Here is a 122,815-nt window from a genome sequence, read left to right on the forward strand (position 1 = left end):
TAGGCGTGGAAAAACTCACGCATGCGCACGAGGGTTCAAGCATGTCTGACGTAAAAACATATGAATGAAATCCATATAGTTTTTGAAAAAAATAAAAAGGACCGTTACTTTATTGACAGCCCTCGTATATATACATATATATATATATATATATATATATATATATATATATATATATATATATATATATATATATATATATATATATATATATATATATATATATATATGGGTTTGTTCTCCAGTCAGCTTTTCCACACAGAACCAAACTGTTTATTTTTCTTCATGATTGATGGAAACTAAGTTCCAGATATGCAGAAAGAGGAAAAGAAATGTTCAGGAATCTTGATGATTTTCTGTGAATTCAAAGGTTCCTCATCACTGTGAGACACAGATATTTTATGTCTGTATTGTTTTATTTTGGCAGGTGAAAACATTTTCATGGCTGTTTCATAATAAATATTCATATTTTACAAAATTGGTTCGTTTGCATTAATTTCTTGACATATTTTAAAAGATGTCCTTAAGATTCTTACCAGGATTATAAAGTACAAACCGCCTTAATCAGGAATAAATGCAGCAAATGTTACTTCCACCTCCTGTGTCACAAAGTTCACAATAAATGAAAAGAAACTCAAGTGACTGTAAGACAAAGATTCACTTATTATTTCCTGAAGAGCCGCCTGATCTCCTGCACCGTCACCTCCATGATGGTGGTCAGCACCTCTGGAGAGAAGGAGTTCAGCTCCTCCTCCAGCACGTCTTTGCTGTACATCTGTCTGACCTTTTCCAGGATGGACAGAACCATGTGGTCCCTGTCGGTGCAGGAGAATGTGGCCCGATGGTCCACGGTGGACAGAGTGGGGGAGAGCCAGTCCAAAACCTCCTTGGCGATACTAACGGCCGTGTCGCTGAGGTGCAGTGAGGCCATGATGCTGTGGGACAGTCCTGTAGGATGAGGCCAGAAGTCCTGCACAACTTTCAGGACAACCTCCATCACCACCTCCTGCAGGCCGAAGCGTTTGCAGCCAAACGCCTCCGGAGGCATCTCCATCAGACTCCTGGCGATGTCCTGAGCCGTCCTGCTGGTCTCAGCATCTCTGTAGGATAAAGTGATATTTTAAAACACCTCAGAATCCCTCTGAACCCTCCCAGTGACTTTGTAAAGACACGAGTTGATGTGACTCTGAAAAGACGGCCTTTGGGACACTCGTGATGTGAGTCTCCTTCGAGCTTCAAACTCAACGTCTCTCATTTTCATGCCGACGTTGACCTGCCAGACCTGAAACAAAGAAAAAAACGTGCAGACATGTGACATATGTATTTACACCATCAGTCCACCTTCATGGAATCATTTCATCCAAACTACTGGAAGCTTTCTGGATTCTGGTTACCAGGGCGAGAAGGTGGTAGATATCCGTGTCCTCATAAATGTTCAGTTCCTGCCTCCACAGCCTTCAAACACAGAGAGACACATTAGATCTTTACCCGTCCTCTGGTGGTCATCAGAGACATTTTGATGGTGCTGGAGTGTGTCTGTGTGTCATGAACTCACCTCGCTCCCCCTGACCTGCTGACTTGCTCCACCAGAAGGTCCGTCAGATCTTCAGCGGTCACCTCAGGTGGGAGCTCCTGCTTCTGCTGCAGGTTGAGAAGTTCTGCCATCAGTACAGCCTTCAACAACACACACCACATGAAGAAGAACATATGTGACATCTGACTCAAATCTCTGCACATGAACATCATCCATCAGAATGAAGAAGGTGTTTAATTTGGACGTGACGACAGAAATGTTAAAGGTTTGACATAAGTCTTACCTGAGAGAAAAAGAAATCTTCGTCCCAGCAGAGTTCCAGAGCTCGTTTATACACACAACTATGGAACAGCGCCTGTGAAGGAAACAGCATCAGTTCACTTATTCATCACTTTAACTGCATTTTAAGGTCTTTTCACATCTGACAGCTTTGGTAGATCAGCACTGGTTTGACTGTTTGCATGTTTTTTAATGATGTACCTGTTATGGATTGGGGGGTGTTTGGCTGGCCCTGTTTTTCTCTGTCTCCCCAGGTGATTCTGGGGGGGGTTATTGTCATGGATTGGGGGGTGTTTGGCTGGCCCTGTTTTTCTCTGTCTCCCCAGGTGATTCTGGGGGGGGTTATTGTCATGGATTGGGGGGTGTTTGGCTGGCCCTGTTTTTCTCTGTCTCCCCAGGTGATTCTGGGGGGGGTTATTGTCATGGATTGGGGGGTGTTTGGCTGGGCCTGCTTTTCTCTGTGTCTCCTCAGGTGGTTTGCATTTGGCCCTGAGTTGAGAAGAGGTGAAGTGTGCAGAGGACCAGAGAACCTCACTCATTGCCTGCACCTGCTGCCTGTCTACACGTGCAGATCAACAGGATCCACAGCTGGAGTGCATTCCCTGATGAGGCCTGCTGGATTTAAGCCCTGAAGATACAGGGCTTCTTTGCCAGAGGATTAACTTTGTGCCATCCGTGTGAGGCTGACTTTGAGAGATCAGCCTCGTTACTACAGACACTGAGGACCGCTCCAGGTTTGACGCACGTGTCTGTGAGAGAGGAGAAGTGAGGTTCTCAAGCTTTACTGCGCACTTCCTGAGGTACTTTAATGTTTGATTCCTAATAATTAACAGCTGTAATTGAGCGTTCCTGTACGCTGTTCTATTTGAGGCTGTTATGTTAATTGTTTGGTTCGCTCCTCACCGCCGTTCATGGAAATTGTTAGTTTGGCACTTGCGGTGAGGAGCTACCTTTAAATTAAGCCTGGAAGTGTTTGCTGATTATATGCTTGTGTGAACTTCCCTCTGAGTTGAAGGTTTGGGTTTACTAACCTCGTTCTCCTCTTCACAGACTCGGTGGTCCGTGCAGCCGCCTGGGGGGGTGTCGGCAGGGTTCCTGAGTCCAGAACATTTGTGGTTCCGGTCCATTTGCGCGCGCCGTTCTCCCACGCCAGACCGCTGCTCCCTTTTGCACATTACTACAGTTGGTTAATAAATCTGTTTTCTTTGAACCGCTCTCTGTTCTTTTAACGCTGGGTCCGGTCAGACGCTGGTTCGGGTCCTCCAAACCGCGTCGGCGCACAGAACAGTACCTCCACAGACTGACAGAGATCCGCCCTGTCCTGATTGTTTGGATGATTATGTCTCAAAACGCAGCAAACAGATATTAAGTCCCTTTAATGGGGAGATGTTCCTCAGACTGGAGAAAATGTGATTTTAGTGATGATCTGACACATTGTTTTTCTTTTACATTATGAGTGAAAATAATAGAAACAAATCTCAGGGTTTTTTTTCCTGATGACATCATCCTGAAGTTTAAAATTCTCCAGACAGCAAAACTGTCGAGTGACTCAATCAGCTGTCAGTCTGAGTGAATTCATGTTTTCACCGCTGGGTGAGCTGGAAAATAATTTACGGACAAAATGAACCAAAATGGACCTCTAACCAATCAAAGTCAAACATACCCTGAGGAGATTCTCTGAAGATGGTGGTGGACCTGGTTCTTCAGCTGGTTCTGGTTCCACCTCCAGACCAGACTGCTCACTAACATCTTCAGTGTTTGAGATCGTCTGCTCTGCATCATGAACCACATCTTCTGGTTCATTGAAAGGTTCTTTTTCCACCTCCAGACCAGACTGCTCGATCACATCTTCAATGTTTGTGATCGTCTGCTCTGCATCATGAACCAGATCTTGTGGTTCCTCAGGTGGTTCTGGTTCCTCCTCCAGATCAGACTCAACTCACAAGTTTGATGTTCATGATCGTATCTTCTCCATCATCATCCACTACATCTTCTGACTGTGTAGAATCACCCTGATCCACCTGAGAAACAGAACAAATGTATGTTTGATCATGAAAAGTTATTTTTATTCTGTCTATTGATGATCTGTGATCAGAATCAGTTACTTCATCAACGCATTAAACGGATCAAGATCAGAGAGCGACCTGATATCAGGTCCAAAAAACACAAACTGTCCCTCAGTCAACTTAGTTTGTGATTAGAATGTGATTAGTTTGATTGGCTTGTGATTAGTATGCAATTGTGTGATTGTGATTAGTATGCTTAGTTTGTGATTAGAATGTGATTGGCTTGTGATTAGTATGTGATTGGCTTGTGATTAGTATGTGATTGGCTTGTGATTAGTTTGATTGGCTTGTGATTAGTATGTGATTGGCTTGTGGTTAGTACATGACTGGTATGTGATTGGTATGCAATTAGTATGTGATGTGTAAATAGTATGTTTATAGCTTGTGGTTAGTATGTGATTGGTATGTGAATCAGATGTAATTGGTATGTGATTAATATGTAAATAGTATGTGTTTAGCTTGTGGTTAGTATGTGAATCGGATGTGATTGGTATATCACAGCATATCTCACCCATATTGGCCTCTCTTCATTTGCTTCCTGTTAATTCTAGAATAGAATTTAAAATTCTTCTTCTTACTTATAAGGTTTTGAATAATCAGGTCCCATCTTATCTTAGGGACCTCATAGTACCATATCACCCCAATAGAGCGCTTCGCTCTCAGACTGCAGGCTTACTTGTAGTTCCTAGGGTTTGTAAGAGTAGAATGGGAGGCAGAGCCTTCAGCTTTCAGGCTCCTCTCCTGTGGAACCAGCTCCCAATTCAGATCAGGGAGACAGACACCCTCTCTACTTTTAAGATTAGGCTTAAAACTTTCCTTTTTGCTAAAGCTTATAGTTAGGGCTGGATCAGGTGACCCTGAACCATCCCTTAGTTATGCTGCTATAGACGTAGACTGCTGGGGGGTTCCCATGATGCACTGTTTCTTTCTCTTTTTGCTCTGTATGCACCACTCTGCATTTAATCATTAGTGATTGATCTCTGCTCCCCTCCACAGCATGTCTTTTTCCTGGTTCTCTCCCTCAGCCCCAACCAGTCCCAGCAGAAGACTGCCCCTCCCTGAGCCTGGTTCTGCTGGAGGTTTCTTCCTGTTAAAAGGGAGTTTTTCCTTCCCACTGTAGCCAAGTGCTTGCTCACAGGGGGTCGTTTTGACCGTTGGGGTTTTACATCATTATTGTATGGCCTTGCCTTACAATATAAAGTGCCTTGGGGCAACTGTTTGTTGTGATTTGGCGCTATATAAAAAAAAATTGATTGATTGATTGATTGATTGGTATGTGATTAGTATGTGATTTTGTGATTAGAATGTGATTGGCTTGTGATTAGCATGTGATTGGGTTGTGATTAGCATGTGATTGGCTTGTGATTAGCATGTGATTGGCTTGTGATTTGCATGTGATTGGTATGCAATTTGCATGTGATTGGTATGCGATTGGTATGTGATTAGCATGTGATTAGTATGTTTAGCTTGTGATTGGTATGCAATTAGCATATGATTAGTATGTGATTAGCTTGTGGTTAGTACATGATTAGCATGTGATTGGCTTGTGATTTGCATGCAATTTGCATGTGATTAGTATGTGATTAGCTTGTGGTTAGTACATGACTGGTATGTGATTGGTATGCAATTAGTATGTGATTGATGTGTAAATAGTATGTTTATAGCTTGTGGTTAGTGTGTGATTAGCATGTGATTCGTATGTGATTGGTATGTGGTTCACATGTGATTGGTATGTGGTTCACATGTGATTGGTATGTGGTTCACATGTGATTGGTATGTGATAAGCATGTGATTAGTATGTGATTAATATGTAAATAGTATGTGTATAGCTTGTGGTTAGTGTGTGATTAGTATGTGATTAATATGTGATTAGCATCGTACACACCATCCATCAGAAGCAGAACGTCCAAACAGACGGCATTTTAAACACAATGCTAAGGTCTAATAATGAAAAGTTACAATCTGTAACACTTAAATTATTCAGTCCAGTTCTGTTATTGACCTGATTTCATGGTTCATTTTTCTTCTATTTAGTGAATAATTTGGCAATAAAATAACCTGTTTGTCATGAATCAGGGAAAAAACTTTGAATTGCAATTAAACAGAGAGAGAGAAGAAATGAAATGTGCTTTTTTTTTTACCTGAACTTTTTAAATATTTGATAGGACTGAAGATCCACCGCCTGAGGGCGTCAGTGGGCTGACACGTCTGTACGTCCGTCATGATGTCTGAACTCCGAACCTCAAACGGTGCTTGTAGAGGAAATTTACACTGCAAACTCTTTGTGATGTCAGATGGTTTTTGTCTTTATAGAGGGATGTTACAGTACAGCACCTGTCAATTTGCCCATATTTTGTACTGCTGATGTCATTTTCACCCAGTGGAGTATAACCATTTGTACATAGTGAAACAAAACTCATGTTTTTTATTTTGTTTTTGGAAACGTTCTTACATGTTGTTGTTGCTATTATTTTTTATTTATTTATTTTTTTAAAGCTGCACACAGTTTAACTCTCTGGGGAGTTAATTTCCTGTGGAACACATACAGGTTAAATACATATTAAATACTTTTCATATCAAAGTTAACTGTGTTTTTACCGACGTTCAGGATCTGTTCGGCTTTAATGATTGTTCATTAAAGGAGCTCCGACAGGTTCAAAACTGTCTAAAAATGTTTGATTGGTGATGTAATGTTCAGTGTATTTAAAATTAAATGGTCTTAGATCCAATAAGATAATAATTAAAGAAGTCATATTTGTGACAAATCACAACAATTTCATGTATTTGATATTTAAAACGATTTTGAAACATTTTCACATTTTTCTTTTTTTTCAATCTCAATCAAAACTTAATGTTACCAGTTCATCTCTTGATCTTTATTCATTTTCTCAATTTTTCCCCCAAATTTTATTGTCTCCAAATTTGATGTGAAATAAATAATATTTCACGTATACATTTAATACTTTTCTTTAATGTATTTGTTATAACTGTTGTTCGTGTCCTTTCATTGATCTCATTCCAGTTAGTTTTATGAATAAGTGCAGAATATAGTTATGATTTGAGTTTTATGTGCTGGCAGTTATAATATATAACTTGACTTCTCTTTCAGACTGAGTGACACGTTGTGGACAAACATCGAGTGATAAATGCAACATGATAATGGGATCGAATGACTGTATTTTCCAGCGTCAGTAACCATCAGACACGTTTATTTCATCAAACTGACAACTGGTGGAAGATAATCCGAACACATGCAGGTTTCATGTTTGACAGCAAACAGCTGCAACAATTCTTTAATTGATTATTGGTCACTGAGATTGACTTTTTTTCTAAAAATGGTCAAATTCTTTGGTTCCAGCTTCTAAAATGTAAACATTTTGTCATTTATTTTACACGCTGTTTTCCTTCTTTCTGGCACAAAAACTTTTTTTTTTTTTTTTTGGCTTTGGATATAATGAGACATTTGAAGCCTCATTTAGTTTCTGGATAAACTGATCACATTTGTCTTTATTTTGTGGACCATACAACCAGTGGCGGCTCCAGCTCCTGTTCGACACTAATATCCACAGACCTGCACATGGAGCCTGTAGCTTAAAAGGGAAAAGATGCCAACAGCAGGCAGAGAGAAAATCTTTCAGCGACCGCTGATGTCTTCAGAACAGCACAATGCTCCTGTTGTTGAGAGTAAAAGCATCAATGATTTGGTGTCTGTCCAGAGTCCGTGTCCTCTGAGGGTTCGTTGTCAGGTCACTGGTTCAGTCGTCCCCGCTGCTGTTCCTCAGGTTGTTCTTCAGGATACACAGACTTCACTTCTTTCCAGTTCCACTCGCGGATATTTGGGCATCAAAAAACAATCCAATTCAACAACTTGAATCCGACGACACATCATGACATCGACTGTGATGTCACTGAACATAATGTTCATGCACAAGAAAAATTAGGTCAAAGGTCAAATATGTCACTAATTTTGTGTCAATCAGTTCTGTTTATGAATGTTTATTTTCTTTTATGAGTGAAATATGTTTCATCACATAAATCTGAAAACGCCAGATTTGCTTCTGTTCTCAAAGGATGATGTCATCGTCCTGAATCTGTGACCTCAGCGCCTCATAGTCAGCCCAGTCTCTTTTTTTTTGTGCTCATCACAAAATAAGCCACATTTTATTGATGCTGTTTTTTTTTCTGCCATTTCTAACCAAATCCAAAACCCATAGCTTAACCCCCCCCCCCCCCCCCACACACACACCATCACAAAGTGAATTTGTGCTCCTGTCACGAAATTGTGGTGTTTTCCTGATGGTATCCCTAAACTACAACCCCAATTCCAATGAAGTTGGGACATTGTGTAAAATGTAAATAAAAACAGAATACTGTTGTGAAAGTGTAGGTACACGGACCCACAACAGGGGGCGTAAAAGAACGGGCAATGGATAAGCCAAACAGTAACAATTTAATGTTGTAAATTGTGCACAAAGGAATACAGACAATCAGTGTGGAACTACAGTCAATTACACGTTGGGTGACGTGTGGGCAGGCTTGAGTATAGGAGACGCCCGTCCAGAACCCAGCCGGATCCCACACGGCCCCCACTGCCAATGGATCTGAAGAACACCGGAGCCGCCAAGTCCTGGGTCCCCAGGTGGTCACCGTCTCCAGCTGTCAGACCTGGTACTGCTGGCAGAGAACAGAAACAGCACAGGTGAGTGTGAGTACGCACACTCAGTAATCCCACAGTCTGTGTTCTTTTGGGAGGGAGCACCTCCACCTCCAGTCACACACTCGTGCAGCTCCTGTCTAACCACTTATCTGGTTGGGATGTGAAACGAAGCCGTCGCTGATCACACCAAACGCCAATCCCACAGATAAGGCAACACCACAGGAAAACAGCTGCAAAGAAGTTCAGACTATTAGTCAGCGTTAAATACAGCAGAGAATATTACCTCCAAGGTAGCTGATTTCTCGGCGAGGAGGTGGAGTTGCAGTCCGGCCTTTATGGTGATGGTGATGAGTTGACTGAGTGACAGCTGCTGCTGATGATGAGTGACAGCTGTCACTCCCAGTGGCTCCAGCGCCCTCTCGTGCTTGAAGCCCGCACTCCAAGCAGGGCGCCATCTGGTGGTGGTAGGCCAGCAGTACCTCCTCTTCAGCGGCCCACACAACAGAATACAATGATTTGCAAATCCTCTTCAACCTATATTCAATTGAATACACCACAAAGACAAGATATTTAATAAGATAAGACTTTACTGATCTCACACTGGAGAAATTCTCATGTTACGTCAGCTCTTAAAAAACACACAAGATGCATACAGGTAGAGGAAGATGTTCATCAAACAGTGTGTGCAAAGGTAAGCAATAATAATACTTGTAACAATACAATAAAATAAGAAAATGAGGTAGAAAAAATATATATATACATAAGTATATATAATAATATAATATTAATAATATAATAATTTATTAATTTATATAGCGCCAAATCACGAGTAATCGCCTCAAGGTGCTTCACAAGCATTTAAAAGCAGAATAAAATGAAATAAGATTAAAATACAAAAAAGCAGGGGACCCAGAATGGATCCCAGACAGAATCAGTGTTAAGGGTTGTGTCTGGTGTGTGATTAATGGAAGAAGGGTGCCATCTAGTGCCCGTACCCTCACTGGTGAAGGAAGAGCCACTAGAGGGAGCCCTACTTCTGTAGCCCATCTGCTATCTAGCAGATTCCCTTCCGACCCCGTGTCGATTAGTGCTGGGGCTTGAAGGGTTAAATCCCCACAGAGGATCACAACAGGGATTCGTGCGGATTTTCGTGCAGTACCCGTGTGTGTGTTATGGCCCACCCTTAGCCCAATCTCTAAGGGCGAGCATTGGTGTTTAACCGCTTGGGGCATTGTTTCTGCAGATGCTCGTCAGAGCCGCAGAAAAAGCACTCTCCGCGGGCCAGCCTCTGCTGTCTGTTTTCTAATTTTATTTTGGCCCTGCTCATGTCCATAGCTTCGTCAGCAGGGGGAGCTGTTACACGGAGCATTCTGGCTCTGGAGCGTGGGGAAGGCGGGGCTGCTTCGGACCGGGAAGGGAGAGGGGCAGCGCCCGGCCACGTCCTTCGTCGCGCTCCCGTCGACGTTCTTCCAATCGGTTGTCTAATCATATGACCAGATCAATAAGCCTGTCTAAATCCCGCGGCTCATCCTTAGCCACCAGATGCTCCTTCAGGACTGACGACAGTCCATTTACGAAGGCGGCGCGGAGTGCAGCGGTATTCCAGCCGGACCTCGCAGCCGCAATGCGGAAGTCGACCGCATACTCAGCTGCACTCCGACGCCTCTGTCTCATTGACAGCAGCACCATAGAAGCAGTCTCGCCTCTGTTTGGGTGATCAAATACTGTTCTGAACTCCCTCACAAACCCAGTATAAGAGGTAAGGAGCCGTGCATTCTGCTCTCAGAGCGCCGTAGCCCAGGCGCGTGCCTCGCCTCGAAGCAAATTAATTACATAAGCCACCCTGCTGGCGTCCGACTCGTACATCACAGGACACTGCATTAAAAAGTCCGTGTACGTCTCCACACAACCCCCGTACGGCTCTGGGGGACTTATGTGTGCTTCAGGGGATGGTGGGGGGGGTCGTTGAATGACCAGTGGAATGTCTATATTCGGCACCAGGTCAGCAGGAGGAGGAGCTGCAGCAGCGCCCTGAGCGCACGCTTCCACCTGCGCTGTGAGAGCCTCCATCCTACGATTGAGGATGACGTTCTGCTCGGTCATTAGATCCAACCGAGCAGTAAAGGCGGTGAGGATTTGCTGCAACTCACCAATCACGTCTCCTGCAGATGCCTGTGCACCCTGCTCTTCCATTGGCTGTTCAACAGATGGTTGACGCCCCTCGGGATCCATGACGTTGGCCGAGATATCCTGTTGGGAAAGTGTAATGACACGGACCCACAACAGGGGGTGCAAATGAACGGTCAATAGATAGTAAAATAAATACAATTTATTGTGGCAAATGTGCACAACAGGTCGAATACTGCTTTTAGACAGTCAATTACAAAATTCAACAGGTGACGTGTGGGCAGGTCCGAGAGTAGGAGACACCTATCCAGAGAAGAGCCGGGGCCCACAAGGTTCCGCCGTCAACGAAGACCTGCAGTATACTGAAGCCTCCAAGTCCCGAGTCCCCAGGTGGCCTCTACTTCAGCTGTCAGATCCAGTACTGCTGGCAGGAACAGAAGACAGGTTAATGGTGGGTGTGTGCACACCCAGCAGAACAATCAGCAACTCAGTTCAATTCCGTTTGTGGGAGAATCTCCACCTCCGACACAAAAACACAGATACGTGCAGTGACCGACTGTTACTTCTCTGGTTTTGGAAAGAGGAGTGAAGTCCGTCACTCTTCAAACGTCCAAAACCCAGCTCCAGCTGATTTGAAGATAACAGGTCCGTCTACAAAGGTTTAAAAGAAAGACAATGAGTAGCGCGTTGAGCACAAACACAGCTGAGAGTTTTACCTGAGTGGTAAACTGATATCTCGGCAGAGATGTGGTGTCTCCTCCAGTCTTTTATGGGATGGGATGGTGATGAGATGATTTCTGACAGCTGTTAGTCCTGGCTCCTGGGTGGTGACTGCGCCCTCTGGTGCCTGAAACCTGACAACAGGCAGGGCGCCCTCTGGCGTTGGCCAGCAGTACCTCCTCTTCAGGCGGCCCACACAACAGATCCAGAGTTTAAAGAAAGGTTAACAATTTCCAGCACAATCGGCCCAAGAATGGGCCAAGGATCCTTAAACAATTTTGTTGGTATAGGATCAAATAAACAGGTTGTGCTTCTAGTAGACATCATGAGTTTTGTTCTTGTTCTTTTTGTTCTTTTTTTTATATATATAGCGCCAAATCACAACAAACAGTTGCCCCAAGGCGCATTATATTGTAAGGCAAAAGCCATACAATAATTACAGAAAAACCCCAACGGTCAAAACGACCCCCTGTGAGCAAGCACTTGGCGACAGTGGGAAGGAAAAACTCCCTTTTAACAGGAAGAAACCTCCAGCAGAACCAGGCTCAGGGAGGGGCAGTCTTCTGCTGGGACTGGTTGGGGCTGAGGGGAGAGAACCAGGAAAAAGACATGCTGTGGAGGGGAGCAGAGATCAATTACTAATGATTAAATACAGAGTGGTGGAGTTTTGTCAGCACACCTTGTGAGATACTGTTAAATTCCGTGAATCTAGGTAGCACCTCAGTAGTAGTCCCCAGCTCAGTAGCTGGATACAATGACTGGACCAAAGTATGCTGAGATGTGCTCAACCTAATATCTTCTACTTTCTTTTCGAAATAGTCCAGAAAGTCCTGTGCTGAAAAAGGAGAATGGCCAACAGGTGGCTGTCCATGAATAAGAAATGCCACTGTATCAAACAAAAACTTTGAGTTATGCTTGTTTTTGTTTATCAATTCAGAGTAATAGGCCTGCTTTGTAGCCAATAAAGCATGCTTATAATCTAAAATAGCTTCACGCCATGCAAGGTGGAACACCTCTAGTTTGGAACTGCGCCATTTCCGTTCCAACCCTCTTGCCTTCTGCCTAAGGTCATGCAAATAACTGTTAAACCAAGGTGTCTGTGCCTTGGGAAGGCATGGCCTTAATAGAGGAGGCGCAATTTTATCAAGTGTGGCTTTTAGCACTAAATTCAGGCTATCCGCAAGACTGTCTACCGACTGAAAATTCGTCATGCTTGAAGTTAAGATTTCTGGTAGTCTCGCTTCGAGTTCAGTCAAAGTTGAAGGTTTAATTCGTCGCCACAATGATAGGCAAGGTTATATATGCATATATTAGATGTATCGTTATCTTTGGCTGCTTTCATTGATGCCGGTATTTGGTTAGACTCTTTCTCTCCGGTTGTTCTGTCTGAGTTATTTTCATTAGTTACTTCATCCAAACCATCGGCATGTTTATTGGACCCCATTCCTGCCAGGCTGCTCAAGGAAGTCCTACCATTATTTAATGCTTCAATCTTAAATATGATCAATCTATCTTTGTTAGTTGGTTATGTACCACAGGCCTTTAAGGTGGCAGTAATTAAACCATTACTTAAAAAGCCATCACTTGACCCAGCTATCTTAGCTAATTATAGGCCAATTTCCAACCTTCCTTTTCTCTCAAAGATTCTTGAGAGGGTAGTTGTAAAACAGCTAACTGATCACCTGCAGAGGAATGGTCTATTTGAAGAGTTTCAGTCAGGTTTTAGAATTCATCATAGTACAGAAACAGCATTAGTGAAGGTTACAAATGATCTTCTTATGGCTTCGGACAGTGGACTTATCTCTGTGCTTGTTCTGTTGGACCTCAGTGCTGCTTTTGATACTGTTGACCATAACATTTTATTACAGAGATTAGAGCATGTCATAGGTATTAAAGGCACTGCACTGCGGTGGTTTGAATCATATTTGTCTAATAGATTACAGTTTGTTCATGTAAATGGGGAATCTTCTTCACAGACTAAAGTTAATTATGGAGTTCCACAAGGTTCTGTGCTAGGACCAATTTTATTCACTTTATACATGCTTCCCTTAGGCAGTATTATTAGACGGTATTGCTTAAATTTTCATTGTTACGCAGATGATACCCAGCTTTATCTATCCATGAAGCCAGAGGATACACACAAATTAGCTAAACTGCAGGATTGTCTTACAGACATAAAGACATGGATGACCTCTAATTTCCTGCTTTTAAACTCAGATAAAACTGAAGTTATTGTACTTGGCCCCACAAATCTTAGAAGCATGGTGTCTAACCAGATCGTTACTCTGGATGGCATTTCCCTGATCTCTAGTAATACTGTGAGAAATCTTGGAGTCATTTTTGATCAGGATATGTCATTCAAAGCGCATATTAAACAAATATGTAGGACTGCCTTTTTGCATTTACGCAATATCTCTAAAATCAGAAAGGTCTTGTCTCAGAGTGATGCTGAAAAACTAATTCATGCATTTATTTCCTCTAGGCTGGACTATTGTAATTCATTATTATCAGGTTGTCCTAAAAGTTCCCTAAAAAGCCTTCAGTTGGTTCAGAATGCTGCAGCTAGAGTACTGACGGGGACTAGCAGGAGAGAGCATATCTCACCCGTGTTGGCCTCTCTTCATTGGCTTCCTGTTAATTCTAGAATAGAATTTAAAATTATTCTTCTTACTTATAAGGTTTTGAATAATCAGGTCCCATCTTATCTTAGGAACCTCGTAGTACCATATTACCCCATTAGAGCGCTTCGCTCTCAGACTGCGGGCTTACTTGTAGTTCCTAGGGTTTGTAAGAGTAGAATGGGAGGCAGAGCCTTCAGCTTTCAGGCTCCTCTCCTGTGGAACCAGCTCCCAATTCAGATCAGGGAGACAGATACCCTCTCTACTTTTAAGATTAGGCTTAAAACTTTTCTTTTCGCTAAGGCTTATAGTTAGGGCTGGATCGGGTGACCCTGGACCATCCCTTGATTATGCTGCTTTAGACGTAGATTGTGGGGGGGTTCCCATGATGCACTGTTTCTTTCTCTTTTTGCTCCGTATGCATCACTCTGCATTTAATCATTAGTGATCGATCTCTGCCCCCCTTCACGGCATGTCTTTTTCCTGGTTCTCTCCCTCAGCCCCAACCAGTCTCAGCAGAAGACTGCCCCTCACTGAGCCTGGTTCTGCTGGAGGTTTCTTCCTGTTAAAAGGGAGTTTTTCCTGCCCACTGTTGCCAAGTGCTTGCTCATAGGGGGTCGTTTTGACCGTTGGGGTTTTTCATAATTATTGTATGGCCTTGCCTTACAATATGGAGCGCCTTGGGGCAACTGTTTGTTGTGATTTGGCGCTATATAAGAAAAAAGTTGATTGATTGATATATTAACATTTGAAATAGAGTTTAGATGTGATAAGGTGACATTAGTGCTGGAATTTGTAAACAAGTTGTTATTGCACGTGATTTGTGGACATATTAATATTGCACGTGATTTGTGGACATATTATTGCATGTGGTTATTTCACAGTGTTATTGTACAGTCTGACAGCAGCAGGGAGGAACGACCTGTGGTATCGTTCCTTCTTGTACTGAGGGTGCCTCAGTCTGTCACTGAAGGAGCTACTCAGCTCCACTACAGTCCGGTGCAGAGGGTAAGAGTTGTTCATGATGGATTTGAACTTGGTTAACACCCTCCTCTCAGCCACCTCCTCCAGAGAGTCCAGAGGACAGAGCTGGACTTCCTGACCAGCTTGTTCAGTCTCTTTCTCTCCCGGTCTGTGCTGCCCGGGGCCCAACAGACGACAGCATAGAGGAGAGCAGAGGCTACTACTGATGACCTCCAGGTCTTAAGCAGAGGCCTGCTCACTCCAAAGGATCTCAGTCTCCTCAGGAGCTGGAGGTGACTCTGGCCTTTTTTGTACACGGCATCGGTGCTGTGAGTAGAATAATCAGAAGATTCAGAGAATCTGGAGAACTTTCTACTTTCTAAGTGGCAAGGCCAAAAACCAACAATGAATGCCCGTGACCTTTGATCCCTCAGGTGGCACTGCATGAAAAACTGACATCATTGTGTAAAGGATCTTACCGCGTGGGCTCAGGAACACTTCAGAAAACCGTTGTCAGTTAACACAGTTCATCGCTACATCTACAAGTGCCAGTTAAAACTCTATCATGCAAAGTGAAAGCCACACATCAACAACATCCAGAAACACCGCCGCCTTCTCTGGGCCCGAGTAATTTGAAATGGCCAGAAGCAAAGTGGAAGAGTGTGCTGTGGTCTGATGAGTCCACATTTCAAATTGTTTTTGGAAATCATGGATGTCGTGTCCTCCGGACAAAAGAGGAAAAAAAATATCCACATGGTTACCAGCGCAAAGTTCAAAAGCCAGCATCTGTGATGTATGGGGGTGTGTTAGTGCCCATGGCATGACAACTTACACATCTGTGATGGCACCATCAATGCTGAAAGGTCCATCCAGTTGCCAAGCAACGTCTTTTTCAGGGACGTCGCTGCTTATTTCAGCAAGACAATGCCAAGCCACATTCTGCACGTGTTACAACAGTGTGGCTTCATAATAAAAGAGTGCAGGTACTAGACTGGCCTGCCTGCAGTCCAGACCTGACACCCATTGAAAATGTGTGGTGCATTATGAAGGACAAAATACGACAATGGAGACCCTGGACTGTTGAACAACTGAGGTCATACATCAAGCGATAATATGAAAAAATTCCACATGCAAAGCTTCAACAATTAGTGTCCTCAGTTCCCAAACGCTTATTGAGTGTTGTTAGAAGGAAAGGTGATGTAACACAGTGGTAAACATACCACTGTCCCAGCTTTTTTGAAACGTGTTGCAGACATCCATTTCAAAATGAGAAAATATTTGCATTAAAACAATAAAGTTTATCAGTTTGAACATTAAATATCTTGTCTTTGTGGTGTATTCAATTGAATGTAGGTTGAAGAGATTTGAAAATCATTGTATTCTGTTTTTATTTACGGGTGATTCTTTAACTATGGGCACTATTGGCCTTGTAAATGTAATTTCCACCACACCATTGCCTTACAATATAAAGCGCCTTGGGGCAACTGTTTGTTGTGATTTGGCGCTATATACATGTGCTCTGATGTCACTGTTTATCTCCATAGAAACTACCCAAACAATCTTTCATACAAACTGTTTAAAGGGACATTACAGTGTTGTGGTGGAAATTATGGCAATAGTGTGGGACAACTACATTTTGTTTAAAAAAAATCACAACAGTTGTATGACATTGAATACCCCAATTATGTTTTGATTATTTACTGATATTTTATTCAGAGATATTTTAAAACATTAGAAAAAAAATTTCTTTACCATTCATTTTTATCATTGAAGATCAAAAGTCTGGGTGTGGGACAAGCACAAAACGGCAATATTTGCATATAATGATGCTGAAAAAAGGTGAAAAAGTCATCATAGACTACTAGAACAAATTTCTTAACACACTTTCATTGTAAAGATAACTATAAAAGTGTGAAATTTCCCCCTTTTTTTCTGTTTTTCATACAATATAATCAAAGGACATAATAAGTGCCCGTAGTCTAAGAATCACCCTTACATTTTACACATTGTCCCAACTTCATTGGAATTAGGGTTGTATTCTATGCTTTTGTTCCAAATCATGATTACAGTCACCTGTTTGAATGAGCAAGATGATTTAATTTCCTTTGTCTTTCTTTGTCTTTTTATCCTTTTTATTTAATTAATTATTTATTTGTTTGTTTATTTATTTATTTGTAATGTGTTTCAGGCTTGAAAAGCAGGAATGAATGTATATTCACAAATGAAATGATACTTGACCACAAAAAACACGAAATATCTTGAGTTCATATTGTCTGCACTGAAAAAGAAGTTAAAGAAAATGTGAGAATCAGTTTATTCTATAATATGCACTTTCTGTCCTTCGATTTCTATTTACTCACTCTCTGGAGGGCCGCGCTGATCCACTCATTCTCTGGCTGTTGCCAGAGTGCTGCCATCTTGGTTAGCGTCTAAAAACCAGACATAAATAGAAATCAATGGACATTATTAATGTTTTCAAGAGTTTCACCAAAAATATGCATTTTCCGTGCTGTTACCATGCTGGTACATTTATTCAAACTCAGTCCCACATTTGTACAGCCAATATTTCTCAAAACATAATACACACTTATGAAAGCTCACTCCAAAAGCTCGTTGCTGCAGCTGAACGCTGCACAAAACAACATTTTCACATCACTTTAATCCAAGTTTAAGTCAGCGAATCATCAATTTCGATTTAATCTAATGCCTGATGATGCGTAAAAACTCTAACCAAGATAGAGGCTGCCTGGCAACAGCTCACAGGCTGCAGTCGCCATCTAGTGGATTCAATAGAAATCGATGTTTCCATCCCGTTTGATTTGGGGTTGTACTATTAAAATTGCAGTTATACGAGCAAAGCGCTGCGCAGTGGTGCAAAGCTCTCTCATGGTACAGGGGGTCAAAACAGGAAGTGCCAAATTTCAAATCCACAGTAAAACAGGAAATGTTCAAATGTCAGACACTTCCTGGATTGACAAATGAGATCCCATGGAATCTCGCTGGAGCTCAGGGGCAAGCTCATACTCAAACAGGAAGTGCCAATTTATCAGTCACAGTGAAACAGGAAATATCAAATGTTGAACACTTCCTGGCATGGGTGGAGCTACAGTGGAGGTCAGGGTTTCACTGGACTCCCCTGAAATCTGATTGGACACAGATGATTGACATGTCATGGCACGACACGTCTGGTTGAAAGAGCTGCATTTTGAAATCAGTGAGTCACATTGACTGTTAGGTTCCTCCTGTCCAGTAGTTGGTGCTGTGTACCACAAAACGTTCTAATCCACCTTAGTGGAAGAAGAAAAATGTTTGCCTCAGATTTGACCTGAACAACGTCATTTGAACTATGGACTTCCAATGACACCAAACTTATATTGGTGAGTAAACGGCCATATTTTATCCCGGAAATGAGGTCCAGGTTGTTAAAAGCAGCAGTTCTCCTTTTATTCGGGTTGCCTTATATACACGTTTAAGCAAACAGACAGCAGCTGGTTCGTGCTCTGATGGCTTATTAGTGCAGCAGGACATAACTCAAACAATCCTTCAAATGGTGATACAAGCATCATATTCAGCACAAATACAACTGGAGCAAAATTAATCTCGCAGCTGTAACTTTTGACCCCTGTACAAACTGAAACTGACCTTTGTCACTATTCTTGCTGCTTTTTCCTCATAACTCCATAACATTCAGTCACAGATTATGCAGCCTATACCTTTTTGGAATGTTTATGATCAGGCAAATAATGTGGTGTAGTTTTCTATATGATTGGAGCATCTTTTAATTTTGACCCCTGTGTAATTCTTCAGTGGACGCCGACCCAGCTGCCTCTTGAAAAATCAAGTGGCCAATCAGTTTTTTTTAAAGAGTTAATGTCAATGGATTATTTGAGCCAAATTTGATGCTTGTATCAACATTTGCAGGATTCCATTCTCTTATCTGCTGCACTATATATGAGATGTAAGTTGCTGCTCCTCATTGTTTCTCAATTGCCCTCAAAAGTATTGGAACACTTGATATTTCACACATTTTAATTTGTTTATTCCATTTCAAATACATTTTTTTTCCTAAAATGATCTTCCTTAACTCAAACTGAAAGCAAATCTCTACAACTTGATATAAATTAATTAAAAATCTAAAATCCATCTTCCCGATGAAGTGGTATAGAGGAGGATTTTCTTAAAAAGAAGACCTGAAAGTTCAGCTACAATTTGACAGAAAGTACATTTGAGATGAAAGCCTAGATTTGATCTTTTGGTGAAAGAAACTTTTGTATTTTTGCATAATTGATGTAAATAAAGTCCAAGACATATTCAGTGACTTGGAAGGGTTCATGTTTCTATCCCCTGACTGGCAATAAAACTGATTATTATTTACAGGTTTTTATCAAGTTTTATAGATTTGCTTTCAGTTTGATTTTGAGGAAGATCATTTTAGAAATTTTTATTCTTTTTTTTTTTGTATTTATTGTATTCAAAGGAGCTTTTCCAGGCATGTTGTTGGGGAAAGTGTAGTGACACGGACCCACAACAGGGGGCGCAAATGAACGGTCAATAGATGAGCCAAAAGGTAACAATTTAATGTTGTGAATGTGCACAACGACTATACAGACAATCTCAGAATATGATAGCAGTCAATACACAAAGGTGACGTGTGGGCAGGCTCGAGGATAGAAGACGTCTGTCCTGAGAAGAGCCGGAACCACACGATTTCCGCCGCCACCGAACCTGGTGAATACTGGAGCCGCCAAGTCCCGAATTCCCAGGTGATCACCGTCCCCGACTGTCGGATCTGGTACTGCTGGTGAGGAGCACAAACAGTGAGATGTGGGTGTGTGCACACCCAGTAACAAAAACAGTCAGAAGGTGGAAAGTCACCTCCACCTCTAATCACACACTCGTGCAGCTCCTGTCCACTTATCTGGTTTGGGTGTGAAGCGAAGCCGTCGCTGTTCACACCAAACGCCAATCCAGCAGATAAGGCACACCACAGGAAAACGGCTGCAAAAGAGTTCAGACTATTATTTAGTTTTAAGTCAGCAGAGAAATTACCTTCACAGGTAGATCAATCAATCATCAATCAACTTTTTTTATATATAGCGCCAAATCACAACAAACAGTTGCCCCAAGGCGCTTTATATTGTAAGGCAAGGCCATACAATAATTATGAAAAACCCCAACGGTCAAAACGACCCCCTGTGAGCAAGCACTTGGCTACAGTGGGAAGGAAAAACTCCCTTTTAACAGGAAGAAACCTCCAGCAGAACCAGGCTCAGGGAGGGGCAGTCTTCTGCTGAGACTGGTTGGGGCTGAGGGAAAGAACCAGGAAAAAGACATGCTGTGGAGGGGGGCAGAGATCGATCACTAATGATTAAATGCGGAGTGATGCATACAGAGCAAAAAGAGAAAGAAACAGTGCATCATGGGAACCCCCCCACAGTCTACATCTAAAGCAGCATAACCAAGGGATAGTCCAGGGTCACCTGATCCAGCCCTAACTATAAGCCTTAGCGAAAAGGAAAGTTTTAAGCCTAATCTTAAAAGTAGAGAGGGTATCTGTCTCCCTGATCTGAATTGGGAGCTGGTTCCACAGGAGAGGAGCCTGAAAGCTGATGATATCTCGGCAATGAGGTGGAGATGACGTCCGGGTTTTATGGAGTAGTATGATGACGCGTAGATGGGTGACAGCTGTCATGAGATAATGAGTGACAGCTGTCACCCCTGGCTGTGTCCGTGGCGGCAGCGCCCTCTCGTGCTTGAAGCCCGCACTTCAGGCAGGGCGCCCTCTGGTGGTGGGCCAGCAGTACCTCCTCTTCTGGCGGCCCACACAACACATGTGAGAGGCAAATAAAGAAAAATGCTTAAAAAGGTGGGGGTCTGGGGGAGGCGGGGCTCCTCCAGAAGCTGAAAGTTTTATGCCATGCTAATGCTCCCCTGAAGCATTTACTTAAAATAAAGTCTGAAGGACCTAAATGACATGGTGAGATGGTTATGAGCTTCACTTGTTCATGTCCGCGACATGTGGATATTACTCTAAAACGTGCTTGCCTCTACTGGTGGTTGGCTCTCACTGCGGTATTGTATCACTTCCTGTTCCGGAGCACAGCGGTGTTTTGCTGTATCTGTTAGCTGTTTAATCTGCGCAGTTAGATTGATCTAGTTACCTAGATAACGATTTGTTTCACAGTGTAATCTTCACGTGCCTTAACTAAAGCACTCCCTCTGCTGAATCACCTCTAAATTATTTACACGTTATTCACTTTGCGTGTTTTTAGGAATCCGCTAGCTTAGCGCAGCTACTAGCTCTTAGCCGGTTTAGCGTGGCGGCTTCTCCTGTCTCTCCCGCACTTTTCTGCTCTGGGTGTGAAATGTTTAGTTACGAGGGCTGTCAATAAAGTAACGGTCCTTTTTATTTTTTTCAAAAACTATATGGATTTCATTCATATGTTTTTACGTCAGACATGCTGCCGCGACGCTCCGCCACAGGAAAAACACCTCTGTTGAAAGCCTTAAGGACAAGTTGGAACATGTCCTGCCTGTTAAACAATTTCTCATATACTCACTCCACTGAAAGCCATCAAAAGCCGCCTGGATTTTACAAATGGTTATCAACACGGAGGTGTTTTTCCTGTGCCGCCGCACCGCATCGGCTGCGTCCCGACGCGCGGATCCGTCCGCACGTCTTTCATTAAAAAAATCTCCTTTAACAGTGGAATATCTGGATAAAATGCTGAAACCGACTTCTTCTGAAACTTCTCTGTTCTCTCACGACGTCCTGGATCAATAGAGCCTGAAATGTGGAGGTTTTCAGCTTGAACAGGCTGACGACGGCGCCTGAGAGCGCTGCACGACGTCTCGCACCGTGAAAAGTCCTTAAAGCGACAGAATCACCTCAAAATCTCTCATCAGCTGTTAAAATTTTCACTGAAAACCAGCTTAATTTTTCGAACCGTGTCCACTTCGATGTGTCTCACAGGTTTAGAAAAAATTTTGATCAAACAACGCGCCAGTCTCTCAGCAACTTCTCAGACAAAGGAATTCCAACGAGGGGCTGGACGACTCCTCCCACAAGGAGTGCTCACAGGCGAATGACGTCACCGACAGGCGTGGAAAAACTCACGCATGCGCACGAGGGTTCAAGCATGTCTGACGTAAAAACATATGAATGAAATCCATATAGTTTTTGAAAAAAATAAAAAGGACCGTTACTTTATTGACAGCCCTCGTATTCCTCGGCCTCCTTTAGCAGTAATGGTATTTGTAATAAGTGTAGCTTATTCGTAGCTTTGGAGGCCAGGCTGGGTGAATTGGAGACTCGGCTCCGCACCGTGGAAAATTCTACAGCTAGCCAGGCCCCTGTAGTCGGTGCGGACCAAGGTAGCTTAGCCGCCGTTAGTTTCCCTCTGGCAGATCTCGAGCAGCCGGGAAAGCAGGCCGACTGGGTGACTGTGAGGAGGAAGCGTAGCCCTAAACAGAAGCCCCGTGTACACCGCCAACCTGTTCACATTTCTAACCGTTTTTCCCCACTCGGCGACACACCCGCCGAGGATCAAACTCTGGTTATTGGCAACTCTGTTTTGAGAAATGTGAAGTTAGCGACACCAGCAACCATAGTCAGTTGTCTTCCGGGGGCCAGAGCAGGCGACATTGAAGGAAATTTGAGCCAGGCTGACAAAGAGTCAGAGCTCTATTGAGCCGAGTATTCTTTTAACTTTAACTAGTAATGACTTCATGACTTTCTTTGCTAATAAAATTTTAACTATTAGAGAAAAAATTACTCATAACCATCCCAAAGACGTATCGTTATCTTTGGCTGCTTTCAGTGATGCCAGTATTTGGTTAGACTCTTTCTCTCAGATTGTTCTGTCTGAGTTATTTTCATTAGTTACTTCATCCAAACCATCAACATGTCTATTAGACCCCATTCCTACCAGGCTGCTCAAGGAAGCCCTACCATTATTTAATGCTTCGATCTTAAATATGATCAATCTATCTTTATTAGTTGGCTATGTACCACAGGCTTTTAAGGTGGCAGTAATTAAACCATTACTTAAAAAGCCATCACTTGACCCAGCTATCTTAGCTAATTACAGGCCAATCTCCAACCTTCCTTTTCTCTCAAAAATTCTTGAAAGGGTAGTTGTAAAACAGCTAACTGATCATCTGCAGAGGAATGGTCTATTTGAAGAGTTTCAGTCAGGTTTTAGAATTCATCATAGTACAGAAACAGCATTAGTGAAGGTTACAAATGATCTTCTTATGGCCTCAGACAGTGGACTCATCTCTGTGCTTGTTCTGTTAGACCTCAGTGCTGCTTTTCATACTGTTGACCATAAAATTTTATTACAGAGATTAGAGCATGCCATAGGTATTAAAGGCACTGCGCTGCGGTGGTTTGAAATATATTTATCTAATAGATTACAATTTGTTCATGTAAATGGGGAATCTTCTTCACAGACTAAGGTTAATTATGGAGTTCCACAAGGTTCTGTGCTAGGACCAATTTTATTCACTTTATACATGCTTCCCTTAGGCAGTATTATTAGACGGCATTGCTTAAATTTTCATTGTTACGCAGATGATACCCAGCTTTATCTATCCATGAAGCCAGAGGACACACACCAATTAGCTAAACTGCAGGATTGTCTTACAGACATAAGGACATGGATGACCTCTAATTTCCTGCTTTTAAACTCAGATAAAACTGAAGTTATTGTACTTGGCCCCACAAATCATAGAAACATGGTGTCTAACCAGATCCTTACTCTGGATGGCATTACCCTGACCTCTAGTAATACTGTGAGAAATCTTGGAGTCATTTTTGATCAGGATATGTCATTCAAAGCGCATATTAAACAAATACGAAGGCTGTCCGTAAAGTATAGGTCCTTTTTATTTTTTTCAAAAACTATATGGATTTCATTCATATGTTTTTACGTCAGACATGCTTGCACCCTCGTGCGCATGCGTGAGTTTTTCCATGCCTGTCGGTGACGTCATTCGCCTGTGAGCACTCCTTGTGGGAGGAGTCGTCCAGCCCCTCGTCGGAATTCCTTTGTCTGAGAAGTTGCTGAGAGACTGGCGCTTTGTTTGATCAAAATGTTTTCTAAACCTGTGAGACACATCGAAGTGGACATGGTTCGAAAAATTAAGCTGGTTTTCAGTGAAAATTTTAACAGCTGATGAGAGATTTTGAGGTGATTCTGTCGCTTTAAGGACTTTTCACGGTGCGAGACGTCGCTCAGCGCTCTCAGGCAGCGTCATCAGCCTGTTTCAAGCTTAAAACCTCCACATTTCAGGCTCTATTGATCCAGGACGTCGTGAGAGAACAGAGAAGTTTCAGAAGAAGTCGGTTTCAGCATTTTATCCGGATATTCCACTGTTAAAGGAGATTTTTTTTAATGAAAGACGTGCGGACGGGTCCGCGCGTCGGGACGCAGCCGACGCGGTGCGGCGGCACAGGAAAAACACCTCCGTGTTGATAACCATTTGTTAAAATCCAGTTGGCTTTTGATGGCTTTCAGTGGAGTGAGTATATGAGAAATTGTTTATCAGCTGGAGATGTTCCAACTTGTCCTCAAGGCTTCCAACAGAGGTGTTTTTCCTGTGGCGGAGCGTCGCGGCGGAGCGTCGCGGCGGCTGCGAGCCGACGCTGCAATCCGCCCGCACGTCTTTCATTAAAAAAAATCTCCTTTAACAGTGGAATATCCGGATAAAATGCTGAAACCGACTTCTTCTGAAACTTCTCTGTTCTCTCACGACGTCCTGGATCAATAGAGCCTGAAATGTGGAGGTTTTAAGCTTGAAACAGGCTGATGACGCCGCCTGAGAGCGCTGCGCGACGTCTCGCACCGTGAAAAGTCCTTAAAGCGACAGAATCACCTCAAAATCTCTCATCAGCTGTTAAAATTTTCACTGAAAACCAGCTTAATTTTTCGAACCATGTCCACTTCGATGTGTCTCACAGGTTTAGAAAAAATTTTGATCAAACAAAGCGCCAGTCTCTCAGCAACTTCTCAGACAAAGGAATTCCGACGAGGGGCTGGACGACTCCTCACACAAGGAGTGTTCACAGGCTAATGACGTCACCGACAGGCGTGGAAAAACTCACGCATGCGCACCAGGGTTCAAGCATGTCTGACGTAAAAACATATGAATGAAATCCATATAGTTTTTGAAAAAAATAAAAAGGACCTATACTTTACGGACAGACCTCGTATGTAAGACTGCTTTTTTGCATTTACGCAATATCTCTAAAATTAGAAAGGTCTTGTCTCAGAGTGATGCTGAAAAACTAATTCATGCATTTATTTCCTCTAGGCTGGACTATTGTAATTCATTATTATCAGGTTGTCCTAAAAGTTCCCTGAAAAGCCTTCAGTTAATTCAAAATGCTGCAGCTAGAGTACTGACGGGGACTAGAAGGAGAGAGCATATCTCACCCATATTGGCCTCTCTTCATTGGCTTCCTGTTAATTCTAGATCAGAATTTAAAATTCTTCTTCTTACTTATAAGGTTTTGAATAATCAGGTCCCTTCTTATCTTAGGGACCTCATAGTACCATATCACCCCAATAGAGCGCTTCGCTCTCAGACTGCAGGCTTACTTGTAGTTCCTAGGGTTTGTAAGAGTAGAATGGGAGGCAGAGCCTTCAGCTTTCAGGCTCCTCTCCTGTGGAACCAGCTCCCAATTCGGATCAGGGAGACAGACACCCTCTCTACTTTTAAGATTAGGCTTAAAACTTTCCTTTTTGCTAAAGCTTATAGTTAGGGCTGGATCAGGTGACCCTGAACCATCCCTTAGTTATGCTGCTATAGACTTAGACTGCTGGGGGGTTCCCATGATGCACTGAGTGTTTCTTTCTCTTTTTGCTCTGTATGCACCACTCTGCATTTAATCATTAGTGATTGATCTTTGTTCCCCTCCACAGCATGTCTTTTTCCTGGTTCTCTCCCTCAGCCCCAACCAGTCCCAGCAGAAGACTGCCCCTCCCTGAGCCTGGTTCTGCTGGAGGTTTCTTCCTGTTAAAAGGGAGTTTTTCCTTCCCACTGTCGCCAAGTGCTTGCTCACAGGGGGTCGTTTTGACCTTTGGGGTTTTTACATAATTATTGTATGGCCTTGCCTTACAATATAAAGCACCTTGGAGCAACTGTTTGTTGTGATTAGGAGCTATATAAATAAAATTGAATTGAATTGAATTGAAAACATGGCCTGAGTTCATTTCTTTTATCTCTCTCTGTGTTCAAAGGTATTTGAAGGTAAACTGATTATCAGTTGATGACCACAGTGGACTGATCACTCACTGAAGACCCAAAAAAATTTGGTTTTTGAACTCTTCCATGTAACTTTTCATATATTTGTATTTTTTAAATGGACCCAATATGTGATCCAACTGTTCGGGGGGGGGTAGTCAAATGTGTCTGTAAATAACCCTAATTATTATATGGCTCGATGCTACACACTCTCTGATTGGCCGATTACCAGCTGGATATTTTCCCATATCCAGACCGTGTAACAGTATATCACCCCCCCCCCCCCCCCCCCACCACCACCACCACACACACACACACACACACACACCTGCCCGGATATTCCCCCCCCACCCCGAAGCCAACATTCCTACAGGGCAGCACTGATTAAAGCTTACGCAAACCTTGATAAGGTCCAATCAGGATAGAGCAGCCTTTAAACTCTATATTTCCTGGATGTCTTATGGTCCCAGATGAAGCACAGTTTGACTGACGGTGAATGATATTGGTATTCTGTCTGTATGTATCAATACCTATCTGCAATAGCAATATTTCTTATTCTGAAGTATCTTTAAATCCCCCTTCCAAATCCCCCTCGTGACCTGGATACCCCCCCATAGCAAGAATTTTGTACTATATGTTGCTGAGGTCAACTATTACATGAGCAGGGAAAAAAAAAATTCTAGATATCAATTGAGAGAATTTACACACAAAAAAGGGGTCAGACACTTCAGAATGTAGGATGAAATGTGTGATAATACTGCAGCAGACTTGCTATGCGGGGTGGGGGAGCATCCAAGGTGGGGGGTAAGTAGTTCAACTGAATAAAACTTTATGTTTACTGTGGATGAAACACTGAAATTTACTGTGTTTAGGGTGGGGGGTTGGCGGGCGATGATTAATTTACTTTTTCAAATATTCTAAATGTTTAATTAACGTCTCAAGCATTCGAAAGGAAAAGGCTGCGATATGCAAATCCGGCAGCTGATGCAGAGGGCTGGAAAGTGTTCTTGCGTCCAGTGGAGGTGCGTGCAGAGCCTTCGTAGCTCACTCCAAAACAAGATTACTGAAGGAGGTTGGAGTCAGAGGACAGGCTTAGCGGAAGACTATCAAGGAGCTCTCAGCTGCTGCTGTAAGGGCAAGGGTGTATTGTGATAATGGCCTAAACACCCAATGACCCCGGGGTGCACAACTGATGCTGGAGATCAACCAGGGGGACACCCCCAACCTACCTAAGAGGAAATCCCCATGATCATTAAGGGATATTTAACACTAGAGACCGACCGATGTGGATTTTTTGAGGCCGATGCCGATAACGATATTTGGATGAAAAAAATGCTGATAATTGAAGTCAGCTGATTTACCGATAGCTGATAAATCAGCCGATATTACTATTATTTTTTTAATGAATAAAATGTTATTTTTTGGACTCTTAACAAAAACGGTATGAGCTAAAAGCTGAAGCTTTGTCCTCATATTGATTAACTTTATAATACAGAAGAATTTTCAAGTTCAAAAAATGCAATCAAGAATTAAACCTTTGTGAAATTAGCAAATACATATCCTTAAAAAGAGTTGTGAAATACATCTGATTTTACTACATAAACTGAGTTAATCAAACTGAGTTGAACTGAAATGGGAGAAATTGTTGTGTGGGCCGCCAGAAGAGGAGGTACTGCTGGCCCAACACCAGAGGGCGCCCTGCCTTAAGGTGGGCTTCAGGCACCAGAGGGCACAGTCGCCTCTCATGAGCAACCAGGAGCACCGGGATGACAGCTGTCACACATCATCATCATCACACCGGAATGACAGCTGTCACACATCATCATCATCACCTCCCTCCATATAAGCCGTGCAGTGACTCCACCTCCCTGCAGAGATATCAGCTTACCTGACAGGTAAACCTCTCAGCCGTCTCTGTGCCGTTCGCACATATTTGCTTCTAAACTCTTTGCAGTCGTAACCTTCTGAATACTTACAGCTTGGAGCTGATTTTGTGGGAATTTGGAGGAGCTGGCTTTCCACTCCTAAATTTCCTAATTATTACATTAGGCACTGCACGTATTCAGTTTTCCTGCTACCTGGGAGTGGAGGACTTTTCCCTCAGGAAGAAACTGTGATATTGCTGACTGTTTGCTGGGTGTTTGCACACCCACCATAACCTGTTTGTTCTTCCCACCAGCAGTACCAGATCTGACAGCTGGAGGCAGTGGCCACCTGGGGACTCAGGACTTGGCGGCTCCGGTGTGTTGCAGGTCTCCGTTGGCAGTGGAAGCTGTGTGGGGCCTGGCTCTTCTGTGGACGGGCGTCTCCTATCCTCGAGCCTGCCCACACGCCACCTGTGATTTAATTGACTGTTATCTAAACACAACATTAAATTGTTATATTTTGGCATTTCCATTGTCCGTTCATTTACGCCCCCTGTTGTGGGTCCGTGTCATTTTACTTTCACAACAGGATATCTCGGCCATACGTCATGGATCCCGAGGGGCGTCAGCCATCGATTGAACAATCAATGGAAACGCAAGGTGCACAGGCGCCGGAGCAGGAGGCGTGTTAGGTGAGTTGCAGAAGATCTTAACTGCCTTCACTGCTCGGTTGGATTTAGTGACCGAGCAGAACGTCATATTCAATCGGAGGATGGAGGCTCTCACCGCGCAGGTGGAAGCGCGCACGCAGGGCGCAGCTGCAGCACCTCCTCCTGCTGACCTGGTGCCGAATACAGACATTCCAGTGGTCGTTCAACGAACCCCCCCCCATCCCCTGAAGCATACATAAGCCCTCCGGAACCATACGGAGGTTGTGTCGAGACGTGCGCCGACTTCTTAACGCAGTGTTTACTCGTCTTTGCACAATGTCCTGTTATGTACGCATCGGACTCCAGCCGGGTGGCTTATGTTGTGAATTTGCTTCGAGGTGAGGCACGCGCCTGGGCTACTGCGCTTTGGGAACAGAACTCATGGCTTCTATCAGCATACACTGAGTTTGTGAGGGAGTTCAGACAGGTGTTCGATCACCCTAATAGAGGTGAGACCGCTTCAAGTGTGCTGCTGTCGATAAGACAGGGGTGTCGGAGCGCAGCAGAGTATGCAGTCGACTTCCGCATCACGGCAGCGAGAGCCAGCTGGAATACTGTTGCGCTCCGCGCCGCCTTTGTAAACGGACTGTCTCTGATCCTTAAGGAGCACCTGGTGGCAAAAGACGAGCCGCGGGATTTAGACGGGCTTATCGACCTGGTAACACAGTTAGACAACCGATTAGCAGAACGCAGACGGGAGCGAGACAAAGGGTGTGGTCAGGCATGAGCCGTCCCTCTTCCTTCCGGGTCCGAAAGGGAGCCGTCTTCCCCACGCTCCAAAGCCAGAGCACTCCACGTGACGACAGCTCCCCCTGCTGACGTTGCTAGGGAAACGAGCAGGGCCAAAGAAAAATCAGATCAGAGACAAAGGAGGCTGGCCCGTGGGGAGTGTTTTCACTGCAGCTCAACCGAGCACACGCAGATAAACTGCCCCAAACGGTCAAACATCAACACTCGCCCTTAGAGACTGGGCTAAGGGTGGGCCATAACACTCACGCGGGGAAACCACGCAAATCCGCACGTATCCCAGTCACAATCCTGAGTGGGGATCTAACCCTTCACGCCCCAGTACTGGTGGACACGGGGTCAGAAGGGAATCTGCTGGACAGCAGATGGGCAAAGGAAGTAGGGCTCCCTCTAGTGGCCCTCCCTTCACCATTGAAGGTACGGGCACTAGATGGCACCCTTCTTCCACTAATCACACACCAGACACAGCCCGTGACTTTGGTTGTGTCTGGGAATCACAGGGAGGAGATTGTGTTTTTTGTAACCCCTTCTACCTCCCAAGTGATTTTGGGCTTTCCATGGATGGTGAAGCACAATCCCTGGATAGATTGGCCGTCTGGGGTTGTGTCTCAGTGGAGTGAAACCCTGCCACCGGGAGTGCTTAGGGTCCTTGGTTCCACCCGGTGTGACAGTTAAAGAGGAGGTTCAAATCCCCCCCAATCTTGCGGCGGTGCCAGCCAAGTACCACGACCTCGCTGACGTCTTCAGCAAAGATCTGGCAATCACGCTGCCCCCGCACCGTCTGTACGATTGTGCCATTGATTTGATCCCGTGCGTCGAGTACCCGTCCAGCAGGCTGTACAACCTCTCATGTCCTGAGCGCGAATCAATGGAGACCTACATCCGGGACTCTTTAGCTGCCGGGTTGATCTGGAACTCCACCTCCCCGATGAGTGCTGGTTTCTTTTTTGTGGGCAAGAAAGACGGCGGACTCCGTCCATGCATTGACTACAGAGGGCTGAACGAAATCACGGTTCGCAACCGATACCCGTTACCCCTGTTGGATTCAGTGTTCACGCCCTTGCATGGAGCCCAAATCTTCACAAAGTTGGATCTTAGAAATGCATATCACCTGGTTCAGATCCGGAAGGGAGACGACTGGAAGACAGCATTCAACACCCCGTTAGGTCAGTTTGAGTACCTGGTCATGCCGTTCGGACTCACCAATGCGCCCGCGATGTTCCAAGCCTTGGTAAATGACGTCTTGCGGGACTTCCTGCATCAGTTCGTCTTTGTATACCTGGATGATATTCTCATCTTCTCCCCGGGTCCTGAGACCCATGTCATGCATGTACGTCAGGTCCTGCAGCAGTTACTGGGGAACCGGCTGTTTGTGAAGGGCGAGAAGTGTGAGTTCCACCGCACTTCTTTGTCCTTCCTGGGGTTCATAATCTCCTCCAACTCTGTCGCCCCTGATCCAGCCAAGGTTGCGGCGGTGAGAGATTGGCCCCAACCAACAAGCTATAGGAAATTTCAGCAGTTCCTCGGCTTTGCAAATTTCTATCGGAGGTTCATAAAGGGCTATAGCCAGGTGGTTAGCCACCTGACGGCCCTAACCTCCACTAAAGTCCCCTTCACCTGGTCAGATCGGTGCGCAGCCGCGTTTAGGGAGTTGAAACGCCGGTTCTCGACTGCACCAGTTCTGGTGCAGCCCGATCCTAACCGCCAGTTCATAGTTGAAGTGGATGCCTTTGCTTCAGGGATAGGAGCCGTGCTGTCCCAGAGCAGGGAGTCTGACAAGGTCCTCCACTCTTGTGCCTATTTTTCCCGCAGGTTGACCCCGGCTGAAAGGAACTATGACATCGGCAATCGGGAACTCCTGCCGGTGAAAGAGGCCCTTGAGGGGTGGAGACACCTGTTGGAGGGAGCTGCGGTACCATTTACGGTTTTCACGGACCATCGGAACCTGGAATACATCCGGACCGCTAAGCGTCTGAACCCCAGGTAAGCCCACTGGTCACTGTTCTTTGGTCGTTTTGACTTCCGGATCACATACCGCCCCGGGACCAAGAACCAACGGTCCGATGCACTGTCCCGGGTGCACGAGGAGGAAGTCAGGACAGAGCTGTCAGATCCACCGGACACCATTATACTCGAGTCCGCTATCGTGGCCACCCTCACCTGGGACGTGGAGAAAACCGTCCGGGAGGCCCTGGCACGGAAACCCGGACCCGGGAACTGGACCAAAGGACAACAAACTGTACATCCCACCAGAGGCCAGGGCTGCAGTCCTGGACTTCTGTCATGGTTCTAAGCTCTCCTGCCACCCAGGGGTGTGAAGAACCATGGCAGTGGTCCGGCAGCACTTCTGCTGGCGTCAATGGAACCCGACATCCGGGAATATGTCCAGGCCTGTACTACCTGCGCCAGGGGCAAGGCGAATCATAAAAAAGGACAAGGACTCCTCCAGCCGTTGCCTGTGCCTCATCGCCCCTGGGCCCACATCGGCCTGGACTTCGTCATGGGCCTCCTGCCGTCCCAGGGCATGACGACCATCCTCACGATACTGGACCGGTTCTCCAAGGCGGCCCACTTCGTGGCCCTCCCGAAGCTCCCGACGGCCCAGGAGACAGCAGACCTCCTGGTCCACCATGTCGTATGTCTGCATGGGATCCCGAATGACATTGTCTCAGATCGTGGTCCTCAGTTCTCCTCACAAGTCTGGAGGAGTTTCTGCAGGGAACTGGGGGCCACCGTGAGCCTCTCGTCTGGGTACCATCCCCAAACAAATGGACAGGCAGAGTGGGTGAACCAGGAACTGGAGCAGGCCCTCCTCTGCGTGACCTCCGCGCACCCGACGGCCTGGATCAACCATCTGGCCTGGATCGAGTACGCTCATAACAGCCAAGTGTCCTCTGCTACCGGCCTCTCCCTGTTTGAAGTGTGCTTGGGGTACCAGCCCCCAATGTTCCCGATTGTGGAGGGAGAGGTCGGTGTGCCCTCGGTCCAGGCCCACCTACAGAGGTGCCATCGGGTGTGGCGCATGGCCCGCTCTGCCCTGCTAAAGGTCCGGGCGAGGGCCAAGGCCCATGCATACCAGCCCGGGCAGGAGGTGTGGCTTTCGACCAAGGACATTCCCCTGCAAGTGGACTCCCCCAAGCTGAAGGACCACTTTATCGGACCGTTTATGATCCTCAAAGTCCTCAGCCCGGCCGCAGTGAAGCTGGCAGCTTCACTGCGGATCCATCCAGTATTCCACGTCTCCCCGATTAAACCACACCAAACCTCAACCCTCTGCACCCCTGGACTGGCGCCGCCTCCTGCCCGGATCATCGACGGGGAGCCTGCCTGGATGGTTCGCAGGCTCCTGGACGTCCGTCGAAAGGGCTGGGGGTTCCAGTATCTGGTGGACTGGGAGGGTTACGGACCCGAAGAGTGCTCCTGGGTAAATAGGAGCTTCATCCTGGACCCGGCCCTCCTGGCTGACTTCTACACTCGGCACCCCGACAAGCCTGGTCGGGCACCAGGAGACGCCCGTTTGGGGGGGGGGGGGTCCTGTTGTGTGGGCCGCCGGAAGATGAGGTACTGCTGGCCCAACACCAGAGGGCGCCCTGCCTGAAGACGGGCTTCAGGCACCAGAGGGCTTAGTCGCCTCTCAGGAGCAACCAGGAGCACCGGGATGACAGCTGTCACACATCATCATCATCATCGCACCGGGATGACAGCTGTCACACATCATCATCATCACCTCCCTCCATATAAGCTGGGCAGTGACTCCACCTCCCTGCCGAGATATCAGCTTACCCAACAGGTAAACCTCTCAGCCGTCTCTGTGCCGTACGCACATATTTGTTTTCAGGAAGAAACTGTGATATTGCTTGACTGTTTGCTGGGTGTTCGCACACCCACCATAACCTGTTTGTTCTTCCCGCCAGCAGTACCAGATCTGACAGCTGGAGGCAGTGGCCACCTGGGGACTCAGGACTTGGTGGCTCCGGTGTGTTGCAGGTCTCCGTTGGCAGTGGAAGCCATGTGGGGCCCGGCTCTTCTCTGGACAGGCGTCTCCTATCCTGTAGCCTGCCCACACGCCACCTGTGATTTAATTGACTGTTATCTAAAAGCAGCATCTGTATTCGATTGTGCACATTTCACAACATTAAATTGTTATATTTTGGCATTTCCATTGTCCGTTCATTTACGCTCCCTGTTGTGGGTCCGTGTCATTTCACTTTCACAACAGAAATGTGGGGTGAATGTAATCGCAAAGGTATTACAAACAACATCCTTATAAACTTACTTGTATGCTTTTGTCAGCCAATCAGTGCAGTGTGACGGCGAACTATGGGGGCCGGTGATGAACACATTTAAGCAGGTGTGTAAGCAGCTCTCAGTTGAATGGAGTCAGAGCTCCATCTACTGGACAAATGGTGCAAGGACATTTTACATTGCCAACACAAACATTATTTCAATAACTGTTCTGTTTATGAGAAATTATCGGCATTGTATCTGCAAAATTTCGGCCGATAGTGAGTACTTTGAAAAGGGCTTACATCGGCCGATAATATCGGCCGGCCGATATATCGGTCGGGCTCTATTTAACACCTAGTCCTATTATGCATACCTCCAAATAATTTGCATACTATGAATTATTAATATTGTCATATATTTTCTAACAAAAACAAAGTCAGTTTTTACAAACAAACCCACAATTTGCACAAAATATACTCTGATATGAACAGTAATATTTTTTATCTGTATGTTTTATTTTAAACATTGTTAAATGTAAAGAGTCTCACCTCTGTGGTGTGTTAATACTTTAAAATTTCTGCTATTAGTGTTTCTGAGTTCTCTCTTTAGCACTTGTGGCAGAAATTATTCTAGAACCTTTTATTTTGAAAAGCCAGTGGTGGGTGTGGTGATTGTAGCTGTGGCCTCCACGGAAACAAACTTACTTTTTGCTTCCTGCAGTAACATGGACTGGACGGAGGACAGCGATGTAAGTGGGCTTTGTTTTTGTATGTATGGAGGGTTATTTTATATTCTCTGCTCTTGTGTGCAAATCACTATCGTAATGCCGTTTATTTACAGGCTTTTAGCATTAGCCAGCTTCATGTTAGCAGGTAGTAGCAGCGTTAACGTGGAGTGGACATACGGACACGGCTAATGCTAAAGTTTCAGGAAATCCATCGATATCTGTTATCGTGCAGGATATTATAATCTTATCAGCAGCTGTCAGGTTTAACACAAACCTTATTTCTTCATGTGGCCTTACCTGAAATTCCGCCACATGTCGCATTATGTTGGATGATTACTGTATTTATTCATTCATTTATTAGCTTGTTTTCGCTTTATTATCAATAAGAGTGTTAAAGTGGAAACTTCTCGGCTGTAGTGCCTAATATGTTTTGCAAATTCACCCTAAAAACACTTTATAACATTTCCTCAGTTTACCATATTCTCAAGTTTTTTCATGAGACAGCTTTTCCTTGAAGTCTATCTGGTCGAGGCGATCATCGTCTTACCAGAACAATTTTTATGTCATGTCTATCTGGTCACTCATCATTATTTTTTGCAAGATACCATACAAATATTGGTTAAAAATATTTAAAATATATTTGAGCTTTTAGTTGGAATCAGGTGCCATCAAGTGTTCAAATTTGTGATCATTAACTGTTTTAAGAGCTTGGTAGTCATTTTTGCTCAACAGTGTTTTAGAAAGCCAGTCTAGCCAATTTGTATAAATTTGTCATTATTATTATTATTATTATTATTATTATAGTTTTTTACTCTTTTGTTGTTTATTTATTTGCAATCTATTTATTCATCTTTGCTGCCTCTTTTGTAGTTGTTTTATCTAAGGACCACAATGGAAATAAGTGTTTTTACTTTTTTGTGTTGTCCTTGAAATTCTGTGATAAATGTATTATATAGGCATATGTTCTAACATGGTATTTTGTTGTATGTTTTATATAGAATTTGTAAATCAATCAATCAGTCAGTCAGTCAGTTGCTGTGGATGATAGAGTTCAGTTCTGGACTCTTGTGGTTAAGAAATTCATCTCGTAATGTACATATCAGTCTTTTTTTGGATTAGTTTGTAACTATGATTCTAATTTAATTACATTTTTGCTGCAAATCTCATTAGTTAATCGTGTGAAATTTCTGACCGTATAATATCAGGGTCACGGTGGCAAACTATTTAACCGTTTCACATTTGGCTGTGTTACTCCGCCCCCTGACCAGAGTTCTGATGAGATGTCATTCCTGTCGACAGATCAGCTCTCCACGCAACTGTGCATACACAATATTGTCAGGACGCGGAAGTGTTGATTTATGCAAGGAGACACACAATTCGACAGAAGACTGGCTGTGCATGCTACTATGCAGATGTCATAATGATGCTGTTAGCTGAGCGTGTGAGAAAGTTGCGTACCGACGCTGCCACAGAAATGGGTGAATTTGAATTGAATTAATTTATTTTGGCACACAAACTCCACAATAACAAAAAACTGATACACAAGACAATTTCACAGTGACATGTGTGACCCCAAAAAAAAAAAAAAAAAAAAAAAAAAAATATATATATATATATATATATATATATATATATATATATACTCATTACCAACCCCCAGAGCAAGCACACAGTCGACAGTGGTAAGGAAAAACTCCCTCTGATATACTGAGGAAGAAACTTCAAGCAGACCAGACTCTAAGGGCTGACCCTCACCGACCGAATTACCTATAGAAACATAAACCATAAATGATGGAATTAGATTAGAATGGGAATAACCCCCTTGTGTTTGAAGATTTGCGGATGTGCATGTTGTTATATGGTTGCGAATATCCGTTTTATGTTTATAAAGATCAATTTGCGACCGTATAACCAGCATGAATATCCGCAAATCATCAGACACAGGGTTATTCCCTAAAAGTAAGCCCCTTCAACTTCTTCCTTGTTTCACTCAGGGTTGCCATAGCAGATCTGGACAGATAATAAAAATGAGATGTGAAATTTCAACTTGTAAGCTTGGGTTCACATCAGAGACACAAGCCTGCATTTCATGTGTTTTCTTGTAGTCTGGTTTATGTACTACTACACCGTAAAGCTGTGACTGGTGATACAACAGTTGGGCTATCCCCAGTTGATCTAATCACAGCCAGCCTATGACGTCTTCAGAGCTGTCAAGGGTTTCTTGAAGCTTTGATCACTGGTCTCCTTTTGCACTGGTCTCTTTGAGAAGTGAGCACTAAAGATTGATTTACCATACAGTTTGTATTTTTTTTTTATGATTGAGCTAAATGAAATCCAAGACATATTCTATCATTTGGAAATGTTCATGAATGTGTTCCCTCACTTGTCTTAAAGAAAACTAGCTGGAAAAAAAAAGATGATTATATTAAAAATGATATCCTGGCAAACTGATATGGATTTTTATTTATTTGTTTGGTCGTGAATTTTGTCATGGTAACCTTAACTATGTGTTGGTAGGTTATTGTTACGGCAGTGACGTGACAGCCTAACCCTTACACTAACTTTGACCTCAATCTTAATAGCCCAAATAACTCAAATCCTGCAGAAATACATGACGCTAAAGAATAAGTGAAACAAGAAATGTTGGTTGATATGAAGAGTTAAAAAAATAGTCTTCCATCAGCTGGCAACACACACTGAGTCACTAGAGATGGGTATTGATAAGATTTTATCGACATCGATGCAATTATCAGTCCGAATCTTTAGCGATTCCCTTCCCTCCAGTGAATTTTCTGTGTACAAAAAGTAGACTTTACAGGTTTTCTATGTCAGCATTTTATTGAGTTTTAAAGTAAATAAATACGAAATTGGTCACTGGATCCCTGATCTCTGGACATAAATAAAAATAAATCTGTACATGGTCACTGTTTCCTAGATCTCAGGGACAGGTTCATCCAGGAGTCAGCAAGGCCTTATTTAGGACATTGTTTTGGTGATTGAGGATGTCCTCATCTATTGCAATAAATATTTCAGAGAAAGGCAAGAGCTTCTCTCAGAATTATAAAAAGTTTCTGTTAGAAGTATTGGAAACTTGATAATTGTCCATGTCTCCCTTGTAAAAGAGATCTTGATCTCAGTGGGACTAACCTGGTTAAATAAAGATTAAATTAAGGTGGGAGGGGGAAGTTTTGGCTTTTTTTAAATACTTGAAAGACACTGAATTCGAGGATTTAGTACTGCTATAACAGACTGATCCAGAAGGTGGCAGCAATAAAGATGCCGGCTGCCATTAAATGCCACAGAAGAAGTGGGGGTGTGTTTGATTTATATCACAGGAGTGTGTTTTGAGGTTGGAGCGCATTTCTGGATTTCTTGAATGCCTCAAGAAACCACACACAAAAAAATGCATAAAAGTACTTAATTTACTCATATTTGTTGTTGTCAGTCTGGGTAAATAAATAGGCAGCGTTTTTCCTGCGTTCTTTATTTGGTAACACAAGTTTACATATCAGCCAAAATAGTGCCAATACAGATTTGTTTGTCAAAGGCTCATATCAACCGATCTTATTGACCAACCAGTATATCGGTCAGGTTGTATTGACAAAAATCCTTACATTTAGTTTGTCCAGTTACTTTTGGTGTCTGAAATTGCAGTGATTGTATAAAAATGGATGCAATCCCTTAATGGTTAATGTGATCCTTTAATTATTTTAAAATTAAAGCTAACAGTCTACACTATAGGCTTTCTCTCAACTCGGTTGTGACGTGTACAGAGGGAAAATTACAAAAAAAGAGGTGTTGCTGTCCGAATACGTATGTAACAGAATATAAGCACAAAGGTGCCATTGCCGCTGTCAAGTCTGAAAGGTAGAACTGCAGAAAACATTTCCCCGAAGTCCTGTGTGCCTGCAAAAGGTAGTCGCTCATGAATTTGAGCACCTGAATGTCCTGTTGCTGTAACCATGTATGATGGCATATGCTTCTGAACTATAGGCTAGTGGTTAAGAAAAGCTACTTATAAAATTTTTACCCATTTTCTTGGAGTTGCCTATGATCCTGGCAGCTGGGTCATCAAACTCAGACTGGCATTTCATGATGTTTTATCCATATGGCCTTAAAACTCTGAGTTAAAGACCTTGGGTTTGACTTTTCAGCATTACCCAAGGTTAAAGAATATGTGACCAATGGAAAGAGGATATGACTTCATGTTACTGGTATTATAGGTATTTATGTGACAAAATAAATAAATCATTGTAATTTGATTGGCAGTTTGTATGCCATGTGACTTTTTTTTTTTTTGTCCAATTGTATGGTGCTTCTTTGCTCCATTTGTTTCATTCTATTGCACACCTCTATTAGCTTTTCCTAAAAATTCTTCCATGATACGAGTAAGCTAAATCCAGCAGCTGTAGTGTTTGTGGAGACATCTTTAGCAACTGTAGAAATGCTATCAGATGACAAATTTGAAGTTTGTATCACAAATTCTCACTGAGGAAAGCAGACATGTGCCACACACACACACACACACACACACACACACACACACACACACACACACACACACACACACACACACACACACACACACACACGTCACATATAGCAAATGAGTACATTATTTAGTGAGCCTACTTTACTTGCTAATAGCCATGGTGGCAAATATAAAAATGACCTTCAAAATTGTGGTCAAGCAAATCACATCAGTGAGCAATTTCCCACAAAGTTGCATGTTCTCATTAGGGCAACTTGTGTTGTTTGAGCTGCTAATAATTGTCCATGACAGTTTTTCATGGTAACGGTTGCAGCCTGCTTTACTTTTTTCATCTTCCTTGATTTTAAAATGTATCCAAACAGCTGACCAGCTAATAGTGCAGCAGATAACTGAAGCAGTCCTTCACATGGCAATACAAGCACCAGATTTGGCATGAAGGTTCTTCATAAATCAGTGTTTGAGAAAAAAGTGCTGGCCACGGTGAAAATCCAATATGACAGCCAGGTAGGGGTCAATGAAGAATGACTCAGCGTCAAAATTTAAAAATGCTCCAATCATATTGAAAGCTATACCAAATTATGTGTCTGATCACAAAGATTCCAAAAAAGTATAGTTTGGTCTGTCTATGACTGAATGTTATGGGGTAAAAACAGCAAGAATGGTAAGAAAGGTCAGTTTCAGTTTGCACAGGAGTCAAAAGTTAAAGTTGCTCCAATTTAGGTAGAAAGTGGTGCAAAATATTGGTTGAACTAATAGGATTAATAAATTGAATAGTTTTGAGTGTGTTGAATGCTTGGTTTGCAGAGTAAATGTCAATGTTGACGTCCATTGGATTCTATGGCATATGACGTATGTTACCCTGTAACTTGACAACTAAGCATGACACATGGTGCAAACTATTCCTTTTTAAACCCCTATTAACTCAACCAATAATTTGCATCACATTTTACAAAAATTGGAGCAACTTTAACGTTTTACTCCTGTACAAACTGAAACTGACCTTTGTCACCATTTTTGCTGTTTTTAGCTCATAACGCCATAACATTCAGTCATAGATTATGCAACCTATATCTTTTTGGAATATTTATGATCAGACAAATAATGTGTTATACTTTTCAATATGATTGGAGCATTTTTAAATTCTGATCCCTGTGTAATTCTTCATTGACCCCTACCTGGCCACCATATTGGATTTTCAAGTGGCCAGCACTTTTTTCTCGAACACTTCAGACTTCAGACAACTTTATTGATCCCAAAAAAGGGCAATTACATTTACACTCCAATTACCTCAGACAAGATACAGCAATTAATCCACAATTATTACTTGTTTACCATAATAATGGCACACATCCAAATTAAAGACAACACATATACATTTGACATTGTTTATGTGCACTGAACTTGAAGTAGTCCATCTTCCAAATTGAGGCAAAGTGGGTGAAGGCCGCAGCAGGAGGGGCCTGTGCCGCCCAGCCTGGGGGTTGAAGCAGCAATAAAAAAACGCGCTGCGTTTGAGGTGGCAAGGAGGAAGCCAGGGTGGGGGGGAGTGGAGAGACACGGGGGGGGGGGGGGGTAATAGGGATGGAGGGAGGGAGACATGCGTCGTGTGCAGATGAGTTAAATTCCTGTCAATTTCTGTCTGTGTGTAAAGTCTGACAGTTTCTGTCCATGTGTGTGTAAAGTCTGATGTTGCTAAACAACAGCAGGCTGGGGGGGGTAGATTGGGGGGGGGGGGGCGAATTCCTTCACCAAGGCTGTAGATCCTTCTGGGGGAACAGCAGGGAATTTGGCCTTCAGGAGCCGATAAGGCTGCCATGTTGATGTTTGGCGGAGAGATACAGAATTCTATTTACTGCACCCCTGACCGTTGAGAGTCCAGATTTATGAAGAATATTCTCTGGTCCTCAGCTATAGAATTCCTTTGCAATGCAGTGATTTGCTCCGAGATTGAATCCATTTTGCATTTGAGTTCAAGAATTCATGCAGTCTGAGATTACACAGCATTGCCCAACTCATTAATTATGACGGACTGATGAGGGGACAAGATTCTGGGAGCAGCCGTCTTACTAATATTCCTGTGGGTCAGGGCAGCGCACAAAACAATCAGCACCAAACCTCCCACCATAAAAGCGAATACGAATGAATCCTCAACGTCTTCCACAGAGAGTGGAGCCACATGTCACACTCCATTCTCTCAACCGTCGAGAGCAAAGCCCTCTGGGTAGGTTCCTTCAGGGCATGCAAACCCTGATCTCCTTGTCGAAAACAAATGGTGTCAATGGCGTTGAGAGACCAGCTGATCAATTCCATAGTTAATCCAAATCATAATTTGAAGAATTCACAGTCTGGTGAAGCTGGGACTTTGAAGGTCGGAGCAGAGATAGAGAGCAGAAAGGAGGAGAGGAGAGGGGGAGGAATGCGACCGTCCTTGCTGGAGTCCAAGCTGTTCTCACCTGATTTATGAAGAACATTCATGCCAAATCTGATGCTTGTATGACCAAGTGAACAATTCTGGCCAAAAGTCATACTTATCTGCTCCACTATAACAGCTAACTCTCTCTTCCACCTTCTGTACTCTCATTACAGTAAGTACTATGAGTACAATTACCAGAGGTAGAACAGCCTGTGTTAACATCAGCATCATTGCATCTCAACATGAGAATTTTGCAACATCCATTTGTGACTTTGCAATATCTTTTTTCAAATGTGATAAGCAGTAAATGCTGCAGTTCAATTTGTGATATTATTAATCTGTACAGAGTGTAATTTGGATTTGTAGCTTTGTATTTAACCCATTTTGGAAACAAATCTTTCGAAATTTCCTACTGTATGTGTTGTAGAGCCAAAGCCACATGGACGACAGCTGTCACCATGGACACGCAGGTCATTCCCACAGTCATGGACCAAGGGCAGCAGGGTTTGGCGGGATGGCACATGGTTTTGTGCCTGCTTTCCACGGACAATTCGGCAAAAGTGCAGAGCAGGCACTAGAACCCAATCAGCAGCCAAAAAAACGGTCGCACATGGACGACAGCAGCACCTGGGACATAGTGAAGGCTACACAGTAAGTGATACTATATTCACTCTGCCGTGTGGTGGTTATTTACTGTGTACTAAAGAGAGATTTATTTATTTTGTAATGAGCAGGGGTGGTGGCCAAATGGTTAGTGCCCTTGGTTTCAGTGCGGAAGGTTCCTGGTTCAAACCCCACCCCTGCCACATATCTCCATGTAAAGTGGAGTTGTGCCAGGAAGCACATCCAGCGTAAAACGTGTGCCAATTCAACATGCAGATCCACCTCGGATTTGGTGTAGTGAAAACAAGGAAGCAGCCAAAGGGACTTACTATTTATAATGGCTGTGGCATGTGGAAGTGTCATTCCATCACATGGGTCCGCTGCCTGCTTTTGCATTGTCACTGCAGATTTTTGATTATTGTGATAAACATCTGTTTGTAACCCCCTCTCCTTCCCCCATATCTGCTTAATTTTGTCATTTCTCATTGCTCAACCACAGTGTTTCCACAGTGACTCTGCCTTCTTTATTGTCTCCTTTTCCCAGGTTGCACCTGATTAAATTGAATTCTGAGACCTTGATCACTTGTGTGTGTGTGTGTGTGTGTGTGTGTGTGTGTGTGTGGGGGGGGGGGGGGGGGGGGGGGTGGTAGTGCTGTTGCAGAAATATTATAACATCCATTTAATGTCCTCATCAGCAGGATGCACTTGTGAATGTTGTGATGAATTAATGAGCCACTGCAACTTGTGTAAAGTTGGAGAGAGAACAGATGTACCTGCAACTTGGATTTAAATGCCTCAATGGACTGTCTTGTCTGGCAACATGTGCTGGTGCTACCTACTACAGTGTCCACCATGTCTTGGGTCCTGGATGGCAAACATGCACACAACTGGTCAATTGCTACTATTCCAAAAGTTGCCATCTATCTGCTGCAGCCAGGTGAAACACGGGCATCCCCTTGGCATTTTCTAGTACAACCCCTGGCAAAAATTATGGAATCACCGGCCTCGGAGGATGTTCATTCAGTTGTTTAATTTTGTAGAAAAAAAGCAGATCACAGACGTGACATGCCATAGGTATTAAAGGCACTGCGCTGCGGTGGTTTGAGTCATATTTATCTAATAGATTACAATTTGTTCATGTAAATGGGGAATCTTCTTCACAGACTAAGGTTAATTATGGAGTTCCACAAGGTTCTGTGCTAGGACCAATTTTATTCACTTTATACATGTTTCCCTTAGGCAGTATTATTAGACAGCATTGCTTAAATTTTCATTGTTACGCAGATGATACCCAGCTTTATCTATCCATGAAGCCAGAGGACACACACCAATTAGCTAAACTGCAGGATTGTCTTACAGACATAAAGACATGGATGACCTCTAATTTCCTGTTTTTAAACTCAGATAAAACTGAAGTTATGGTACTTGGCCCCACAAATCTTAGAAACATGGTGTCTAACCAGATCCTTACTCTGGATGGCATTACCCTGACCTCTAGTAATACTGTGAGAAATCTTGGAGTCATTTTTGATCAGGATATGTCATTCAATGCGCATATGTAGGACTGCTTTTTTTGCATTTGCGCAATATCTCTAAAATTAGAAAGATCTTGTCTCAGAGTGATGCTGAAAAACTAATTCATGCATTTATTTCCTCTAGGCTGGACTATTGTAATTCATTATTATCAGGTTGTCCTAAAAGTTGTCCTAAAACAGAGCATATCTCACCCATATTGGCCTCTCTTCATTGGCTTCCTGTTAATTCTAGAATAGAATTTAAAATTCTTCTTCTTACTTATAAGGTTTTGAATAATCAGGTCCCATCTTATCTTAGGGACCTCATAGTACCATATCACCCCAATAGAGCGCTTCGCTCTCAGACTGCAGGCTTACTTGTAGTTCCTAGGGTTTGTAAGAGTAGAATGGGAGGCAGAGCCTTCAGCTTTCAGGCTCCTCTCCTGTGGAACCAGCTCCCAATTCAGATCATGGAGACAGACACCCTCTCTGCTTTTAAGATTAGGCTTAAAACTTTCCTTTTTGCTAAAGCTTATAGTTAGGGCTGGATCAGGTGACCCTGAACCATCCCTTAGTTATGCTGCTATAGACTTAGACTGCTGGGGGGTTTCCATGATGCACTGAGTGTTTCTTTCTCTTTTTGCTCTGTATGCACCACTCTGCATTTAATCATTACTGATTGATCTCTGCTCCCCTCCACAGCATGTCTTTTTCCTGGTTCTCTCCCTCAGCCCCAACCAGTCCCAGCAGAAGACTGCCCCTCCCTGAGCCTGGTTCTGCTGGAGGTTTCTTCCTGTTAAAAGGGAGTTTTTCCTTCCCACTGTTGCCAAGTGCTTGCTCACAGGGGGTCGTTTTGACCGTTGGGGTTTTTCCGTAATTATTGTATGGCCTTGCCTTACAATATAAAGCACCTTGGGGCAACTGTTTGTTGTGATTTGGCGCTATATAAATAAAATTGATTTGATTTGACATGACACAAAACTAAAGTCATTTCAGATGGCAACTTTCTGGCTTTAAAAAAAACACTATAAGAAATCAAGAAAAAAAAATTGTGGCAGTCAGTAACGGTTACTTTTTTAGACCAAGCAGAGGGAAAAAAATATGGACTCACTCAATTCTGAGGAATAAATTATGGAATCACCCTGTAAATTTTCATCCCCAAAACTAACACCTGCATCGTATCAGATCTGCTCGTTAGTCTGCATCTAAAAAGGAGTGATCACATCTTGGAGAGCTGTTGCACCAAGTGGACTGACATGAATCATGGCTCCAACACGAGAGATGTCAATTGAAACAAAGGAGAGGATTATCAAACTCTTAAAAGATGGTAAATCGTCACGCAATGTTGCAAAAGATGTTGGTTGTTCACAGTCAGCTGTGTCTAAACTCTGGACCAAATACAGACAACATGGGAAGGTTGTTAAAGGCAAACATACTGGTAGATCAAGGAAGACATCAAAGCATCAAAACAGAAAACAAAGCAATATGTCTCAAAAATCGAAAAATGTACAACAAAACAAATGAGGAACAAATGGGAGGAAACTAGAGTCAACGTCTGTGACCGAACTGTAAGAAACCACCTAAAGGAAATGGGATTTACATACAGAAAAGCTAAACAAAAGCCATCATTAACACCTAAACAGAAAAAATCAAGGTTACAATGGGCTAAGGAAAAGCAATCGTGGACTGTGGATGACTGGATGAAAGTCATATTCAGTGATGAATCTCGAATCTGCATTGGGCAAGGTCATGATCCTGGAACTTTTGTTTGGTGCCGTTCCAATGAGATTTATAAAGATGACTGCCTGAAGAGAACATGTAAATGTTCACAGTCATTGATGATATGGGGCTGCATGTCAGGTAAAGGCACTGGGGAGATGGCTGTCATTGCATCATCAATAAATGCACAAGTTTACGTTGATATTTTGGACACTTTTCTTATCTCATCAATTGAAAGGATGTTTGGGGATGATGAAATCATTTTTCAAGATGACAATGCATCTTGCCATAGAGCAAAAACTGTGAAAACATTCCTTGCAAAAAGACACATAGGGTCAATGTCATGGCCTGGAAATAGTCCGGATCTTAATCCAATTAAATCTTTGGTGGAAGTTGAAGAAAATGGTCCATGACAAGGCTCCAACCTGCAAAGCTGATCTGGCAACAGCAATCACAGAATGTTGGAGCCAGATTGATGAAGAGTACTGTTTGTCACTCATTAAGTCCATGCCTCAGAGACTGCAAGCTGTTATAAAAGCCAGAGGTGGTGCAACAAAATACTAGTGATGTGTTGAAGCGTTCTTTTGTTTTTCATGATTCCATAACTTTTTCCTCAGAATTGAGTGATTCCATATTTTTTTTTCTCCCTCTGCTTGGTCTAAAAAAGTGACCGTTACTGACTGCCACAATTTTTTTCCTGATTTCTTATAGTGTTTCTTAAAGCCAGAAAGTTGCCATTTGAAATGACTTTAGTTTTGTGTCATGTCTGTGTTCTGCTTTTTTTTCTACAAAATTAAACAACTGAATGAACATCCTCCAAGGCCGGTGATTCCATAATTTTTGCCAGGGGTTGTAGCTGGGTTATTCCTTCACAATACAAGTGATGCACCTCGTCCGAGTCTTCCTACACTCAACAAAAATATAAACGCAACACTTTTGGTTTTGCTCCCATTTTGTATGAGATGAACTCAAAGATCTAAAACTTTTTCCACATACACAATATCACCATTTCCCTCAAATATTGTTCACAAACCAGTCTAAATCTGTGATAGTGAGCACTTCTCCTTTGCTGAGATAATCCATCCCACCTCACAGATGTGCCATATCATGATGCTGATTAGACACCATGATTAGTGCACAGGTGTGCCTTAGACTGCCCACAATAAAAGGCCACTCTGAAAGGTGCAGTTTTATCACACAGCACAATGCCACAGATGTCGCAAGATTTGAGTGAGCGTGCAACTGGCATGCTGACAGCAGGAATGTCAACCAGAGCTGTTGCTCGTGTATTGAATTCTCTAATCCTGTTTATTCCAGTTAAGTGTTACGAAGGTGTCCAGTGTATTGCAGGACAGACAATCTGGACAGACAAACGCATACACACACTTTCACTGACAACTACGGACAGTTTGGAGTTGCAAGTTCAGCTAATTAGTTAGTTAATTAGTTCAGCTAAAATGGAGCACTCGGACCAGACAGGACCAGGTCGGATGTGAACTGAGTACCTTCTTGATGAGAGGCAACAGTGCTAATCACTAAGCTTTTGTGCTGCCTTTGGATCAGCAAAAATAAAACAAGACTTGAAAGTCTTTTTAGAAAATATGAAGATGACTTCATCTGAAAGGGTAACAATAACTGCTTCTATAACACTTTCAGATAAACACATCAATCTTCCTGTGCAGGAACACCGTTCAGCAATAGTTGGGAATTTTATTTTTTTCTAGACCTGACTGGACTTTAAGTAACCTTGGCTCCACCCACGTGGAAGATGCCTTGCGCACATTCTATCTTCAACTCCTGATATTTCAGAGTGATTCTTAACATGATTGGACCCCTTGGACCCTGATGTGCCTCGACCTCATTGATCTGAGTGAACCTGCTTGTGCCTGTACCAGTTTTCCTCGAGTGGTGCAGAAGGCAGAGTTGTGTATATACACAGTTTGTGGGTGGCACTGGCACAGGCTGCCTGTTTTGAACACACATCTGCTTTTTCCATGCTCACACTTTGATTTCCCTTCACCTCTACATCAAGATTTATGCAAATATTACTTTAAAAATACGTCACCGTGACAGTAAGTCTGTATATCACACTACACCTCAGTTCATATGCATGATGGACTGTGGTGGAGCATTTACCCCGCTCACTGTAAATAATCTACAGTACGTCCCACAGGTTGATAAATTACTTGTGTGTGTGTATAGTGTGTGGCGACGCATGTGATGAGTAGGTTCAGAATAAACTATTAAAAAGGTGTCACCTTTGAAACACTTGTGGACCTGACTATAGTTCTGTAGTTATCAAAGCTTAATGCACAAAAATGCTAAGTAAATGGACTGCATTTATACAGTGCTGTTGTGGTCAGAATGCTTTACAGTGATGCCTCACATTCACCCACCGTTGCCAGGGTGGTGTCATGCAAGTTGCTCACTGCACACCAGCAGCAACTTGGGTACTATGGACCTTTTCCAAAAGTGATTTTTCTTTCTTTTTGTTTCTTTTTTCTTTTTTTGTCCCCGTTTCTCTTTTGTTCTGTCGGGGATTTGAACAGTGGGTCCTTTGGTCACAAGCCCACCGCTTTAACCATTTGACTGTTACTATCACTTGACCACAAAGTGCGTGGTCAAAGTGTGTGGGGCTGGTGGGCAGACATTCTGTATGCACTGTAAAATGACAACATTGACTTATGTTCTTATCTTCCCGGCTGGGTCTCTGATTACCTGAGCTCGATGCCCAAGTAGAGCCTATATATGGGAAACGCTGCTCTAACAAATATTATGCCTAAATGTGACATGTTATGGCACTTCTTCCTCTCTCATCACTGCCTCAAATACACTGAGAAATCAGACTTCTTATATCTAAAAAGGAACAGTAAAATAGGAGAGTAGAAAAGAGTAGAGTAGAGCCACATAGGTGCCTGGTCTTGAGAACCAGGGATGGTAGGTTAAAAAGCTTTTTTATCCCATGGGAACTCTGTCTACCCACCCAAGCAGCTCAAGAAAAAGGTATATATAATAAGTAATAAGACATCACAGGAGAAGATTATCAAACACAAAGGAACCAACTATTTTGTACGCTATGATGAACGTTGCTAAGGCTGGCTAGATAAGCTAATGTTAGCTGTTAGGTATAACTAATTGTATCCCACTCCTCCAATATTTACTTAAACATAATAATATTAAAAAGGGGGGAACAGGAAAAAGTGTGTAGAAATGTATATGGAGACATAAGTACATATATTTGCAGAAAAGAGGAAAAGCGGCGGCCGTTTTAATCACATGTCCAATCAACTGAATTTAGCCCAGGTGGACTCCAATTAAGTTGTAGAAACATCTCAAGGATGATCAGTGGAAACAGGATTCACCTGAGCTCAGTTTTGAGCTTCATGGCAAAGACTGTGAATACTTATGAACATTTTTTTAAAAATATAAATTTGCAAAAGTCTAAAAAAAAAAAAGCTTGTGAAAAAAAAATAATTTCATCCATTTTGCAATAACGCTGTAACATAAAATGTGGAAAAAGTGGAGTGCTGTGAATACTTTCTGGATGCACTGTAGTTCATCACAATATCGAGATATTTGTTTACCATTTTAAAAATGCAAAGAGTCACATCCCTACAAATTTTCACATTTGTGTGTATTCATTTGGTGTTGGGTACTTCCTGTGACCTAAGTATGAACAAAACCTAATATGGTCGTTCTCACAGACTGCCTGATTAGAAATGGCTCTTAAGAAATAATTTTACACTTTATCTCCACTGCACACTGTCAGTTTATGCAGGAATAGATACAACTAAACAAGAAATCATGAAATAGAGTAAATAAGTTGTGCACCTAATCAAACTGGAGTATCAGATATTATAGAGCATATGTCAACAAACTGATACAATTTTCTCAATCATACAGGGTATGTAAATGTTATGTTACATAATGTCAATAAATGTGGTCATTACTATAACAAAACAACCTTTATCTGAATCACAACCCAAATTTTTGTGTTGAAGCTGAAAGTATTTGATTTGTTGGCAGTACTAGATTCTTGATCTTTGATTAAATTAAGTCATATTGTAAAGATTAGTGCAAAATTCTTTTCCATTTACAATTTTTCAAACAAGAATTTGATTTCACACTTACAACAGAAAATTTTCATTGTTTTGTGATATTTTATGGTCTTGGGGTTAATTGATCAGTGGCATTAAGTTTTGTTTCTCTTCTTACAGAGCTCTGGTGCCAGAATGATTTTGATTTTAAACCGTGTCTGAAGCGTGGGTTTACACTCTATGTTTGCAGGTTTCACTTGGTTTCTAGAAAGTCTGATCTGATCAGACTCTAAGGCCCATTTGAAAGTTGGTTTTCTATGATGTCCTCAGGTTTGGTATCCTGGAGCGTTGTAAGGAGCTGGTAGAAGCAGGATATGATGTCAAGCAGCCTGACAAAGAGAACGTCACTCTGCTGCACTGGGCTGCAATCAACAACCGCTCTGAGCTGGTCAAGTAAGGCTCCATTTAAACTTTCACTGTGTGGTGTGTAAGTAAAACATTCAAGCCAATGTTCATGCTCATGTGATGGCATCATACCAGTGTGGTATTTGTGGGAAACCTCACAGTCTTTAATTAAGACCTTCCCCACCTTTGAAGCTCTGGCCCCATATCACTTCTTGTGCTCTATACTTCTCCACACTCCTTTGTGTTGCTGTGGTCCTCTTGCTGTCATGGTTAAAAGCAGTGTCTCACCAATGAATCACATTTGTTGCAGGGGACGTGCACAGATAAACTACAGATAGAAATGAATCCTCTTCAGCCCAGGCAAAATTATAATCTTTTAAAAAAACATTTTACAAACTTCATGTCTTGACAGTAACAAGGCTCCCATTTTGACTTAAATGGGAATTGGTTGGTAATTCGTGCAGATGCAGTTCATCCACAGTAGGTTCAATGATGAATGATATGTGCACAAATTAATCATCGGTCTTATCAGACGGTTTCACCATGCAGCAAAGTACAGAAGAGTTGAGAGGGAGAGGATTAACCTACTACCTGAACTGCCATACCAACAACTTACAATATATTGACAAAGATCATGATCATTTCTACAGAACCCAGTATTGCCTATTGTGTTTAGACACATGTTTAGTTACATAAGAACATCTTCAGCGTTTGAGCTACACCATACCAGAATAAACGGCCCTGTTTTTATTACCGGTTTAAGAGTTAGGCATAGTGTCAAGGATGAATAAACATACATAGATATCATATTGCTGATGCTGTGTTCTCACAAGATGAATGGAGTCAAGAACAGTGAAATAATTGTTGTTTTATGAATATTTAAGCTTTTTAAAACTGCATATCACAGACCATAGAACTAGAATGACGGAGGCATGTCGGCGGTGCACATAAAAACCTTCACAAGCCGTTGAATGCCAACAGTTTCAACACAGACACACTTGATTATTAACATCCATCCATCCATTTTCTTCCGCTTTATCCGGAGTCAGGTTGCGGGGGCAGCAGCTCGAGCAAAGCCGCCCAGACCTCCCGATCAGCACACACACACCTCCCCCAGCTCCTCCGGGGGAACCCCAAGGCTTTCCCAAGCCAGCCGAGAGATATAGTTCCTCCAGTGTGTCCTGGGTCTTCCCCGGGGCCTCCTCCCAATGGGACGTGCCCGGAACACCTCTCCAGCGAGGCGTCCAGGGGGCATCCGGAAAAGATGCCCGAGCCACCTCAACTGACTCCTTTCAACGTGGAGGAGCATCGGCTCGACTCCGAGCTCCTCCCGAGTGACCGAGCTCCTCACCCTATCTCTAAGGGAGCGCCCAGCCACCCTGCAGAGGAAACTCATCTCAGCCGCTTGTACTCGTGATCTCGTTATATCAGTCATGAGCCAAATCTCATGACCATAGGTGAGGATCAGAACGTAGATCGATCGTTAAATCGAGAGCTTTTCCTCCCTACTCAGCTCTCTTCACCACAACGGTCCGATACAGCGACCGCATCACTGCAGATGCTGCACCGATCCGTCTATCGATCTCACGCTCCATCCGTCCCTCACTTGTGAACAAGACCCCGAGATACTTAAACTCCTCCACTTGAGGAAAGGACACTCCACCGACCTGAAGAGAGCAAAGCACCTATTTCCGGTCGGGAACCATGGCCTCGGATTTGGAGGTGCTGATTTTCATCCCGGACGCTTCACACTCGGCTGCAAACCGCCCCAGTGCACGCTGAAGGTCCTGATTTGATGAAGCCAACAGAACCACATAGTCCGCAAACAGCGGAGACGAGATTCTGTGGTTCCCAAACCAGACCCCCTCTACACCCTGGCTGCACCTAGAAATTCTGTCCATAAAAATAATGAACAGAACCGGTGAGAAAGGGCAGCCCTGGCAGAGGCCAACATGCACTGGAAACAGGTTTGAGTTACTACCGGCAACGCGAACCAAGCTCCTGCTGCGGTCGTACAGGGACCGGATAGCCCTTAGCAAAGGACCTCGGACTCCGTACTCCCGGCGCACTCCCCACAGGGTACCCCGAGGGACACGGCCGAACGTCTTCTCCAGATCCACAAAACACATGTGGACTGGTTGGGCAAACTCCCATGAACCCTCGAGCAACCGATGGAGCGTGTAGAGCTGGTCCAGTGTGCTGCAACCAGGACGAAAACCACACTGCTCTTCCTGAATCCGAGGTCTCCAGTACTCTGGAATAGACCTTACCGGGGAGGCTGAGGAGTGTGATCCCCCTATAGTTGGAACACACCCTCCGGTCCCCCTTCTTAAACATAGGTCTGCCAATCCAGAGGCACTGTCCCCGATCGCCACCCGATGTTGCAGAGGCGTGTCAGCCAAGACATTCCCACAACATCCAGAGACTTAAGGTACTCAGGACGAATTTCATCCACCCCAGGAGCCTTGCCACCGAGGAGCTTTCTAACCACCTCGGTGACTTCGGCCTGGGTAATGGATGAGTCCGCCTCTGAGTCCCCAGTCTCTGCTTCCTCTTTGGAAGATGTGACGATGGGATTGAGGAGATCCTCGAAGTACTCCTTCCACCGCCCGTCAACATCCCCAGTCAGGGTCAACAGCTCCCCACCCGCACCGTAAACAGTGCTGGTGGAGAGCTGCTTCCACCTCCTGAGGCGTCGGACAGTTTGCCAGAATCTCTTCAAGGCCCTGAACTCCTCCCAGACCCGAGTTTTTGCCTCTGCAACCGCACAGGCTGCGGCACGCTTGGCCTGCCGTACCTGTCAGTTGCCTCTGGGGTCCCACCTACCAACAAAGATAAGTAAGACTCCTTCTTCAGCTTGACGGCATTCCTCACTTCCGGTGTCCACCACCGGGTTCGGGGATTGCCGCCGTGACAGGCACCAGAGACCTTGCGACCACAGCTACGAGCGGCCGCATCGACAATGGTGGTGGAGAACATGGTCCACTCGGACTCCATGTCTCCAACCTCCCCCGGGATCTGGGAGAAGCTCTCCCGGAGGTGGGAGTTGAAGACCTCGCTGACGGAGGGTTCTGCCAGTCGTTCCCAGCAGACCCTCACGATACATTTTGGCCTGCCAGGTCTGACCGGCTTCCTCCCCTCCCAGCGGATCCAGCTCACCACCAGGTGGTGATCGGTCGACAGCTTTGCCTCTCTCTTCACTCAAGTGTCCAAGACACGTGGCCGAAGGTCAGATGATACGACTACAAAGTTCATCATCGACCTCCGGCTCAGGGTGTCCTGGTGCCACGTGCACTTATGGACACCCTTGTGCTCGAACATGGTGTTCGTGATAAACAAACTGTGACTAGCACAGAAGTCCAACAACTGAACACCACTTGGGTTCAGATCAGGGAGGCTGTGCTTCCCGATCACCCCCCTCCAGGTCTCACTGTCACCGCCCACGTGGGCATTGAAATCCCCCAGGAGAACAATGGAGTCCTCAGTCGGAGCGCTATCTAGTACCCCTCCCAGGGACTCCAGGAAGGTCGGGTACTCTGCGCTGCCGCTCTACCTGTAGGCCGAGACAACGGTGAGAGACCTGTCCCCGACCCGAAGGCGTAGGGACGCAACCCTCTCGTTCACCGGAGTGAACTCCAACACATGGCGACTGAGCTGGGGAGCAATAAGCAATGCGACCCCAGCTCTCCGCCTCTCCCCGTGGGCAATGCCAGAAAAATGAAGCGTCCAGCCCCTCTCCAGGAGTTGGGTACCAGAGCCCAAGCTGTGTATGGAGGTGAGCCCGACTATCTCTAGTCGGTATCTCTCAACCTCCCGCACAAGCTCAGGCTCCTTCCCCCCTAGCGAGGTGACATTCCACATCCCAACAGCCAGGTTGCTATGAGCATGGACCGGGCCGCCGGGCCACCCGCCCTCAACCGCCACCCAATCCTCTCTGCACCCGACCCCCATGGCCCCCTCTGCAGGTGGTGAACCCACAGGAGGGTGGGTCCATGTCGCTCTTTCGGGCTGAGCCTGGCCGGGCCCCATGGGCTAAGGCCCCACCACCAGGCGCTTGTGCGCTAGCCCCAACCCCAGGCCTGGCTCCAGGGTGGGACCCCGGCTCCGCCATACCGGGCGACTCTCGGTCCTTCATTTTTTTTTTTTTTACTGGTCATGGAAGCTCCCCCTCTACCTGCCACCTTATCGTGGTGGGGGAGTTTGCGTACCCGGATGATCCTTGAAGCTATGTTGTCGGGGACTTTGTGCTCCCTGTAGGGTCTCCCAAGGCAAACAGGTCCTAGGTGACGGGTCAGACTAAGGCCAGTTCAGAACCTCCAGAACCTCCATGATTATTAACATCTGAAATAAAATGGACTTTCTCAAACAATAAAACCAACAATGACTATGTTTACATGCAGCCAATAGCCCTTTCATAACCGGAATATTAGCAATAACCCGGTTGCGCACGGCCATGTAAACACCCGCAAAAACCTGAATATGCTAATATTCTGTTTTTTGAAAAATCTAACTATAACCCCTGGGTTCCTCCTTTTCTAACCTGAATATCAGGTCATATAAATGCGCATCGGAATATCCCCATAGAAAGGAACATTATTTTGTGTTCTGCGCATGTCCTATCTGCAAGGGATCTTGGTCTGAGTACGGCAACTATTTGTATGCGGCGTGCGCAACCCACCGGACACCACAGAAGCAGAGGTAAACAATCATGGGGAAATCCAGACGGGGCAGCACAGCACCACACTTTTGGAGCGAGGAGGAAACCAAGTACTTCATTAGTATCGTGAAAGACATGAATATAATATCTTTTATTGATGGTAGAAAGTACCGAGATAGCGACATTTACAAGAAGGTGACCGAAAGGTTACGCGAAGCTGGATTTGCACGAACACCAGACCAAATGAAGCACCAGTGGAAGACGTGCGTCGCTGTTTAGATGGGGATATTCCAAATTATACCAATGACCATGTATACAGGAGTAACTCTGTCTGTTAAAGCATGTAAACGGGTTATTCCTAGTGATTCAGAAACCGGAATATTGACCTTATCCCGAATATTAATGGCATGTAAACGTAGCCTGCGATGTGGGATCATGTGGGCTTTTGTCCCCATCCGCTGCCCGTGATCAGCAGACCCTTCAATCAGTCCTTGAAGGTGGTGAGCACACATGGTGACACAATGTTGTTTGTTCGAGCTGAGCTCAACTGAGCTCTATGGCTGTAGATTCGGCCACCAGGTCATCAGCCGCTCACTTGTGAGCTCCACCCTGCAAAGGCCTGGTTCCAGAAGGAGGCCCCAGTTTCCTTAATATGGGAGAGGTGAGCGTCTCCTTACTTGTGTTCATTGTGAAAGGTCTTTCTGAATAGGATATGGCCAAGAGTGTTCTTAGTACACAGTAAAATCACCAGTGTTAAATTAATACTGACATTTTTTCAATTTATTTTCATTTATATAGCGGCAGGGGTGGTGGCCAAGTGGTTAATACGCTTGGTTTCAGTGCAGAATCACAACAGAGTCACTTCAAGGCGCTTCACACAAGTAAAGTCTAACCTTACTAACCCCCAGAGCAACAGTGGTAAGAAAAAAACTCCCTCTGAGGAAGAAACCTCAAGCAGACCAGGTTCAAAGGGGTGACCCTCTGCTTTGGCTATGCTACAGACAGATTACAAAACAATTCACAAAACAAATATATAGGAAAAGCTGTTGGTGCACAGGACAGGAAAGGACAGAGTAGCACCATTTGTACACTGGCTGTGTTAATTTAACACGGTCAGCATTAGTTTTATACTTGTGAGTTTACTATGTAGGAACTGTTTTGTCCACAACCCATTATTCATTTTGTTTGACATGTATAATGAAACCAGAACTTTTTTCACATTGGAGAAATTAGACTTTTTTTTTTAATTACTCAAAATGATCAATCGATTATGAAAATAGCTGACGATTAATGTAATTGTCAATCTTTGATTATTTGATTAGTCATTGTAACGCTAAGGTTTACCACAAAAGAAGTTTAGAAACACTTTCTAATCCCTTTTCTCAAAAAATAGATTAAATTTAACATTGTAGTTTTCACTAATAATGAGAAAAAACAAATTTCCTAATTAAAGAAATATTATTTTAATTGATCCCCACATCATAGTTGCATCATTCCTACTGTTGTCAGAATCCACAAAGTGGGGAAAAAATACGTATGGAATGTGGAAAGTACAACCACTCCATCAACATCAAATATCCCAAACTGTTTGATTTGACTTACAAGCAGTGGTTTGGTTTACACAATGATTTTTGTTATTTCTATCTTTAACAGATATTTCATGTCAAACGGGGCCATAGTTGACCAACTGGGAGGAGACTTGAGCTCTACCCCTCTTCACTGGGCCATAAGGTGACTTTAAGAAGGTTGCTAAAGTTTCCACATTTTGTCTGGTGCAGAATACAAAACTGTTAGATACTTAATCGTAACTTAACCCTTTGCCAATCTCCATCAGAAGTCTGAATGTTTTGGTCAGTGTTTGTCGTTAGCTGTGTTTACATGGACCCTAGTCATCTACTTTTATTCAGAAAGATTGAGAATCTGAATGGAAATATCTCATATAAACTCTTCGATCAGAATGAAATTGGTCTGTCTGATCAGATCGGCAAGGCTGGGTCAATCCTTTTGCATTCCATTTAGGGGAGGTAATGGTCTAGTGGTTCAGCGTTGGGCTTGAGACCAGGGGATCCTCTGTTCAAATCCCTGCCTGACCGGAAAATCACTAAGGGCCCTTGGGCAAGGTCCTTAATCCCCGAGTTGCTCCCGGTGTGTACTGAGCACCTTGCATGGCAGCATCCTGACATCGGGGTGAATGTGAGGCATTATTGTAAAGCGCTTTGAGCACCTGATGCAGATGGAAAAGCACTATGTAATTCCCATTAGATTGTAAAACATTAGTCATGTAAACAGCAAATCAGATTGTTCTCCACTGGTTGAACTTTCAGTGGATGCTGATCAAGGGCGACTGTGAGGATTAAATGTATTTCCATGAAGAGACAAGGGAAGTGACTACATAGAAAAAATTAAAAGAGAGATTAAGAAAAAAAATCTTAAATTTATTTCAAGGACTCAAAACAAACAGAATGAGTTGTTCCATAATATGCGTGTACCACCGGTTGGTTACGGAATTGGATTTTTAGGGGTAATAAGACAGAAGTAAAAAGTGCACAACAATGACATATGATTCTGGTTCATTTATTAAGTGGAAAGCAAATCTCTCCTGCAGTTTGAGCAGCATAAACAAAATGGTGTGGGTCCATTGTTGAAATATAATTGCTATGGCCAACTTGATCTGCTTTGTACGCACGTAAGTGAATACTTTGTGCATGAACAGGCAGGGCCACCTCTCCATGGTGATCCAGCTGATGAGATATGGAGCAGATCCAGCCATCGCAGACGGAGAAGGTTACCGTGCTCTCCACCTTGCCATCCTCTTCCAACACATGGCCATTGCAGCTTACCTTATGGCTAAGGGACAGGTTGGTGTACACACAATTATTGATTCTTCTTCACTTTAAGATACAAATCCACCCAGTTCTCTCAGATTTATGCATAAGCTTTAAAATCCGTTTTTCTATGAAACATCCTTAATTCTGTTGCAAATACATACGTGTACTTCTTCTTTGATGTCATCTGCGAGATTTCAGAGAGCAAAATCTCTGTCATTGTCACGCCATTACTCCAAAATTTAATACTTTATCAGTAATAATTCATTTGTTTATTCATTTTCCGCTGCTTTTCCGGGTCACAGTGGCAGTGTGAGCTTCCCTGTCCTCAACCAAGTCCTGGGGCATCCCAAGGCCTTCCCAAGACAGCTGGGTAATATATTCCCTCCAACATATCCTGAGTCTTCCACAGGGTCTCCTCCCAGTTGGATGTGTCTGAAAGATTTCCAAAGAGAGATGACCAGGGGATTTCCTCACTAGGTGCCCGAACCACCTCAGCTGGCTCCTTTCGATGCGAACAAGCAGCGGCTCTGCTCAGAGTCACTAAACGGATAGTCAAGGTTCTTGCCCTGTCCTGGAGTGTCACCCCACATGTCCTATGGAGAAATCTGATTTCTGCTGCTTGTATCAGCGACCTTGTTCTTTTGGTCAATTTCATGACTATAGGTGAGGATAGGAGCATAAATCAACTGGGAATTTGATTCTCACCTTCTGGCTCAGTTCTTTCTTCACCACAATGGTCTAGGTTTGTGGATGGCATCAGTCTGTCTATCAATCTTCCTCTCCAACTTACCCTTACTCATGAACAAGACCCCAAAGCTGCTTAAACTCCTCCACTTGGGGCAGTAATTTTCCCCTGACTCAGAGGGGACAATCCACCCTTTTCCTACTGAGGATCGTGGTCTCAGATTTGGAGGTGCTGATTCTTATATCAGTTGCTTCATACTCAGCTTCAAACCTACCCAGTGCACATCGGGGGTCACCGTCTGATGAAGACATCAGAAACATCATCCACAAAAAGCAGACATACACCTCTGAGTACACAAACTGGACACCCTCCAGTCTCTGACTACACCTTGAAATCCTGTCCATGAACATTACAAACAGGATTGGTGACAAGTGGCAGCCCTGGTGGAGTCCAACACCTACTGGGAACAGTTCTGATGTGATGCCAAGAATGCACAGCTCCTACGTTGGTCGTATAGAGTCTGGATCGCTCATTGCAGTGGTTCCAGTACCCCATACTTCCACAACACCCCCCCTGCAGGATACCTCTAGGTACTCGGTTGTACACCTTTTCCAAGTCCACACAAAGCATATAGACTGGTGGGTTGTACTTCCGAGACCCTTCTGATGTCTTTGTGAGATTTCAGAGCTGGTCCACTGTTTCACAGTCAGGAGAGAACCTGCATTGCACCTCCTGAACCTGAAGTTCAGTTAATGCTTTAAGTTTCCTCTCTGGTACCCTGGCATAGGCTTTCCCAGGGAGGCTGAGAAGTGTGATTCCTCTATAATTGGAACACACACTCTGGTCCCCCTTTTTCGTTATTTGAAGATGGGGATCACCATCACAGTTTGCCAATTCAGAGGTACCCAACTACAAGCCCCTCCCTGGATTGCCACCTTATTGTGTTTGAGTGGTTATTGTGATCAAATCAAATCAACTTTATTTATATAGCGCCAAATCACAACAAACAGCTGCCTCAAGGCGCTTTATATTGTAAGGCAAGGCCATACAATAATTACGGAAAAACCCCAACAGTCAAAACGACCCCCTGTCAGCAAGCACTTGGCGACAGTGGGAAGGAAAAACTCCCTTTTAACAGGAAGAAACCTCCAGCAGAACCAGGCTCAGGGAGGGGCAGTTTTCTGCTGGGACTGGTTGGGGCTGAGGGAGAGAACCAGGAAAAAGACATGCTGTGGAAGAGAGCAGAGATCAATCACTAGTGATTAATTGCAGAGTGGTGCATACAGAGCAAAAAGAGAAAGAAACACTCAGTGCATCATGGGAACCCCCCAGCAGTCTAAGTCTATAGCAGCATAACTAAGGGATGGTTCAGGGTCACCTGATCCAGCCCTAACTATAAGCTTTAGCAAAAAGGAAAGTTTTAAGCCTAATCTTAAAAGTAGAGAGGGTGTCTGTCTCCCTGATCTGAATTGGGAGCTGGTTCCACAGGAGAGGAGCCTGAAAGCTGAAGGCTCTGCCTCCCATTCTACTCTTACAAACCCTAGGAACTACAAGTAAGCCTGCAGTCTGAGAGTGAAGCGCTCTATTGGGGTGATATGGTACTATGAGGTCCCTAAGATAAGATGGGACCTGATTATTCAAAACCTTATAAGTAAGAAGAAGAATTTTAAATTCTATTCTAGAATTAACAGGAAGCCAATGAAGAGAGGCCAATATGGGTGAGATATGCTCTCTCCTTCTAGTCACTGTCAGTACTCTAGCTGCAGAATTTTGAATTAACTGAAGACTTTTCAGGGAACTTTTAGGACAACCTGATAATAATGAATTACAATAGTCCAGCCTAGAGGAAATAAATGCATGAATTAGTTTTTCAGCATCACGCTGAGACAAGACCTTTCTAAGTTAATATGCGCATTGAATGACATATCCTGATCACAAATGACTCCAAGATTTCTCACAGTATTACTAGAGGTCAGGGTAATGCCATCCAGAGTAAGGATCTGGTTAGACACCATGTTTCTAAGATTTGTGGGGCCAAGTACAATAACTTCAGTTTTATCTGAGTTTAAAAGCAGGAAATTAGAGGTCATCCATGTCTTTATGTCTGTAAGACAATCCTGCAGTTTAGCTAATTGGTGTGTCCCCTCTGGCTTCATGGATAGATAAAGCTGGGTATAATCTGCATAACAATGAAAATTTAAGCAATGCTGTCTAATAATACTGCCCAAGGGAAACATGTATAAAGTGAATAAAATTGGTCCTAGCACAGAACCTTGTGGAACTCCATAATTAACCTTAGTCTGTGAAGAAGATTCCCCATTTACATGAACAAATTGTAATCTATTAGATAAATATGATTCAAACCACTGCAGCGCAGTGCCTTTAATACCTATGGCATGCTTTAATCTCTAATAAAATGTTATGGTCAACAGTATCAAAAGCAGCACTGAGGTCTAACAGAACAAGCACAGAGATGAGTCCACTGTCTGAGGCCATAAGAAGATCATTTGTAACCTTCACTAATGCTGTTTCTGTACTATGATGGATTATAAAACCTGACTGAAATTCTTCAAATAGACCATTCCTCTGCAGATGATCAGTTAGCTGATTTACAACTACCCTTTCAAGAATTTTTGAGAGAAAAGGAAGGTTGGAGATTGGCCTATAATTAGCTAAGATAGCTGGGTCAAGTGATGGCTTTTTAAGTAATGGTTTAATTACTGCCACCTTAAAAGCCTGTGGTACATAGCCAACTAATAAAGATAGATTGATCATATTTAAGATCGAAACATTAATTAATGGTAGGGCTTCCTTGAGCAGCCTGGTAAGAATGGGGTCTAATAGACATGTTGATGGTTTGGAGGAAGTAACTAATGAAAATAACTCAAACAGAACAATCTGAGAGAAAGAGTCTAACCAAATACCGGCATCACTGAAAGCAGCCAAAGATAACGATATGTCTTTGGGATGGTTATGAGTAATTTTTTCTCTAATAGTTAGAATTTTATTAGCAAAGAAAGTCATGAAGTCATTACTAGTAAAAGTTAAAGGAATACTCGGCTCAATAGAGCTCTGACTCTTTGTCAGCCTGGCTATAGTGCTGAAAACTGGGGTTCTTATTTTCTTCAGTTAGTGATGAGTAGTAAGATGTCCTAGCTTTACGGAGGGCTTTTTTATAGAGCAACAGACTCTTTTTCCAGGCTAAGTGAAGATCTTCTAAATTAGTGAGATGCCATTTCCTCTCCAACTTACGGGTTATCTGCTTTAAGCTGCGAGTTTGTGAGTTATACCACAGAGTCAGGCACTTCTGATTTAAGGCTTTCTTTTTCAGAGGAGCTACAGCATCCAGAGTTGTCTTCAATGAGGATGTGAAACTACTGACGAGATACTCTATCTCACTCAGAGTTTAGGTAGCTACTCTGCACTGTGTTGGTATATGGCATTAGAGAACATAAAGAAGGAATCATATCCTTAAACCTAGTTACAGCGCTTTCTGAAAGACCTCTAGTGTAATGAAACTTATTCCCCACTGCTGGGTAGTCCATCAGAGTAAATGTAAATGTTATTAAGAAATGATCAGACAGAAGGGATTTTTCAGGGAATACTGTTAAGTCTTCAATTTCCATGCCATAAGTCAGAACAAGATCTAAGATATGATTAAAGTGGTGGGTGGACTCATTTACATTTTGAGCAAAGCCAATTGAGTCTAATAATAGATTAAATGCAGTGTTCAGGCTGTCATTCTCAGCATCTGTGTGGATGTTAAAATCGCCCACTGTAATTGTCTTATCTGAGCTAAGCACTAAGTCAGACAAAAGGTCTGAAAATTCAGAGAAACTCACAGTAACGACCAGGTGGACGATAGATAATAACAAATAAAACTGGTTTTTGGGACTTCCAATTTGGATGGACAAGACTAAGAGTCAAGCTTTGAAATGAATTAAAGCTCTGTCTGGGTTTTTGATTAATGAATAAGCTGGAATTGAAGATTGCTGCTAATCCTCCGCCTCGGCCCGTGCTACGTGCATTCTGGCAGTTAGTGTGACTCGGGGGTGTTGACTCATTTAAACTAACATATTCATCCTGCTGTAACCAGGTTTGTCGCCTGCTCTTGCCCCCGGAAGACATTTGACTATGGTTGCTGGTGTCGCTAACTTCACATTTCTCAAAACAGAGTCGCCAATAACCAGAGTTTGATCCTCGGCGGGTGTGTCGCCGAGTGGGGAACAACGGTTAGAAATGTGAACGGGTTGGCGGTGTACACGGGGCTTCTGTTTAGGGCTATGCATCCTCCTCACAGTCACCCAGTCAGCCTGCTTTCCCGGCTGCTCGGGATCTGCTGGAAGGGAACTAACGGCGGCTAAGCTACCTTGGTCCGCACCGACTACAGGGGCCTGGCTAGCTGTAGAATTTTCCACGGTGCGGAGCCGAGTCTCCAATTCGCCCAGCCTGGCCTCCAAAGCTATGAATAAGCTACACTTATTACAAGTACCATTACTGCTAAAGGAGGCCGAGGAATAACTAAACATTTCACACCCAGAGCAGAAAAGTGCGGGAGAGACAGGAGAAGCCACCATGCTAAACCGGCTACGAGCTAGTAGCTGCGCTAAGCTAGGGGATTCCTAAAAACACACAAAGTGAATAATGTGTAAATAATTTAGAGGTGATTCAGCAGACGGAGTGCTTTAGTTAAGGCACGTGAAGATTACACTGTGAAACAAATCGTTATCTAGATCAATCTAACTGCGCAGATTAAACAGCTAACGGATACAGCAAAACACCGCTGTGCTCCAGAACAGGAAGTGATACAATACCACAGTGAGAGCCAACCACCAGTAGAGGCAAACAAGAGCCGAAATGATCACATTTCTTGGGATGATCCTGGGAGCTGTGCTGTGTGCAGAATTGGCTCCTATTAGGCTAACCCCTGGCAGATGTCACAAAATGTGATTCAAAAAGACCATTTTTGAATGACAAATACATGGATGAAGTCAACTCACTTGGGTTAGGGAAACCAGGTTGTCCTCCTGGAGCCAAGCCTCATGTGTGAGACTACAGCATTGGGGCCCGGTCATGCCCTGCCCCAATAAACATGGTGCACATGAGCACACCACCTGCAAGGAGATTGTAAAAGGTCTGATGTTCTACGGACAGTAGACACGGGTAAATGTCCACATGGACAAACGGCTGTAAGTCTGCAATATATCACAGAAATAAAGGTACTTTATAGTAAATAGATTTGAACACAAGTAATAATTTTACACACAGTCAAAATGGACTACACCTTTTGGCCAGTGTCCAAACAACATGTCCAGATTTCAAGCGGAAGAGTTCTGAAAATAAGACTTGAGCATTGAGAGATGTTTTTTTTTTTTTAGCAAATGTAGGAAACTCCAAGTGATGTACTCGACCGCTGCATGATTTTTATGGAGTCAGGTGTCATTTACAGAGGTGTTTTTAACTTTGTTTGCCCCCCCCCCGTGCTTATCATCCCCTTGTGTATTTCTGTGAACTCAGGAAGTCGATGCACCAGACTGCAGTGGACAGACACCACTGATGTTGGCAGCTCAGAAGATTATTGGGTAAAAACAGATCATTTTAAAGCTTTCTGGTTTAAAAACAAAAATCCTTTATTTACATCTTTATCACATATACAGTGCCCTCCAAAAGTATTGGAACACTTGATATTTCACACCTTTTAATTTGTTTATGCCATTTCAAATAAAAAAAATAAAAATTTCTAAAATGATCTTCTTTAAATTCAAACTCGAAGCAAATATCTACAACTTGATATAAATTCATTAAAATAGAAAAGCCAAGATGACTTGTTGCAAAGTAATGGAATGCTTTGGTATGATGCCTGTAAATAATCTGTTTTATTTCCAGTTTTCTTCAGACAAGTCGGGGGATGAATACATGAACATCCATTCATTCATTTACATCAGTTATGAAGAAATACAAACAGTATGGCTTGCTATGGTAATCTGAAAAAATTTGCATAGTGCATGTTTTGGATTTTGTATCCCCAGTTATATAGCTTTATGATGAAGTGGATTTTCATTCACCAAAACTTTAGATCCAGGTTTTCATCTCAGATGTACCTTCTGGCAAATTGTAGCTGAACTTTCAGGTCTTCTTTTTACGTCAATCCTCCTCTATATCACTATACCAGGGAGATAATTTTAGAATTTTTTTATTTTTGGTATTTTTTTTTGTATTTGGAATGGCATAAGCAACTTAAAATGTGTGAAATACCAAGCGTTCCAATATGTTTGGAGGGCACTGTATGTTTGAAGTTGAAAGCAGCAGAATGCCTCAAATTTCAGGGATTGTTGGTTTATTAACATTGAGTTTGTGTTTTCAGCTGTCTTTTGGTTAATTTGCTTATAATGAATAATCAGGAATGAATACACTTTTGTATTGATTTTTGTAAGATGTTTGGTTCAGGTCTTGAATGAATTTTTTGGGGGGGACAGATCTGTTAAAAATGGTCATTGCCAAGAAATTTTAAAATAAATAGTCCATGGGCTACACAGGCTTTTGATACCACTTAAACTGGCAAAACAACACTTACAATCTAGCATCTAGCAATGTATGATGACCATTCCAGGGTGGCAGCTCGCGGCAGGTAGGATCATTGAAGATTTGCACAGGGGTCAAAATTTTAACATTTAACATCCTCCAATCCTGTTGAAGAGAAGACCACATTATGTGTCTGATCATAAAGATTCCACAAAAGTATAGTTTAGGCAATCTATGACTGACTGTTAGAGTTATGGGGTTAAAACTGCAAAAAATTGACAATGGACAATTTCTGGTTGTAGAGGGGTCAAAAGGTAAAGTTGCTCCAGTTTTGTAAAAAGTGATGTATCTTATTTGTTGAACTAATAAATTAACTAGAATTGTTTTTACTGTCTTGAATATTTGATCGCCAAAGTCAACATCCATTGGAATCTATGACATAGATATGTTACCCTGTAGTGGTATCACTAAACGGATGGTGCAAACTATTCCTTTTTAAAACGGTATTAGCTCACATGGCTTATGTATGTATGTATTAAAAAGCAGCAGTTTTTCTCTTGTCTCAGGCCAGAACCCACAAACTTCTTAATCAAGAATAATGCTTCTGTGAATGCAGTGGACAAAGTGAACAGGAACACTCCGCTGCACTGTGCTATACTGGCAGGAAACGTAGACTCCGCCCACATCCTGCTGGAGGCTGGTGCTAGTGTGGATGCAGAAAACGGCAATGTGAGCGAACTGATATTGACATACAGTAGTGTTCAGAATAATAGTAGTGCTATGTGACTAAAAAGATTAATCCAGGTTTTGAGTATATTTCTTATTGTTACATGGGAAACAAGGTACCAGTAGATTCTCACAAATCCAACAAGACCAAGGATTCATGATATGCACACTCTTAAGGCTATGAAATTGGGCTATTAGTAAAAAAAAAAAAGAGTAGAAAACAGGGTGTTCACAATAATAGTAGTGTGGCATTCAGTCAGTGAGTTCGTCAATTTTGTGGAACAAACAGGTGTGAATCAGGTGTCCCCTATTTAAGGATGAAGCCAGCACCTGTTGAACGTGCTTTTCTCCTATGAAAGCCTGAGGAAAATGTGACGTTCAAGACATTGTTCAGAAGAACAGCGTTGTTTGATTAAAAAGTTGATTGGAGAGGGAAAAACTTATACGCAGGTGCAAAAAATTATAGGCTGTTCATCTACATTGATCTCCAATGCTTTAAAATGGACAAAAAACCAGAGACGTGTGAAAGAAAACGGAAAACAACCATCAAAATGGATAGAAGACTAACCAGAATGGCAAAGGCTCACCTAGTGATCAGCTCCAGGATGATCAAAGAGTCTGGAGTTACCTGTAAGTGCTGTGACAGAAGACGCCTGTGTGAAGCTAATTTATTTGCAAAGTCCCTCTGCTAAATAAAAGACGTGTAGAAGAGGTTACAATTTGCCAAAGAACACATCAACTGGCCTAAAGAGAAATGGAGGAATATTTTGTGGACTGATGAGAGTAAAATTGTTCTTTTTGGGTCCAAGGGCTGCAGACAGTTTGTGAGACGACCCCCAAACTCTGAATTCAAGCCACAGTTCACAGTGAAGACAGTGAAACATGGTGGTGCAAGCATCATGATATGGGCATGTTTCTCCTACTATGGTGTTGGGCCTATATATCGCATACTAGGTATCATGGATCAGTTTAGATATGTCAAAATACTTGAAGAGGTCATGTTGCTTTATGCTGAAGAGGACATTCCCTTGAAATGGGTGTTTCAACAAGACAATGACCCCAAGCACACTAGTAAACGAGCAAAATCTTGGTTCCAAACCAACAAAATTAATGCCTCGCAGATGTGAAGAAATCATGAAAAACTGTGGTTATACAACTAAATACTAGTTTAGTGATTCACAGGATTGCTAATATAGCAGTTTGAACATAATAGTTTTGAGTTTGTAAGTCAACAGCAGATGCTACTATTATTGTGAACACCCCCTTTTCTACTTTTTTTTTTTTTTTTACTAATGACCCAATTTCATAGCCTTAAGAGTGTGCATATCATGAATGCTTGGTCTTGTTGTCTTTGTGAGAATCTACTGAATCTACTGGTACCTTGTTTCCCATGTAACAATAAGAAATATACTCAAAACCTGGATTAATCTTTTTAGTCACATAGCACTACTATTATTCTGAACACTACTGTACCTGCATCTGTTACGTGTTGATGCACGCATCATGAGTACTTTGGTTCAGATCCAGATAATGGTATGGACTATTGTAATTTGACTTGATTTTTTTTTAATTTTTTTTTATTCAATGATAACCATATTTTTGATGGTGTGTTTGAATGTGCTGTCCTCAGGGTCACACTCCCATCGATCTGGCTCACCAGGTTCACAGCCCACTGCTCATCCACATGCTGAACCACATCAAACAAGAGAAGATCCGCTCTAACTCCCGCTGCCTACGGTTCCTCAGCAGATATCGGGTACAGACACTTGCTCTCAGGTTCCAAAAACACCTGGTCACACCCCAGCAGATGCCTAAAATAAAGACTGCAAAATGAGCTTTTTTTCTGCCACAGACAGAACACAGCCACCAATTCTCTGTCCTACAATATTAAAATTAATAGTTTTTGTGAATCTGTGTTTCCATATTTATCAGAGTCAGAGGCACAAACCATTACGATGTCATAGTAATTATTATGATTTGAGCATGTACTGTACGAGATCTCCTACACTTATTACAATATCAACATTTATTAGATATTTATTCATGTTTCAATCAATTTATTTAAATCAATCAATCAGTTTTATTTATATAGCGCCAAATCACAAACAGTTGCCCCAAGGCGCTTCATATTGCAAGGCAAAGCCATACAATAATTACAGAAAAACCCCAACTGTCAAAATGACCCCCTGTGAGCAAGCACTTGGCGACAGTGGGAAGGAAAAACTCCCTTTTAACAGGAAGAAACCTCCAGCAGAACCAGGCTCAGGGAGGGGCAGTCTTCTGCTGGGACTGGTTGGGGCTGAGGGAGAGAACCAGGAAAAAGACATGCTGTGGAGGGGAGCAGAGATCAATCACTAATGATTAAATGCAGAGTGGTGCATACAGAGCAAAAAGAGAAAGAAACACTCAGTGCATCATGGGAACCCCCAGCAGTCTAAGTCTATAGCAGCATAAACTAAGGGATGGTTCAGGGTCACCTGAACCAGCCCTAACTATAAGCTTTAGCAAAAAGGAAAGTTTTAAGCCTAATCTTAAAAGTAGAGAGGGTGTCTGTCTCCCTGATCTGAATTGGGAGCTGGTTCCACAGGAGAGGAGCCTGAAAGCTGAAGGTTCTGCCTCCCATTCTACTCTTACAAACCCTAGGAACTACAAGTAAGCCTGCAGTCTGAGAGCGAAGCGCCCTATTGGGGTGATATGGTACTATGAGGTCCCTAAGATAAGATGGGACCTGATTATTCAAAACCTTATAAGTAAGAAGAAGAATTTTAAATTCTATTCTAGAATTAACAGGAAGCCAATGAAGAGAGGCCAATATGGGTGAGATATGCTCTCTCCTTCTAGTCCCTGTTAGTACTCTAGCTGCAGCATTTTGAATTAACTGAAGGCTTTTCAGGGAACTTTTAGGACAACCTGATAATAATGAATTACAATAGTCCAGCCTAGAGGAAATAAATGCATGAATTAGTTTTTCAGCATCACTCTGAGACAAGACCTTTCTAATTTTAGAGATATTGCGTAAATGCAAAAAAGCAGTCCTACATATTGTTTAATATGCACTTTGAATGACATATCCTGATCAAAAATGACTCCAAGATTTCTCACAGTATTACTAGAGGTCAGGGTAATGCCATCCAGAGTAAGGATCTGGTTAGACACCATGTTTCTAAGATTTGTGGGGCCAAGTACAATAACGTCAGTTTTATCTGAGTTTAAAAGCAGGAAATTAGAGGTCATCCATGTCTTTATGTCTGTAAGACAATCCTGCAGTTTAGCTAATTGGTGTGTGTCCTCTGGCTTCATGGATAGATAAAGCTGGGTATCATCTGCGTAACAATGAAAATTTAAGCAATGCCGTCTAATAATACTCCCCAAGGGAAGCATGTATAAAGTGAATAAAATTGGTCCTAGCACAGAACCTTGTGGAACTCCATAATTAACCTTATTCTGTGAAGAAGATTCCCCATTTACATGAACAAATTGTAATCTATTAGATAAATGATTCAAACCACCGCAGCACAGTGCCTTTAATACCTATGGCATGCTCTAATCTCTGTAATAAAATTTTATGGTCAACAGTATCAGAAGCAGCACTGAGGTCTAACAGAACAAGCACAGAGTGCAAGTCCACTGTCTGAAGCCATAAGAAGATCATTTGTAACCTTCACTAATGCTGTTTCTGTACTATGATGAATTCTAAAACCTGACTGAAAGTCTTCAAATAGACCATTCCTCTGCAGATGATCAGTTTAGTGTTTCTAGTCACTTAGCAACAGAACTACGAGGTCACGTGGGGATGTCTGTTTTTACCTCCAGTCACTGGTCAGCTTGGCTCCAGTATTAAAAAATATGGCGGTGGTAACAGAATTGGTTTATATTTACATTGAAAGGCTTGCACCTTACCTTTCGACAAGAAAGAATCTGTATTTGCATTGATTCTTGTACTCATGCTAATAATGCTGATAAATGTTCTCATGGACTGAATGCGTCAGAAGTCTTGGATTAAAAGTTGTCACACTCAAAGAGGAAACATACAGGCACAATTCTAAATGAAGCAGCGCCAATATTTTGGGCTCACAAAATTAATTGAGGGTGGGTGTTGAATCATCTTCAATAAAAAAGGGGTGGTGCAGATGCTGCGCTACCTCTGTGAGCCAAAAACTTTGATGAACCAATTCCTAGCACCAAAATAGTTAATCAACATTAATAAAAGTTGTATTTTCAATAAAAACAATTTGAACAATTTTCTAAAAACATGTTTCATTATTTTCACATTTAGAGCCAAAGTACTTCCAGTACAGTAACCTAGACAAAATATGTCAAACATTCTGAAAGCTGAGATTATTGTGAAGATTTTGATGTGCAACACATGGTCATAGTGCCAATATAAGTACCTTAAAAGTGGAATTAGTGAAAGTGTAGTAAAATCGAGAAAATAGTCCTGGAACCCAGAGGGATAAAAAATGTCTGTAATTATAAACACAAAGGCAGAACTCGTCAAGTTCAGCAAATTAAATCATGAAAATAGTAATTTTTGCTACAAGGGAACATTATTAGGAAAATTAGCTTTTGTTTTAAAACAAAACTAAAGGTATTAATGTTTAAAATGTGACAGACTGAGGTTGATTTTTGTGTGACCATTTGCTCTGTCACACGCTCTTATTCTCTTCCTCTGACACTGAGGGTTTTTTCCCCACTCTCACCGGTTCTACCATGATGACGAACATGTAAAAAAAAAGTCTTCATTGGCTTTTTGTTTTAGCTGCTAGCACTCCGGTGCCTCAGTAGTGGGCCATGAATGTGTTTGAGTGCCATAAATCCGTTCCTGTTTCTTTTAAGACTTGAGATTGTTATACGGATGGCACCGGGTCAGAGTCTCAAAATAGTACAGCAGATAACTTTTCTTCCTGTTAAAAGGGAGTTTTTCCTTCCCACTGTTGCCAAGTGCTTGCTCACAGGGGGTCGTTTTGACCGTTGGGGTTTTTCCTTAATTATTGTATGGCTTTGCCTTACAATATAAAGCGCCTTGGGGCAACTGTTTGTTGTGATTTGGCACTATATAAATAAAATTGATTTGATTTGATAACTGTGAGAATCATTCAAATCTGGTTACAAGCACCAAAATTTGACCGTGTATACCTTTTGGTACATATTGTAGAAGACACCATTCTCCCCAAAACAAGTCATTTAGCATTTACGATTACTCTGAACCTGTAAAATTAGTTCCCCTTTAATTCAAATGTTTGATGAGACTAACAGCTGTGCTTGTTTTTGTTTTTGTAGAATCAGAATGTATTTGCAGCTGCTTGTGGAGTTTAGCTCTTGACACTCTGACAGGCTTCTGATGAGCTGTTGCATAAAAACTATTTGCCCTCTCCAACTCGTTTTTCAGGGTTTTTTGCAGTTTGTGATCTGTACTACTACGTTTGGGAGCGTGGGCGGCATACTTGACATGAACACGGACTCCTGGTTACTCAAAGCCATCTTGCTAGCCTGTGTGATCGGTGCGGTTAATCTTTTTTCAAGGTGAGGGTGACCTGTGACCTCAGTGACCCTGTTTCACATGATTTACATGGATGTTATTTATTTATGTTAGGGTTTATATGCCTACATCACTGTTGAGAAAAGGTGCTGGTGTCAGGAAACATTGTAGACTTTGTCACATCATGCTCAGTCTCAGGAAATCTGAAGTGGCAATAGCCAGCTGGTCCAGGCCACTGCAGTTTTTATGTTACCAACTAAAACTACAAGTGGATCTGACATCAGTTCTCGACTCTCCTGGAAACCTGAGTAACCAGTCATAGTTGAGGAAAGGAACAACAGAAGGCAAAGGATTAATTAAAACAAGAAACAATGTAATAACTGCACAGCAAATAAAACTCATGAATGATGACAACCTGAGTACTCAGTACTCAATATACCTTTTTTCTTCTTTTTTTTATAAACTTTCTTCGTAACTGTTAAGAAAATTTCTGTATGAACAAAGATTTGTTCCACGTCCTTTTACACAACTGCTTGTGTTCAAACAGGAGTTTCCCAACTGCACCTTTTATTTCGTCTATGCCACCTGCAGCACTCTCAGCCTCAGTCTTCTGGATGGTGGTCACCTGGTGCCTCTGGTTCCTGCCTGATATCCTTCACCACCACCATCTGTTTACATCAAAGTAACTACGTTATCCAGCTTTGATGTCTGTCAGGGCAACGATCTGTCAGCTATGGATATATCAGTAAGGGCCCTAGGCCTGGACCCTCAGTGCTCTGTTTTTTTTGGAGTTGTGCGCTTTGCATGGCATCATCCTAACATTGGCGTGTGTGTGGCTAATGTATGTTTTCATAAATAAACATTCATTGGGATCATGATTTTGGCAGCATATGTACGGAATTATTTTATTTATTTTTTCATCATGCCTGTGAATAAAAGCTTCTTAACCTTTGACCTCAAATGGCCCCAGCCCCACAGTTCAGGTTCTGTTCACTCTCACTACCACTGCTTTGCTCTACTATTACGTGCGCGCCTGCAGGACCGACCCGGGTTTTGTCAAAGCGACTGAAGAAGAGAAAAAAATGGTGAGCAGGACTTTACCAAATTAATATCGTCTATCTGTGAATGGTGCAATGCACTTTATTTATGTATGTATTATGTGTTTGGTGAAGAATGTGTTGGTGCTGGCAGAGGCTGGGTGTCTGGACCCCAGAATATTCTGCACTTCATGCATGGTGACAGCACACACACACACTCACACTCCATCTTTATCAGCACAGTGCCGTTGACACAGTGAAACCTTTAAGCTGCTGTTTTGTGTTGTCAGATTAAAAAGCCTGTGAGAAGTTTCCACTGCTTCCTGTGCGACGCCTGTGTGGCGAAGCAGGACCACCACTCCATGTGGACCAACAGCTGTATTGGTAAGAGCGACTGCCGAGAAAACGTCAAAACCCGATCTTCAACCACCGCTGCACAGCCAGCTGAAAACAAATTCAAACAAATCCGAGAACTGGGTCCTCAAAGTACACAGTGTTTGGTGACACAGGCTTTACATCTGTGTACAGACTCTTTCTTGTCTCTTAAGCTTTGTTCAAAACAGAATATACAGAAGCCAACATTTATGGTCAGAACGTTCTTTAACATATCGAGGCACAGCCTCAGAATTTTTATACATTTTTTTTATTTTCATCAAAACAAGGTGTTTGACCTGTTCAGTGTCTTAAGTCTGAACAGGCTTCCAGATGAAGTTGACATCGTCTGAAGTCGTTTCCTGTCCTGCAGGTGTGAGGAATCATCACTTCTTTGTCCTCTTCTTGCTGTCCTTCATGATGCTGGGGGTGTGGATGTTGTACGGTTGTCTTGCATGTGAGTAGCTCCATTGTTTATTACGAGTGCATTGGTCGGCACCTTTGCTGCTTGTTGCTGACTTTTCCTTGTTATGGTTTCAGACTGGCTGAGGCACTGTGCAGTGAACTATGAGGAGCAGGGACTGGGGGGTTTTGTTGCTGCCCTGATCAGCTGCTCTCCCTGGGTGCTCAGCGTCTTTGTGTTGGCCTTCTATCACACCTGCTGGTCTGTTGTGACGCTGCTGCTGCAGCTCTACCAGGTGACTGCTTGTCCCACTTCCTGTGTAGATGTGCTCCCATTATCATCATCAGTGTTAAACTTTTCTAGAGGCATAACGATGCACTAAGCTACACGATGTGATCGCTGTTCACACTAATTGTGCAGAAAGTAAACTGAATATTTTTAACTTTAAAGAAACTGATTATTCTGAAGTATAAATTGTAATACTTGATGTTATCTGTGCAAATTTTATACAACCCCAATTCCAATGAAGTTGGGACGTTGTATAAAATGTAAATAAAAACAGAAGGCAATGATTTGCAAATGTTTTCACACAGTTGTTCACAAAGTGGTGATCCTCACCCCATCTTTGCTTGTGAACAGCTGAGCCTTTTGGGGATGCTCCTTTTTATATCCAATCATGACACTCACTTGTTAACAATTAACCTGTTCACCTGTGGAATGTTCCAAACAGGTGTTCTTTGAGCATTCATCAACTTTCCTAGTCTTTTGTTGCCCCCTCCCAACTTTTTTGAAACGTGTTGCAGGCATCCATTTCAAAATGAGCAAATATTTGCACAAAAACAAAAGTCTATCAGTTTGAACATTAAATATCTTGTCTTTGTGGTGTATTCAATTGAATATAGGTTGAAGAGGATTTTCAAATCATTGTATTCTGTTTTTATTTACATTTCACACAACGTCCCAACTTCTTTGGAACTGGGGTTATAAATTCTTAGTGATTTTATATCAAGAGGTCAGTACTTTTCATAGTGGTAGGATGCTAATTTTAAAGTATATGGTTCAATACAGGCCTTGCGACCTCCTTGCAGCCACTGACTTCAGCAGGTGATTTCATTGATTTACATCCCTTTGAGCAGGTGGGATGAGTTCATCAGTGAAATCACCTGCTGGAGTCATTGGCTGCAAAGAAAACCTGCACCCTCTCGGCCCTTTCTGGAATAATTTGGACACCACTGAGCTAATTCAAAGTGCCGTGCTCCACAACGTTGCATATGTCCACACATGACATTAGTGTCATCTTCCTCAATGTGGGTGTTCCTCTTGAAACCGGTCTACTTTTTGAAGGTCTTGGAATCAGACAATTGAAGATGTCTGCTTATACTCTGAAAAGATGAAGTCATCCATTTAGGTGTTATGATCATCTTGGAGGATGTAGTTGTTGAGCTCTCTGCAGTTTTAGTTAAACACTAAAAATAACCTCAACTGCATTTCTGGGTTTACTGTAGATCTGGTATCGGTAGCGACACATATGTAGTGGCAGCACGGTGGATTAGTGGTTAGTACTGTTGCCTCACAGCAAGAAGGTCATTGGGTGGATTCCCGCCTGTGGCCTTTGTGTTCTCTCTGTGTTTGTGTGGGTTCCTTCTGGCTGCTCCAGCTTCCTCCCACATCCAAAAACATGCAGGTTAGGTGAATTAGAAACTTTGAATTGTTGGTGCTGTGCGTGCGGGTGTGAATGTTTATTTATATTTGGACCTGCTACAGTCTGGTGTCCTGTCCAGGGTGAACCCCAACTCACACCCTGTGGCTGCTGGGATAGGCTCCAGCCTCCAGTGACCATTGATTGGAGTAAGTAGTTGACGATGAGTGAGTGAGGTATCAGTAGCACACCTGTTATTGACCTTCAAAATAAGGTTCCACATCTTAAAATTGTGTAGTATCTTGATGAAGGCATTCTTGCATGTTATAATTAATTAAATACCAAATTTCTATGAGACCCATTTCTTGTGGAACTGTAAGTCTATACTGGATGTTTAATTTGATTTGATTTAAGCTTTATTTAGCCAGGTAAGTTATTAACCCTAGGAGGTCGACAAGGTTGAATACGACCTCAGACAGTATGCGTTACATTTTTGCGTGTATGTTTTGGTCCGTAGAAGCTATCAGCTTACGTTTTTTGCAGAATAAAGTTGAGATTTCAAGCTTTCAGTGCATGTCTCTAGTTTCCAGTTTGACCCTCCCCAACCTGTGTTTCTAAAGCTCTGAAAATGCCTGTCCAATGGCAGCATGCGCCTTACGCATGTGAGCTGTAGTTCTCCAGTCAGAGCGCAAAATACTCATGACAAAGGTTGTTTGTGAACAATGATCTGCTTCGACTCTGTACGCTTGTAGTCACTCGGCTGACACTTTTTACAGCTATAAATGCGATCAAATCATGAAAATAACAAGCCTATATCAAAGTATATTGTGCGCAATTATGCATGTGCACTGCACAAACAATAGATATACTACAGAATGGCACAAACACAATACGGTGACAGTAATGACGTCACGAACCAGAAACGGCTCTGGACTCGGTTGCTGTGATTAAAATAAGGAAGCATCTCCATGCGCCCCAGTGTCTTTACGCACAGACCTGCGCACAACCATCTGATATACTTTTTCTGGGAAGAAGCAAGAATAGCAAAGAAAACTTTCACTGTCCAGGAAGCTTTTCAGCAGATTTTTGACGACAGTGATGTTGAGTCGGGCTCATCGGGTGAGGAGAGTTTTTACACCGACGAGGAGCTGGACTATCTCGTGCGTTTGGATCCAGTTGAGGAGTGAGTATCCAAGTTATTCTACGTAATAAGTGCAGTAAAAGTATTATCTGTAGTAAATTGTGATAAACAGCAGTGCATTATGTCATTTTGAGTGTACGTTTTTTTAAATATATTGGAGAATATGCAGTTTTCCTCTGCTCAGCAGTGTAAACAATATGAACATGTGCGTCTATGCATTTATGTGAATAGACGCACACCTCTCTGCAGCTTCTCTCCCCCTGCCATCCCCTCATTACCCCATCCCCGTAGAGACGGTGCCTGCTCCCAGACTACCAATAACCAGCAAAAATCTATTTAAGCATAAAAATTCAAAAAGAAAAAAATAATATAGCACCTTCAACTGCACCACAGACTAAAACAGTTAAATGTGGTCTATTAAACATTAGGTCTCTCTCTTCTAAGTCCCTGTTAGTAAATGATATAATAATTGATCAACATATTGATTTATTCTGCCTTACAGAAACCTGGTTACAGCAGGATGATTGTTAGTTTAAATGAGTCAACACCCCCGAGTCACACTAACTGCCAGAACGCTCGTAGCACGGGCCGGGGCGGAGGATTAGCAGCAATCTTCCATTCCAGCTTATTAATTAATCAAAAACCCAGACAGAGCTTTAATTCATTTGAAAGCTTGACTCTTAGTCTTGTCCATCCAAATTGGAAGTCCCAAAAACCAGTTTTATTTGTTATCTATCGTCCTCCTGGTCGTTACTGTGAGTTTCTCTGTGAATTTTCAGAACTTTTGTCTGACTTAGTGCTTAGCTCAGATAAGATAATTATAGTGGGCGATTTTAACATCCACATAGATGCTGAGAATGACAGCCTCAACACTGCATTTAATCTATTATTAGACTCAATTGGCTTTGCTCAAAATGTAAATGAGTCCACCCACCACTTTAATCATATCTTAGATCATGTTCTGACTTATGGTATGGAAATAGAAGACTTAACAGTATTCCCTGGAAACTCCCTTCTGTCTGATCATTTCTTAATAACATTTACATTTACTCTGATGGACTACCCAGCAGTGGGGAATAAGTTTCATTACACTAGAAGTCTTTCAGAAAGCGCTGTAACTAGGTTTAAGGATATGTTTCCTTCTTTATGTTCCCTAATGCCATATACCAACACAGTGCAGAGTAGCTACCTAAACTCTGTAAGTGAGATAGAGTATCTCGTCAATAGTTTTACATCCTCATTGAAGACAACTTTGGATGCTGTAGCTCCTCTGAAAAAGAGAGCTTTAAATCAGAAGTGCCTGACTCCGTGGTATAACTCACAAACTCACAGCTTAAAGCAGATAACCCGTAAGTTGGAGAGGAAATGGCGTCTCACTAATTTAGAAGATCTTCACTTAGCCTGGAAAAAGAGTCTGTTGCTCTATAAAAAAGCCCTCCGTAAAGCTAGGACATCTTACTACTCATCACTAATTGAAGAAAATAAGAACAACTCCAGGTTTCTTTTCAGCACTGTAGCCAGGCTGACAGAGTCAGAGCTCTATTGAGCCGAGTATTCCTTTAACTTTAACTAGTAATGACTTCATGACTTTCTTTGCTAATAAAATTTTAACTATTAGAGAAAAAATTACTCATAACCATCCCAAAGACGTATCGTTATCTTTGGCTGCTTTCAGTGATGCCGGTATTTGGTTAGACTCTTTCTCTCAGATTGTTCTGTCTGAGTTATTTTCATTAGTTACTTCATCCAAACCATCAACATGTCTATTAGACCCCATTCCTACCAGGCTGCTCAAGGAAGCCCTACCATTATTTAATGCTTCGATCTTAAATATGATCAATCTATCTTTATTAGTTGGCTATGTACCACAGGCTTTTAAGGTGGCAGTAATTAAACCATTACTTAAAAAGCCATCACTTGACCCAGCTATCTTAACTAATTATAGGCCAATCTCCAACCTTCCTTTTCTCTCAAAAATTCTTGAAAGGGTAGTTGTTAAACAGCTAACTGATCATCTGCAGAGGAATGGTCTATTTGAAGAGTTTCAGTCAGGTTTTAGAATTCATCATAGTACAGAAACAGCATTAGTGAAGGTTACAAATGATCTTCTTATGGCCTCAGACAGTGGACTCATCTCTGTGCTTGTTCTGTTAGACCTCAGTGCTGCTTTTGATACTATTGACCATAAAATTTTATTTCAGAGATTAGAGCATGCTATAGGTATTAAAGGCACTGCGCTGCGGTGGTTTGAATCATATTTATCTAATAGATTACAATTTGTTCATGTAAATGGGGAATCTTCTTCACAGACTAAGGTTAATTATGGAGTTCCACAAGGTTCTGTGCTAGGACCAATTTTATTCACTTTATACATGCTTCCCTTAGGCAGTATTATTAGACAGCATTGCTTAAATTTTCATTGTTACGCAGATGATACCCAGCTTTATCTATCCATGAAGCCAGAGGACACACACCAATTAGCTAAACTGCAGGATTGTCTTACAGACATAAGGACATGGATGACCTCTAATTTCCTGCTTTTAAACTCAGATAAAACTGAAGTTATTGTACTTGGCCCCACAAATCTTAGAAACATGGTGTCTAACCAGATCCTTACTCTGGATGGCATTACCCTGACCTCTAGTAATACTGCGAGAAATCTTGGAGTCATTTTTGATCAGGATATGTCATTCAAAGCGCATATTAAACGAATATGTAAGACTTCTTTTTTGCATTTACGCAATATGTCTAAAATTAGAAAGGTCTTGTCTCAGAGTGATGCTGAAAAACTAATTCATGCATTTATTTCCTCTAGGCTGGACTATTGTAATTCATTATTATCAGGTTGTCCTAAAAGTTCCCTGAAAAGCCTTCAGTTAATTCAAAATGCTGCAGCTAGAGTACTGACAGGGACTAGAAGGAGAGAGCATATCTCACCCATATTGGCCTCTCTTCATTGGCTTCCTGTTAATTCTAGAATAGAATTTAAAATTCTTCTTCTTACTTATAAGGTTTTGAATAATCAGGTCCCTTCTTATCTTAGGGACCTCATAGTACCATATCACCCCAATAGAGCGCTTCGCTCTCAGACTGCAGGCTTACTTGTAGTTCCTAGGGTTTGTAAGAGTAGAATGGGAGGCAGAGCCTTCAGCTTTCAGGCTCCTCTCCTGTGGAACCAGCTCCCAATTCGGATCAGGGAGACAGACACCCTCTCTACTTTTAAGATTAGGCTTAAAACTTTCCTTTTTGCTAAGCTTATAGTTAGGGCTGGATCGGGTGACCCTGAACCATCCCTTAGTTATGCTGCTATAGACTTAGACTGCTGGGGGGTTCCCATAATGCATTGAGTGTTTCTTTCTCTTTTTGCTCTGTATGCACCACTCTGCATTTAATCATTAGTGATTGATCTCTGCTCCCCTCCACAGCATGTCTTTTTCCCGGTTCTCTCCCTCAGCCCCAACCAGTCCCAGCAGAAGACTGCCCCTCCCTGAGCCTGGTTCTGCTGGAGGTTTCTTCCTGTTAAAAGGGAGTTTTTCCTTCCCACTGTTGCCAAGTGCTTGCTCACAGGGGGTCGTTTTGACCGTTGGGGTTTTTCCGTAATTATTGTATGGCTTTGCCTTACAATATAAAGCGCCTTGGGTCAACTGTTTGTTGTGATTTGGCGCTATATAAATAAAATTGATTTGATTTGATTTGACTATGTGAAACTCACATTTTAGTGATTCTACACTAGTATGCACATGTATGTGTACTGACTGTAAAAGCTAAGATTATAGTTTTACTTTGGGAGTTTACTTGGAGCTCCTTTGTTCCTGTCTGTCCCACTTTTTCACACCTTTGGCCTGTGGGGATGGGGGTACTTAGTTGTGGCCCCTGGGGGATGAAGTCAATTTTGCTGACTTGTCTTTGTGAATTACAGTGTAAATGCTATCTTATTATAATAATAGTATAATGACAGGTATTACAAGATACACACAGTAACTTATCTCTCTCTTGTTTTAGTGATGAGCCTCAAGAATCTCCACCTTCATCTCCTGTCCAGCCTGAAGAATCCCCTACCCAAGTGTTTTCTGTGTGATGTTCCTCTGTGCCTGGTGGCTGATAGGAACTGTTTTTTTTTGTTGTTGTTTTTTTGTACCACCACACCTAATCTGTCAGGATGAGTGACTTTTTTATTTATTGAAAAAAAAAAAAATTTTTTTTTTTTACTTAGAAATTCAAAATTTTGCACATTGGTCAAGTAGACTTCCAAGATCATATTTCAGCTGTGACTTTGCTTATTCATTGGTGTTTAGTGTTTTTCCATTAAAAAATTGTAAGATTTATTTTTCGCCTAAATTTTTCCTTTGCATTTCTTGTTCTGTACCTCTCCTCTGTTCTCTAACTTCATGCAAATAGAACAAAGTGTGTATATTATGAAAATTTAGCTTGTCCTTAAAAAAGGGTATATACTTGATTGTGGCTCATAAGGTGTTGTTATAACGGCATAATAAAATAAAAAGTCCAGGTGGGAGAAATGGCCAAAAAAGGCCTTAGACCCAGAAGGGTTAAGAAAAAAAAAATTCTCATTTACAGTAACGACCTGGTGGATGTTAATGTTTGCCTTTGTTAATGAAGTTTGAAAAACGCTGACACAATAAACAAGACACAACACATTTTATGTGCTCCCTGTGTTGGTGGTTTTGCTTGATTTTAGTTTGTTCTGTTTACTCTGTGTCCTGCATGTTCAGTATATTATGAGTTGGTTTTTGTTTTTTCCAAGGTAAGATCTCTCTGTGTGTGTGTGTGTGTGTGTGTGTGTGTGTGTGTGTGTGTGTGTGTGTGTGTGTGTGTGTGTGTGTGTGTGTGTGTGTGTGTGTGTGTGTGTGTCTCATCAGTAACTAAATTGACTGTAAACTAACTTCTTTGACTGGTGCAGCGGACATACAGTATGGCGGATTTGAGAACTCCTGTCATGACCGCCCTGTTCAGTGTCTTTCTTTCCTCCCTTCGCTAATTTTTCAAAAAAGGATTTCCTGCAAAAAAAAGCAACGATCAAAGGTGTGTGTGGAGCGTTTGTAGACCTGACTGTAGCAGTTTAAAGGTGGCTCGGTTTGTATTTTTGCAGTGACACCTCACTGTTCATGGACCTGGTATTTAGTTTTTTTTTTTTTGTTTTGTTTTTTTTTTTATGAATGTTGGCATCTCAGAATACCCAAAAATGTACTCTACACCTTTTAAAATAAAACCATCGTCTGCAGGGAAATGCAGCTGTGTGGCAAATTCAATCAATCAATTCAATCAATTTTTTTATATAGTGCCAAATCACAACAAACAGTTGCCCCAAGGCGCTTTATATTGTAAGGCAAGGCCATACAATAATTATGTAAAACCCCAACGGTCAGAACGACCCCCTGTGAGCAAGCACTTGGCTACAGTGGGAAGGAAAAACTCCCTTTTAACAGGAAGAAACCTCCAGCAGAACCAGGCTCAGGGAGGGGCAGTCTTCTGCTGGGACTGGTTGGGGCTGAGGGAGAGAACCAGGAAAAAGACATGCTGTGGAGGGGAGCAGAGATCGATCACTAATGATTAAATGCAGAGTGGTGCATACAGAGCAAAAAGAGAAAGAAACAGTGCATCATGGGAACCCACCAGCAGTCTACGTCTATAGCAGCATAACTAAGGGATGGTTCAGGGTCACCTGATCCAGCCCTAACTATAAGCTTTAGCAAAAAGGAAAGTTTTAAGCCTAATCTTAAAAGTAGAGAGGGTGTCTGTCTCCCTGATCTGAATTGGGAGCTGGTTCCACAGGAGAGGAGCCTGAAAGCTGAAGGCTCTGCCTCCCATTCTACTCTTACAAACCCCTAGGAACTACAAGTAAGCCTGCAGTCTGAGAGCGAAGCGCTCTATTGGGGTGATATGGTACTACGAGGTCCCTAAGATAAGATGGGACCTGATTATTCAAAACCTTATAAGTAAGAAGAAGAATTTTAAATTCTATTCTAGAATTAACAGGAAGCCAATGAAGAGAGGCCAATATGGGTGAGATATGCTCTCTCCTTCTAGTCCCCGTCAGTACTCTAGCTGCAGCATTTTGAATTAACTGAAGGCTTTTTAGGGAACTTTTAGGACAACCTGATAATAATGAATTACAATAGTCCAGCCTAGAGGAAATAAATGCATGAATTAGTTTTTCAGCATCACTCTGAGACAAGACCTTTCTGATTTTAGAGATATTGCGTAAATGCAAAAAAGCAGTCCTACATATTTGTTTAATATGCGCTTTGAATGACATATCCTGATCAAAAATGACTCCAAGATTTCTCACAGTATTACTAGAGGTCAGGGTAATGCCATCCAGAGTAAGGATCTGGTTAGACACCATGTTTCTAAGATTTAAATTATCAACAGTGTGTGACGTGGCTTTTAATCTGAGCTCATCCTGTCACGAAATATGACCTAATTGTTCTTATTCAGTCTTCTAAAGTTTTTCAGACTTCTTGATTGTTGTGTTGGTTGTAATTGTTGGTTTCTGTGTGCAGATTGCGTTCCTGGGGTTGACCTCTGCAGAGAGAGTGAGCCTGACACACCATCACAGGAAGCAACGACAAACCGCTTCCCTCCGACAGAATCCCTACAAGTGAGTTTGAAATCATAGCTCATATCTTCTTCTTTTGAGGAAATGGATGTGAAAGCTTGTGCTGCAAGTTTTGAAATATAAAAAAAATCACAGCATGTAATAAATCATACAGCGGCTGTGAACGGTCACAAACTTTGGGCTTTTGAGTTTGTTTTGTGACATCAAATCCAAAGTAAAAAAAAAAAAAAATCAAGCATTATTTATGTAAATAATAATTTTAAAACTGTTGAATGTGAAACTGAAAAAATTCTCCTAAGATCAGTGTTTGTACACCTCAGCAATTTGTGTATATTGAGAACTAGTAACGACCTTGACATTGTCAGTCTTTATCAGCTTTTAACACCTGGGTTCATGTTTCCCACCAACAAGCTGACTACAGTATATTTTATGTGCATTTTTGTTTTTAAACAAATTTTTCCCAAAACAGCTCATTAGAGCAAACGTGTCTGTGCACGCGCACACACACGTTTGCTGTTACAGCTTCATGTGGTGAGCTGTCCATGGTGCTGATCAGATCTGAATTCATACGGATGACACATTTAATTCATTCATTTTTTTTTAACAACAAAAAAAAAAAACTACAAATGAAATTTTTTTTTTTTTTTTTTTTTTTTTAATGGTGCCTTCTTTCTGCAGTACAAAAAACAAATGTCTGTAACTTGTGAATAACATCCTCAAAAGAGCAGAGTGCTGTTTGGATAAGCTTAAAAATGTACAAAAAATAAAATCAATCTGTCTGACACTTTCTACCTGGATAAGACTGGTATTCTAAACCACTGTGAGGTCTCATTCACATAATGAATCTCCCCAAAGGACAATTAAGTTTCAGGCTGGTCAAACATTTCTGCCATAGAAATAGAAGTTTTGTGAACAGCAGCAGAAGCAACAAAAAGAATCACTTTTTTAAGCCACGGTGACTGTTTAAGAAGATAAACAATCCTTTGGAGATGTTTGAGCTGCAGTAACAGCAAGGGCAGACCAATTAATGAAGTTAAAATGAAATGGATCATATGTGAAATAAAAATAAAAGAAGGGAAAAAAACTGGTCTGGACAAGCAAATTATATCAGAACCATGGAGGTGTCGGTGTTGAGTTTTGATGATTTGGTTGAACCTTATACTCCTCTGTGATGAACATTTATTATTCCATGAACCTTAAATGGTTTCATGTTCGTGAAGTCTACAGCATGCTGGAAAAACTATTACTAAAGAAGTGTCTCCAAATGGAGTTCATGGAGTAACTATTAATCTGATATGCTTATTCTTTACAGCTTATTGTTCCATTCAGTGTGTCCGACCTTTTCTATTTGGTTGACTGTATTTTGTTAGCAGTTTTACGTTTCCACGGCAAGGTCGTGTGCGTACATATGGCCAGAGGAGTGCATGAATGTCACACATTCTAGAAACTATCGTACATGAGTTGATAATTGAGACTTCTCGTCGTGAACTGGTGGGTCACTAATTACATTTAGTAGCTGGGTTTTAGTTACAGATTTGCTCAAAAGCTAAGATATTATTTTCAAAATGTCAATTTAAAAAAAAAAAACAAATACAGCATTTCTGAGTGATGTTATGCAACTACTGAGTTTTGTCCTCTCAGAATAACTGTCATTCCAGTAATCATAATGGATTTTTCGCATCACATTAAAAAAACCCATCTTATGAGCACAAGTTTTAAAGTTTTTTTCAAAATGTGTATTCTCAAATCACATCTTCAGATTATGTAGTTTGTAAGGTAATTACCTCCACCAAGGAGGTTATGTTTTCGGTCACGTTTGTGTGTTTGTCTGTCTGTCAGCAGGATAACGCAAAAGGTTTTGAACGGATTTTGATGAGATTTTGTGGAGTGGTTGGAAATGACAAGAGGAACAAGTGATTAAATTTTAGTGGTGATTCGGATCACGATGCTAACGCGTTAGCATGTCTATTGCGTTTTCAATGTTAAAAGTTAGCATTAAGCAGTTGCAGCTGTCATCACGTTCGGGTGCATTTGTTTTCAAATTGTAATATTTCTTAAATTAATTTTTGTTTATATATTAATAATCTAATGATTATTATATACAATTTTAGAGAAAGAGACAAAAAGAAATAGATCACTGTGCCAAGGAGGGAATCTATTTAGGGTCAGTGACCCTATGGCCTTGTTTAGATTAGTGTTTCATATATGTTAAAAAATTAATATATTTGCAGTTTAGTTGAATAATAAATTGAATTTTGTCTTACTTGTTTTTGTCTATAAGCACATGCAATATCAATATCAGTGCTCAGATGACAGTAGCTTCTGGGAAAGGTGCAAGTTGCAATAAACTGTGGTGCCAAGCACTAAGGATACATGCTATCCAGTCACAGCAGATGAAACTTTTTTACTACTGAGCAAACATCATTGTTAGACTTTTTTAGGTTCAATGATTCCACGGCGTGTAGCTGTTATGGCGTCAGTGACCCCATGGCCTTGGCGGAGTTTGCACTCTGAGTGCTTCTAGTTCTTATTATTTTGTAAAGTAGTTCTTATTTTGCAACGTTTTGAAATTTGATACTCTGACCCCCTGAATAGGCTCCAATTGATGAGGAAACATGCTGTGTATAATTTTGTTTGTATGAATAATTTTTTTTCCAAACATATTTTATTAGTTTTTTCAGTGCAATAGTATATAGTACCAAAAAAAAAGCTTTTACAAATCTTCAGTATTGCACATTTTACAAATATAACTTAATAAGAAAGCAAGAAAGAAAAAGAAAAAAGAAAAGGAAAATAAACTCGGGCCTTCCATGAACAAAGCTTCTTTCTGAATGGAAAGTATGCGATTAAATCAACACAATACTTACTGAAACTGTTTAATGTATTTCAATTGGTCACATCATCAGAAAAGTTCAAGTCCTTAACAAAATCTATAAATGGTCTCCAAATCTGTTCAAATATGTGTTGTTTTGATTTTCGAATATATGTTATTCTTTCCAAAGGTAAACTGGATAATATTTGTTTTAACCACTGAGAGATGACTGGTCCTTTTAACATTTTTCCAATTCAAAGCTATACACCTTTTGGCAATCAGCATACTAAAATCAATAAAGGTACATTCTGCTTGACTGAATTTATGGTTATCTGGGTATAAAGCCATTATTAACATTTTGGGATCCAACAAAATCTGCCTTCCAGTTATCATTTCCATTATTCTTTTTACTTCAACCCAAAAGCCCTTTATTTGACCGCATTCCCACATACAATGTATCAACGTTCCTTTTGAGTCACATTTTCTACATATGTCTGGTATATTTCTATTGTACCTGTTCAATATCACTGGTGTTGTATAAGTGCGCATGAGCCATTTAAATTGCAAAATTCTTAGATGACTGCTGATTGACATTGTATGAACTTTACTGCATGCTCTTTCCCAGTTCAGTTCGCTAATATTAGTAAATAGGTCTTCACTCCAGGGATTCAATTTCTTTCTGGAATTATCTGTTGCATTACTCAACAAAAGAGTGTAGAATTCTGAAATGATACCCTTCCTTGAAATATTTTTTAGAAGCATCTTTTCAATTTGTGTATGGGGGATCTTATTAACATTGCCTTGGTTGGTCTTCACAAAACTTCTTAATTGTAAAAATTTGAAAGTGTTTTTTCTCCAAATTGAATTTCAGTTGTAGTTCCCCAAAGGACATAAAAACATCTGACTTTGGTGGATACATGTTACTTATTGTTTTTAATCCCTTTGATGCCCATATTTTGAAAGTGCCATCTGCCCTTCCTGGAGTGAAGAGCTGATTTCCCCAAATTGGGCTAAACTGTGAGAAGACGCTTGTCTCTTTCAAATATTTTCTGACTGCCATCCAGGTTCTCACCGTGTTTTTCAGAATTGGATTTTTTTATTGTTTAAGTTTTTTTTTTTTTTTTTTTTTTTTTTTTTTGCTGTATTGGAATATAGAAACAGAGGTAGTGGCAATTTTAAATTTTGTGATTCCATCTCTACCCAGTGTGGTTTCTCCTTTTCTGAGAAATAAAACGCCAGCAAGCACAGCTGTGTGGCCCAGTAGTACAATAGGAAGTTTGGGCTTTTAACCCCCTGTAATCAAATGGTAGGTAAAGCAAAGACAGACAGATTTTTGGTTTACCATTGTTCCAAATAAAATTTACTGTAGTTTTTTTTTATCCACTTAAACAAATTTGGAGGAGGAGGTAAGGGAATATTTTGAAATAGATACAGCAGCTTTGGTAGCATAATCATTTTTAGGACATTTACTCTTCCTATCACCGATATAGGTAACTTCACCCACCTATCAAATTATTAATTTCGTGTTTTTTTGCTTCATAATTAATTTGAATGATTTTTTTCAACATTTGGCAGTATTGTATCCTTAAATATTCAAATTGATCAACTACTTTAAAATTAGAATTTATTTGTGGTGCAGGATTTGTTTGTTCCAGAGAGTTTCGTAGTAAAATGGAGGACTTGGCGTGGTTCACTTTATAACCAAATATGTTTCCAAATAGCTGAATTACCAGAACTGCCGGAATTGAAGAGTGAAGCTTTGATAAAAATAGAATCACATCATCAGCAAATAAAGAAATCTTATGTTCTGTGGGGCCAATTGAGATTCCACTTATCTTCATATTTTCACAGATAGCACTGCAATGGCTCTATTGCTAAAGAGAAGAGGGGAGAGAGAGGGCAACCTTGTCGACAACCTCTTCTAATTTTAGTTGGCGAGGAAAGGACTCTATTTGTTAAAATTTCTGCTGTAGAGTTACTGTATACTATCTTGATCCATTTTATGAAGTTGTCTCCTATCCCAAATATTTTTAATACCCGAAAAAGATAGGGCCATTCGACCCTGTCGAAGGCTTTTTCAGCGTCTAGGTAGGAGTAAGTCAGGAGCGCTGTATCTTTTTCCTCATTTTTAGAATAAAGAACATTGAAGACCCTTCTTACATTATGGAACCCATGTCTCCCCACTTATAAATCCATTTTGGTCTTTATGTATCAAATCGGGAAGAATTTTTTGCATCCGTTTCGCTAGTACTTTGCAAATTATTTTAAGATCAAAATTGAGAAGACTAATAAGCCTCATATTCTCACACCTGTTGGGTAGTTTACCTGGTTTTGGAAGCAGAATTATTAGTGCTTGATTTAGTGAAGGGGGAAGGGCCTCTTTCTCAAATGTTTCATTTATCATATCCAATAATGGTATTAATAATTTATTTTTTTAAATTTTTTTATAAATATCTGTTGGAATGTCATCTGGTCCCGCTTGTTTACCTGGTTTGAGTCCGTCTATGGCTTGTGCAATTTCTTTTTACTTATTTTTAAGTCTAAATCTGCTTTAGCTTCATTTGGAATGGTTGGTATGTCTAGTTTATTAAGTGTATTATCTATTTCCTGTAAACTACTTTTTGTTCCCGTTTCATATAATTTCTGATGTAATCCTTGAAGGCCTCATTATCTTTTGGGTTCACTTCTTCTTCTTTGTCTTTTCGGCTGTTCCCGTTAGGGGTCGCCACAGCAGATCAATCGTTTCCATCTCACCCTGTCCTCTGTATCTTCCTCTGTCACACCAACCACCTGCATGTCCTCTCTCAGCACATCCATGAACCTCCTCTTTGGTCTCCTTCTTCTCCTCCTGCCTGGTGTGTCCATCCTCAGCATCCTTCTCCCTATATACCCTGGGTCCCTCCTCTGCACATGTCCAAACCATCTCAGTCTCGCCTCTCTGACTTTGTCTCCAAACCGTCCCACCTGAGCTGTCCCTCTATGTTCATTCCTAATCTTGTCCATTCTTGTCACTCCCAAAGAGAATCTCTTTTGTTAGTGCCACTGTCTCTAAACCATACAACATAGCTGGTCTCACTACTGTTTTGTAAACTTTCCCCTTCACTCTTGCTGATATTCTTTAGTCAAAAATCACTCCTGCCACCTTTCTCCACCCACTCCACCCTGCCTGCACTCTCTTCTTCACCTCTCTACCACACTCTCCATTACTTTGAACAGTTGACCCCAAATATTTAAACTCATCTACTTTCACCACTTCTACTCCTTGTAACTGCACTATTCCACTGGGCTCCCTGGCATTCACACACATGTACTCAGTCCTTGCTTCTACTGACTGTCATTCCCCTTCTCTCCAAAGCATATCTCCACTTCTCCAGACTAGACTCAACTTGCTCTCTACTCTCACTACAGATCACAATGTACATCTGCAAACATCATAGTCCATAGGGACTCCTGTCTGATCTCATCTGTCAACCTGTCCATCACCACTGCAAACAAGAAAGGACTCAGAGCTGATCCTTGGTGTAATCCCACCTCCACCTTGAATGAGTCTGTCATCCGACTGCGCATCTCACCGCTGTCACACTATTCTTGTACATGTCCTGCACTACCCTAACATACTTCTCTGCCACTCCAGACTTCCTCATACAATGCCACAACTCTTCTCTTGGCACCCTATCATAAGCTTTTCTAAGTTTACAAACACACAGTGTAACTCTTTCTGCCCTTCTCTGTACTTTTCCAACAGTATTCTCAGAGCAAACATTGCATCTGTAGTGCTCTTTCTCTGCATGAAACCACATTGCTGCTCACAGATCTTCACCTGTTTTCTAAGCCTAGCTTCTACTACTCTTTCCCATAACTTCATGCTGTGGCTGATCAGCTTTATGCCTCTGTAGTTACTGCAGCTCTGCACATCACCCTTGTTCTTGAAAATAGAAACCAGCACACTTCGTCTCCACTCCTCAGGCATCCTCTCACTTTCCAAGATTTTATTAACAATCTGGTTAGAACTCTACTGCCATCTCTCCTAGACATTTCCATGCCTCCATTGGAATGTCATCTGGACCAACTGCCTTTCCACTCTTCATCCTCTTCATAGCAGCCCTCACTTCTTCCTTGCTAATCTCTTTTACTTCCTGACTTACTCTCACCACATCATCCAGCCTTTTCTCTCGCTCATTTTCTTTATTCATCAATTCTTCAAATATTCCTCCACCTTCTCAGCACACACTCCTCACTTGTCAGCACATTACCATGTGCATCTTTACCACCCTAACCTGCTGCACATCCTTTCCAGCTCTGTCCCTTTCTCTGGCCAATCGGTACAAGTCCTTTTCTCCTTCCTTACTATTCAACTTCTTGTACAGCTCGCAATATGCCTTTTCCTTTGCTTTTGCCACTTCTCTTCTTGCCTTACGCCGCATCTCCTTGTACTCCTGTCTACTTTCTTCATCTCTCCAACTATCCCAAAACTTTTTCGCCAACCTCTTTCTCCTTATGCTTTCCTGGACCTCTTCATTCCACCACCAAGTCTCCTTGTCTTCCTTCCACTGTCCAGATGTCATTACCCAGTACTGTCCTAGCTGTCTCCCTCACCACATCTGCAGTACTTTTCCAGTTGTCCAAAATTGCTTCCCCTCCAACTAGTGCTTCTCTCACCTGCTCGCTAAATTCCACACAACAGTCTTCCTCCTTCAGCTTCCACCATCTAATCCTTTGTTGAGCTCTCACTCTCTTCTTCTTCTTTACCTCTAAAGTCATCCTACAAACAACCATCCTATGCTGTCTAGTGACACTCTCTCCTGCTACCACCTTACAGTCTGTGATTTCTTTAGCTTGCATCTCCTATAAAGAATATAGTCCACCTGTGTGCACCTTCCTCCACTCTTATATGTTACCCTGTGCTCCTCCCTTTTCTTAAAGTAGGTATTCACCACAGCCATTCCATCCTTTTGCAAAATCACTACCATCTGTCCTTCCCCATTCCTATCCTTGATACCATATCTACCCATTACTTCCTCATCACCTGTGTTCCCTTCACCAACATGCCCATTGAAGTCTGCTCCTATCACCACTCTTTCATGCTTGGGCACACTCTCAACCACCTCATCTAACACACTCCAGAAATCTTCTTTCTCCTTCTCTCTCAACCTACCTGTGGGGCATATGCACTGATGATATTCATCATCACCCTTCAATTTCCAACTTCACACTCATCACCCTGTCAGACACTCGCTTAACCTCCAACACACTTTTAACATACTCTTCCTTTAAAAAAAAAACCCAACACCATTTCTCTTCCTGTCCTCACCATGGTACAACTTGTACCCACCACCGATGCTCATGCTATTACTTCCCTTCCACTTGGTCTCTTGCACACACAATATGTCTACCTTTCTCCTCTCCATCATATCACCAGCTCTCTCCCTTTACCAGTCATACTACCAAATTCAAAGTCCCCACTCTCATTTCCACCCTTCTAGTTTTCTTCTTCTCCCGCTGTTCGTGGCAACGTTTTCCTCCTCTTCTTCGTCGTCTTCGCCCAAGCAGTAGCCCAATTTTCCACCGGCACCCTGTTGGGCAATAGCACCGGTGGCGGACGTGTTAACCCGGGGCATCGACCGATCCGGTATGGGAATTCGATCTGAGTCTGCATAGTTGGGTTGGCTTGTTTTACGCCGGATGCCCTTCCTGACGCAACCCTCCTCATTTATCCGGGCTTGGGACCGGCACTCAGAATGTACTGGCTGCACACCCCATGTGGCTGAGTTATCTTTTGGGTTCATTATTGTTTTATTTTTTGTCTAGAATTGAAGTAATTGGTATTTTAGTTTCTAATTGTTTAATTTACCATGCTAATAATTTTCCTGCTTGTCACCCTTGTTCATAGAATGTCTGTTTTAGCCTTAAAAGGCTGGCAGCTGCTTTGAAGCTTGACAGTTTCTCGTATTCTGCTCTCAAAAGCAATAGCTCCCTTTCAGCTTCAGGATCATTGTTTTCATAAACTTTCTTCTGGGTGTTTTTTATTTTATTTTCCAAATTAGACATATCTTGCCTTGTTATTTTAGATTTAAAACTTATGTGACTAATAATGTCCTCTAAGAAATGCTTTGAATGCATCCCATTTTGTACCTGCTGATGTTTGATTTGTATTTGAAAGAACTCATCTATCTGCTTCCCTACGTAATTGACAAAATCCTCATCTTGAAGCCACTTATGTTGAAATTTCCATCTAGGATGAACACTGTGTGATTCATCCAAGTATTCTAAACAACATGGTTGCATGGTCTGATATTACGATATTATGTATGAGCATTTTTTGATAACAATTCAGGAAGGAAGATTAGGAAATAATCAATTCTTGAGTATATCTGGAATGTGGCTGAGTAAACAGGAGTAACTTTTGTTTGTTGTTGAGTTCTCTCCAAATATCTAGTAATTTCTGATCTAACATAATCTTTTAAGTGTCATTCTGCAAGATTTGTTGATCTGTCAAACAACTCGGTACATAGAGTACAGTTGAAATCCCCAGCGATTACATATCTTACCCCGGTAATGGTACTAACAAGAGAAATAGTTCTTCATAGAAGGTCGCATCGGTCTGAAGTTGGGCCATTACGTTTACCAAATTCAAGTTTTCTTTCAGCATTGATCCATGGATTATCAAATATCTACCTGTCTTATCTTTAATAACATTTTTTACATTAAATGGAACTGATTCATGAATCAGAGTCATAACTCCTCTAGCCCGTGAAGTAAATGCTGCTGTGAGTACTCTACCCTGCCATCTTCTCATGATCCTTTTTTCATCCTCCTCTATTAGATGTGTCTCTTGTAGAAATATAATTTTAGATTCCATATCCTTCAGCTTAGTCATGACTTGTTTTACCTTTCTGAACATTGGAGCCCCCCACATTTCCAGGTAACAATTTTAATAACATTTCCACATCATTTTAATCTTTCACAATTGATTTACCGACTATCCTTGAGACTGTATCAAAATACAAAAAACATTTTTGAAGCTTAACCTGGCCCAACACAAACTTTGAAAAGTGAACAAAATATATAAAATGAACAGAACCCCCTCCCATTTCCACTCTGTGGAGCTCCCTTTGCGTTCCTGCTACTGCGCTGACTGCTCCACACTGTGGGAGGAGCAGTCTAACCACTTAGTTCTAACTAAAAAAAAAACCAACAAAACCGCTGCCGATCGCACTCATGTAGTAGTAGTTATCGATTCTTTTCCGTTTGTACATTTTTCCATTGCTGAAGCTGTGTAGTTCTTGTTTACACCAGTAGTTTGTCTTCTCTTTTGATAAATGAATATTTACTTATGGGCATTGGAATTATTTAACCAACAACGAGAGTTGCTAAATAGTCTTATTTTCCAGATTAAAATAAAAGTTTTGGAATACCCATTCTTGAAAGGGAAATAAAAAAAAACCCGCTGTTCATTCATTCCCTTTTTTTCTTTTTTTTTTCTTTTTTTACTTATCCTGTAGCTTGTTGATGAACACACGCGCCTCCGCTGGGGACGTAAAAACATGCGTCTTCTCTTCATAAGTCACCAGGAGCTTTCCTTGGTGTGACGCGCTGTGTCTCAGTCCCAATTTAAGTAAATCTTCACGGACAGCGTCAAATCGTTTCCGGAGCTGTTGCATACCCGTGGCAAGGTCTGGGTAGAAGCGGATCCACTGCCCCTCCTAGCGAATATCTCCTTTAGCTTTTGCTGCTTTTAAAATGTCTTCCTTGTCCCTGTAGTTGAGGATTTTCATTATCAGATTGTGGGGCGCTGCGTTTTCTCCTCTTCGTGGTCCTGTTCGATGTGCTCTTTCAATAAACACCGGATTTGAGTGTAATGTCCAGGACCTCTGGTAACCATTTCTCCAAAAATCCACATGGTTCTCTTCCCTCCACAGCCTTTGGGCAAGTTAACAAGTCTGGTATTGTTGCGTCTTGGCTCTCGACTACCAAGTCCATTACTTTATCCTCCAGTGATTTTTGTTTGGGTTCCATCGTGTTAATTTTTGCACGTAGAATTTCGACTTCGTCTTCGTTGGTAGAAATGCGTATTTCAGCTTGCGTTATTCGTTCAGTGCAGGCTTTAACTTCTTGGCATTTGTTGTCCAAATCGCTTTTAATGGCAGTAATGATGGATAATATTGCATCCACTTTGTTGCCCTGAGTTCTGTCCTCTTCAGAAACCATCATTCTTGGTAGCATGCTATCGTTAGCTTTGTGAGTCTCGTTGTGTAGTCCATACTCCATTAATTTTGGTTGTTTTGCCTTGTCAAGGGCTTCTTGATTAGTTTTAGCCTTTGGAAGCATTCTTGCGTCCACTTGAGTAATCCTGTGCGGCAAAGAATTCGAATTAAGATGAAATTATAACGCGATGAGCGGAGAGATCTTAAGCACGTCTCCTTACGCGGTCGCCATAACCGGAACCCATGAATACATTTTTAGAGGTAACTCAAAACCATTGAAATTTTGCTATTTTCTGCTATATAACACTATACTAACTAGTAAGTAAGTCCCTTCGGCTGCTCCCTTGTTTGCACTCGGGGTCGCCACAGCAAATCCAAGGTGGATCCGCATGTTGAAATGGCACAAGTTTTACGCCAAATGCCCTTCCTGATGCAACTCCACATTACATGGAGAAATGTGGCAGGGGTGGGATTTGAACCCGGAACCTTCTGAACTGAAACCAAGCGCATTAACCACTTGGCCACCACCCCTCCAACGCTATACTAACTAAAGCTTGAAAATCACCTGTGGAGACCATCTGAATTTCTAAGTGAGCACCAGGAGGAATTCAGACCCAAAGATTTAATTGTATCTGTAGCATCAGTGCAGCAACTTGAGTAAAAATTAGTTGGCTAGTTTTTGCTTACATGCTAATAAACCACAATTGTGAGTGAGAATATAATTGCACATTTGTATGTGATGGAGAAATGGAGCCAGACTAATATGGAATTTTTGGGGGCTGATGCAGATATTAAGGAATAAATCAACACCAATAACTATATCTGCTGAGATATGAAAAAAAATATTGTAATGATTTCTAACATTTCATTATCAAACCCTTATGACAAAGAAATGTAATTGAGGCTTGATGTTTTACACCTTAAGCACGAACTTTATAAATACCTATACATATAGCCAACAACCAGCCAGCTTATGTTGATTATTAATAGTTGTCACATTGCTTATTATTTGCATGAACTAGACTTTATTTTGGCCCTGCCTAGCTAGTAACATAGCGACTACTTGTCTATGGTTGTAAAATGGCCACTGTGAATGTAAATAAATGGCAGCTGGTCGCTTTGCATCTGTCTCTTGTAGCTAATGTGTCCAAGGGGTGATGGGGTCCCAGCTATGCTTGTGTGGTTCATATTAGATATATATCGGCCAACCAATATATTAGTCTGGCTCTCTAGAGAAGTCCAGTAAATTATATAACAGTAATGACACACAGGCAGCAGCTATTGTATTTTATATCTTGTAATGGTCGTTGTGTGTTTGTCTGTAGTTTGGGCATCATCAGGAACCTGGTGTCCTTCTTCCAGCTGAGATGCTGTGGCCTCTTCAAACCAGCTGCCATCGATTGGACCCAGCAGTTCCCCCACGGCCGGAATCTGCACATGTTCGGACACCCTGACATGGTCTGAGCTGCCGACGTGATTTATCAGGGTCAGAGGTCAGGTTCTACAGTGGTTCTGGATCAAAAGCACAACCTTTATTTAATTAACTTTTTATGACTCCATGTGAATACAGAGACCACGATATGTCTGCGTTTGGGAAAGCGGCGTGTAGATATGGTTGGATTATTTGTACAGACTGATGCTATCTTCTAAGACGTATAAAGAAAAATCTAAAATTTCAATTTGGGTGGAATTTTAATTGAAGTCTGCAGGCATTTTATACATGTATTTAAGGAAAAAGTCTATTTTTTATCTTTGCACATGGATACCTTTTGTTTATTGCCTTTTAGAAAACGTGCACGTCTTTAATAATGAATGACTATTACTGTGCACGGGACACATGGGGGTGTGGCCAAAACAAACCCTAACACCATTTTGGTGAGGCACATAATGTTGAGGTTTAATCCTGTAAAGTCTGGGATTTGTTTGTTTTCCCTCCTTCTTCTTTTTGCTTTCTCTTTGATTTCTTTTCACTTTGAATTCAACAAAATAAAGTAAAAATTTTGTAACCAAGGAACTTTTACTAATTAAGTTTCAAATTGGACGTTCAGTTTTGCTGGAAGTTATAAAGTGTTTTCTGATGATGTAAACACCGAAGTGTCCTAGGCCCCCCCCCCCCGTCCAGGTTTATACTGATGCTTCATCTGTATTTTCAGAAGGTTTCTGGATGTTCCAGCAAGATTAATATCAGAATAAATAAAAGCAAGAACCCTGTTCACTTTGGTTTAACCTTCTTTTATTCAGTTTTTAGCAACTTTAGCTCCACTAAAAATAACCATTCAGAGTGTCCAGTGGTGGGCACAGATAACCAAAAATTAACTTCGATAACAGATAATCAGATAACTGAAAGCTTGTCTTTGATAAAGATAAAACGATAAACCACCCAAAAATGTATCGGAAGTTACAGATAACCGATAAATTACAGTATTGTCTCTGGTACATTTGCAACTACTAATAAATTGAATTTGAGTTTTAACACCACGATCGCTTCTGGTAGCATCAAAAGCTACAACAGACCCAAACAATGAGCCCACGCTTCTCTTTGAACATCTTGCCCACTACTAGAAGCTTTTGTTTACTACATGGCTTCCAGCACAGACGCAAGCTGAGAGCAGCCACAAAACGCAGCTCTCTACTAATCGTAACGCTCCGGTCAGGCGGAGGTCTTGGAAAATAGTCATGCTGACTTATGGTTTTGATTTATAAATAACATTAATACCGATATAATAACTCCATTAATGTCAGTTCTGTCATTTGTACAAAGTTAAAATATAACATATCTTTTAATGTTGAATGATGCACTAATTCTGAGGTTTTGTAACAGACAGATCGCAAAGGATTCTGGGTAAAATGTACCTCAGCTAAACACTGATTGGTTCAGTCATTCATTATGTAAACCAACACGTTAATGTGACTGTGTCGTGTGTTGGTGTTTAGAGATAATGTGTTTTTGTAAAATATCAGGTTTTTTTATTTGTAAAAACAGGCATTTTTACGGAGCCCTGGAAGTGTCACCGCAAAATGTTTTACATGTGGAGAGAATTTTATGATGTTTATCTTATCTTTATGACCTATTTCTCACACAATATTGTCATGTGCTCTGATGAATTTGATGATGTTTATGATGTTGTGCGCATGTTTTATTATATTGTGCAATGTGCACACATTTTATTATATTGTAAAACGTGCACTCAATATTGTCTTGACACATAATGTTGGCTAGTCACCCTATTGACGTTTCAAATCCCGCAAAACTCGGAGATCTCAGTAACATTGAGAACTGCACTGAGACGCTTTGACCACGCTGCACTTTAACTGCTGCACACAGACAACACCATTAACATCGCAACATAAAACTATTTTATAATTGTGCCTAAAACTCTCGTGAATATATTCTCTGGGTTTATAGACATTGTTATTGCGTTTGTTTATGTAACATGTGAGAATCACAGTCTGTCTCTCCGTTATTTCAATGGGAGCTGCTGTGAGCTACAGTCGCTTCCTGATCATGTCGTTCTGGGGGAAAGGAAGTTTGCTCTTTAACTTCTTGACTATTGTTCTTTACAACACTGTTTGTCCTCTTTGTTCCAGACTAATATATATTATATGTCTGAATTCAGTTTGCGTTTATAAATTCCACGCAGATTAAACGTAACAGACACAGATTTGTTATAATTGTTTTAGCAAGTTTCAGGGTATCATGCAGCAGTCTCTTATTAACGTGACGAAAAGCATAAAAAAAATGCATTTTTGTAGTATAATAATTTACAACTGTCATCGTGTTGATTCTCTATATGTTGTTGGACTGCAGCGACTCTCTGGCACGCAAGGGATTTGGGATACGTCAATAGGGCGAATGAACCTACTTGGCCAGTAGATGGCAGTAGAGACCTTGAAAACTTGCCAAAACAAAATTCCAGATAATCTGTGTCTGCTTCATTTAAAATGCATGGATTATTAAACTCAGACACAATAACAATGTCTATAAACCCAGAGAATATATTCAGTTTTAGGTACTAGAGTTTAATGCTGTTGTCCGTAGAGCCTGATCAGAGTGTTTCAAATGCATTTCTCATGTTGTGAACATACTGAGATTACCCTATCCTACCCATAATGCACTGCTGGGCACAGCATATATCCACACTAAAACCTTAAAAATGAGCGCATTACTTTAAAACTAAAACATATATCTGATATTTTCACTTGATAAAACTTCAGACATGACATTAATTTAAATAACTTGTCCGACATTAGTTTGGTTAAAAGTTGACCATAAGTTAAAAATGTAGGCCTCTGGATGGACTTGGGTGATACTGTCCACGTATCAGTATGCCCCCCCCCCCCCCCCCCCCCGGACCAGTCTCCTTTGCTTGCAGAGACAGAGTGGTTTCTCCTTAAAGCAGCTCTTCTCTATTTTGCAGAGGGTAGAACTACACCATCAGCTACAAACATTAACAGGTAGGTACTTCGACTGATTTTAAGTTTTATAAATATTTGTAGCTGTCCAGCTTTATTTACCACATTATCGGTCTAAAAGGTATCGGACAAAAAAATTTATCGCAAGAAAATTAGTCCGATAATGGTTTTTAAAGTTATCTAAAAAGATAATCCAATAATGAAAGCATTATCTTTGATAATTATCGGTTATCGGGACTGTGCCCACCACTGAGAGTGACTCGGCGACTAATTTCACACAGACACTCATACCAGTGTGGGAGAACGGCGTTATACCGTCACTGTGAATTGAGCTCTTACTTTGAAATAGAGGGCGGAGCTCCAGTGGTGAGCCACGGTGAAATTCACATTAACAAATAGATCTGCGTTACAGTTGCCTATAAGCAGTGTGTGTTCGTTTGTTCAGCTACTTGTAGAGCTGTAATCCTTAAATATGAAACTCAGAATTTGGTATGGATGCACATTCCCAAACTGTCCAGTAGGTGCCACTGTTGTTCACCAGGTGACATCACACCATGTGATGAGTTCCTTTTCACATGCACACAGTGTCCAAAACACGAGGTTTCAAAGGATTTGAAATAAACTCTGACTATAGACTGATGCTGGAATTCGGTAAGATGAGGCGGTGGTGTAACGGTTTGCACGCTGGACTGAGATGCCAGTGATCCGGGTTCGATTCTCGATTGCAGCCACGCTCCCAACTGGCACTTTCAACAGGAGTGCTGGGGATGAGTGAGAGACGCATGCCGTGGGCCCTTCTGGAAACGAGCTTTGGGCTTTTGCTGGCTACCCACGTTACATAAGAACCTCTACCTCCATGAGAGCTTGACGTTAAAGACATCCTGGCAGAGCAAGCAGTGGACATGGACACCGGTATGGCACTGTTTATTATTTTGACACTGTGAGACAATGACTCATTTAGTTTGACAAACAATCCATCACACCCCGAACTGGACAACAGCTACAGAGTAATTACAATGGAATTACTAACCAATTATTGTTAATCACTTATTCAAAGACTTGCGCTAAATTATTAATGAATGCAAATAAAATAACTAAACTGGGGTTGTGTTAAGTGTCATCTGACAATAGGAGGCAGCAAAAGGAATATGTTTGACAAATGTACACTATTAAAAAAAATCTGAAATATGTGCCATAAAACCTGACAAGAAACTCTTGTATATTTCAGTATTTGAAAAAATTAATTTTATGAAAAGATGGTTTCCGATTGAACTATTACAGTTGATCTGCTGCCAAACTAAATTCTTAGTTCGTTTCCCATTTTCCTTCTGTTACATGTTTAGGATGACAGTGTCAGATGTTACAACCACTCATTTTAAAAACCAGCGTCCACAGTGAAGGTTGAGGACACATGGAAACCAGCACGGCGCAACGTCACTCCTGGTTGTCCAACATGGCGGCATTCCCCAGTCCAAATCCTTTAGGGCCGAAGTTTTGGCATAACAAACTGCAAAAAAAAAAAAAAAAAAAAGACATTTTTAAAAGCAGTTGACAAGAACACATAAGTTATCTGTAAATTACTGGGTAAGATTTCGTAATGTCCACGAACAGCTGCTGAATGCACAAGATTACAACACAAACATATTTGTTGAATGTGACCAACTACAAAATGACTTTATAATTGCTCAAGCGTCCTTAAATCCTGTAAAGTAAATAATTTCAGCATTAAAGATGACCTTTTGATCTCTGACCTTTCTTCTCCACATCAGTTCATCCTGACCTCAGCCACAGCATGTGTGTATCAGTTTATCCAGCAGCTTGTTCATCTTTGCAGGTCACAAAAAGTTAACATTCACAGGAGGAACAGTTTGGTTCTATATGTCATCATGACCACCTACAAACGTGTCATGATGATACCGAATGTGTACAATTTCTCATCTTTTTCCAGTAATAACAGTAGAACATTGTGGGTTTGAATATTTGTATTGTAAGTCTGGTTTTCAGAGTTCACCTCGGCTGCCCCCTGAACAGATCGTATTTAAATTTGGCACAGTGGTCCAGTGCATAGCTGCTTAATTACCTCCAACAAGAAGCTTATTTTTTGTTGCTGTTTTGCCAAACAGTTAGTAAACAGCAGGATATTTAAAATGGACAATCAATTTAATTAAATGTGTAGGTTAAGCAGAATAATGCGTTGTTGTTCATCTGTAATTTGACTGTTTGTCATGTACTGGTATGTGGATGTTTTGACAAAAATGAAGGAATGAAGGTCACAGTTTCAAACTCTAGATTCCTTCCACCACTTCTGTTTGCACCAGACTGTGACTGTGGGTTCTGGATTTATCCAGGCGAGGTGACATTGGCCAAAGCTCAGTCACCCGGGTCAAGATTTTGGGCTTGTTTATTGAATGAAATCATCCTGGTCATTTGGCTGATTTTCACCAAACATTGTGTGTTGCTGAAGGTCCCCCCCCCCCCACCCCCTAGAACAACCCTTAAAAAGGGCTTATTTTGGCAGTGGTCAAGGTCATTTCTAGACAAATTTTTTTTTTTCTTTCTATTTTTCACCAAAATTGGCATAGAGCTGGATTCCAGAATTGCCATGGTGAAGTTAAATTTGCCAAACTGCATCCTTTGGGGTCAAACTTTGTTTTCTGTGTATTACATTGATATCCAACAAACTTGGCACATAATCCGTAGAGGGGGTTATGGAAGTGCCTAGGTGAGGTCATTTTCCAGAGATCAGTCAGTGAGGCCAAGGTCATGTTTGTCTGTTCATTGGCTTATTCCACCTTTGACAGGTTACAACCAAACTTGTACAACATGGACCAGGATTCAACTTGGCAAAGGTCAATACAAGTTCTTGTTGTGAAAGAATTTGATTTTCAACCTAATTTACATCAAACTGTGCACCTTGTAGGTGGCTTCCAGAAACTTCCATTGCAAGCTCAGGGAAAGGTTAACTATTTGGGTGAGGGTCAAAGTTCAACCAGTGTTTTGTACTTGGAAATTTTGTCCTAAACAAGATAACCTTATCTTCATTGATGGTACACTTACCAAACCGGTTTAAAGGACAAGTTCAACTTCGAGATCATGTTTTACAATCTAAGATAGATTTAAAAAATGATTGGCAGTCGTGGTTCTGACTGAGTGCTTAGTTCACCTTGACAATTGCTTTGGTTGAGAAGAAATTTCCTCTGAAAAATTGTGTAGAAAGGAATAAAAGCCAGTGAACAGGTTGGTACTAAAAGTCCACCTGTCTGCTCAAAATGGCAACATAAGAACAAAGCGACTTCTCTGCTCCTCCAGACCCTCATACAATAACACAATAACTCTCTGGACACCTGTCATTACTTTCCTCTAAATTGACAAACACAGTCCATCTCTTTCTGAATCATTTCATCTGTGGTGCTCTTTCTTGGTTACTAAAACATGAATTTGTTCTTGAAGAAAACGGAGAAGTGTTTCCCAGTTCAGAGATGGTGTTTGTACCTTTACAGTACAGTTCTCCGTCTTTGTCCGTCACCGTAGTCGACTCCAGGCTTTTACCACACAAGGCACAGCGGAAGCAGGTCTTGTGCCAAGGCTGGAAAATGCACAAAAAGTGAAATTAAAACAATTACATACATATATTTAATCACTATCACATAATTTTCAGGGACACAGTTCTCAGTTTAAAGTACCCAACACAAAACATTTTGGGTCTTAATTCCCTGATAAAATGTTCTTAGTTTGTTTCATTTGTAGTAGTTGGGAAAAGTCGCCACAAGTTGGTTTTATTTGTCACTAGGCACGGAATCTTTGCAGGTGCTGATGTAAGTAAAGGTGGAGGAGGTGCCCTTGTGCTTGTTGAGTATTCAGAAGAAGGGGAAACTCAAAATCAGCACTTCCAAACCTGAGACCATGATCCTCTGTCAAAAAAGAGTGGCTTGTCCCCTCTGGGTTAGGGGAAAGTTATTGCCCCAGGTTGAGGTGTTTCAACATCTCGGTGTCTTGTTCGCGAGTGGGGGTAAGTTGGAGCATGGATTGGGGTGACGTCTCATGTTTTGTGGACACTCTACCAGACTACCATGGACTCTCTATTTCCCAGTTGATTTATGCTTCTATCCTCATCTGTGGTCATGAACTTTGGGTGATGACCAGTAGAATTAGGTTGCTGATATAAGTGACATAATTTGTATTCCTCTAGGGTAACGCTCTAGGACAAGGGTGGGCAACTTGTTCCAGAAAGGGCCAAGAGGGTGCAGGTTTTCTTTGCAGCCAATGACTCCGCCAGGTGATTTCACTGATTAACTGATTCCATCTGCTCAAAGTGATATTAATCAGTGAAATCACCTGCTGGAATCAGTAGCTGTAAAGAAAACCTGCACCCTCTTGGCACTTTCTGGAACAAGGTGGTGTAGCTCGACTATCCGAGACTAACACTGAGTAGAGCTGCTGCTTCTTCTAATCCAAAGGAGCCAGCGGAGGTGGTTCTGGCATCTGATGAGGATGCCCTGTGGTCATCACCCTAGGGTAGTCTTCCAGGCATGTCCAACTGGGAGGAGGCTCTGGGGAAGTCTCAGGACAGGCTGGAGAGATTACATTTCCCAGCTGGCTTGGGATCACCTGGGAAGTGTTAGAGGGCTTGGCTAAGGATGGAGAAGTGTGAGATGAGCTGCTTTATCTGCTACGAACTCGACCCACACCCAAATAAATTGCAGTGAATGAATGAATATGTACAGAGAGGCTAAAATTTTCCTGAACAGATGGGAAACTTCTGATTATGCGAACGGTTTCTGATGAAGTAAAACCCGCTTCAGATCAGGAGTGGACATGATATTTAATGAGGTTCCAGTGAAGCTCCAAACCTAAAACCATGTGCAGTTTGTTGTGTTTACCTTTCCGGCCCCCATCACCTTCTCTGCTGCGTACACGGCTTTGGAGCAGCGGGGACAGCGGTCCGAACCTCCGAACTTTTGTGACGTTTTAGTGGAATTGGTGTTTGCAGAAGATGCACGTGGTTTCGATCTGTGAAGAGAAGGTGTGGGACTTTGTCACTGCATGTTTGGTTCTGTTTTCAAACTTAGTAGATTTTTTTTTTTTCCCCCTGTGACTCTTTGGTACATCTTAAAACTTTGATCCAGCACCATATTCTTCTGAAAAACCATCTCAGACAGCATCACAGTGTCTCAAGATTGGGCAGAGATTTTATGGACAATATCAAGTCGATAAATGTCGTCCACCAGCCTGATGCTTTGTGTTTGCACTGGCGGTGTGAACACCTACTCGTGAGGCTGCAGGTCACCGTGTCTGGGAGGGTCTGAGCTCAGAGCTCCTGCTCCTTGTCCGTACCCATAACCTTTTGGACCGTACTTCTTTCCATAACAGGACTTGCAGTAAATTTCAGACTCGTGTGCTGCAACTGTTGTGCTGTCCAAAGCCTTTCTGCAGGTCACTGTGAAGAAGAAATGCATGTTGATGACTGACCTCATGGCTTTTATTATCAGTGGATTTTACTGAAATAACAGTAAATCTGTGTTGGTCAGCGGCCCTGACTTCAGCTTGTTTTTTTTGTTTTGTTTTTTTTTACGCAGTTTTCATCATTAGTTGCAGCCCTGTTAATTCCAACTTTTTTTGGAAACCAAAGAGTCATTAGATCTTTACCAGCCATGTCTTCGTGGTCTTTACTTGCTTTAATGTTCTGGCACATGTCCATTTTGCCAAGAAGAAAATGAACAACATCCGGGCTAAACTCTCCACATCTATATCCGTATTTCTATATAGGCCCTGAGGTCCATTGGTGCCAGCACATGTCCTCGCAGTCCATAGGGTGAAGCTGATGGGAGTCTGACTTCCAGTCCAGTGAAGGTTAGTTCCACAGCCAAGGTTGGTACCCATTTAGAGCTGGGTGGACTGGGACAATTCAAGGGTGATTCTTTAACTACGGGCACTATTGGCCTTGTAAATGTAATTTCCATCACACCATTGCCTTACAATATAAATATATATATTTAAATGGCCTTTACGTCATCGCAGAACCTGGACTCAGCAATGAGATTTACCCGTCTATACCACCAGCTGAGGTTTGGTGTGGACAGTCATTGGGTGATTCTTTAACTACGGGCACTATTGGCCTTGTAAATGTAATTTCCACCACACCATTGCCTTACAATATAAAGCGCCTTGGGGCAACTGTTTGTTGTGATTTGGCGCTATATACATGTGCTCTGATGTCACTGTTTATCTCCATAGAAACTACCCAAACAATCTTTCATACAAACTGTTTAGGGACATTAGTGTTGTGGTGGAAATTACGGCAATAGTGTGGGACAAGTACATTTTGTTTTAAAAAAAAAAAAATCACAACAGTTGTATGACATTGAATACCCCAATTATGTTTTGATTATTTTACTGATATTTTATTCAGAGATATTTTAAAACATTAGAAAAAATGTTTCTTTACCATTCATTTTTATCATTGAAGATCAAGTCTGGGTGTGGGACAAGCACAAAACGGCAATATTTGCATATAATGATGCTGAAAAAGTCATCATAGACTACTAGAACAAATTTCTTAACACACTTTCATTGTAAAGGTAACTATAAAAGTGTGAAATTTCCCCTTTTTTCTGTTTTTCATACAATATGATCAAAAGACATAAGTGCCCATAGTCTAAGAATCACCCTTAAGTGTCAAAACTACCAACCAAATGTTGCTATAAGACTGACGGTAACAAGAAAACCTCAAATTCTTGGGTCAACTTATTTAAAAGTCGCGGTTCTTTCTTCTCCCACACGTTACTGTTGTCAAGCGTGATATTGGACAGTCAAAGAAATGCTCCTCCAGTTCTACCAAGCAGCGGAGGAGAGCGTTCGCACCGACTTTTGTAAATATCATTGATGCCTGAAAAAAGGACCAGCTGCACCAGTGAGGTGGATTTGAAGGAAAGCTTTGAAGTCTGAGTCTCCCTGGTGGAGTTACAGGATGATACATTAACTACATCCTACTCATGTCCGTAGAGAGACACGAAAAAGCCTTCATATTGGACAGATAACAATTTCATCTTACTGCCGACCCCAAAATGTAATAAATAAATAATGTAATCAATAGAGCTTTCCAAAACAAGTCATCTGAGCCGACTAACAAAATGTGGAACTGCTCGGAGAAAGAACAACCAAAATATGATGTCCTGTATCCACTGCCAAAGTTTGGACATGATCATGTGATTGGTACAAAAATACATTGTCGTGTAAGCAGCAGGATGTCTGTCGTTTCTTCCTGGTCAACAAATGGTTTAGTCTTAACAGCACTCGATCACTGTGGTATGTCAAGTCTGAGAAAACACCATGGAACTACCCTGAATCCTGGATGGTAACCATCCGGGCAGACAACCGTTTCATCCCCACTTCTCTAAACTTGACATTCCCTCAACAATGGAAGAGATGCGGCTCAAACTGAAAAAACACATTCTGTATTTTCCAAAGTAAGTTGCATTTGGGTGTAGTTTGTTTTTGGTTTTTACTAGTTTGGAAGGTGCTGGGACTATATACTGAAAAATGCTGCACTTGTAGTAATAATAATAAATAAGGAGCTTTACAGTACAATACAAAATAAACCCTAATAATAAAAGTAAATTACAACAATGCACACAAAACAAAATTAAAGAGCGGATAATACAGAACATAAAGATGAGATTTATGCTCTCGATGTCACGTGCTGGGTTCAACGACTGCATCATTTCTGAAACATGTGGAACATGGAACGGACTCTGCCACAGGAACAGCCCACTGAATGGAATGATGGATGACCCCTGCCTCTGGAACAGATGCTTGCATGGACTCCTCATTAAATTCACCTTGTGGTGTTTATGTTCTCTTTTTGTTCAACTTTGTACAAACCCTGTAATTGGTAGCATAACCTAAACAGAGGGTCACACCTCTGAGTCTGGTCTGTTGAGGTTTCTTCCTCAAATCATCGAAGGGAGTTTTGTTCTTGCCACTGTTGCCTGTGTTCTTGCTCTGGGGTTGGTAAGGTTAGACCTTACTTGGGTGAAGCGTCAGTCAATAAAGGATACCATCCTGTCGCTTCTGTTGAGTGATCTTTGCTTCGCTGCCTGTGAGGCCGGTGATGCCTGAACATGACGGGTGAACCAGCTCCTGTGTGTCCAGATGGTTTTAGCCTTGGAAGGAAGAGAAGCAAGAAGGAAGGACAGATGGATGAAGTCAAGTCTGGGAGCATGTGCTGGTGCTGCCACAACACCACGGAACCACCTTGGGTCCTACATGGCAACCACCCAGGCAGACAACCGGTCCATTTCCACATCTCTAAAATAACCATCTATCTGCTGCAGTCGGGTGAAATGTGGGCGTCCCCGTGGACTTCTCCAGCTACTGGGGTCCTCAGCACTCAGGCACCTGCGTGCCAGATCACACACAGAGAAACGGACCACATGTCCAAGATGTGGTAGCTGACGCACCCTCACAATGTAAGTGATCCTCCTCATCCTCATCTCTCTTAGAAACCACTTGTTTTGCAAAATCATTCCAGCGGTACCCAAGGATCCTTTGGAGACACCTCCAGTTGCCACCGTAGGACACTGGTTAGTGTCCAAGTCTCACAACCATACGGCAAGACAGGCAGCACCAGAACCCTAAAGATCTGAACCTTTGTTCTCCTGCAAAGACATCGACATCACCAAACACCTCTGTCCAGTGACCTCATGACTCCACAAGCTCTTTCTAGCTGACTCTCAATCTCAAAGGCTGAGGGAGGAAAGAAAGGAGAAATTAAGAACGAAGAACAAATGAAGGACAGAAAAAACTGGGTGGAAGGAGGGAGGACTCTAACGCATGGATACACTTCCTGGAAGCTCACGGTCTATAACTATGACAAACCACCAAGATCCAGGTTTCCCACGTGTGGATTGATGACATAATTCACTGGACTTGTAACATGTGATGTGTCCAAGAACAACTACGACACTCCCGTAGTTTAACTTTAACGTAACTATGGTACTTAAAGAAAAGCTCCTGATGATGTCACAGCAATGACACCGATGTTACGGGTGCACGTAAATGCAAGGGATTACGACAATCCATCAAAGTTCACAATGGGGAAAAAGACGTTTTTCAACATCTTGACAATCCTGCCATAGTTGGCGAGATAACGGTACAACGACCGGAACATGAGGACGGGTGAACCAGCTCCTGTGTGTCCAGACGGCATTGACGTTAGTTTTAAATAACGCTCTCGGCTCGCTGCATTTATCAGTCAGCGGTGGCGACACACCAGCCATGTGTCCCGTGTTGCTATTTGAGGAAACAAGTGAGAGTGAGTGAATGAAGTGAGCGTTTGGGAAAAGACAAACTCGGAGCAGATGAGGAGCTTATCGCCGAGGTCTTTCACATTCCACAGTGGAACAATCCTCCAGGCCCAGATCCAACCAGCAGGAAGCCGACACGTTTGTACATCTGGGACTTATTATGGGATTTGACTGATGCAGCTCCAGATCATAGGAGACCAAAGCTGAAATTCAGGACAGGACGTCCAGCCAAACTGGGAAGGAAAAGAGCCAAAGTCCACCGAACCCGACACTCAGAGAATCAACCTGAGTGGCTTTTGTGTTATCACTGAGAAGCTGTGAAACCAGCAGTGTCATGGCTCAAAGTAGATCGACACATACAAAGGAAAAACACTTCATCACCATCCTCTTCTGACTTCTGATATGTCAGGGCGGTTTCCCTTTTTGTTCTATACTGCTGGAAACAATTTCAATTTCCAATTCATTTCATTTATATGGCGCCAAATCACAACAAAGTTGCCTCAAGGTGCTTCACACAAGTAAGGTCTAACCTTACCAACCCTCAGAGCAAGAACACAGGTGACAGTGGTAAGAAAAAACTCCCTCTGATGCTTTGAGGAAGAAACCTCAAGCAGACCAGACTCAAAGGGGTGGCTCTCTGCTTGGTCCATGTTACAGACACAAATTACAAAACAATTCACAAAACGAATATGGGTAATTCTTAGACTACGGGCACTTATTATGTCCTTTGATCATATTGTATGAAAAACAGAAAAAAGGGGAAATTTCACACTTTATAGTTATCTTTACAATGAAAGTGTGTTAAGAAATTTGTTCTGTAGTCTATGATGACTTTTTCACCTTTTTCAGCATCATTATATGCAAATATTGCCGTTTTGTGCTTGTCCCACACCCAGACTTTTGATCTTCAATGATAAAAATGAATGGTAAAGAAACGTTTTTTCTGTTTTAAAATATCTCTGAATAAAATATCAGTAAAATAATCAAAACATAATTGGGGTATTCAATGTCATACAACTGTTGTGATTTTTTTTTTTAAACAAAATGTAGTTGTCCCACACTATTGCCGTAATTTCCACCACAACACTGTAATGTCCCTTTAAACAGTTTGTATGAAAGATTGTTTGGGTAGTTTCTATGGAGATAAACAGTGACATCAGAGCACATGTATATAGCACCAAATCACAACAAACAGTTGCCCCAAGGCGCTTTATATTGTAAGGCAATGGTGTGGTGGAAATTACATTTACAAGGCCAATAGTGCCCGTAGTTAAAGAATCACCCATACCGGAAATGTTGCCAATGCACAGGACAGGAGGGTTTCAGGAACAGACACCACACCCATCTCTGGATGGAGCTGCACCTCAAACAGAGAGAAAAGAAAAAAACAGAATCAGGCATCAGAAAGACAACAAATACAGTATAATTTGTCAGAATTAAGCAACAAGAAAACAGAAGAAATCCTGAGGTGATCACGGCCACTAGTGCTAAGCTTCACTAAAAGACCTAGAATTTAGGTAAAGTTGAGGCCGCAGCCCACTCCGTTTAATGATAAAATGAAAAAAGAATAAAAAGCATAGAAACATACTATGCCAGTACGCTAGCCATACAAAGGGAAAATAAGTGCGTCTGAGTCTGGACTTGAAATTCTCCACAGAGTCTGACTGTTTTATTGATGCAGGGAGATCATTCGACAGAACAGGGGCACGATAATAGAAAGCTCTGTGACCCGCAGACTTATTCACCCTAGGGACACTAAGTAGTCCTGCACCCCAAGAATGCGAAGCCCAGGCCAGTACATAGGGTTTAATTAGGTGAGGTAGGTAGGGAGGTGCCAGTCCATGAACAGTTTTATAGGCTAGTAGCGGAACCTTAAAATCTGATCTCACTGGTGCGGGAAGCCAGTGAAGAGACACCAAAATGGGTCTAATGTGGTCAAACTTTGTGCTTTTTGTCAAAAGTCTGGCAGCAGCATTTTGAACCAGTTGGAGACCCCTAATGCTGGACTGCGGTAAACCAGAAAATAGAACATTGCAGTAGTCCAGTCTAGAAGAGACAAACGCATGAATCAGGGTCTCAGCATCAGACAGGATGGGAGGAATCTTCCCAATATCTTGCAGGTGGAAGAAAGCAGTCCTTGTAATATCTCTAATGTGGAGGTCAAAGGACAATGTAGGATCAAAAATTACCCCAAGGTTTCTCACTTTGTCAGTGTGCTGTATTACACACAAGCCTTGGCTAAGCGTTAACTGGTCAAATTGATGCCGATGTCTCACTGGACCAAGAACCATCATTTCAGTCTCATCAGAGTTTAAAAGTAGGAAGTTGCTAGACATCCAGCTTCTCACTGATGCAAGGCAATCTTCTAAGGATTTTATGTGGATGGCATTACCAGCAGTTATCGGCATGTATAACTGAGTATCATCAGCATAGCAGTGAAAGGTAATCCCAAAATGCCGCAATATGTGCCCAAGGGGTGCTATATAAAGGGAGAAAAACAGGGGGCCTAAGACGGACCCCTGTGGAAGACAACTGGTTCATTTCCACATCTCTAAAATAACCATCTATGTGCTGCAGTTGGGTGAAATGTGGGCATCCCCGTGGACTTCTCCAACTACTGGTGTCCTCAGCACTCAGGCACCCGCGTGCCAGATCACACACAGAGAAACGGACCACATGGCCAAGATGTGGTAGCTTACGCACCCTCACAATGTAAGTGATCCTCCTCATCCATGTCTCTCTTAGAAACTGCTTGTTTTGCAAAATCATTCCAGCGATACCCAAGGATCCTTCGGCGACACCTCCAGTTGCCACCGTAGGACACTGGTTAGTGTCAAAGTCTCACAATCATATGGCAAGACAGGCAGCACCAGAACCCTAAAGATCTGAACCTTTGTTTTCCTGCAAAGACATCAACATCACCAAACACCTCTGTCCAGTAACCTCGTGACTCCACAAGCTCTTTCTAGCTGCCTCTCGATCTGAAAGACCGATGGAGGAAAGAAAGGAGGAATTAAGAACAGACTAATGAAGGACAGACAAAGCTAGGTGGAAGGAGGGAAGACTCTAACACATGGATACACTTCCTGGAAGCTCATGGTCTATAACTGGGTGATTCTTTAACTGCGGGCACTATTGGCCTTGTAAATGTAATTTCCACCACACCATTGCCTTACAATATAAAGCGCCTTGGGGCAACTGTTTGTTGTGATTTGGCGCTATATACATGTGCTCTGATGTCACTGTTTATCTCCATAGAAACTACCCAAACAATCTTTCATACAAACTGTTTAGGGACATTACAGTGTTGTGGTGGAAATTACGGCAATAGTGTGGGACAACTACATTTTGTTTAAAAAAAAAAAAAATCACAACAGTTGTATGACATTGAATACCCCAATTATGTTTTGATTTTTTACTGATATTTTATTCAGAGATATTTTAAAATATTAGAAAAAAACATTTTTTACCATTCATTTTATCATTGAAGATCAAAAGTCTGGGTGTGGGACAAGCATAAAACGGCAATATTTGCATATAATGATGCTGCAAAAAGGTGAAAAAGTCATCATAGACTACTAGAACAAATTTCTTAACACACTTTCATTGTAAAGATAACTATAAAAGTGTGAAATTTCCCCTTTTTTCTGTTTTTCATACAATATGATCAAAGGACGTAAGTGCCCGTAGTCTAACAAACCACCAAGATCTAGGTTTCCCATGTCTGGATTGATGACATAATTCACTGGACTTGTGACATACAAGAACAACTATGACACTCCGGTAGTTTAACTTTACTGTAACTATGGCACTTAAAGCCATAGTTATAAAGCTCCTGATGATGTCACAGCACGTAGGCCAACGTTACGGGTGCACGCAAATGCAAGGGATTACGACAATATGTCAAAGTTCACAATGGGAAAAAGACATTTTTTAACATCTTGACAATCCTGCCACAGTTAGCGAAATCACGGTGCAATGACCGGCTGATCCTGGATCATCACAATATGATTCCCACAAATTAGACCAAGTTTCATTCCATGAACTTCCGTGATCCACGAGAACAGGCCTTAAGTCAGTGGATGGTATTTCTGTAGCTGTTTTCCATCCCATGGAGACACTCAAACCACTCAACGGTGATGAATCACACACACACACACTGATGTCAGCCTTCTGGCATGCAAATCACTTGACTGCACACTGGGAGCAATTTGGGGATTAAGGACCTTGGTCAATGGTAGCATGGAGGGTTTTTTGGGCAACTGAACTGAGGATGGGCAGCAAAGTGGCTGAGAGGTCAGCTCTGCTGCCTCACTGCAAGAAGGTGTGAATAAACAAATGTTAATGGATGTTAGGGTGATCCGACTAAGGAAGACCAACAAAGGGCAGTTAGAAAGACTTTAAGGATGGCTGTTAGGGCAGTAGGATGCATTAAGAACAGACTAAGGAAGAAAAGATAAAGGCCAGTTGGAAGGAAGGAAGAATCTATGGGTGAATGGAAAAGAGAAAATAATTAATGAAGGAAGGATGAACTAAGCAACAGGGGAGTATCTAGAATTTTTTTCTTTGGGGGGAGCAGGTTGGGGCAGAAACTGTTGAAGGCTGGCACACTGAAATTACAATAAAAAAAAAATGCCCTGCGGCCTTAAGTTTGTAAAGAACGATAGTCTAAGGTATAGATAACAGAACTATTTATTTACAAAAATAAGACACGGCATACTGCAGCATGTAAGAACTCTGTAGTACAAACAAAATCCGAGGTACCGTGACACAAATAGACATTTGCATAAATCTCACCATCAAAGAACTAGTCTGTCTGTGCATGGATGGGCCTTTAAGGTGGCAACTACAAGTACATTACATTACAAATTACAAAGTACAAGGTCTATTAGAAAAGTATCCGACCTTATTATTTTTTTCAAAAACCATATGGATTTGAATCACGTGTGATTACATCAGACATGCTTGAACCATCGTGGGCATGCAAGACTTTTTGACTCCTGTCGGTTAAGTCATTTGCCTGTGGGCAGTCTTTGAGTGAGGAGTCGCCCACTCTCTCGTTTTTTCATTGTTTAGGAATGGCTCAGAGACTGCTGCTTTGTTTGTTAAAATTTTTTCAAAAACTGTAAGGCACAACTGAGTGGACGCCATTCGATAAATTCAGCTGGTTTTCGGTAAAAATTTTAATGGCTGATGAGAGATTTGGTCTGATAGTGTCGCCGTAAGGACGGCCCACGGCGCCTGACGGCGATCTGCGCTTCGAGGCGGCAGCGTCTCGCTGTTTCAAGTTGAAAACTTCCACATTTCAGGCTCTGTTGACCCAGTAAGTCGTCAGAGAACAGAGAACTTTCAGAAGTCGGCATGAGGAGTTTATTCAGACATTCCATTGTTAGCGGACATTTTGTAATGAAAGAACGTGCGGGCAGAGTCGCATGTCGGGCCGGACCCGACCGCAGGGGGTCGCGACAGGACAAACACCTCCGTTGGAAACCTTAACGGGCAAGTTGGAACATGCCCAAGCTGTTAAACAATTTCTCAGTACTCACTTGTTGAAAGCCATCAAAAGCCGCCTGAATTTTACAAATGGTTTTCAACACGGAGGTGTTTTTCCTGTCGCGGCGCACACAGATTTGCCGAGTCATCACGGAAACGACTCGGCGAATTTGCGCGCATGTCTTTCATTACAAAATGTCCTTAAACAGTGGAATGTCCGCATAAAGTCCTCATGCCGGCCTCTTCTGAATCTTCTCTGTTCTCTCACGACGTCCTGGGTGAAGGTAAAGCAAAGACAGACAGATTTTTGGTTTACCATTGTTCCAAATAAAATTTACTGTAGTTTTTTTTTATCCACTTAAACAAATTTGGAGGAGGAGGTAAGGGAATATTTGAAATAGATACAGCAGCTTTGGTAGCATAATCATTTTTAGGACATTTACTCTTCCTATCACCGATATAGGTAACTTCACCCACCTATCAAATTATTAATTTCGTGTTTTTTTGCTTCATAATTAATTTGAATGATTTTTTTCAACATTTGGCAGTATTTGTATCCTTAAATATTCAAATTGATCAACTACTTTAAAATTAGAATTTATTTGTGGTGCAGGATTTGTTTGTTCCAGAGAGTTTCGTAGTAAAATGGAGGACTTGGCGTGGTTCACTTTATAACCAAATATGTTTCCAAATAGCTGAATTACCAGAACTGCCGGAATTGAAGAGTGAAGCTTTGATAAAAATAGAATCACATCATCAGCAAATAAAGAAATCTTATGTTCTGTGGGGCCAATTGAGATTCCACTTATCTTCATATTTTCACAGATAGCAACTGCAAATGGCTCTATTGCTAAAGAGAAGAGGGGAGAGAGAGGGCAACCTTGTCGACAACCTCTTCTAATTTTAGTTGGCGAGGAAAGGACTCTATTTGTTAAAATTTCTGCTGTAGAGTTACTGTATACTATCTTGATCCATTTTATGAAGTTGTCTCCTATCCCAAATATTTTTAATACCCGAAAAAGATAGGGCCATTCGACCCTGTCGAAGGCTTTTTCAGCGTCTAGGTAGGAGTAAGTCAGGAGCGCTGTATCTTTTTCCTCATTTTTAGAATAAAGAACATTGAAGACCCTTCTTACATTATGGAACCCATGTCTCCCACTTATAAATCCATTTTGGTCTTTATGTATCAAATCGGGAAGAATTTTTTGCATCCGTTTCGCTAGTACTTTGCAAATTATTTTAAGATCAAAATTGAGAAGACTAATAAGCCTCATATTCTCACACCTGTTGGGTAGTTTACCTGGTTTTGGAAGCAGAATTATTAGTGCTTGATTTAGTGAAGGGGGAAGGGCCTCTTTCTCAAATGTTTCATTTATCATATCCAATAATGGTATTAATAATTTATTTTTTTAAATTTTTTTATAAATATCTGTTGGAATGTCATCTGGTCCCGCTTGTTTACCTGGTTTGAGTCCGTCTATGGCTTGTGCAATTTCTTTTTTACTTATTTTTAAGTCTAAATCTGCTTTAGCTTCATTTGGAATGGTTGGTATGTCTAGTTTATTAAGTGTATTATCTATTTCCTGTAAACTACTTTTTGTTCCCGTTTCATATAATTTCTGATGGTAATCCTTGAAGGCCTCATTATCTTTTGGGTTCACTTCTTCTTCTTTGTCTTTTCGGCTGTTCCCGTTAGGGGTCGCCACAGCAGATCAATCGTTTCCATCTCACCCTGTCCTCTGTATCTTCCTCTGTCACACCAACCACCTGCATGTCCTCTCTCAGCACATCCATGAACCTCCTCTTTGGTCTCCTTCTTCTCCTCCTGCCTGGTGTGTCCATCCTCAGCATCCTTCTCCCTATATACCCTGGGTCCCTCCTCTGCACATGTCCAAACCATCTCAGTCTCGCCTCTCTGACTTTGTCTCCAAACCGTCCCACCTGAGCTGTCCCTCTATGTTCATTCCTAATCTTGTCCATTCTTGTCACTCCCAAAGAGAATCTCTTTTTGTTAGTGCCACTGTCTCTAAACCATACAACATAGCTGGTCTCACTACTGTTTTGTAAACTTTCCCCTTCACTCTTGCTGATATTCTTTAGTCAAAAATCACTCCTGCCACCTTTCTCCACCCACTCCACCCTGCCTGCACTCTCTTCTTCACCTCTCTACCACACTCTCCATTACTTTGAACAGTTGACCCCAAATATTTAAACTCATCTACTTTCACCACTTCTACTCCTTGTAACTGCACTATTCCACTGGGCTCCCTGTCATTCACACACATGTACTCAGTCTTGCTTCTACTGACTGTCATTCCCCTTCTCTCCAAAGCATATCTCCACTTCTCCAGACTAGACTCAACTTGCTCTCTACTCTCACTACAGATCACAATGTCATCTGCAAACATCATAGTCCATAGGGACTCCTGTCTGATCTCATCTGTCAACCTGTCCATCACCACTGCAAACAAGAAAGGACTCAGAGCTGATCCTTGGTGTAATCCCACCTCCACCTTGAATGAGTCTGTCATTCCGACTGCGCATCTCACCGCTGTCACTATTCTTGTACATGTCCTGCACTACCCTAACATACTTCTCTGCCACTCCAGACTTCCTCATACAATGCCACAACTCTTCTCTTGGCACCCTATCATAAGCTTTTTCTAAGTTTACAAACACACAGTGTAACTCTTTCTGCCCTTCTCTGTACTTTTCCAACAGTATTCTCAGAGCAAACATTGCATCTGTAGTGCTCTTTCTCTGCATGAAACCACATTGCTGCTCACAGATCTTCACCTGTTTTCTAAGCCTAGCTTCTACTACTCTTTCCCATAACTTCATGCTGTGGCTGATCAGCTTTATGCCTCTGTAGTTACTGCAGCTCTGCACATCACCCTTGTTCTTGAAAATAGAAACCAGCACACTTCGTCTCCACTCCTCAGGCATCCTCTCACTTTCCAAGATTTTATTAAACAATCTGGTTAGAAACTCTACTGCCATCTCTCCTAGACATTTCCATGCCTCCATTGGAATGTCATCTGGACCAACTGCCTTTCCACTCTTCATCCTCTTCATAGCAGCCCTCACTTCTTCCTTGCTAATCTCTTTTACTTCCTGACTTACTCTCACCACATCATCCAGCCTTTTCTCTCGCTCATTTTCTTTATTCATCAATTCTTCAAAATATTCCCTCCACCTTCTCAGCACACACTCCTCACTTGTCAGCACATTACCATGTGCATCTTTTACCACCCTAACCTGCTGCACATCCTTTCCAGCTCTGTCCCTTTCTCTGGCCAATCGGTACAAGTCCTTTTCTCCTTCCTTACTATTCAACTTCTTGTACAGCTCGCAATATGCCTTTTCCTTTGCTTTTGCCACTTCTCTTCTTGCCTTACGCCGCATCTCCTTGTACTCCTGTCTACTTTCTTCATCTCTCCAACTATCCCAAAACTTTTTCGCCAACCTCTTTCTCCTTATGCTTTCCTGGACCTCTTCATTCCACCACCAAGTCTCCTTGTCTTCCTTCCACTGTCCAGATGTCATACCCAGTACTGTCCTAGCTGTCTCCCTCACCACATCTGCAGTACTTTTCCAGTTGTCCAAAATTGCTTCCCCTCCAACTAGTGCTTCTCTCACCTGCTCGCTAAATTCCACACAACAGTCTTCCTCCTTCAGCTTCCACCATCTAATCCTTTGTTGAGCTCTCACTCTCTTCTTCTTCTTTACCTCTAAAGTCATCCTACAAACAACCATCCTATGCTGTCTAGTGACACTCTCTCCTGCTACCACCTTACAGTCTGTGATTTCTTTTAGCTTGCATCTCCTATAAAGAATATAGTCCACCTGTGTGCACCTTCCTCCACTCTTATATGTTACCCTGTGCTCCTCCCTTTTCTTAAAGTAGGTATTCACCACAGCCATTTCCATCCTTTTTGCAAAATCAACTACCATCTGTCCTTCCCCATTCCTATCCTTGATACCATATCTACCCATTACTTCCTCATCACCTCTGTTCCCTTCACCAACATGCCCATTGAAGTCTGCTCCTATCACCACTCTTTCATGCTTGGGCACACTCTCAACCACCTCATCTAACACACTCCAGAAATCTTCTTTCTCCTTCATCTCTCAACCTACCTGTGGGGCATATGCACTGATGATATTCATCATCACCCCTTCAATTTCCAACTTCACACTCATCACCCTGTCAGACACTCGCTTAACCTCCAACACACTTTTAACATACTCTTCCTTTAAAAAAAAAACCCAACACCATTTCTCTTCCTGTCCTCACCATGGTACAACTTGTACCCACCACCGATGCTCCTGCTATTACTTCCCTTCCACTTGGTCTCTTGCACACACAATATGTCTACCTTTCTCCTCTCCATCATATCACCCAGCTCTCTCCCTTTACCAGTCATACTACCAACATTCAAAGTCCCCACTCTCATTTCCACCCTTCTAGTTTTCTTCTTCTCCCGCTGTTCGTGGCAACGTTTTCCTCCTCTTCTTCGTCGTCTTCGCCCAGCAGTAGCCCAATTTCCACCGGCACCCTGTTGGGCAATAGCACCGGTGGCGGACGTTGTTAACCCGGGCAGCGACCGATCCGGTATGGGAATTCGATTCTGAGTCTGCATAGTTGGGTTGGCTTGTTTTACGCCGGATGCCCTTCCTGACGCAACCCTCCTCATTTATCCGGGCTTGGGACCGGCACTCAGAATGTACTGGCTGCACACCCCATGTGGCTGAGTTATCTTTTGGGTTCATTATTGTTTTATTTTTGTCTAGAATTGAAGTAATTGGTATTTTAGTTTCTAATTGTTTAATTTACCATGCTAATAATTTTCCTGCTTTGTCACCTTGTTCATAGAATGTCTGTTTTAGCCTTAAAAGGCTGGCAGCTGCTTTGAAGCTTGACAGTTTCTCGTATTCTGCTCTCAAAAGCAATAGCTCCCTTTCAGCTTCAGGATCATTGTTTTCATAAACTTTCTTCTGGGTGTTTTTTATTTTATTTTCCAAATTAGACATATCTTGCCTTGTTATTTTAGATTTAAAACTTATGTGACTAATAATGTCCTCTAAGAAATGCTTTGAATGCATCCCATTTTGTACCTGCTGATGTTTGATTTGTATTTGAAAGAACTCATCTATCTGCTTCCCTACGTAATTGACAAAATCCTCATCTTGAAGCCACTTATGTTGAAATTTCCATCTAGGATGAACACTGTGTGATTCATCCAAGTATTCTAAACAACATGGTGCATGGTCTGATATTACGATATTATTGTATGAGCATTTTTTGATAACAATTCAGGAAGGAAGAATTAGGAAATAATCAATTCTTGAGTATATCTGGAATGTTGCTGAGTAACAGGAGTAAACTTTTGTTTGTTGGTTGAGTTCTCTCCAAATATCTAGTAATTTCTGATCTAACATAAATCTTTTAATTGTCATTCTGCAAGATTTGTTGATCTGTCAAAACTCGGTACTAGAGTACAGTTGAAATCCCCAGCTATTACATATTACCCCGGTAATGTTACTAACAAGAGAAATAGTTCTTCATAGAATGTCGCATCGTCTGAATTTGGGCCATATACGTTTACCAAATTCAAGTTTTCTTTCAGCATTGATCCATGGATTATCAAATATCTACCTGTCTTATCTTTAATAACATTTTTTACATTAAATGGAACTGATTCATGAATCAGAGTCATAACTCCTCTAGCCCGTGAAGTAAATGCTGCTGTGAGTACTCTACCCTGCCATCTTCTCATGATCCTTTTTTCATCCTCCTCTATTAGATGTGTCTCTTGTAGAAATATAATTTTAGATTCCATATCCTTCAGCTTAGTCATGACTTGTTTTACCTTTCTGAAACATTGGAGCCCCCCACAGTTCCAGGTAACAATTTTAATAACATTTCCACATCATTTTAATCTTTCACAATTGATTTACCGACTATCCTTGAGACTGTATCAAAATACAAAAAACATTTTTGAAGCTTAACCTGGCCCAACACAAACTTTGAAAAGTGAACAAAATATATAAAATGAACAGAACCCCCTCCCATTTCCACTTCTGTGGAGCTCCCTTTGCGTTTCCTGCTACTGCGCTGACTGCTCCACACTGTGGGAGGAGCAGTCTAACCACTTAGTTCTAACTAAAAAAAAAAACCAACAAAACCGCTGCCGATCGCACTCATGTAGTAGTAGTTATCGATTCTTTTCCGTTTGTACATTTTTCCATTGCTGAAGCTGTGTAGTTCTTGTTTACACCAGTAGTTTGTCTTCTCTTTTGATAAATGAATATTTACTTATGGGCATTGGAATATTTAACCAACAACGAGAGTGCTAAATAGTCTTATTTTCCAGATTAAAATAAAAGTTTTGGAATACCCATTCTTGAAAAGGGAAATAAAAAAAAACCCGCTGTTCATTCATTCCTTTTTTTCTTTTTTTTTTCTTTTTTTACTTATCCTGTAGCTTGTTGATGAACACACGCGCCTCCGCTGGGGACGTTAAAAACATGCGTCTTCTCTTCATAAGTCACAGGAGCTTCCTTGGTGTGACGCGCTGTGTCTCAGTCCCAATTAAGTAAATCTTCACGGACAGCGTCAAATCGTTTCCGGAGCTGTTGCATACCGTGGCAAGGTCTGGTAGAAGCGGATCCACTGCCCCTCTAGCGAATATCTCCTTTAGCTTTGCTGCTTTTAAAATGTCTTCCTTGTCCCTGTAGTTGAGGATTTTCATTATCAGATTGTGGGGCGCTGCGTTTTCTCCTCTTCGTGGTCCTGTTCGATGTGCTCTTTCAATAAACACCGGATTTGAGTGTAATGTCCAGGACCTCTGGTAACCATTTCTCCAAAAATCCACATGGTTCTCTTCCCTCCACACCTTTGGGCAAGTTAACAAGTCTGGTATTGTTGCGTCTTGCTCTCGACTCCAAGTCCATTACTTTATCCTCCAGTGATTTTTGTTTGGGTTCCATCGTGTTAATTTTTGCACGTAGAATTTCGACTTCGTCTTCGTTGGTAGAAATGCGTATTTCAGCTTGCGTTATTCGTTCAGTGCAGGCTTTAACTTCTTGGCATTTGTTGTCCAAATCGCTTTTAATGGCAGTAATGATGGATAATATTGCATCCACTTTGTTGCCCTGAGTTCTGTCCTCTTCAGAAACCATCATTCTTGGTAGCATGCTATCGTTAGCTTTGTGAGTCTCGTTGTGTAGTCCATACTCCATTAATTTTGGTTGTTTTGCCTTGTCAAGGGCTTCTTGATTAGTTTTAGCCTTTGGAAGCATTCTTGCGTCCACTTGAGTAATCCTGTGCGGCAAAGAATTCGAATTAAGATGAAATTTATAACGCGATGAGCGGAGAGATCTTAAGCACGTCCTCCTTACGCGGTCGCCATAACCGGAACCCATGAATACATTTTTAGAGGTAACTCAAACCATTGAAATTTTGCTATTTTCTGCTATATAACACTATACTAACTAGTAAGTAAGTCCCTTCGGCTGCTCCCTTGTTTGCACTCGGGGTCGCCACAGCAAATCCAAGGTGGATCCGCATGTTGAAATGGCACAAGTTTTACGCCAAATGCCCTTCCTGATGCAACTCCACATTACATGGAGAAATGTGGCAGGGGTGGGATTTGAACCCGGAACCTTCTGAACTGAACCAAGCGCTATTAACCACTTGGCCACCACCCCTCAACGCTATACTAACTAAAGCTTGAAAATCACCTGTGGAGACCATCTGAATTTCTAAGTGAGCACCAGGAGGAATTCAGACCCAAAGATTTAATTGTATCTGTAGCATCAGTGCAGCAACTTGAGTAAAAATTAGTTGGCTAGTTTTTGCTTACATGCTAATAAACCACAATTGTGAGTGAGAATATAATTGCACATTTGTATGTGATGGAGAAATGGAGCCAGACTAATATGGAATTTTTGGGGGATGATGCAGATATTAAGGAATAAATCAACACCACTAACTATATCTGCTGAGATATGAAAAAAAATATTGTAATGATTCTAACATTTCATTATCAAACCCTTATGACAAAGACATGTAATTGAGGCTTGATGTTTACACCTTAAGCACGAACTTTATAAATACCTATACATATAGCCAACAACCAGCCAGCTTATGTTGATTATTAATAGTTGTCACATTGCTTATTATTTGCATGAACTAGACTTTATTTTGGCCCTGCCTAGCTAGTAACATAGCGACTACTTGTCTATGGTTGTAAAATGGCCACTGTGAATGTAAATAAATGGCAGCTGGTCGCTTTGCATCTGTCTCTTGTAGCTAATGTGTCCAAGGGGTGATGGGGTCCCAGCTATGCTTGTGTGGTTCATATTAGATAATATTATCGGCCAACCAATATATTAGTCTGGCTCTCTAGAGAAGTCCAGTAAATTAATATAACAGTAATGACACACAGAGCAGCAGCTATTGTTATTTTATATCTTGTAATGGTCGTGTGTGTTTGTCTGTAGTTTGGGCATCATCAGGAACCTGGTGTCCTTCTTCCAGCTGAGATGCTGTGGCCTCTTCAAACCAGCTGCCATCGATTGGACCCAGCAGTTCCCCCACGGCCGGAATCTGCACATGTTCGGACACCCTGACATGGTCTGAGCTGCCGACGTGATTTATCAGGGTCAGAGGTCAGGTTCTACAGTGGTTCTGGATCAAAAGCACAACCTTTATTTAATTAACTTTTTATGACTCCATGTGAATACAGAGACCACGATATGTCTGCGTTTGGGAAAGCGGCGTGTAGATATGGTTGGATTATTTGTACAGACTGATGCTATCTTCTAAGACGTATAAAGAAAAATCTAAAATTTCAATTGGGTGGAATTTTAATTGAAGTCTTGCAGGCATTTTATACATGTATTTAAGGAAAAAGTCTATTTTTTATCTTGTGCACATGGATACCTTTTGTTTATTGCCTTTTAGAAAACGTGCACGTCTTAATAATGAAGACTATTACTGTGCACGGGACACATGGGGGTGTGGCCAAAACAACCCTAACACCATTTGGTGAGGCACATAATGTTGAGGTTTAATCCTGTAAAGTCTGGATTTGTTTGTTTTCCCTCCTTCTTCTTTTTGCTTTCTCTTTGATTTCTTTTCACTTTTGAATTCAACAAATAAAGTAAAATTTTTGTAAACCAAGGAACTTTTACTAATTAAGTTTCAAATTGGACGTTCAGTTTTGCTGGAAGTTATAAAGTGTTTTCTGATGATGTAAACACCGAAGTGTCCTAGGCCCCCCCCCCCCGTCAGGTTTATACTGATGCTTCATCTGTATTTCAGAAGGTTTCTGGATGTTCCAGCAAGATTAATATCAGAATAAATAAAAGCAAGAACCCTGTTCACTTTGGTTTAACCTTCTTTTATTCAGTTTTTAGCAACTTTAGCCCACTAAAAATAACCATTCAGAGTGTCCAGTGGTGGGCACAGATAACCAAAAATTAACTTCGATAACAGATAATCAGATAACTGAAAGCTTGTCTTTGATAAAGATAAAACGATAAACCACCCAAAAATGTATCGGAAGTACAGATAACCGATAAATTACAGTATTGTCTCTGTACATTTGCAACTACTAATAAATGAATTTGAGTTTAACACCACGATCGCTTCTGGTAGCATCAAAAGCTACAACAGACCCAAACAATGAGCCCACGCTTCTCTTTGAACATCTTGCCCACTACTAGAAGCTTTTGTTTACTACATGGCTTCCAGCACAGACGCAAGCTGAGAGCAGCCACAAAACGCAGCTCTCTACTAATCGTAACGCTCCGGTCAGGCGGAGGTCTTGGAAAATAGTCATGCTGACTTATGGTTTTGATTTATAAATAACATTAATACCGATATAATAACTCCATTAATGTCAGTTCTGTCATTTGTACAAAGTTAAAATATAACATATCTTTTAATGTTGAATGATGCACTAATTCTGAGGTTTTGTAACAGACAGATCGCAAAGGATTCTGGGTAAAATGTACCTCAGCTAAACACTGATTGGTTCAGTCATTCATTATGTAAACCAACACGTTAATGTGACTGTGTCGTGTGTTGGTGTTTAGAGATAAATGTGTTTTTGTAAAATATTCAGGTTTTTTTATTTGTAAAAACAGGCATTTTTACGGAGCCCTGGAAGTGTCACCGCAAAATGTTTTACATGTGGAGAGAATTTTATGATGTTTTATCTTATCTTTATGACCTATTTCTCACACAATATTGTCATGTGCTCTGATGAATTTGATGATGTTTTATGATGTTGTGCGCATGTTTTATTATATTGTGCAATGTGCACACATTTTATTATATTGTAAAACGTGCACTCAATATTGTCTTGACACATAAATGTTGGCTAGTCACCCTATTGACGTTTCAAATCCCGCAAAACCTCGGAGATCTCAGTAACATTGAGAACTGCACTGAGACGCTTTGACCACGCTGCACTTTAACTGCTGCACACAGACAACACCATTAACATCGCAACATAAAACTATTTTTATATTGTGCCTAAAACTCTCGTGAATATATTCTCTGGGTTTATAGACATTGTTATTGCGTTTGTGTTATGTAAACATGTGAGAATCACAGTCTGTCTCTCCGTTATTTTCAATGGGAGCTGCTGTGAGCTACAGTCGCTTCCTGATCATGTCGTTCTGGGGGAAAGTGAAGTTTGCTCTTTAACGTCTTGACTATTGTTCTTTACAACACTGTTTGTCCTCTTTGTTCCAGACTAATATATATTATATGTCTGAAATTCAGTTTGCGTTTATTAAATTCCACGCAGATTAAACGTAACAGACACAGATT

At 41.9% G+C, this 122,815-nt stretch overlaps 1 protein-coding gene and 1 pseudogene across 1 annotated transcript; one reads left to right on the forward strand and one right to left on the reverse strand.

Moving 5' to 3' along the window:
- Positions 1-34,401: 34,401 nt before the first annotated feature.
- Positions 34,402-94,970, forward strand: zdhhc13 (zinc finger DHHC-type palmitoyltransferase 13). The gene is made up of 17 exons (XM_034159481.1): positions 34,402-34,511; positions 41,823-42,046; positions 49,599-49,721; positions 55,984-56,061; positions 57,044-57,188; positions 63,361-63,425; positions 64,932-65,094; positions 66,722-66,847; positions 70,481-70,614; positions 71,118-71,218; positions 71,531-71,655; positions 71,743-71,805; positions 71,898-71,991; positions 72,353-72,436; positions 72,520-72,677; positions 81,684-81,781; positions 94,081-94,970. The coding sequence occupies exons 1-17, from the start codon at positions 34,488-34,490 to the stop codon at positions 94,217-94,219; spliced, it is 1,944 nt and encodes a 647-aa protein (XP_034015372.1). The 5' UTR covers positions 34,402-34,487; the 3' UTR covers positions 94,220-94,970.
- Positions 94,971-98,242: 3,272 nt separating this feature from the next.
- LOC117504471 lies at positions 98,243-102,624 on the reverse strand (annotated as a pseudogene).
- Between the last annotated feature and the right edge of the window lie 20,191 nt (positions 102,625-122,815).

Source organism: Thalassophryne amazonica, chromosome 2, assembly GCF_902500255.1.
Source record: "Thalassophryne amazonica chromosome 2, fThaAma1.1, whole genome shotgun sequence".
NCBI lineage: Eukaryota > Metazoa > Chordata > Actinopteri > Batrachoidiformes > Batrachoididae > Thalassophryne > Thalassophryne amazonica.

What these genes read in the sequence shown, in the direction of transcription:
- zdhhc13 (XM_034159481.1), top strand. Translation starts at nt 34,488, where the DNA reads ATGGACTGGACGGAGGACAGCGAT. An exon ending in GACATAGTGAAGGCTACACA is followed by an intron (nt 42,047 to 49,598) that starts GTAAGTGATACT and finishes TGATGTCCTCAG; the next exon opens with GTTTGGTATCCTGGAGCGTT. An exon ending in TGCTGCTGCAGCTCTACCAG is followed by an intron (nt 72,678 to 81,683) that starts GTGACTGCTTGT and finishes TTCTGTGTGCAG; the next exon opens with ATTGCGTTCCTGGGGTTGAC.